At 41.0% G+C, this 130,193-nt stretch overlaps 2 protein-coding genes across 3 annotated transcripts in view; one reads left to right on the forward strand and one right to left on the reverse strand.

The window, feature by feature from the left end:
- LOC129701667 (EF-hand calcium-binding domain-containing protein 9-like) overlaps window positions 1–3,370 on the reverse strand; it is an 18,522-nt gene extending 15,152 nt beyond the window's left edge. Inside the window, exon 1 of the mRNA XM_055643005.1 lies at window positions 2,704–3,370. Within this exon, the coding sequence (XP_055498980.1) occupies window positions 2,704–2,839 (136 nt within the window). The 5' untranslated portion in view covers window positions 2,840–3,370. The remainder of the gene's footprint in view (window positions 1–2,703) is intronic.
- Window positions 3,371–23,481: 20,111 nt separating this feature from the next.
- Window positions 23,482–121,614, forward strand: stk10 (serine/threonine kinase 10). 2 transcript variants are annotated; one of them, XM_055643006.1, is made up of 19 exons: window positions 23,482–24,000; window positions 49,426–49,590; window positions 64,017–64,065; window positions 65,193–65,342; window positions 73,641–73,713; window positions 75,122–75,316; window positions 79,819–79,900; window positions 82,438–82,572; window positions 86,788–87,438; window positions 89,277–89,407; window positions 91,750–91,873; window positions 92,650–92,829; window positions 96,656–96,748; window positions 104,023–104,152; window positions 104,435–104,559; window positions 107,312–107,500; window positions 108,820–108,945; window positions 115,397–115,510; window positions 121,011–121,614. In XM_055643006.1, the coding sequence occupies exons 1-19, from the start codon at window positions 23,845–23,847 to the stop codon at window positions 121,146–121,148; spliced, it is 3,006 nt and encodes a 1,001-aa protein (XP_055498981.1). In that variant the 5' UTR covers window positions 23,482–23,844; the 3' UTR covers window positions 121,149–121,614. The 2 variants fall into 2 exon arrangements, with proteins under 2 accessions (XP_055498981.1, XP_055498982.1); XM_055643007.1 differs by lacking the exon at window positions 96,656–96,748.
- The last annotated feature ends 8,579 nt before the right edge of the window (window positions 121,615–130,193 follow it).

A 130,193-nucleotide genomic window follows, 5' to 3' on the forward strand; every position in this document is an offset into this window, starting at 1 on the left:
CTACACTCTTCTCCGCCAAGTGGCGCTGGCTCTCATTCTTAACAATGCCTCCTTCAACTCATCCCACTTCCTCTAAATCAAAGGCATAGCTATGAGCATTCGCATGGGTCCCAGCTATGCCTGCCTCTTTGTAGGGTACTTTGAACAATCCCTGTTTCAAGCATACACTGGCACTATCCCCAAACTATATCTCCGTTACATTGACGACTGCATCAGTGCTACATCCTGCACCCATGCAGAAATCATATCTCTCGTTTTCCTTTCCCCTGACTCTCAGTCTGAAGAAGAGTCTTGACCCGAAATGTCAATTATTCCTTTTCTCCAGAGGTGCTGTCTGACCTGCTGAGTTGCTCCAGCTTTTTGTGTCTGTCTTATATGAGATCATTCCTCATTCTCCTGCGCTCCAAAAAGTAAAGTCCCAGCCTGCTCAACTGCCCCCTATAGCTCAGGCCCTTGAGTCATGGCAACATCCTTGTAAATCGTTTCTGCATCCGTTCCAGCTTGACATCATCTTTCCAATAACATGGTGATGAAAACTGAACCCAATACTCCAAATGTGACCTCGCCAATGTCTTATATATCTGTAATATGACCCAACTTCTATACCCCTGACTGATGAAGGCCTATGTGCCTAAAGGCTTTTTGCTCACCCCATATATCTGTGATGCCATGTTCAAGGAACTATGTACCTGCACTCCTAGATCCCTCTGCTCTACAACACTCCCCAGAGCCCTACCTTTCCTGTGCAGGTTCTGCCTATGCTAGACTTCTTAAAATGCAACTCCTTACATTTCTTCCATCAACCATTCCTCAGCCCACCTGCCCAGGATCAAGATCCTTCTGCAATTTTTGACAACCATCTTCACCTTCTTCAATATCACCCATTTTAGTGTCATCAGCAAACTTGCTAATCATGCCTTTTTCGTTCTCATCCAAATCATTGATATAAATGACAAACAGCAAGAACCCAGCACTGAACCCTGAGGCACACCACTGGTCATAGGTTCTTCTCAAGGATCAACTCTGTTTCCATCTCCATGCTACTCCTTGGTGGGATGACTGGGAGTCACAACACCAGATCAATTTGCGCTAATGGCACTCAGCACACTCTCTGAACCATCACAGAGTCAGATAATAAAGCACTGTTTATCTGACATCAACTACTGGATGTGCAAAAACTTTCCTACTACCGAATACAGAACATCAAACTGTATAGCCAGGACAAAGCCTTTTGGACCACTATGTCAGTGCCGAACATGAAGCCAGATTAAATGAACCTCCTCTGCCTACACATGATCGATATCCCTCCATTCCCTGCATATCCATGTGTCTATCTAAAATTCTCTTACATGCCTCTATTGTATCTGGTTCAACCAAATGGTACTTTCAATAGTAATTTATTGTCACATGTACCGACGTACAGTGAAGTTCTTTTTTTTTGCATACAGTTCAGTACAAGTATTACTATGCATAAGCACATCTTAGATGAAGTTTCTAGAAATAATAGACTAAAACAGTATACAAGAGTCACCAGTTTTGGCACCATTTTCATGTCCCAGTTGTTGCAAGTGCTGAGGTCTTAACCTGGCCATGAAGACCCAATGTCCTGGCTGTGTTGTTGGGTCAGCCTGGCCAAGTGCAGCTGTTGGTGTCCTGCACTGTTGTTCCACAGCTCCGTGTAGCTGAAGGTCACATCTACACCACCCCATTACAGGGATCGAGGCACCCAACATGTACATTTTGCATTCCAAGCACCCATCACTCTCGGTGCAACAAACTTTTTTCAACTTTGCCCCTCTCATCTTAAAGCTACGAGCTCTAGTCCTGGACATTTTCACCCTAGGAAAAAGGTTCTGACTGTCTACAGAACATAGAACTTAGAACATAGAACGCAAACACGGGGAATAATGAAACCATTCTGAAGTCATAGATTACTGAAGCACATCCCTTTACCATCATGTACCCAGTTAAACACATTTCATTCCCCAGAACTTGGCCTGAAACCATCTAACCTACAGCATTAAGAGCTCGGCAAAATACTTCTTAAATATTGTGAGTATATCTGCCCCGATCACACTCTCAGGCAGTGCATTCCAGATTCCAGCCGCCCTCTAGGTGAAAATAATTCTTCCTCAAAAGGCCTCAAAATCTCCTACCTCTCACTTTAAACCTTATGTGCTCTGGTTATAAGCAACTCTGATCAAGGGTAAACGTTTTTCCAATGTCCACCATATGTATCCTGCTCATAATTTTGAGTATCTCATTTTCTCAATCTCAATTCTACTCAGCCTCCTTCACTCCAAAGTTTGCAAAACCAATCTATCTGGGCTCCTGCCTTGACTGAAATACTGCAACCCAGATAATATTCAGCTGAATTTCCCCTGCTGTTCTTCATGTATCTGGATGACTCAATTGTAATCATGGATTGTCTTTCTGTTGACTAGTTAACACAAAACCAAAGCTTTTCACTGTATCTCGGTACACATGACAATAAACTCAACTTAACTTTACATTTATCCGAACTTTATGGCTTCAATCCACAGTGGAACTTAAACGCACACATTCCTAACACAAACCTAGGTGTGTTGACAACTAAGCCATGATGACAGCTAAAGAAAACAATCAGAAAAGCTCTGATTTTTTTTTAAACTACTGAAAATATTCAATGTTAGCGTTAATATTCTTCCACAACTTAAATCTTACCATTTAAAGTCCTGTTGTCATGAACATCCAAAAGTTTAAAATATTCTAAAAGGAGCACAGTATTTCTAACTGACATCAAAACATGAATTTTGTCAAGGTACAAAAAATTAAAAATAAATCCAAGCTTTAGTTGCATTTTGAAAGTAGCACTACCAGGTTCAGTAACAAAGATACTACCTCTACGTTCACTGTTGTGAAAGTGAACAGTCTCGACAAGTCAGCCAAACGGAAATTAATTCTATTGTTAAATAACAAAGATGTACATCTATGTTTTGTGATGCAATAAAGATTACTTTCAAAGGTGCATTCTATTTTGTCATAAACTGACCTCATAGTGAGACTGTTCAGTATATTCATATTGACATCATTCAAAATTGTTCAATATTTATTGAAAATAGAGCTGCATTTATTATTACGGATTTTGTTTTGTTGCGAAGAAAAATGAATATTCTGCCAACTAATTAAAACCAAAGGATAACTTTGTGGCTACCCGAGTCTCCAGTAACAACAGTACACAGTGAGGATCAAGCTGGGAAAGGGTACGGACACCCAGTTATCTTCCTGGTCTGTGATGACATGGAGGAAGTCAAACAAAAGGATTGTCGCCCTGAATGTGCCACCTATTCCTTAACAGTAGCAATGTTACAACATTTTGAGATTTTAAAAATCAAGTCTGTAATTTATCCCATCAGATAAAGCACAAAAAGAAGTTTAATTTTTCACCTCATTCACTTTCATATCTTCAGTATTAAAAAAGTTATGGCCATTTTCATACTCGGAAATTAGCATCTTGTTCCCTATTGCTTTTCCATTGACAACACAAAAGCTGTGATCGAGGACAGTCAAATGGCCATAACTTTCTTAAAAATTAAGAGAACTAAAATAAACTTTCAGTTATTATAGATTGAAGCATTCTGAAACAAATATGAAACAATCTTACTAAGATGACGAAATTAAAGCATATAATTAGTTAGTTACCTAATTGTAGCTAATTACAAAATTCAATTACTAGATCTAAACATCTATCAATTTCTTAAGAATAGATTAACATTTTTTAAATAGCCTAAGTGGCCAAATAACATTCACACAGTAATTCACAATATAACAATTTTAAAATCTCATTGTCATGGATTTATAGGCCAAATGGAAGGAATTTAATGTTTAATACCTGTAAATTAATGGCCATTTAAATCAACTTGCCTGTGGGTTTTTCTGGAATGCAACCCTTTGGGACGTTGCGGTTTGTAGTGATTTGGATCCCCATATCTGCATGGAAAACACTGCCGGTTGGTATGGGGACCAAATCACCGTTTCGCAACATAAAATGTGAACTAAAGGTATCTTAAGGACCACTTTTATACATAAAAATAAACTGCTTTCTTTTACTTGTCACCTACATGAAATCCGTTGACGGCTTTAGAAACTGATTTTAAAATTAATCCAGCGCTGAACGAGTTGGACGATTAAAAAAAAAAAATAGACAGAACGCCGTCAGAACGATTCAACAAAAGCTTGCACTCCAACCAAATATATTCCAGGACAAGGTAAGAAAAAAAACGTGTTTTAACCCCTCCCCCCCCCTCAAACGCACCAAAATTGCGCACACGGCCAGCGGCAGAATTGCAGCGCTGCTGAGGGTAAGTATTGTAACAGTGATCACATCAGCCCATCTCAACACAAATAAGGGGAATATAGTTGATTAGACGCAGCCATCTCTCAATGAACTTCAACAGCACAACTGTCACAAATCCATCGTCATCAATAGCCTCCATTTTACTCCTAGCCAGGGCTTAAGTGGAGCAGCCATATTACAGTATATTGTGGCTACAATTAAACTGCAACATGACCCTGCACAAATAAAGCACCTCAGCTCCTCAAACAATCTGCCATGTCTACAAAGAATCAGATAAAAACTGTTTAATACGAGAAGATGGATACTTCCACACATGAGCTTCAACAAAAATGCCGACCACATAACAAGTTCAATTTGCACAGGTTAGCTAGTTTGATTACTGGGGTAGTTGTTGAGAGCAGTGTAACTGAGCATGGTGATGATACAGCTTTCTATAATTGGATAAACATTTGTTGTGTGGAACATACTTACAATGTAAAACATACATTACCAAGTTGACATAATTTTCTTGAGCAAAAATAAAACAAATTGCTGGTATTACTCAACAGGTCAGGCAGCATCTGTGGGTCAACACCCTGCATCAGGACTGAGTGTAAAGGGAAGATAGCTTGTAAAAAGGGTTGATGGGGAGGGAAACTAAGTAGGGGAGGAAGGATTGGAGGGATCCACAGAGTCTGGGAGGTGATTCGTGGAGACAACAAAGAGCGGCAGATTATTGCTCCAGGTTTTTTCTCCAGATTCTAACACCTGCAGTTTCTTACCCTTCGTTGTCCCTGCTAGTCACCCCCTAGCCTTTGCTGTCTCATTCTCTTCCTACCCCACCTGGCTCCATCTGTTCATTAACACACCACACGTGGATCCACCTTTCGCTTATAGACACAAACTGCTGGAGTGGGTCAGGCAGCATCTATGGAGAAAATGGATGGGCGACTTTTTGGGTCAGAACCCTATGCAACTTCAGTCTCACCTCTCCCACTCACCTCATTACATTGGCTATCTCCCCTTTGCCCACACAGTGCGCATGTCGGTCTCAATCAAAACATCAGCTATTTCTCTCCATCCACAGATACTGCCTGAGTTTGTCCAGCAGCTTATTTTCTGCACCAGATTCTATCATCTGAAGTCTCTTGTGTCAGACATAATTTTCTTCTGTGATTTTGAAGGTTTATATATACAGCATTCCAGAACACAAAACAAATCATTCCTGTATTTGGAACAGGACAACTTATGCTGATTGGTTTGTGAGTGTGACTACAACAATTTGACCTCAAAGTTGGGCGAGGTCAAACTGTTATAGTCACACTCAAAAACAAATGAACAAATAACAATAGTTTTCCTGCATGCCATTAGTTGTAACAACTTCAAGTGGTTGGACTTGGAGCTTAAATGGCATTTGTATCACAGCAATGTATTCATTGGGCTAAGAGTTATTTGATTAGTGCATCACAAGAAGCAGACACCATACAGTTCAACCTCAGGGAACAAATGACGAGGGCTTCAAGAGTCTTCTGAATGCAGTGCCTTCTCTAAAACGTTCTGAACTATGAGTACTTGAAAAGATGATGGTTCTGGGTGGTGCAATTGGAGCCAGGAGCACAGACAGCATCACGCGTGAACCCAGTGGGAATAGGAGAGCATTGGTGATAAACAATAAATAGGGGTGAGAGTCAGGGACAGAGGTACTTATGTAGTCACAGACATAATTCCAGTATGGCAAGTTGCATCTTGACCCTTAGATCAATGTCACTAAGCAACTACACAACATTTCGGCAGAAGAAAGACAATTGCCAAAACTCATGATCAGTACCAACCATTGAGGTCCTGCAGATTATCGGAGCGAGGAAAAGTACTTCAAATGCAAAAATCTCCAGATTACTAATGGCTTCACAACTCCGCTGACTATAAAAGTAGATAAGTATAATGGGGGGGGGGGGGGGGGAAGGCGGTAAAAGAAAGAAAGGAAGAGGAGGAGCCAGAGGGCTGAGGGAGAGCTGGGAAGGGGAGGAGACAGCAAGGCCTACTGGAAATTGGAGGAGTCAATGTTCAAGTCGCTGGGGTGCAGTCTGCCCAAGCGGAATATGAGGTGCTGCTCCTCCAATTTCCAATGGTGCTCACTCTGACCATGGAGGAGGCCCAGCACAGAAAGGTTGGTTTCGGAATGGGAGGGGGAGTTGAAGTGCTGAGCCACAGGGAGGTCAGGTTGGTTAATGCGGACCGAGCGGAGGTGTTCAGTGAAACAATCGCCAAGCCTACGCTTGGTCTCACCGATGTAGATCAGCTGACATCTAGAGCAGTGGATGCAATAGATGAGGTTGGAGGAGGTGCAGGTGAACCTCTGTCGCACCTGGAACAACTGCTTATGTCCTTGAATGGAGTCGAGGGGGGAGGTAACATCTCCTGCGGTTGCAAGGGAAAGTGCCCGGCGAGGGGGTGGTGTGGGTGGGAAGGGAAGAATTGACCAGGGAGTTACGGAGGGAGCGGTCTCTGCGGAAGGCAGACGGGGGGGAGATGGGAAGATGTGGCGAGTGGTGAGGTCACGTTGGAGGTGGCGAAAATGATGGAGGACTATTTGTTGTATGTGACGGCTAGTGGGGTGGAAGGTGAGGACTAGGGGGACTCTGCCCTTGTTCCGAGTGGGGGGGATGGGGAGAGAGAGCAGTGTTGCAATCTACCTATGTATCTTCCTCTGGCCTTATAATTCATTCCTCTCCTCTCCTTATCTGACACCTCTGTCTCCTTTTCACCTCTAGCCCTTGTCACTTCACCCATCTGCCAATGGAGCCCCCTTCATCTGTATCCATCACTGCTTGCCTGGCTTTGGCCTGCTAGCACCTCTCTTTTCCCACGTTCTCCTCCACACTACAATCAGTCTAGAGAAAGGTCCTGACCTGAAACATCATCTGTCCATCCCTTCCACAGATGTTGCCTGACATACTGAGCACTTGCAGAACTTTGTGTTTTGCTCTCGAGTTGTTCCAGCTTGTTTGCTTAAGACTTGTGTAAATGTGTTCCCCTGTTCATAGTGCTGTGCCCTTTGGTTTTGACAGCAATTTTGCTCTCTTCCCATCTTTTATCATGCCACGTTCCATACAGAAGGGACATTAAATGACCATTTCTGTGATCAATAATTAATTCAGAAATCTTGAAGTGAAGCCAATCTCTATTGCCTTCTGTTACATCACTCTCTGGAGACTACAGCAACTCTGAAAAAGCACTAAATGCAGGTTGGCTCTCTAAGAACTAAGAACTATAAAAGAGGTACATTCCTTTAACATCTCTCCCTTCACACTCTAGGTACTGACATCACAAATCTCACTCCCTGATTCTGGCCTTGGGTCCCCACCTCCTTGATCATCCTCCGAAGCCCTGATTCTCGTGTGACCCTACATTCGGGGATCACTGACCTGAATATTTCCTGACTCTCACTCTAACTTCAATATCCTCCCAAATTCCCAAGTTATGCCCCAAATCTTTGATCTGAATCTCATACCTCATACGACTGGCCCCATGAAACCTAGTGCCATCCTCACTCCCCACTAATTCCCACCTCAACTGAAGACTATTTCCTAACTATAAAAGTCCTCCCCAGTAAATGCACCATTCACCACTGGCCATTCAGTAGTATTTAATGCCATGGACATACCGTATATCCACCACATTTTGCTGCTACAGGCCTGACACTAAAGCAGTTGTCGGGATGGCTCAGAACTCCAAAGACATACAGGTATGTAGGTTAATTGGCATATATATTAAAACATTTCCTAGTGTGTGTAGGGTAGTGGTAATGTGCGGGGCTCACTGGTCTGTGCGGACGCGGTGGGCCAAAGGGCCTGATTCCACGTCATATCTCTAAACTAAACTAAACTGAAGAAGGGTTTTGGCCCGAAACGTCACCTATTTCCTTCGCTCCATAGATACTGCTGCACCGCTGAGTTTCTCCAGCATTTTTGTGTACCTTTAAACTAAACACCTTATCTCTTCTTGCACCAAACAATTTTTGGATTATTTTATCACATTGAGAAATCTTCTGTCTGATTGTTTGAAGGGCCACCGAATTATTTCCCTGCTGATGGATGATGTCGATTTGTTAAGGAGGGCAATGTTTCGGAAAGGAACTTGAGGAACCTTGTATTTCTGCCCAAGTTGTAAACAATCTCTCTGGGCATTTGTGATGTGGGATTTCTGTTTCACCACTAACCATAACATCCAGAACATTGTTTAATTCCACACTAATTTCCACGTGAAGAGAGATAGAAGACTGTTTTATAAAAGAGACACATTTCTCTAATTTCAAGTAACCCTCTCTCTCCATCCCTCCCCCACCCTAGTCATCCTGCTAGTTTCACTGTTTGGATCGCTTCGTTATTACCTCTTCCATAGTCGATAATGTAAAATGCGGGATCCACCTTTACTGGGTCATCGGTGCTACCCTGATTTGTTCTGTCCTTTTCATGCCTCTAGTTTACATCTCCCCTGACTCTCAGTCTGAAGAAAGGTCCCGAACCGAAATGCCATTTATTCCTTTTCTCCAGAGGTGCTGCCTGACCCGTTGAGTTACTCATTTTGTGTCTATATTTGGTGTAAATAAAGAAACTTTGGTCTTGAGCAAAAATCAAATGATTTACTTGTCGCTTTACCTCCCCCCTCGACTCCATTCAAGGACCCAAGCAGTCGTTCCAGGTGTGACAGAGGTTCACCTGCACCAACCTCATCTATTGCATCCGTCCGTTGCTCTAGATGTCAGCTGATCTAGATCGGTGAGACCAAGCGTGGGCTTGGCGATTGTTTCGCTGAACACCTCCGCTCAGTCCGCAACAACCAACCTGATCTCCCTGTGGCTCAACAATTCAACTCCCCATCCCATTCCAAATCCGACCTTTCTGACCTGGGCCTCATCCAAGGCCAAAGTGAGCACCACCAGAAATTGGAGGAGCAGCACCTCATATTTCGCTTGGGAGCTTATACCCCAGCGGCATGAACATTGACCTCCAATTTCCAGTAGCTCTTATTGTCTCCTCCCCTTCTCAGCTCTCCCTCAGCCCTCTGGCTCCTCCTCTTCCTTTCTTCTTCCCCCCCTTGGTACTCCATCCACAAGCCTTGGTGCTCCACCCACAAGTAACAACATGACACAGTGACAGTTACGAATGACTCAGAAAACACTAAACATTAATAATAATAAAACATTAAAGATAAAACACCATTGATCAAGCATGTGAACCAACAAAATACCTGATCAAAGGGAGGCTACAGATTTTTGGCTGTTGAGTAGAGAAACTACTCGTGGATAAAAAAATGTTTTTATGTCTGGCTGTGGTAGCTTTGACAGTCCGGAGTCGCCTTCCAGAGGGAAGTGATTCAAAGAGTTTGTGGCCAGGGTGAGAGGAGTCAGAGATGATCTTGCCCGCTCGCTTCCTGGCCCTTGCAGTGTACAGTTCATCAATGGAGGGAAGGTTGCAGCCAATAATCTTCTCTGCTGATCGAACGATTCGCTGCAGCCTCCAGGTGTCGTGCTTGGTGGCTAAGCCAAACCAGACCATGATGGAGAAGGTGAGAACAGACTCTACGATGGCTGTGTAGAATTGGACCATTGTTGCCTGTGGCAGATTGTGCTTCCTCAGCTGCCACAGGAAGTACATCCTCTGTTGTGCCTTTTTGACTGTGGAGTCGATGGTAGCCCCCCACTTAAGGTCCTTGGAGATGATGGTTCCCAGGAACTTAAAAGACTCCACAGAAGTTAAAAGTGGGACCCAGAAATTAGACGTTACTAAGGTGGTGAAAAGCATGTGAGATGCCTGATGCAGGTGGAATAGGACTGGACAAAGGGGGAAGAATATAGAATAGAGGTATCGGATGAATTTGATGGTGCACAGCAGACATAAATAATGAGTCTGCAAAGGGTATCCTGGCACACCCATTGTTTATATCTGCTCAACCCCTCCAAATTGCTTGTGGATTTGGGGAAGGAGATAGAAATGGCAATGCAGGGTTGGGGAACTATAAGTTTGCAGGCCTTTGTCCAAATGACAATGGGAAGCCATTGCCCAATGGCACAATGGGGAGAACAATTCTTCTTTCTCTTTGTTGTTTTAATTCACTAAGCTGTAAGTTTTGAAAGCTGTTGATGTTAACCATGTTTTGTTTCTTATCGGTGAAATATGCTAGGTAAAATTGTGTAGTGTAACATGAGAATATGCATCATGTTGTCTTTCAGTTGAAACCAACCAGTCGATCAGCTGCTATAGTCATAAATATTATATTGAATAGTTCCTCATACCATGATCTAAATTATTGAAGTACAAATAGTTACAGCTTATTGTAAATTGAAACTTCAATGCTGAATATGTTCTCTATGATTTATTATTCAATCAGATTTGGCCTTACTTTGATTTTTTGGTTGTAGCCATCAATATATTTTTTCGGAAACAGTAGGATTTCCCTGTTTGTCAAAGAACGTTTGTCTAATGTAGACACAAGGAACAGCAGATGCTGGAATCTTAAGTAAAATGGATCAGACCGTACCTGTGGAAGGAATGGATCAGTGATATTTTGGGTCAGTGTCCTTTTTCTAGGAGAAAGCTGGAAAAGAGAGATCTGGGTTGTCCAATGCCAGACAATTGACAGGTGAGGAGAGGCTTGTTTGGCTAGTGGACAAAAGCCAGAGATAAAAAGGATACAAAAGGATGTCAAATAAGGATAGAAGAGGAGTGAAATGTAAAGCCAGAGGGAGGGATATAGGTGGAAGAGGACAGAGGGTGAAGGGACGAAAGTGGAGCTGTGTAGTGCGAGAAATGGGTAGGATAGTGGGATAAAAGTGTTCAATGCAGCCAATAAAAGGAAGGGAAGGTATAGTGTAGTGTCCTGTTGGGAACGGCCATGTTTGGAGAAATGCTGTGTTGACGTGAAGTGCTGTCTTCGAGAGTAAGTGCAGTACTGATACTTCAGCGAGAGGTCTGTGCAAAAGGAGACAGCAAATTAAGGTTCAGTCCGTTGAATGGATAATTCTTCCTTGGCGTAGTAGAAATGGCAGGGGGGATAGTGAAACATAGGGAATCAAGTGATTTCAAATGCCCCTGAGGACTACGTAAGTGCAGTAAGTGCATTCAACTGCAGTTCCTTATGGACCACGTTGAGGACCTGGAGCACCAGCTGGTCTACCTCACGATTATCCAGGGATGTGAGTGTGTTATAGATAGGAGTTACAGTGAGATGGTACAGGTAAAATGTAGATGGGTGACCACCAGGAACGGGTGTAGGCAGCGAGTGCAGAAATCCCCTAGAGTTGTTCCCCTCGACAACAGGTATGCTCCTTTGGATACTGTTGTGCTGGAGGACTGGTCAGGGGAGAGCAACTGTGGTGGTCCGGTCTGCGGTTTCAGGTCTGGCTTTGAGGCACAGTCAGACAGAGTTATAGTGGATAAGTCAGACAGAGCCATAGTGATTGGAGACTCATTATTTAGGGGCACAGACAGGAAATACTGAGGCATCAAATGAGACTCCAGGATTGTGTGCTGCCTCCCTGGTGCCAGAGTCTAAGATGTCTCTAAACTACTGCAAGGCATTCTCAAGGGAGTGGGCAAGCAGCTGGAAGTCGTTGTGCATGTTGCTCTCCCCTGACCCGAGACGATGTAGTCAGCCAGATTTATAAAGTTAGTGCTGCCAGTCACAGAATAGGCATTGTCCTGCATTCACAAGCATACATTATTCTATTCCTGGTTACTTAAATCAATGATAGACACAAAATTCAATGGGACAGGCAACATCTCTGGAGAGAAATGAATGGGTGATGTTTTGGGTCGACACCCATCTATCTCCTCCTGTAACATTAACTATCAGCTGGTAAAGAATAACTTTCTTGCTGAGGTCATGTGATTATTCTGGCAGTGGGACGGTGTCAAATTCCTGCCCCAGTCTATACAGCCATGCATAACACAGTGTATTGACAAAATGTGCTCTCACGCAAATATTCAATTAAGACCAAGTTTTTCATGGGTACATCTGCTCTGGGATTAGTTTGACTAGTGTATATTGGATCAGAGTTTTGCGAAGATACATTTGAAATGGAAAACCACATCAGTCTAAGGAAGGGTTTTGGCCCGAAATGTTGCCTATTTCCTTCGCTCCATAGATGCTGCTGCACCCGCTGAGTTTCTCCAGCATTTTTGTCTACCCATAATAAGGAGCCCAGATTACCTTGTTTAAAAATGACAGGAAAGTATTTGGTAAATCGCCCATGATAGTCAATCAAACCGTTCTTTACAAATATTCTGAAATAAAGTATATATTTCACAGTTTTTAATGGCTATCTCTCATTTGGGTGTGGTCTCCCCCCACCACTTACACTCCTTCCTCTGCTTCACAATTTGCAACTCTTCAATCCTTTTGTCTCGCAGCAAAAGATGCATTTGGCATCTGAGGGGTAGCTTTTTCACACAAAGGCGGTGGGTGTATGGAATGAGGAGATAGTTGAGGCAGGGACTATCACAACATTTAAGAAACAGTTTGGCAGGTACATGGATAGGACAGGTTTGGAGGGATATGGGCCAAACGCAGGCAGGTGGGACTTGTATAGCTGGGACATGTTGGTTGGTGTGGGGCAAGTTGGGCCAAAGGACATGTTTCCTCGCTGTTTGACTCTCTGACTCTATGACACATAATTTCTGATTAATTTGCCTCCTCCAAATGTTATGAATGAAGTAATTGTAATTTGTTAACATTAAATGACAGTAAATCACTTTACATACATACTCATTAACCAATACATTTACTTTCATTCTTATTGAGTCATGGAGTTACACAGCACTGAAAGTTTGACACAAAACACAAAGTGCTGGTGTGAATCAGCGGGTCAGGCAGCATCTGGAGAGGGAATGGATAAGCCATGGTTTGGTTTGGGATGTTTCTTCAGACTCTTATTCTTCAGTTTGCAACAACAGGAATGCCCCAGCTGTCAAGACAAGACAATATAACAATAGTAAATAATAATGCACCTTTATCTCCATCCTCAACAGCATCTTGGACATACTTTAAGACTGGTTCTATCTTGTCAGTTGTTTATAGTTATTAAATTGTGTCTGGAATTGATTCATTGGGTTAATATTCCAGAAACAATCAACACAGCTGGGATCAGTCAACCCATAAAATATTAATAAAAGATTAACTTACATCCACAGAAATAGCTAGAGGCAGAATAAAACTTATTGAACATATACAAATGTTTCAACAGTATTCAGTAAAGTAATAAATCTTTTCACTTCAATCCACAACCTAAAATATATTATAATAACGGGAACAGGAATATATTTGTCTGACAAACACTGAATTAGAAGTGCCTTTGATTGCCTCTGGCCATTTTAATGCATTCTTTCAAAGATTACAGAAACCACAGAGAGAGAGACGGGAGGTGCATCTTATCAAATTCCTTAATAAGTCACAAAACGAGGAACATGATGTAAGCTTGACTCATGTCCTTTCAAGACAACAAAGGCGTAGTGTTTAAATATGCAGATATTTCATCACAACAGCCTGTTAAAACCTGCTGCACAGGTTGTGGCTATAAAACCTCAATCTGGAATGATGCGCATCCAGCACCTCGTTATTATTTTGCAAACTTGATCTTCTTAAATTCTTGTTCTAGTGTTCCTTCTAACCATTTCTCTCATGATCTGCTAACATGATGGCACCCATCTTAAATTACGCATTCCAACCATTCACTTAGTTTCCTCAGGATTTCTCTAAACCGCAGCACTTTGTTCTTTAGGTGTCGCAATTCTCAAAATCCTTGCAATTTTTATTTTACTTTTTATTTCACCATCTTATAGGAATTACGGAAAGAGGTTTAAGCATGCAGAGGAGGTGTGTCGCAGCTGTTAAAGACAAGACCAAATAACAATGGCCAACAACAATGCACCCTTATCTCCATCCTCAATAGCACCTTGGACATACTTGAAGGACAAGATATGTTAACTTACAGTATACATGAGTTGCATTGCAAGTGAGTTACTTTAGCTCAAATGAGTTAAGTGTGGAATACTAATGAAATGTGTCCTGAGTGTATTCATTTAGGTACCTTTTATAAAAGGGTTAATTAACTGGGAAATGGGACACAGAGACTACAGACACTAGAATCTTGAATAATAACAGACTGTGTTGGCTTTAGAGATACAGCGCGGAAACAGGCCCTTCGGCCCACCGAGTCCACACCGACCAGCGACCAACACTATTCTACACTTACAAGGGACAATTTACTCTTATACCAAGCCAATTGTAAGTCTTTGGAATGTGGGAGGAAACTGAAGATCTCTGAGAATGCCCACACGGCCACTGGAAAAACATACAAACCTTACAGACAGCGGTCGTAGTTGGGATCGAACCCGGGTCCTCAGCATTGCAAGTGCTGTAAGGCAGCAAATCTACCGCTGCGCCACAGTGCTGCCCACTGCTGGAGAAGCTTAATGGGTCAGGTAGCATCTGTGAAAGGAAATGGACAAACGACATTTCGATTGGGTCTGAAGAGACCCAAAACATTGTCTTTCCATTCCTACCACAGATGCTGCCTGATCTGCTGAGCTCCTCCAGACATTTGATTCTTAAAAATTAACTGTAAAATTGTACCTAACCTTAGAATTGCAATCAATTTACAATTTACAATCAATTGTGACTTGTCTATAATTAGATCGTTTGTAATAGATGCAAAATGAATTTGATATTTTTGCATGAGCCTTCCTTTCACTGATTCTAATGTGCACATCTAGGGCTGGTGTAGTCCACTCCACCATTCAATAATACCAAAGCTGACCTAATTGCAATCCCAATTTTGCATTGCTGATTATTTAATAATAATAATAATAAATTTTATTTTCGGGTGCCTTTCAAATCTCAAGGACACCTTACAAAGATTAACAGAAGAGAAAAAAACATATAGTCGGAGAAAAATAAATAATAAGGACATCATCAATATACAAATTAAAGATAGAAATCGCTCCAAAGACACAAAATCAAAAACACAATGTAAAGAGAGAGTAGCGGCAGCTAAAGCGCGCCAGCGTCCACTCCCCCTTCCGACAGCCATCTTGGACACAGACTAACATAGTAACTACATACAAAAAAATCATCCCCCCCACAGTGGTTACCACTGTGGGGGAAGGCACAGGCTCCAGTCCCCAAACCCTGTTCTCCCAAAAGTCAGGCCTATTGAGGCCACCACTATTGCCTCTACGGAGTCCCGATGTTCCTGGCCGTTCTGGCTGCGTGTTGTTGCCCCGGCATCGGGAGAGTCCTCAAAGTGGTTGGACCACCTGGAACGGCCGCTTCCTAGCAGGGGATTGTCGGCTTCCGAAGCCGACAGGGACGCACCAGGTTGGAGCTCCCAGGCTCCCGATGTTAGGAGTTGGCTCAGCACTTCAACTCCCCCTCCCATTCCCAAACCGACCTCTCTGTCCTGGGTCTCCTCCATTGCCAGAGTGAGCAACACCGGAAATTGGAGGAACAGCACCTCATATTCCGCTTGGGGAGCCTGCATCCGGTCGGCATGAACATTGAATTCTCCCAATTTTGTTAGCCCTTGCTGTCTCCTCCCCTTCCTTAGCCCTCGAGCTGTCTCCTCCCATCCCCCAGCCCTCGGGCCCCTCCTCCTCTTTTTTTCCTTCCTTCTCCCTGCCACCCCCTATCAGCCTGAAGAAGGGTTCTGGCCCGAAACGTTACACATTTCCTTCGCTCCATAGATGCTGCTGCACCTGCTGAGTTTCTCCAGCATTTTTGTGTACAAACAATAATATTTGTAGGTTTTCTTAATTATTGCCCATTCCCCAACCTCTCTTTACCCCTTATAATGTGTAGGAAGGATCTGCAGATGCTGGTTTAAATCGAAGATAGACACAAAATGCTGGAGTAACTCAGCGAGACAGGCAGCACCTCTGGAGAGAAGTAATGGGTGATGTTTCGGGTCGAGACCCTTCTTCAGACGCCTTTTCAGACCTTTTTTTACCCATTCAGGCCTCTTAATATACTCTTCCCTTTCTTTATTTCAAGAAATTTAGTAACCATATCTTCATCCAAGTCATCTTGTAACTGGCAATCCATTGTTGCTAAATTACATGTTTTTCCTTTAAATTCAGAATTGGCAGTGAAAATATTTGAAGAACTGAAAGTAAAATCTAAATTTCAGTCTGCCTATCATCGTTTCTAATTACAATGGCATTTTATTTTTCTATTTCTGTTGGCTATTGATTGCCTAGATGCTAAATCTGCCACTATTTGCAATTGCTATAATTGCAAATTAAGGAAATAATAGAATGTTCATAACATCAAGATAAGACCTGTGTTAATGATATTTACACTGCTGTTCATTCCATCAGGAAATTCGGAGCTTGATGTTTATTGCAATAAATATGTTTGTTGAAATCCCGAGACCCAGCTACTTGATTCCAGCTGCAGAAAGTTAAAAGGCAGCATTGGCTTTTATGCTACAAAAATCAAACCACACACACCCAGTCTAAAGTCAGCATGGTGCTCCTGCCTAATCTCTTCCATATCTTTGCTTCTCATTTCAATCAGTTTTCTTTGAAGTTTAAAACAGTACATAACTTAAACAGCTAGCCTCAGATAAAATTGGATACAGATGAATTGTAGGTCGTGACAGTGAAAAATATTAGTCACAAACTAAGATGGGGAATGGGGCTGGAGAACAGTCTGATTTCTCTATTTGGACAGTCTTCCTGCATGTGAAAACATTTCTGTATTCAATGAAAGGAAAACTGATTTGGGAAGGAAGTCCTGCAAGCCTCCATTCCCATGGGTGTTGCTGGACATCTTAAACAGTCTCTTAAGGCAGTTAGAAAAGAATTGGTGATTTCATCATTCCATGCAGAGTGTCAGTGGTCATTCATCACCGTTACCATAAATTTCAAGAAGACAAAAAACTGAGTGAGTGTGAAAAATAAAACAAGGGAAGGAAAAATAAAAAGGGAAGCATTAGACCCGTTCATGTCCACAACATGCTTTAAAACCAACAAAATGGGTTAGAGGGGCCGTCACTGTAGGAGAAGTACAGCAGGCAATGTGCTGACAGGAAAATATGAATCCTGAAATAAACAAAACCTACGCACAAAAAGAAACAAGGTTATGATGAAATGCAGGGAAGCAAAGCAAAAGAAGGTTTACTCTGGACTTCTTTAGGAAGTAGGACATTTATTGAAAAAGCATGAATCATAAATTAGGGGATTAATCATTTTACAGATTAACTTAATAGTGTAATATTAAAGAATTTCATTTTTTTTACCTTTGTCACAATGGAAAATTCCATCTAATTGATTTCCACTATTCTTCCTCCAAGGTTTGCCGAGGTTCTTCAACTCACAATGGACTTGTGAATGCCTGCACTTTTGATGGGAAATGGCCGGTTGTAAGGCAGCTGTGCAGTTAATCTGAATTTCTGCTTTTAACCAATGCCTACACTGAACAACAGTAACTGAGTATCCAGCTGCTATAAAAACCCAACTGCTTTAATTTCCTTTCTTGGGACGACTTGGTATAGCATTTTCAAGAGATTGATGAAATCTGCAATTTATTATACACAGGAGAGGTGCGGTAACAAGTGTGGAGATATCAAAGTAAATGAGGAGGTTTTAGCATAATTTAATTATTTCTTAGAATAATACTGGGGGCTGTTATGTGGTATGCAGTTTGATGGTTCCTTACAGGAGCAGTGCAATTAATCCCTTGTCTGATCTATTTACCCAATGAAGGTCATGGGAGGTCATGTTGCAATTGTATAAGACATTGGTGAGGCCACATTTAGAGAATTGTGCTCAGTTCTGGACACCGTGTTATAGGAAAGATGTTGTCAAGCTCGAAAGGGTACAGAGAAGATTAATGAGGATGTAGCTAGGACTAGAGGGTCTAAGCTATAGGCAGTGGTTGGGTAGGCTGGGACTTGAAGCACATGAGGATGAGAGGTGATCTTATAGAGGTGTTAAAGATCATGGGAGGAATAGATTGGGTAGACACAAAATGCTGAAGTAACTCAGCGGGTGAGGCTGTGTCTATGGAGAGAAGGAATGGGCGACGTTTCGGGTCGAGACCCTTCTTCAGACTGATGTCAGGGTTGGGGGCGGGACAAATATAGAAAGTAGGTTGGTTAGATGCACAGAGTCTCTTGCCAAGAATCAAGGACCAGAGGACATAGGTTTAAGGTGAAGGAGTAAAGATTTAATAGAAATATGAGGGGTAACCTTTTCACACAAAGGGTGGTGGATGTATGGAAGAGGAGGTAGTTGAGGCAGGGACTATCCCAACATTTCAGAAGCAGTTAGACAGGTACATGGATAGGACAGATTTGGACCAAATACTGGCAGGTGGGACCAGTGTAGTTGATGTGTGCAATTCCATAATATTTGTAAAAGCCTTGTAAAAGAAAATGTTGGCTGGTGTGGGCAAGTTGGTGTGGGCAAGTTGAAACAGCCTATTTCCACACTGTATCACTCTTTCACTCTATGATTATGAATGTTGCTGTTGAAACTGTGTTCAACATCTAAACTATTCGCTAAAGCATTAAATAACAACAATACAGAAGTTGCAAGTTTTGATATTGTGTAATGATGTTCCGAAAGACATGAGGGCTATGTGGCCTTACTGTGAGATAAAAAATTAGAGCCACTTTGACATATGATTCAATGTTGCTTGAAAAGCACTTTGATATTCAAGGTAGGAGAGACAAAGGTGAAATCATGGTTATTGTGTTACCTTCCCAGCACACATCATGTCTTATGCCACAACTCTGTAGCCATAAGGATATGGGAGCTGTAATCCCTTCAGTCAGCGCTTGTGACAAGCAATGCAGCTTGGATTAGAACCAAATTCTGCTGAAGTAGTCATTATTAAAGTTCAGATTTCAATATCTGGATATTATTCTCTCTCCTGGATAAAAAGAACGTTAAGCAGTCATAATTCTGTCCAAGTACAAACATAATCTTGTAAAGAAGTGCCATGAAATATTTTGGGAAAGAAATGAAGGATTGAAACACCGTTACTGACTTAATTACTGAGTGCAATTGAATAATAGTTGTAAAAGTCTAAATAAAATGTTCCCTTATGGTTTGTGTTTATCCATATTTTACTGTACATGTAAGCTTGAACCAGTGAGCTTGTTCCAATAACTCTGTTGGTGTCGGTGGGTTCAATAACTAGATTGACCAATAACACCATCAATGATATTCAATAACCTATCAGTTATTACACAGGAAATGACTAGTTAGTTCACTTAGTGTTTACTATGTTTACCCTTGAAATGTGCAAAGTCTAGTTATTATACCTAGTTCTTCAAGTGCATAACTAATAAACCGGGATACTGGAGGCAGCTCACAAATACTGAAAATGTATAACCTGGCTTCGGATCTCAAAATTATTTGCATGAACAGTTAGGCATTGAAAATTTTCATTCAAACACCACCAATCTTGAGGCGTGCCAGAGCTTTGCATTTAAAAAAAATCCCTTCTCACTTCCTACTTCTTAATTTTCTTTTTTCTTCCGGTCATCTAGCACCCCACCCAGTGAAACGGCATGTTATAAATACATAAACATAAGTGCCTTAAAAATGGAAGGAAATCGTGCAGGATGTCCAAACATTTCATTTTGTTACTGACGTCTCAGGAGAATCCTGACTATAAGTAAAAACAACAGGGTTCCATTTGTGCAGCACCTTTAATCCAGCTAAACTATGTGAGGTAATTCACCCAAGCATCATTAAACGTGGTTACATGTATCACTGGTTAGACCAGCATTTATTGCCCCTCCCTAAATGCCTGTGATAAAGGATTGATAAACCACCTTCTTGAACTTCTGCCATCCTCCTGGTCTTGGTATTCATACAATGCTGATAGAACGCCCACATTACAATGGGGTAGGGAAGTTCTGTACTCAGTCCCCACAACAATACAACAATAGCAATACATTTTAAATCAGGGCATATGCAGATTTACATTTGCCATGTCTGAATTTGGTGCCATGCTCAATGCCAGATGGTTTGAATGTGGTTTTATTGTTTGTTTTTTTGTTTTACCAAAGTGGTTGTGATACAGCCGAATGCCTTGCGTGACCATTTCAGATCATTATAGGAGTCATGCAGACCAGACTTGAATGATGACAGGGGGTTTTCCTCCCATTCTGGGGATTTCTTTCCATTAAGTGAACGGGTGGTGACAACAATCAGATAATTTTGTGGTTACTGTTACAAGGACTGGAGGTCAGATTATTTAACGGTTTCAGTTCAGCAGGTGTTGTGATTGACTGTACTTGCATCTCAGGATTGTTCGAAAAGGACTTTTCCTCTCCTGCATTACTACTAGTTTTGTTTTACATTTTAGTTTTGTTATTGTTTTACATAGTGTTCCAATGACAGTGATTTAACCCTGTACTGCGGCTGCATTGAATCATATTAAAAAGTTATTATGGTGAGTGGAGAACTTGTACCAAGATAGCAGTCTGAAGTTCTTAATTGCTTACGTTCTTGGAGCAGAATTAGGCCATTTGGCCCATCAACTCTATTAAGCCATTCAAACTTGGCTGATCCGAACCCCATTCTCCTGCCTTCTCCCCATAACCCCTGATATCCTTACTCAACAAGAATGTGTCAATCTCCACCTTATAAATATCCATTGACTTGGCCTCCACAGCTGTCTGTGGCAATTAATTCAACATTCACCACACTGACTAAAGAAATTCCTTTTATTCTGAGGCTAGGGCCTCTGATCCTAGACTCACCCAATAGTGGAAACATCCTCTGCCCATTTACTCCATCCAGGTTATCCTTCCTATGAAGAAGTGTCCCGACCCTAAATATCACCTATCAATGTTGTCCAGAGATACTGCCTGACCTGCAGTTACTCCACCACTTTGTGTCTTTTTGTGTAAACCAGCAACTGCAGTTGCTTGTTTGTATTCTATATGAAGATGCCCCCCTAGGTTCAAATCCAGAGTGCTGCAAAGAACTGGGGAAAAGCAATGGAAGGTCAAAGGAATGACTTTTAAGGAGAATCTTACAGTTGGAAAGATACAGAGATGGATGTTGTTTAGGCAGGGATTTCCAAAGGTTAGAGACAGAAATGGCAGGGCAAATAAAGTCAAAGATATTAAGTTGTCTAAAATGGGAAAAATACAGATATCAGAAGTTTTAGGATTGTGACAGATTACAGATTAAGTGGGAAAGGCTTTAGAAGCAAAATGAAAATGTAAGATTTTACACAATTAGGCATCAATAAATATCTGTGAAACAAGGGTGGTGGGTGAAGGTGGCATGGTGCATATCAGAACATAAACATCCCAGGTTTGGATAAACACAACTTTGTGAACTGTAGTTTGAAGGAGGCTTGTAAGGAGTTTTGTTGTCAGATTATTTAGTAATTAAGGCTTGGGCAACATAAGCAGACCCAGCCTCAGGAGAAGATTTACACGGATGGTGCCAGGACTTGAGAGGCTGAACTGTAGGGAGAGGTTGGGCAGGCTAGGACTTTATTCCTTAGAGCCCAGGAGGCTAAGGGGTGATCTTAGAGAGGTGCATAAAATCATGAGGGGAATAGATAGGGCGAATGCACAGTCTTTTACCAAAGGTAGGAAAATCAAAAATAAGGGGACATAAGTTTAAGATAGAGACAAGATTTAATACAAACCGAAGGAACAACTTTCTCACAGAGGGTGGGAGGTACATGGAATGAGCTGCTATAAAGAAGTAGTTAAGGCAGGTACAATAGCAGCATTTAAAATACGTTTGGACAGGTACATGGATAGGAAATGTTTAGACAAATATGGGCTAAATGCAGGCAAATGGGACTAGCATAGGTGAAGCATCCTGGTCAGCATGGAAGAGTTGGGCCCAGGGTTCTGTTTCTGTGCTGAATGAATCGTTGACTCCATAATGCACAGATAGTTCATATGTGCACTCAATCTGGGGTCAGATATAACAGGATGTGAACAGTATGGTTCCATTTCAGGGAGGATTGAGTTAGAAACTCGGAACAGTAGATAATGGGGGCAAAGATGACAATTTTCTAGATCGTTTAGAGTCATACAGTGTGGAAACAGGCCCTTGGGCCCAACTTGCCCACACGGGCCAACATGTCCCAGCCACACTTTGTCCCATCTACCTGCGTTTGGCCCATATTCCTCCAAACCTGTCCTATCCATGTACCTTGAAACATACATCTGCTCAGCCATTGCTGCCATTGGAGAACTTCGAGAGTGCAACTGGGATCAAGGAAGACGGTGGTGAAGTTGTGGAAATTACTTTTAGATGATTTGTCTTCTTCTTCTTGCGTATGGCGTGCACAGCCTAAAGTTGTAGGACAACTTGTTCTATTTGATCTTATTTGATTGTGCACACCGGGTTGATTGCATTCGGCGAAACAGGTGAAGGTTGAAGTCTCCCACTCCGTTTTAGATGATGTTATCAAGGGATGCGAGTAAATAAGAAACATCTAAAGATAGATCCTTGGAGAACACCTGATAAGAGAAGGTTTGTGCGTGATTTTCAGGCTACAATGGGATAGATAGCAGTGGAGTTTCATCAAAACCCCCGGGGCGACAGGGAAAAGTTGGACCAGGAACAGTGGGCGAAGGTTGCAACCTGGACTGAGAATGGGCAGGGGGTCATTGGTCAAGTTGTCATTTGCAGATTTTACGAGAGCTGTTTCCGGACGATGATAGGAACAAAAAAAATCAAAATCAAGCATGCATTCATGACAAACGCGGACCCAGTTTTGAACGATACGTTCAAGTGCTTTGTAAAGAAAGAGATGGAATGGGTGTTAAATCGAAGATAGGCACAAAATGCCGCAGTAACATAGCACTGAAGCAATCCAGCTGCCACTGCCCTCCCTCCCTCCCTCCCTCCCTCACCCCACACCTCCAGCCCAATGGTCTGTTCAGACGGGATTGCAGAGCATTGGAAAGCATCGTTTAAAACTTTCCCCTCCCCAAGGGTGCAGTTTATCAGCTAACACTGGCCCCACCCACCTGTGGGAGGAGGAGAGAGGCTATGACTGATGCCTGGATTGTTCAATTAGCAGCCAGAATGACCTTTTATTATTTTAATTGATGGGTTAAGAGACGTACGACAACCAATTGAAATAGGAGCAAGGCTGGTGGAGATTATATCAAGGGTCGCAGTGCCGCAGAAACGGACAGGTGGATGGAGTCCGGGGTGGGTGTAGGAAGTGGATATGGAGTTGGTGGTTTAGTGCCCAGTAGATGATTTGTTTGGATGAAGTTGGCGATCCTTGTTTCAAGTGGAGCTGCGAAGGGAGTTGTCTTCCGTCGACCGAGGAGGGCATGAAAGTTGCAACGTGAGCGGGACAGCGGGCGGCGTGGAGAGGCTTGGCCCCGCTGGGAGCGCTCCGAGCACAGAGCCGCGGCCACCCCGCACGGATTGCCGGCCGGCTTCCCCGTCCCCTCCACAACCTGCTTTACCGCTTCCCTTCCCCCTTCTACGCCGCTCCGCTCCTCTCTTTCCCGACCGGGCATGGCTTTCGCCAACTTCAAGAGGATTTTGAGACTCTCTACTTTCGAGAAGAAGAAATGCAAGCAGTACGAGCACGTCAGGAGGGACTTCAACCCCGAGGAGATTTGGGAGGTGATCGGGGAGCTGGGCGACGGCGCCTTCGGCAAAGTCTACAAGGTAATGGTGCAGGGAACTTCTGTGCTTTGTTTGGGACGAATTGGGAGAGGGTGGTTTCCATTATTGAGTTTCGAACCTCCCTACCCGCCGCCCCAACACACACACATACACTCTCTGGACGCCCCGCCTGCCCCTAGTGTTTCTTTAAAGTTGTTCACTGCACAAACTTTGAGAGACATTCTTAGCGGAACAGACATTGTTGCAGGCTGTCTGATTAGCTGCTCCGTTGCTCTGCTTCCTTCCTCTTCCTGAAAGACAAACCCACACCCACCCCTGAGTGTACTTTGGGGAGGGGTGTGGGATTATGTTTTGCGCGTTAGATTTTTTTAATGTTTAAACAATGGCCTTTATTGTCTTAAAAGTTAACGTTGTGTTTCTTACACATGAGAGTACAGGACGGTCTTCTCGTTCTGCGTTCCAGCGGAAGAACCCGTTCTGTGTTAAGCGGGCTTTCGGAATGAGAACTGGATTTTTTTGTTGGGAGGGCGATGCTTCATTGTTTTCCTCGGCATTGCAGGTCAAGTTTTACAAACAGTGTTTGGAGGGTTTCCGGATGACGCACCTACGAAAAGGAGACGCGAAGTGATTTCCTCTTCAAAACACGAGTGTAGGAGTAGCTCAGTGTGTCAGGCAGTTTTCTGGAGACGCTAAGTGACTTATTGTTCGTGCCGGCCCTGTATATTTTAGGGAAGGCAATCCGGCCAATGTTCACACATCTTGCAATATGACCGTGTGAAATTTCAATAGTCCCAGATAAGTAAACAGCAGAGTAGAAGTTCGTTACAGTAAATTCCATTCTGCGACCCTGTAATGGGCACGCATAGTATTGGTGTCCTGCTAGTTTCACTGTTCGTATCAATTGGCTATCACCTCTTCCACAGCCATCCATGGATTATTACAGGCTCCACCTTTCCTGGGTCATCGGTGCCGGCTCTGATTTGCTCTGTGCCTTTTCATAATTCTAGTTTCCCTCCCATCTGACTGTCAGCCTGAAGAAGGGTCTCAACCCGAAACGTCATCTATTCCTTTTCTCCAGAGATGCTGCTTGACTCGCTGAGTTTCTCCAACATCTTGTCTATCTTCCGGAGAAACTCAGTTCGCAAGGCAACACCTGTGGAGGGAAGTGGACAGAAGACATCTCGGGTCAGCATCTGCTGTCTCTTGTTTCTCTGGTGTTACTGGGGGTAAGACAGATTTACCAAATGGAGCGGCTTACCACTACACAATGTCAGTTCTATTTTTTTGCCTTCTCGGTTAGGTCAGCAAATGTTGAAGGTTTTCATGTTGGTATTGGCCTTCTTCAGTCCACCACACAACAACCAAGGACCAGTCGGGTTCCATCACTTACACCTATGTTCATCTAATTCCACAAATAGTGCATGATATCAGATGTCTGCTGTGTTATAACCGTCGAGACTTCACTTCTGGCTTGACATAATCTAGGTTGAAAATTTAATGCAGAATTGTCTTCACTGATATGTTGACAAATTCCTTGCTTTCTGTCATAATTAGAGTAGATGTAAAGGATGTTAACATTTTTATAAGCGCTCCTATCCTGTGGTCTGTATCCATGTAACCTGCTCAACGGAGCCCATAAATAAAAACAAAAACAAAATGATGGATATCTTCAGCAGGTCAGGCCACATCTGTGGGAAGATAAAGTTAGCATTTTGGGTCAAGGATCCTTTGTCAGGACTGGAAAGAAGAAAAGAAGCTTGTTAATCTGCAGAGATAGTGAATGTCTCAGTTAAAGTAACACGGGGTGTCCATGGGGATAAGCTGTAAACAAACTGAACCAATTTCACAAATGAACAACTGATAGAGATATAACAAAACAAATTACTGGTACCTGATTTTGTAGAATTCATTCTAGAGCCCAGAAGGCTGCAATGTGTCCAAATAGAAGATTGCTGTTTATCGAGCTGGTGTTGAGGCACAAATCTAAAAGTCAAAGTGATAGTGGAATGGAGAATTGAAGTGACAGGCAACAGGAAGCTCGGTGTCACACTGTGGACAGAAGACTGGTGCTCTGCAAAGCTGTTGCCCAACCAAAGCAGCATTTGGTTTTTCCATCATAGTGCAGTCCACATTATGAGCACTGACTGCTATGCACCAGATTGGAAGTGCACATCACTTGCTTCTTCTGGAAAGACTGGTTGAATCTCTGGGGGGTTGGAAGGGAAAGAGTGAAAATACATGATTTGCATTGCCTGTAGTTGGAAGGGCAGGTGATTCATGAGAATGGAAAAATGTACCAGGGTTACAGAAGGAACAGGCCTGCAAAATGGGGAGGGGAGGGCAACATGTGTCTGGTGGCAGTGGAATCTCTTTAGAAGGCAACAGAAATTGCAGAGATTAGCCATTGAGTTTGGAGACTGGTGGGGTAGACAAGGGACACATTCCCAAGGATAAGTTTTGTATTCTGGGAGAGGGGTCAGAGCAGCAGACTGGGATATACAGCAAGATGTCGTCAAGTGTTTTGTTAACAATGATAGAGGGGAACAAAAGTTCAGCAAGAAGATATTTCAGAGAGTTGTTGTGAGAATGCAATGGAGGTGGAGAAATAGAAAATAGTAGTGCTTGCTAGGAGGCAGCATCGGATGAAGAATAGTTGAGATAACTGCAGGAATTGCTATGCTTGGTTAAAATTAGCAGATTAGAATTGGTAGGATGTTAAAAGCTCGCCTATCTCCTGAGATGGAGAGGTCCAGGGAGGGAAGGGGAAAGTGAGAGATTGACCATGTGAAGACGAGAGCAATAAATTGGCAGCAAAAGTAATGCACTTGCCAAGTTTTACATGTACAGGAAACGGCATTGGTTTCACTTTAAACAGCTGCTGCTGCTGCTGATGACTCCTGTAATACTGCTTGTTAAGATTTGATCGAAGAACTAAAAAAAATTGAGGGTATGATCCTGGGTAGGACTGAAACAAAAGGTGTTCCACATATCCCATGCAAAGGCACACATATCTTCGGCCCATGTGAGTGCCCAGTGTTATACCTTAGATCTGGAGAATGAGGGTAGAGATGAAATAAATGTTTTTCAATGCTAGAGCAAGTTCAGCTGGGATAATAAATATGTTGGTGCGGGAGAACTGGTCGGGCCTCTGCTCAAGGAGGAAGCAGAGGGGTTGGCGGACCAACCTGATGGAGGTGTAAAGGGAAGACTAATCCATGGTAAAGGTGAATCTGAGGGAACAAGTGAATTGGAAATGGTCAGTGGCAGAAGGCATCAGAGGTGAAACCGATATAAGTGGGGAAACTAAGGTCTGTTAGTTTACAAAATTTGATGTCTGAAAGGAAGGAGCAAAGTCATCAATTGCAGTCGTCAATGGAGTGAAAAATATAGTGGAATAAAGTGGAAACTTGTTTCTTGTTACTTTGATTCCATCCTTTCTCCTTGGTCCAGTACCTTCCCACATGTATAAGCTCATTAGTTGATGCCCCATCCAATCTAAACTTTAATTCCCAGCTCGCCTAGGCTACACGAACAACACCTCCCAAGCCTGTGACTTTTAGGAATTGCAAAACATAAGAGACACAGGCACATGGGATCATCATTGCTTGCTGGTTTATCGCTAGTTTGTACACTATCCTGACTTGGATGTACCCAAATTCTTTTTTTAAAGTTTTTGAATCTTCCTTCATCACCATAGCAACAGTGTGGGGGTGTATTTCCATCAACAGGACTGCAGCAACACAAGATGGTGGCCACCCGCCATCACTATCACCAAGAGGAGATGAAAATGGGCAATAAATACCTGAAAAACAAATTGATAAAACATACTCTCAGCAGTGTTTATCTTTCAAACCCACAAGTATATACTTGTTTTGCTGTGTTTAGCTTTGTAGCTCAGTCTAACTGCACTTAAGATAGTTAATTATTTCTAAAATGGTTTACGTCTTACTGAAAACCTCAATGATATTTAAAGCCTACAGCTGACATTGGGTAATGGTGGGCCTGTTGTCAACTGCATTCTTCTCGTGTAAAATTTCTTCTACTGGGATTTGGTCATCTAACATTAAAGATTATGAATAACATTGAGGCAATTCCAGGTTGCACATGCAACATCTGTTGGTGTTGACCTGTGTATTATTACTTGTCAGAATTTGTTCTTTAAGAGTGAAATCATTATGAATCTTGGATTGTTTGTCCTTCTCTGGGAGGGGCAACTCGGTGGTAGGATGTGGCTTTGTTTTACTCATTTCTCTGTACTGCAAATTCATGATCCGTTATGTCTCGTGTAGAAGGGCTGAGTTCATGTGGTAATGAAGTGCAAAAGAAAAGTGACGTTGGTTATGAAATTGTGTTGTGGAATGCAAGTGTATGAGCACACTCATTTTATCATCTGTTTGCTATTTTTGGATTTATTTTAAATTAAGCTCCACTAAAAAGGCAGTGAAAAAATTCACATTGATTAAAGCAGTCCCAATGATGTGGCCATGTCCTCTTCATGTGAGCTTCATGTCTGCAAACATTCACCAAACCATCTATATCTATGTTCAGGTGTACGGCAATCTATTTGACTGTAGACACTTTCATTTTTTTTTCAGTTTCAAAATACTTTATTCAAGAAATAAAAATATATACAATACGTGATCCTTACAAAACTCCATCCGACATTCTCGGAGGCTATACATACATTCATACATACAATAGTTTCCCCAAATCACAATTTTACCCCACACCCTTGTCAGTCGTGTGACCCACTGGCGTGGAATCCCTTCCCTTATTTTGAGGGATGTCTCCACCACATCCTGCCCCCCCCATGTCCAGCAGCGGAAGGTCCCTAGACTGTCACCCTCCCCCACAGAGCCTTGGCTTTGTCTGCACTAAGTTTCAGTGCGTCCCTCAGCACATACTCCTGCTGTCTGCAGCGGGCCTGTCAGCAACATGATGTTCCTGTCTAGTTTCCGGCAAGGTATTTGGTTGTCTAAAGAAGAAAAGTGGTTTCTTTTAATCCCCTCACTCAGTATAGAATAATACATCCAGCAGTATCTCTGGGCTGCATTGCGAGAGATCTGTCAACATGGCATAATAAACCTTCAATGTGTGGCAGAACTGGGCTGACTGGGTTAAGTCGGGATGTGGTGTGTGTAATTAAGAAATATAGATAGTGATCCAAAGAGTGGAGGCAGAATTTGACTTGTTTACATTTTTTTCGGTGGGGGCAGGGAACTCGATGGAAAAGATAAATAAGTTTAGGTAACTTGGTAAAGTTGATAACCGTATCCAAAAATACAGAGTATCAATCAACAAAGATAATTGTATTTTTGTCAAATTTGCAATCAGTCAAGTAGTAAATGTGCAAATTCTGTAACCATCTAATCAGACTGAATATAAACCATAATGTAAATCTGGCTGGTAAGACGGTGATGCCAGTGTTACAGGGCAGAGAGAAACAAACCAGAAGGTTAATTCCCATTGTTAGGCCTTGATCGACAAGAGAACACACAATTACCTGGAATTTTCACCTTGGAAACGAGCAACTGAAATGGTTATACACAGGATTATTTTGTATATTTTCATGTTTTTATAAAGGAACCCAAGATATCATTTGAAACTGTAGCACTAGAATGTATAGTGTTAAATTTGGCCCAAAAAGTGTACAGTGGAGGCAGAAAGAGGGAAATGCTGGAAGAAATGAAAATAAATATTTCCCTGCTATACAAGGGGATGCTTCAGGACCAGCTGAAAATCTTTCATCTTCTGTACTTACCTGTTGCTCATAAGGGACGGTTACAAAGTAGTGATTCTCCTTCCACTCTAGTTTAAATTTGTGATTTTTATAACACGACATTGATATTTACCCAAAATTACTCTCATGAAGATCACAGTTGTAGCAGTATATTCACTTTTGGAGTCCAAAGCTTAACAAAAGGATACGTAGCAGCAAGGATACAGCGTACATTTAAGTTCTGCCTGCTCCAAGGGAATGCAATTAAGGTAAAAGTTTGAAAATTGGATGTGTTTTTAGTGTAACAAGATATTGAAGTATTTGATCTTGTAACTAAAAATAATGTCATATTGAGGCTAACGATATAGGAGCAAATTGTTTCCAATGATTAAGGGTTTAGAGACCCAAGGTGGATAATTTGATAGTGCGCAGGTTTAAGGTTGCAGCTGCCGATTTAAGCACTATATTTGATGAAGTGATTATGTCAACGTCAGAAATGGTTAGTTATGTAGATGAAGAAATGGGGAATATTGCTATTAAAATGGATATAAAAATTTTTTTTACTCCTCGTCACTTTTCCTTCTGGGAGGCCCAAGTGGTCTGCTTTGCCTGGTTATACCTGTTTCATATTGAACTATTACTCTTTCACTTCCCCCCCCCCCCCCCCCCCCCCCCCCCCCTATAGAAATGAATTAGCAACGGGAACTCATCTAAACTATACTGGGTTTTTGAGGTCTATATGAAACTTTCCTTATTTCTAAGTTAATGAGGTCGCTTCCTGCATCTTTTCCCCAGTATATCAATGGCTGAATTGGCAATGCTTCCTGTCCTTAACTTGAACTTGAATGTTTCTTTGCCATTATTGCCAATTATTACTTTTATCTTCAGATAGCCAGTCTTTTCCCTCCCTTAGATTCTCTCTCTGTTTTGGTGGTTAGGTTAGCAATCAGACTTTAAAATAAGTCCACAGACTATAACAGTTTCTCACATATATTTTGTTTAATCCACTGTCTCTACAATGGATAACAGGATCCTGATCACCCCACTCGCTTACCTGAATAAAGATAGGACTTCTGGGTTGTCTTGTGTACCAGCCTACAAGCCTTCACATTCAATTATATGCGATCATCAGATACATCACCCAATCCCATTTCAGCATTCAAAAGGTTTTGTTCATAATCTCATCTTTGTCAACACATGTCTCTTATGATAGTCAAGAATCTTTTATTGTCATATGTCCCAGGTAGAACAATGAAATTCTTACTTGCAGCAGCACAACATAATATATAAACATAGTACACTGTGAACGATATAATAAATGAGAGAGAAAAAAGTCTAGTGTGTGTATACAAATACATGCACGCACACAGCTTATTTGAGGTTGTAGTGTTTAATAGACAAATGGCTGTAGGGAAGAAGCTGTACCTGATCATGGACGTTAGTTTTCATGCTGCTTATTCCTTCGTGTTGGACCACTGGAGACGCTACATCTTCCCCTTTGCCCCCATTTTCCCCAGTCTCCAGAGCCCAGACGTTCCAAATTAAATAGCAATTCATACAGCTTACTATTCAGTGTAATGTACTCACTGCTCACTGTAGTCGTCTTATCACGGGGGAAGCTACAGTCAGATTGCTTGATGGCTTTGCAGAACACCTTAGTTCCAGTTATGTGCCACTTTAATTCTTCAACTCTTTCCCACTCTGGATTTGGTTTTCAGCTTTCTATGTGGTTTGAATGAAGCTCAACACAAGCACTACTGTCTAGGAACATTATAGCCCTCTGATGACATCCTGAGTTTAACAAATACAGATATTCAGCTGTTCCAAACCTCGTAGCTCAGATTTTCAGCATTCAGTTATTTTTAACTTTTGCATCTCTTTGTTGGTAACTTCAGATATGTTTGTCTTCTATTTACTCCACTGCTAGACTTGACCGTTATTAGTCATGTGGTTTTATCACCCTCTTTCACTGGACTCTCATTCTTTTGTCTAAATCTCTCCTGCCCTCACTTGGACCTTTCTCTGTGCTCTCTGCCCTCCCCCAGTTCCCCCATATCTTTGACTTAAAATGAGTTTAATCTCTTAACTTTTCCCCAGTTCTGATGAAAGGTGAAACCTAAAATGTTAACTCTTACTTCATCTCCATCGATGCTGCCTATTTTGCTCAGTATTGCCTGGATCTTGGTTCTTTTTCAGAAACATTTCAATTCCTTTTTATGGATTCAGTAATAACCAAATGCTTTTAAATGAGGCAAGTTGGCCAGTCATTCAATGAAACAGATTGTAAAGGCGTTCACTTATCTGTCTCAAACTGTTTAGTTTGAATATTTGGAATGCTGTTGTCTGTAACTTTTTTCATGCCATTGACTCGTCCACCTAAAAATACAAATTGAGATGACTTGAAGGTGCGGCACAGTGGTGCAGAGGTAGAGTTGCTGCCTTGCTGGCAGAGCTACTACACTCCAAAATTTCCGAGCTGACTGTGCCTGAACCCCTCTGTCAATGGATCGCCATCTTCCTGACAGACAGGAAGCAGCATGTGAGGCTGGTAAAGCACATCTCGGACCAGCAAACGCTCAGCATAGGAGCACTGCAAGGCTGTGTACTCTCTCCTCTCCTCTACTCTCTCTACACCAATGGCTGCACCTTCACAGACATCTCTGTCAAGCTTCTCAAGTTTGCAGACGATACAACCCTGATTGGACTGATCCAGGATGGGGAGGAATCTGCCTACAGGCAGGAAGTGTCACAGCTGGCGTCCTGGTGCCGGCACAACAACCTAGAGTTCTTAAGATGGTGGAATTGATTGTAGACTTTAGGAAAGCTCCCCCTCGCCCCACTCACCATCAACAACACCACAGTCACATCTGTGGAGTCTTTTAAGTTCCTGGGGACCATCATCTCTAAGGACCTTAAGTGGGGGGGGCTACTCCACAGTCAAAAGGGCACGACAGAGGATGTATTTCATGCGACAGCTGAGGAAGCAGCTGAGGAAACCCTTCCCATCTCCCTTCTGTTTTTTGTTTTTTTTCTGTTTCTTGTTTTTTTGTGCTAAATTGTATGTATGCACTGAGTACGAGCAGCTTTCAGTTTCACTGTACATGTATAGTGACAATAAATGGCATATCTCATATCTAAGCACAAACTGCCACAGGCAATGATGGTCCAATTCTACATGGCCATCGTAGAGTCTGTTCTCACCTTCTCCATCATGATCTGATTTGGCTCGGCCACCAAGCACGACACCTGGAGGCTGCAGCGAATCGTCCGATCAGCAGAGAAGATTATTGGCTGCAACCTACCCTCCATTGATGAACTGTACACTGCAAGGGCCAGGAAGCGAGCGGTAAGATCATCTCTGACCCCTCTCATCCTGGCCACAAACTCTTTGAATCACTTCCCTTTGGAAGATGACTCCGGACTGTCAAAGCTGCCACAGCCAGACATAAAAACAGTTTTTATTCACAAGTAGTTAGTTGCTCTACTCAACAGCCAAAAATCTGTGGCCTCCCTTTGATCTGGTAATTTGTAACATGCTTGATCAATGGTGTTTTATCATTAATGTTTTATTATTATTAATGTTTAGTGTTTTCTGAGTCAGTCGTAACTGTCACTGTGTCATGTTGTTACTTGTGCGCGGAGCACCAAGGCAAATTCCTTGTATGTGAATACTTGGCCAATAAACTTACTCACTTAGTGTCATAGACCCGTGTCAATCTTGACTACGAGTGCTGTCTGTACGGAGTTTGTACATCCTCCCTGTGACTGCTTGAATTTGTTCCGGTTTCTTCCCACACTCCAAAGATGTACATATTTGTGGGTTAATTGGCTTCAGTAAAATTATAAATTCTCCCTAGTGTGTGAGATAGTGCTAGTGTACGGGATGATTGTTGGTCGGCCGGGACTCGATGGGCCGAAAGGCCTGTTTGCACGATGTATCTTTAAAGTCTAAAGTAAATTATGCACCCAACAAAATTGATATCTTAATAACTTTCAATGCTTGCTATTGATTCTTTGACTATTTTATATAATTTATCATTGTTGATAGTACCTTAACATAATGTAGCAAGATGTTAATTCACTAAAAAAATTACACCCCAAAAGGCAATTGGCTGAAATACAGAAGATTTCATAAAGTGTGCCTTTGCTTTAATCTAACAACTGCTACTGGGCAATTAAGAAATATTCTGTCTGCAATATACGTAATCCAGGTGTATAAACTATGTTGCAGACGCTATGTGCATTGAAACGTATCCTTTGACCCACTGAATTCACACTGACCATTGTGTACCCATTTGCACTCGTCCCACGTTAATCACACAATTAACTCTTCCAGCATTTCTATCGGCTCTCTCCAATATTCTACCACTTGTCTAGATACTAGGTAGGGATTTGCAATGACTGCTTAACCTATCAATGTGTATGTCTTTTGAATGTGGGAGGAAACTAGCATCTGGAAGAAACTTGTACACATTACCTGAGGTCAAGATTTAAGGGCCTGTCCCACTTGCGTGTCCTTGGCACCCAAATTACGTGACCTCATCGTCTCGTCGAGCCGCGAAGGTCGGGCGCGATTACATGCATATGCACAGCCGTCTGGAGTGTGTGATGTCATTTGAAGATAGACATAAAGCTGGAGTAACTCAGCAGGATCTCTGGAGAGAAGGAATGGGTGACGTTTCGTGTCGAGACTCTTCTGTCTGAAAAGAAGGGTCTTGACCTGAAACGTCACCCATTGCTTCTCTCCAGAGGTGCTGCCGGTCCCGCTGAGTTACTCCTGCATTTTGTGTCTATCTTCAATTTTCTTGGCCCCACTCTGGGAATAGAAGTGGGGGCGGATCCGGACCGCAACGGGCGTGAGCCCCAGGCTGAGTTTGGCGATCGTTTGCCTGCTTCTGCGTCGCGCCAGGTTCTTGGGCCTGTCCCACTTTGGCCGTCAGTTCCGCGACAGGCCGTTGGCGAGCTAAGATGTCGTTCACTACCAAAATTTCGGAGCCCCGGGCGATGTCGCGCACAACTCCATACCCCTCTGCGTTTCTCAGTGGGACCGGCCCCGCGCGGCCACACTATGCCCGTACGCCTCAACGCGACCACGAGGTCATGTAATTTGCGTGCCAAGGACACGTAAGTGGGACAGGCCCTTAAAGCTGACTCACTGGAATTGTGAGGCAGCAACTCTAGTAGTGTGACAATTTTGGGTCGCTGCATCGCAGATGCATGGACATTACCCTGTTCACATCTGTAATATCAATAGTTATGGGACAAATACTTTTTACTTCAATCAAAATAGATATCAATAAAGTTGCTCCTTGCCAAATGTTTGATTTGGAATATGCATAATCTAAGCAAATTGTTATTTAACTCTGAATAATTTAGAAGTTGTGGTAAGGTCTATTAAGATAACACAATTCAATCATGGCTGATCTAGCTTTCCCACAGTCTATACTAATCAAGAATCTGTCAATCTCTACCTTAAAGACCCAATGACTAGGCCTCCACAGACATGTGGCAATGAATTCCACAGATTCACCATTCTCAGACTAAAGAAATTTCTCCTTGTCTCCTTTCTAAAATATGCCCTTTTATTCTGAGGCTATGCCCACTAGTTTGAGACCCTCCCACTGGTGGAAACATCTTCTCTACATCCCCTCTGTCGTCTGTCGCTATTCGGTAAGTTCCTTTGATGTCCCCCTTATAAACTCCAGCGTGTACAGGCCCAGTGCTGTCAGACATTCAAAAACATATTTGAATATCACACGTGCTTTGAATTATCGGTAGGTCTGTGTAAGAGGATCAATCCCTCCAATTGCATTTGCTAATTTACTTTGTGTTGGGATGGGCATTAAAATGTATTCTTTGAAGGCAATGTGATTTAACATTTCAAACTAACTTCAACCACAGTTTAGTCTTGTACTGAGTGCCTAGCTGCCCTGAAATTAATTTAAGCTCTATATTCAGTCTCAATTCTTATTCTTCTTCTTCAGAGAAGTATTGTCCATGTTTATTTTTGCAATAGCCGGCTTGGAACCACCATTTGTGTGGGCCTGAAGCTTGAACTCAGAAAATGATAGTCCATTGATCTTTGGTCTGGGGGTGTATCATCCTTGGTCTTAGATTCCCCAGGTCCATACCCATTTGGCTCCCCTTGCATTAGGTGGTCTCTCAGGACCTGCAGCAGCAGGTTATCCAGTTCTATATTGGGTCATCGGCGATTACCTTCACTGTGCTGCACCATTTTCCCATGTGCTACTTGGACACAGCAAGCCCTTTTGAGGAGGCTGCACTATCTTGGAAGCCGCACCCTCCATGGAAGAACAGCCCATCACCTGCATAAGTGGGGGATGACAGACAGCCCTGCTTGCGACTGCGGACATCCAAACCAGACTGTGCTGCACTTCGTGAATGACTGCTCACTGAGGCTTTTCCCTGGTGGCATCACAGCCATCTACCCAACACTGATGCTGGCCTGGCCTGGATGTCTACTCTTGACCTACAACTTTAGGCTGTGCATGCCATACGCAAGAAGAAGACTAGCTTTGCAATCTTGTGGACTATTGGTACCCTGTGTACCGGAGCAGCCAGTGTGGCATGCTGGGCAGGACAGACCCATCCATAGTGTAAGGTCTCATTTCCCAGTGCAGGTTGGGGCAAAAGTTAACACAAGTTGTTTCACAAAATTACAGTTTTCTGCATTTTTATTCCAGATCCATAAAATGTGTTGGGTCTTCTAGTTATGAGTCACTAATTGGGGTTTCTGTGCTTATAAGGTCATTTGAAGTGATTTTTAAACAGTGCAATGTTCCTTGGGGAATGTAATGTTTGTACTGAGATATTCTTGGAAAATGGTGCAGCAGTGAGGATGGTGTTGGTCACATGCCTTTTAGGTGGATTTTGGGAAAGTAGTTTGCATATAAATCTTGCAAGATTGTTTTTTGAGTGAGACTCTAATCCTTTATAAGCTTTGAGCTCATACCACTTGTCACCCAAGCATCATCTTAGTCCCAACATCAGCTGATGTAGTTTGTTCGCTCTGGCCTTTCAAACTATCCTTTGTTACTTTCCACCTCTTCAAAGTAGAGCACAACACATTCTAAACCTCCTGCATTTGCAAAATGTCTACCTCTTCTATGTACTTTGTTTGCACTATTATTGTCTAGTTATCTTATGTAACAGTTTATAGACACAAAGCTGGTGTGACTCAGCGGGACAGACAGCATCTCTGGAGAGTAGGAATAGGTGACATTTTGGGTTGAAACCTTCATCAGAGTAAATGTCATGGGAAAGGGAAGCGGGATTCGACTGTTCCAATTGGTGGAAAAGGGTCGGCCTCGATAACAATCTGCACGGGAGCACCTCAAGGCAGCGTGCTCAGCCCCCTACTGTACTCACTCTATACTCATGACTGCGTAGCCGGTCATAGTGCGAACTCCATCATCAAGTTCGCTGATGACACCACTGTTGTGGGACGTATCACTGATGGGGATGAGTCGGAGAATAGAAGTGAGATCGACCGACTGACCAAATGGTGCCAGCACAATAACCTGGCCACGGTTAACACCAACACCAGCAAAACCAAGGAACTGATTGTGCACTTTGGAAGGGGTAGGATGAGGACCCACAGTCCCGTTTATATCAATGGTGGAAAGGGTCAAGAGCTTCAAATTCCTCGTCATGCACATCTCTGGAGATCTCCCCTGGTCCGAGAACACTGATGCTATTGTTAAGAAAGCACATCAGCGCCTCTGCTTCCTGAGAAGATTACGGAGAGTCGGTATGTCAAGGAGGACTCTCTCTAACATCTACAGGTGCACAGTAGAGAGCATGCTGAGAGGTTGCATCGTGGCTTGGTTTGGCAACTTGAGCGCCCAGGAGCGAAAAAGAATACAAAAAGCAATAAACACTGCCCAATCCATCATCAGCTCTGACCGCCCTACCATCGAGGGGATCTATCGCAGTCGCTGCCTAAAAAAGGCTGGCAGCATCATCAAGGACCCACATCATCCTGGCCAGACACTCATCTCCACGCTGCCATAAGGTGGAGATATCAAAATTAATACCACTGGGCTGAAAGCTGCCCAAGCGAAATATGAGATGCTGTTCCTCCAATTTGTGTTTAACCTCCTCAATGGAGGAGACCTAGGGCAGGAAGGTCAGTCTGAGAATGGGCAGGAGAATTAAAGTGGAAGATCAGGTAGGTCCAGGCGGACTGAGCGAAGGTGTTGCATCAATGTGCTGTAAAGCTACAGCAAGTAAGAATTAAATATTGTTGGACATGAACAATAGGATTGTTTCATGATTCAGTGGTCACTGTCCATCAGGGAAGGAAGTTTGCTGCCCTTGGCCTAGCATGTAGTATCTGTTCCTAACTCCCAACCCATAGCAGTGTTGTATGCAGGAGGCACCCCCGGGACACAGAGGGGCCGGCAGAGGAGAAGGACGTTGGGTTGCCGGCCTGCAGCAGCCTGGGGCTTACCTGGATCAGCAACACTCCAGTACTTCCAACATGTGTAATGCACTTTGGACTGTTTTCTTTTCTTTGTAAACGGCTCCAAATATGGCACCTGTGCATTTGTGGTTGTGCAAAAGAATTTCACTGTGCTGTGCATGCGTGACAATAAAGAAACATTGAGCCATTGAAATATGAACTGATTTCTGAAATTAATATGCTGTTCAATTTACCAGACTTGTATTCCAAAACATAACAAAAGTGCATACAAGAGGTCATTGAGTTCAATGATGAGAAATCCAAATCCTTCAGCCTTCAGCATTTCCCAAAATGCTTCAGGCAGGGAATATGACTAACTTAGGAGCGATCTCACATATACCAGTCAGGTACTAGCATGGCCCACCATTCCCACATAAATATACCTTTTGGTCCAAATCCCAGACTTTCTGTTATGATATCAAAAGTTCATCCAGTTAGAACAACTCCATGATTGCACTATTGCATATTGGAGGAAGGGAGTGGCCCTGCAAGTCCTCCTTGGTGGTTCTAGATCGCATGGTATTTTGTGGCATCAGATCAAATGTAAGCCAGGAAATCAGATGCATTTTCCATTGAATTGCTCAAAACATTAATATTCAATTATTCTTTAAAGGGTGCAAAGAAAACCACAACAAACAAATTGTTTATTTTTCAGCTGCCTAGGAACCAATTGATTCATTAAAATCTTTCAGAAAACTATTTGTGGCTTGAGTAGCCTGGCTTGTATGGGCCTGCAGATCTGTGGCAATGAGATTGGTTTTTAACCTCCCTCTGAAATGAATGGGCACATCTCTGATGGTTAATGCTTTCATTGTGGAAGTTTAGTTATTGCTTGATGTGCTGAATGTACATTTTGTGGAAGGTTACCAAATTTTATGAAACTGAGACATAGAAAATAGGTGCAGGAGGAAGCCATTCGGCCCTTCAAGCCAGCACCGCTATTCATTGTGATCATGGCTGATCGCCCCCAATCAATAACCTGTGCCTGCCTTCTCCCCATAACCCTCGATGGAAGTGGCATTTTGGGTGGTTTAGAGTGTGAAGAAGCTTACTATATGAAAGAAGATGAGCCAACTAGTAGGTCCTCCAATCTTTTCGCCCATTATTGTCTTGTGGTGGGGTGGTGGTAAGAGAGGCCTGTACATTGTATGTTATACATTGGTGAGCTAGTGGAATACAGTAAGTTAGCATGCAAGTAAACTAATGGGGTTTTTTTGCTCGAAATAGTGTGATTTTAAATATTAGGAACTGGCTCAGCACAATTGTAATGAGTTGCTCTTGAGCATTGGTTGTTAGATATGTGGCAATTGAGAAAAGGAAATTCCTATTTCGTAATGCACGCATTGTGAAAGACATTTAACTTGCATTTATGTCTAGCATATGCTTTCCTGTATTGTTTGAGCCTAATGTTGGTATATTAATATAGTTCTAGTTCAAAAATATTCAATTGAAGCCAGATATTTTCAATAAATGTCTTCAAAGTAGTTGCACGATTGAATCATTGGGAGCAAGTCGTATGCCCTGGCTCAACATGTCTTAATTCTGTTGGTCCCGAGTTCCTCATTTTAGTCTGATTATCTGCCTTGAGATCTCTGTGCTGTTGTGCAATTACGTTTTGGATGGGTATACTTGGAAGTAGTTTGCAATGGGTTTCATTGAGACCTAGGATGAAGGGGTATTCTTAGGAAAGGTTGAACAGGTTGTTTGTATATTTACTAAAATTAAAAGAATGAGATCTTATTGAAATGCAAACTTGATGGGGGGTTTTATTACTATTGGTTATTATCATCACTTGTAATGAGAAACAGCTAAATATTTTATTTAGCATGGAACCCAGGCAAATCGTCCCATACACAAGTGCAACAGGCAATGCACCAAATTGCAGAATAGTGTTGTACGTATGCAAGAGACGTAAATAGATGGATTGGGCAATCAGGAATTCATAATTTTGAGAAGTTGATTCAAAAGTCTGATAATAGCAAGGAAGTTCTTGAGTTTGCTAGTGCTGGCTTTCAAGCTTTTGTACCTTCTCCTGATGGAAAAGGGGAGAAGAAGAAATAATTGAGGTGTGAATGATCTTTGATTATGTTTACTTTTTTTCAAAGAAGCCTGGCATGAGAAGGTTGTTTTGTTCGATGGACAAAGCTGTCTATACAATCGCGGCAATTTCTTGAGCGAAAATCAGTGTTGGAGGAACCTGGGGAATGGACAGATGGTATTTTGGGTTGGTATCCTCCTTCAGACTGATGTAATTTCTTGCCAAGCTGTGATGCATCCCAACAGGATGTTTTCCATGATGCAACTGCAAAGTGATCGGAGTAACTGGAGACATGCCCAGTTTCCTTTGATTTCTGAAGAAATAGTAGTGTCGGTATTTTTTTTGGCTGTATCATTGACGTGGTTGGATCAGGACAAATTGGTGGTGATATTTATGTCTAGGACCCTGAAGCTTTTGACCATTTCCACTATAGCACCATTGATATAGACTGGGGTGTGTATTTCACCCCACTCCCAAAGTCAATGACTTGCTTCTACATTTTTATGACATTGAGGAGCAAAGTTGTTGTCTTGACGCTATGCTACATAGCTCTCTTCTTCTCTGCCTTGTCTTTATTTTAGTCCCAGTTGCCTATTGTGGTATCTTCTTACAAAATTTATAAATGGGGTTAGAGCAAAATTTAGATGCACAGTCGTGAGGGTGCAGTCATATCTGAGCACACATCCTTGTAGGGCATCAGTGTTGGGAAACATAGAGGGTGTGTGATCATCTATCTTTGACTGATTGTGGTCTGTGGGTTGGGAAGTCGAGGATTCGGTTGCAGTGTGGAGTGCTGAGCCCACATCCACAAATAGTGTCGCGTGTACTGGGGTGCCAGTCAGCAAAAAAGACTACACATGACTATAATCAAGCCAACCCAGTGTTTAGATACAAGATAAAAATAAATCATTGTCTCTTAGTGTCCCCGATGGCTTTGTGAAGGTCGCAACTAGATGTCCTGTCCCGGTTAGGATCACTTGACCTGAATGCCTCTCACACTTGGTGTTCACCAGTGATCCATGTTCGTGAAACTCGGATTATTGACTTTGGCACATTTACCTTTGTATATGGACCTATGACCTAAGCAGTCACTTAGGAGTTCATCTATCTCCTTGTGCTAGGTGATGAAAGGGTTTTTTTTTTTCCCTGCTAGGGTACTTGGGACAAGATGGTGTAGTTTAAGAATAAGACATTACCTACATAATCCAAATACCAGGAGGCATTTTTTTCAGCCAGGTGGGAGAATTGAAGTGGCAGTTTCACCAGTCTGCATTTTGACCTTGCAGCAGTGCTTCAACATTAAAGTTGCCTTTCCCAAAATGGCTGCTCCCATTAGTTTGCCTCCCTTTAAACTCGAGGCCTGCAGGCAGGAGCAGAACGTCATACTGGAAATCTGGTACAAATTGTCTTTGTATTCCCAGGCTAAGCAGATGGATGATCTGGTACATGCCTAATTCCAAAGACTTTAGTTCTTGTTTCATAACAAATGTTTATGTAAAAAATGAGCAAATAATTTGAATTTTTATCTGTGAAAGTTACTCATTTGGAAAAGACACTTAGTTCACTACTGAACTAGAATTGATTTTGGCCAAATGTGTTCAATGTTCTTCAGTGTCAGTGAAACACTAACAGAATCGAAAGGATAACCAGATCTAAAGAATCCAATGAGCACAGAATTCAGCCATCTCATGAGTCTGTCCAAGACATTTTTGGTAGATGCAATAACCAATATAATTCTATTGTGCCATGTGTACAACTGAGTTTGTGGTAACAATTTACCTAATAGGCACCTAATTACTTGATGTCAAGTAAAAGTTGCACAACCATAGAATTGTTTAAGAAGGAACTGCGGATGCTGGACAAAATCGAAAGTATACAAAATGCTGGAGAAACTCAGTGAGTGAGGCAGCATCTATAAAGAAAAGGGATAGGCGACGTTTCGGGTCGAGACGAAGAAGTCTCTCAACCCGAAACGTTGCCTACTCCTTTTCTCCATTGATGCTGCCTCACCAGCTGAGTCTCTCCAGCATTTTTTGTCTTCAACCATAGAATTAGTTTTTCTGCTATAAATTGTACTTAAGTAGAAAACCTCCCCCTTTCACTCAATTTGGTGGCCAATGATGTCTGGAAAAGCCAGTAACTGAATTGCCACAAGAGTTTTTGATATATGGTAAATTGAAAGAAACTTTTTAGATACAGGATAAGTGGTAGGCTGTTTCCTTGTTTTGATGTTCTGGAGCGTTGTTTAAGCTGCTTTAGTGAATCGATGACCTCCACATACGAGTGCATTTGATTTGTAACTACGCATTTAGTGGGTGGTTTTGTGGCTTCACTGCAAAAACTGGTTGTGAAGCTTCAGAAACAGCAATTTATAACATTTTATCTTGAAATTGCATCATGACATGGGACAGGAAATGGGTGGACCGGATAATTCTGTGCAGAATGAGCATGAAGGAACTATTTTAGCATTTAAGGAACTGGAATTTTGGGTGGTGTACAACATAGCAAGTAAAATGTTGCAGAATTCAATTGAACGGCCAATGGTTTCTAATTTAAATGAACGAACAATTTTGATATTTTAGTTTAGAGATACAGCGTAAAACAGGCCTTTGGCCCACTGAGTCCGGGTCGACCAGCGATCCCCACACATTACACTATCTTACACATTAGGGTCAATTTACAATTTTACCAAGCCAATCAATCTACAAACCTGTATGCCTTTGGAGTGTGGGAGGAAACTGGAGATTCCAGAGAAAACCTACGCATGTCACAGGGAGAACATGCAAACTCTGTACAGACAAGCACCCATAGTCGGGATCAAACCTGGGTCTCTGGAGCTGTAAGGCGGCAACTCTACTGCAGTTCTCATTCTTCAAAACTTCAAGAATAGAAAAAAATTATCTAAGTGCAGTTATCACTATTAAAATTCTGATTGTGTGTGCGTGTGATCACATTTTCGCGAAAAAAACGACGTGGTAACAATAAAAATGTTGCATATTCCGGTAGACATTTTCCCTGTGGAGTCCAAATCCACTTATCTGAAAATGTCATGATTTATTTTTCGACTTACTACTGAAAATGCTTAAAAATATGACACAACTTGGAATTTAAAAACGACTGACGTTTGCTGATGACGTCACAATGGGTCTGCTCCAGGTGCTCCGAGTGATATCAAGTCCCGCTTCCCCCCCCCCCCCCCCCCCCCCCCCGTTATTCAAAAGACGCAGATAGTACGTGTAAGTCAGGCCCTGTACTGGAGCGGTCCCTCTCTCGGGTCGTTGTCCGCCTCTGCTGCCCTCTCTGCGCCTCTGCGGCCCTCTCTCTCTACCAGCTGCTTCTGCGAGTTGGGGGCTATGTGCGAGTGAACAGGGCGGGGGATGGGGTAAAAGGAGCAAATTAATAATAATAATATATTATCAAGGGGGGGTGGTTAGTGTGTGTGTGATTGGGGGGGGGGGGGGGGGTTAATGTGTATGTGATGTAGCAGGCCGTAACTCTGCGTTGAGGGACGGGACCCAACGGGTTCCACTTGGTCTAGTAACTATAAAACTGATCTTGGATGTGTGTTTATTTGTTTGTGCATATCACATCTTCTCGAAAAAATAACACGCTAACACTAACATTTTTGCATATTCCGCAAGAGATTTTTTTCATGGAGTCCAAAATCACCTTGTCTGAAAAATTCATGCTTTATTTCTCGATTTATTAATGGAAATGTTAAAAAAATCTGAAAAGACTGGGGGGAAAAAAAAACCCCGCTGTCTTCTTGCTCAAGCTGCGAATGATGTCAACCCCACCGCCCCCCCCCCCCCCCCCCCCACCGTACTCGGGCCCTGCAGCCGGGAGAGAGGGAGTATTGCGTTCGAGAACCAGCCCACCCCTGTGACGACACGCCCCCACCACCTCTCAAACTCAACCCCGCCCCCCTCCCTCTCTGCCCCACTCCTCTCTGCCCCCTATGGGTAGGGGGATGGGTGCTTTGAGGGAAAGGGGGCTTGAGCTATAAGGAGAGGTTGGGTAGGCTGTGACTTTTATATTTAACTGGACCAAAGAATAAATGAGTTAAATAAAAGTAATCTCAGTTCATTGCTAAATTTAAAGAATGTATAGAACTTTGGTTAGGATGCATTTGGAGTTTTGTATGCAGTATTTATTGCCCCTTTAAGAGAAGTTGAGGATTTGAAAGTTTACCAGGAAGCTTCCACGATTAAAAGGTGTCAGATATAAAGAGGTTCAACAACTTGGATTGTTTTATCAAAGACATCGGAAGCTGAGGGGAGACGTGATAACAGTGTATAAAGTTGCGGGAGGAATAGATGGGTAGATGGTCAGAACACTTTTCCCCAGAGTGGATATGTCAAAGACTAGAGAGCACAGCTGTAAAGTCGGAGGCTGAAAGGTAAACGGAGATCTGTGGTGCAAGTTTTTTTTTCTAGAGTGGTAGTGCCTGGAATGCACTGCCAATGTGGTGGAGAAAGCAGATATGGGTATCAGTTCTGGGCACCATGTTATAGGAAAGATGTGGTCAAGCTGGAAAGGGTATAGAGAAGAATTATGGGTATGTTGCCAGGAATAGAGGGCCTGAGCTATAAGGAGAGGTTGGGTAGGCTGGGACCCTATTCCTTGGAGCGCAGGAGGATGAGGGGTGATTTTATTGAAATGTATAAAATCCTGAGAGAAATAGATTTGTTAGATGTACAGTCTAATCCAGAGTAGGTGAATCAAGGACTAGAGAGAACATATCTTTAAGGTGAAGGGGAAAAGATTTAATAGAAATCTGAGGGGTGTATGGAATGAACTGCCAGAGGAGATCGTTGAACCGGGGACAATCCCAACGTTTAAGAAAGTTAGGCAGGTACATGGATAGGACGGGTTTGGAGAGATATGGGCCAAACACGGTCAGATTTATTAAAAGCAATTATGGAATGACATTCGATTAGAAAAAGGTTTAGCAGTGAAACTTCTGTATTGGAATTGAGCAGATAGTTTCTACATACTGCCAATTGTATTTGCAGCATCTCTATTTCTATCTGACAATGCAGTAATCAATAGCCTTTATGTTAGGTGGTAGACGTTGACTTATTCACCTGAAATCAGGCATGGTGCTTTTACGAGTGTGCACTAAAGAAAATTTGTGTCTGACTTAACTCTATTTTTAAAAACTGGATGAGAGCCATTAGATCAATTTAGCTAATGGTACTGTTTGGAAAAATCTTAGTGTTCTTGCAAAAGATAAAGAATGAACCAAGACTGGTGGACCAGGGGGATTGCAGAATCGGCCAATCTGTTGTAGCTAACCTCATTGGATGCGAGCCAAAGGGTATAAATAAGCAGTTTGATGCATGTCTTCTTGACCCCAATAGCAGTAGACATCTGTACAGTTATCCCAAGAAAGAATTAGCATGAAGCCCTCTTTCGGCATTTAGCGGAAAGCCTTCATCACATTTGCTATCAGTATCATCCCTTCCGTCTGTCTCTACCCTCTTATTTGGAATCTGCCTTTATTAACTGTTTTGAGAGTCAGTGGGTCAGTCAAACATTAGCTTTGTTTATATTACTTGGTTCCTTTCCAAGTGAAAAGAGTTGAGTACATGAGATTGACTTTTGTGGGACACTTCTCATCTAGATGTTGGCCCTGGTTTGTCATCATTTTGTTCATTTTGTGCAAAAATGTTTTGTGACATTCCTCGGACACTATCACATTGACCAAAGGCTTTAGTGGGTTGTTATCTAGTTATAATGCCAACGTTTCTGAATGGAGTCAATATAGCTAATGGACCATGCTTTTGCTGGCAGTTGCTGTCTTAACTCAGTCCATGGACTTTCCTCATTGGAAGTTTTCTGTGGTGTTCTGCTGTCCTCCCATCTCACCCCTCAATTGTTGACCCCCACTAAGCTACCTATAGAGCTTAGCCAGCCAATCCCAAGGTACGCGGTCCACCTCATTGGGCACCAGAATACTTTACAGCATTGATCTCACCAACTGTGTCCTTGGTTGCACTACAGTTCTTGCACTATCACTGTTACCTACTATTGTGTTTCTATGTTCTAAAAATAGCAGAGTCGGGGGATATGAGGAGAAGGCAGGAACGGGGTACTGATTTGGGGATGATCAGCCATGAAGGGCCAAATGGCCTACTCCTGCACCTATTGTTATCAACTAATTGAATATTTTAAATATTTTGTATATTGCATTTATGAACCTGCTAAGCAGCTGTAAGTAAGAAATGCTTGTACCATTGTTGCTGCATTAGACATTTAAACCCACATGACTCTCTTGACTCTTATCCATAATCTAGTCACACCAATGTCAGCATATCTGGAATGCTGTCTGGCAGGAGGTACATGTGTGTCTTGAGAGTAGTGTAAGTACAGGTGCTGAGAGTTAACCGTTTAGAAGTATGTGCATTGTCTAAATGCTCTGGGTTGTTAATGTGTTATTTTGTTAACTTCTGTATCGTCATTGAAAGATTAACAGCAGAAATCTTTCAAATTTTACACTGACTTTTCATTAAAGCCCTCCAAAGAATATCACTATCAGTATAGGATCATTCATCCTATACTGATCCCCCATTCATCCTACACAGACCCTCCGATCCACACTATACTGACCCCCCCCCCCCCCCCATCATCCTGTGCTGATCAACCCCCCCCTCCCCACTCACGAAGAATGGGGAGAACAGTCTGAAGAAGGGTCTCGACTCAAAATGTTGCCATTTCCTTCGCTCCTTAGATGCTGCCTCACCTGCTGAATTTCTCCAACATTTTTGTCTACACCCATTCATCCTGTATCTGCCCCATCCATCCTGTAATGATCCCCCCATCCATCCTGTAATGATCCCCCCATCCATCCTGTAATGATCCCCCTCCCCCCCATTCAACACCACTGACATACCCCGTGCCCTCCCCTTACAGTTTTACATACTCCAACCAACACGTACTAATTCACCTGCATCAATCCATCCATTCCGCACTGATTGCCTTCTCAAACCCCCCCCCCCCCGCAATCTATCCACCCCACACTGATTCACACATCCCCTGACCCTATTGTGCCGTAAATGTCTTCAGAGCGAACATTGACTGATGACAAAATGCAATTAAATGTGTGTTAAATTAAAACTGGTGTTCGATTGTCACTGCTACAGTTGACACGTTATTACAGAATTCATTTTAACGGCACATTAATGCTCTTAATATGGAGTATCAGTACTGTAGTTATTTAATGAGCAACATTCACATTATACGTTGGATTTATTCAGGTTTTACTTATACAGTCAGTCATATACATCACAAATTTGGTCAGGAGATATTTCAGTTGAAACTTTAACGTTAATTCTTAAGTGGGAATGATGGAAACAGCGTTTATCAATTTTTTTTTTTAATCTGATGCGTACAAACTGGGTACCGTCATTGCTGTTCACAACCCGTATATCTAATCTGAATGTCCGGTAATGTGCGTTTTGACACCTTTAAACATATTACCAAAAGAACATTTGCTGCAGTTATGTCCTTTGGCCATCTCTTGTCAGTTAGTGTAATGTTTAACCTGTCAGATGGGTATAGTCGGTTTTAACAGCCTTTTAAATGCCTTTAGAAATTTCCTTGCAACCTGTATATTTTGTTATGGATAAATTATGTGTGAAGCCAGAGTTTTTCTGTGCCATAGCCAAAGCAATAACGACCCATGCTATGGCCATGTCATGGTAATTTTCGGTCCTACACAGAAAACATGCTTGCATCAATCTGTAGTGTGCATGGTTAAGTATGGTCCAGGATTTATTGACACAGGTTGATCATACGCTGAATAATCCAATTACATTTTTGTTTGGAAGTGGAAAGAACTAATAGAAATTGCATTTATTGCAACGTGTAAAAAGAGTTGAGATATTGTATTGTAATTTTGCTTCATGTCATTGTGGTATATCTTGTCTTGATTGGTGAATATGGTTAGTTTGAGTTATTTGAAGCAGAAATAATATGTGAATGTAGGCAAAAGTGCTGGAGAAACTCAGTGGATGCGGCAGCATCTATGGAGCGAAGGAAATAGGCAAGGTTTCTGGCCGAAACCCTTCTTCAGACTGATGGGTTTCGGCCTGAAACATTGCATATTTCTTTCGCTCCATAGATGCTGCCGCACCCGCTGAGTTTTTCCAGCATTTTTGTCTACCTTCGATTCTCCAGCATCTGGAGTTCCTTCTTGAACATAATATGTGAATGCTTCATTGAGCATAATTCCGACTGGTAACTACGCACTTCGTCCGAGCACATTATCGCATGCATCATGCAAACCATCTTAAATGACCACCTAAGCTCTCATTTGGCAACCTAAAAAGCTGTCATGGTTGCCCGACTGGCAACAGGGAAAAGAAGTTAAGTGAGAGCCCTGTTTATTCCTTTATAGTGAGCTCCACCTCTCCAGGCTATCATGCTGCTTGCGTCACCCTGGAATCCACGGTTAATTTACAATCTATTGTGTACAAATCAATTTATTGATATACGGCCTTCCCTACATTCATGGCAACAAAAGTAGGTTAAATAGATTCTTGAGGTTCTTAAAACGTCTGCACACTGGGTCCTGAGCCAAAATGTCACAAATCCATTTTCTCCAGAGAGGTTGAGTTACTCCGCTTGACCCATTGAGTTACTCCAGCACTGTCATTTAAAATAAATCGTATGCTGGGCCAGCCATCTAGTACACTAGTAGCAAGAGCTGTTTAAGGCTAGGTGCCCTGTCACAAGTGACTCTTCCTGACTAATGCCTTTCAGATGGTAAAAATTAAGTGACATGTGTGATGCTTTCTGTCCACTTGCCTGGATAAGTGCAGCTGCAATGCTTAGTGCCACCCAGGCAAAGGATCATTTCTAGTACACATGTCTGTGCTGTGTAACACCTGTGCAACAATTTACCTAGGCTCCTTAGGCCGTTATCCCAACCAGTGATCTCCCCCCACCTAGAAATACAATGACAACGTACATATGAATATTCAACTGCCTTCAGATTCCCTTCAAAATTCCCCACCTCTTTCATTGCCGGAGCTCCCTGCCTATGAATGTTGTGGGGACACCATCAAGCATCCCACGAATTAATGACATTCTCGCATTAATTCTCTGGCTAGGAGAAGTGAACCAAAGTGGAGATGTTAAACAGGATTGCCTTTGCATATGAGAAATTTTAACATGATGAATTATGCCACGTATGAACATATTTTTACTTCTCCATTGCAGGTCATAAACAGAGAAACTGGAGTTCTAGCTGCTGCGAAAGTTATTGAGGTCAAGAATGAAGAAGAACTTGAAGACTTCATGGTGGAAATTGAGATTCTGGCCTCATGCGATCATATTAACATTATTAAACAGCTGGATGCATTGTTTTATGAGAATAGGTTATGGGTAAGGATGACAATTTTTTATTCTACAATGTTAGCTCCATTTAATTGTGGTTATGGTTGAGAATGTAAGGAACCCGCTGCGACCTTGATCTTTTTCGTCTGAAGCCTTTGGGGATTTGTATTGGAATTGCTTTGAAATAATTCCCTTCCATTGCATTTCATTACAATTTGATCGCATTTTGAGATTGTAACAATGGGCATCTCATCATATTCTGTGTCCCAACTTGTTGATTTGTACAATTGTACATTAGTGAAACAAACTACCAAATCTCTTGGACATGCAAGGGGAATTACACAGTTTTTGTGGAGGCTCCAACTTAACAATACTTTTTAAAACCTTATTCAATGTTGAAAATATCGCTACCGTTACTTGATTCATATATGATAAAGAGCTGTATGAAATTGTGTGCAGTTTTCATTTAATATTTCCCCATCCCTGTTCAAATCTGGATATCACTGTTTAAATTGTTAACTTCACATGCCAAAGATAAATTTTTATCTTGAGGTGTTTTTTGTGAACACTGGCAGGCTTCTGTTTCCAACTCCTTAACGTGTACTGGTCCTCGCTCCTTTCAAATCTTTGTTCTCTGACTTCTCACTTTCGCATGTTTATTCATCCACCTATTCTCTCACTGCAATTTGAGAACCTTTGTTCTTGATGTTTCCATTCAATGCTGTTGTCTGACTTGTTTGCTTTGTTGTATCCCTCAGCCATGTAAACCTTTCTCGTTGTAATTATTCCCCGTCAATGAAATCTGCCATCTCTGGATTCCCATGAACTGCAAGAGTATTTTGTTCTCCATTCTGACAATATCACCTCTCTCAGCCGCTAGCCATGGTTTTCAATGCTAGAGATCTTTTAAATCTCATCTGTGCTATTAAGGAAGGATAAATCTTATTACACGGTGCACATCAGAGCTACCCAGCTCTTATCAGGCAACTGAACCATCCTATCACCAACTAGATAGCTGTCCTGACCTACAGGCTACTTCATTTGGAGACCCTCGTGCTGTTTTTAATCAGAATTTACTGGACTTTATCTTGCACTAAATATGATTCCCTTTATCCTGTATCTCTGCACTGTGGCTTGTTTGCACTCGTGTATAGTCTTCCTGCTGACTCAATAGCACGCAGCAAAAAGCTTTTCACTGTACCCCGGTACATGTGATAATTAACTAACTAACTAACTAAGCTAAACCAAACCTCTGCATAAAGCCACTTGTATGATAGAATTTAATCAGGGAGACCAGTTTTGTTTTTTTCACAAACACCAGACATCACTGTCCTGTTCAGGTGCAATTACCCCACGTCCATGACCACTTACACTGTAGATGTTGTTCCTTCGCAGTCCAGGTGGTAAATATCTGCCTGTATATTATCCATGTGTCTCCCCCCCCCCCCCCCCCTCCAATTCCCTGCATAGCCATGTGTCTAACTTTAAAAATAAAAAAATAAACTCTTAAATGCCACTATCATATCTGCTTGCACCTGTCAGCATGTTCCAAGCATTCACCACTCTGTAAAAATAAAACTTGCCCCACACATCTTCTTGAAACATTCCCCCTCTGACCTGAAAGCTGTACCTACCTCTAATAGAAACATAGAAATTAGGTGCAGGAGTAGGCCATTCGGCCCTTCGAGCCTGCACCGCCATTCAATATGATCATGGCTGATCATCCAACTCAGTATCCCGTACCTGCCTTCTCTCCATACCCTCTGATCCCCTTAGCCACAAGGGCCACATCTAACTCCCTCTTAAATATAGCCGATGAACTGGCCTCGACTACCCTCTGTGGCAGAGAGTTCCAGAGATTCACCACTCTCTGTGTGAAAAAAGTTCTTCTCATCTTGGTAATCTTTGACATCTTCATCCTAGGGATAAAGGTTTTATTTATTTATTTATTTATTTTGAGCCGAATAAAAAGCAAATGTGAAACTGCATACAAACAACAAAACAAAAATATTTATAAAGTGTCATAAACAATATCTAAATAAATGAAATCATATGTGTCTGAAAAGGAGCAGGAATAAGCCAAAGCTTATTAATTCCCACCCCTTATTCAACTGCTTGTAATTATCTTATATAAATTTAGCAGCTATATGTACACCAGCCACTATGTACACCAAATTATTTATATTTGTACACTAATCAAATATTGACAAAGCCATACAAAAAAGAAAAAAAGAAAAAGAAAAGAAAAAACCCTCATATTCTATACAGTATCTTAGTCATATATACAACCCATCACTCTATAACCACCCTTCCCAATACAATCAGTATAACAAATATCCCACTCACAATCACCTATCCTCATCCCAATATCCTTTTAAACAAGTGTTTTTGTACATATTTTTAAACTGAATTATGCTTGTACTAAGTTTTATCTCTTTTTCCAGACCATTCCACAAATTCACACCACAGATTGCTATGCACATACTTTTAAGAGTTGTTCTGACATTGAGTTTTTTTTAATTATGTTCCCCTCTCAAATTATACCCACCCTGTCTTTCCATAAACAGTTTTTGTATATTCTTTGGAAGTAAATTATTTAATGCTTTGTACATGATTTGCGCAGTTTTAAATTTAACCATATCGGTGAACTTCAGTGTATGTGACTTTAAGAATAATAAATTGGTATGTTCAAGATATCCAACGTTATTGATAATTCTTATTGCTATTTTTTGTAATGTGCATAACGGCTGTAGGTTAGTTTTGTAGGCGTTACCCCATATCTCCACACAGTAACTCAGATATGGCAATATGAGTGTATTATATAGAGTATGTAATGATTTGTGGTCCAGAATGTCTTGATTTTCCCAATATTGCTATAGACTTTGCCAGTTTTGCTTTGACGTGGTTTATATGTGGTTTCCAGCAGATTTTGTGGTCTTAAGATCACACCAAGAAATTTATTTTCATATACTCTTTCTATACTTATGTTATTATTGTACTTGAGGGTTTATTTTATGTTTTCCGAATAGCATAATCTTTGTTTTGATTAAATTTAGAGACAATTTGTTGACATCAAACCACTGTTTTAATTTATACATTTCTGATGTGATGACCTCAAAGCTGCTTCAAATTGTCACTGGTTCTTAACTCATTACCTTATCTATTGCCTCTCATAAATGTTATATATTTCTATTAACCTGTGATGCTCCAGAGAAAATTATTTAAGTTTGTCCAACCTTCCTTCTACCTAATACTCTAATCCAGGCTGTATTCTAGTAAACCACATGCACAGTTTCCAAAGCCTCTATGTCATCCTGTAAGGGGGATAAGAACTAGGAACAATACTCAAAATATGGTCTAAGCAAAGGCCTATAAAGCAGCGCACCATGACGTTCTGACTTGGATTCAATGCTTTAACCATTAAAGGCAAACATACCATATGTGACATTTTGGTTTGTAGTTCAGGCTCCAGTCTGAAGAAGGGTTCTGACCCGAAATGTCAACTATTCCTTTTCTCCAGAGGCTGCTTGACCCACTCAGTTACTCCAGCATTCTGTGTCTATTTTTGGTATAAACTAGCATCTGCAGTTCCTTCCTACTCAGTTGGACATCCGCTCCATACACAACATGCATATCACACAACCAAAAGGGAAATCCAATTTCTAGGCATTTATCTGGTGATTGTCACTTTTGTGCTTGCTGAGCCAAAATTGTTTGATGCAATTCCTAAAGCACTCTTTACATTTTAGAAATTATTTAATTGTGAAACAAATTGGAACATATGGAGGGGAAACTTTGGTACTATATAAGTTCTTTATTTCAGACAGTCATACAGCGTGGAAACAGGCCCTTCCGCCCGAATTGCCCCTGCCGTTTCAACTGACTGATGAATTATCCCCCTTTTCTTCACCTGTCAAACAAAATAATGTCTTGGTCCTGGTACCGTAGCCCTGAGCCAGCACTCTTACCTAGTTTCACTCCTATTCTGTTTCCTTGCATCCCCTAAGTTCACTGAGTTTGTGATCCAGCCTCTGTGGTCCATTGCCATTCCTGTTACAGTAAACTTGCATGCTAGCTGAAGTAGTTAATTTCATTTCCCCTCTGAATTTTCCCACCCAAGCTTATGTTCCTCAAACCAATGTAAAATATTGCCCCTCTTTAATGTGAATTTGTGGTCAGCAGCTGACAGGAGTCATTGACTCTACCTTCCAAACATTGCAATTCTTCCATTGTGTATCTCTATAGGACTGCTATCAGTTGCCTTCATGGTCATCCCCCTCGTTATATTCAGAATTTCACCAGCACTCATTTATTTTTCTGCCTCCAATTTCTACTGATGGCTTCGGAAATGACTGGGTCATGATCCATGTTGTCAGATGAGAGTTATAGACAGATATGGCAGGGGGACGGGGTCTTGGACCAATTGAGTTTGTGCTGACCATCAATCACAAATCCTACATTAATCTCATTTTTTTTAGTTTTCCCTGTATCCTCATCAACTGCTGGTGCAATTGGACCAATTTACAAAGGCCAGTTATTATAACAATTTGCATATCATTAGGATGTGGAAGGAAATCGGAGCAGCCAAAGGAAACTCGTGAAGTAGCAGTATGCAAACTGCACACATGCCGTACCCAAGATCTACAATGATCCTGCATCTCTGGCATAGAGAGACAATGGGTATACCAGCAGCACACTGTAAAACACCTTAATTGCTCAATATGCAGTTTTAAATGTGCCTGTTAAATGAAGATTAAAGCCATTACCTTTCCCCCTTCGCCATAAACTCTTTATTCTTGCTCTGAATGTCTTCTTGTTGACTCATTTTGGATGAACTTCAACTGGCACATGGTCCAAAGCTGTTATAAATTGTGCATTTGCCAACAGGGACTGATTCACTATTTGACTCCAGTTTAAAAAGAAATGGCCTGCAAAGTAAATTAGCAAGCATGACTCGGCCAAGAAGTGCCCAAATGTTGTGTAGCTCCATATTTCTTGTGATCTTATTTGAAAATAAATGGACGAAGCTCATTGACTTATTTAAATCAGATCTGATAATTATGATAGGAACAATAAATTGAAATTGAAATACCTTTCCCTGGTATTTTCTATCAAGATGTTTAACCAACTGAGCACCATTCACATGATCATATTCACAGTGCTGCTTCAGGTTACATGTTTTTCCTGTTTAAAGCTGACAATAAGGTACTTGACCACTATGACGTATCGTTGTATTTGATTTTTTTTTAAAGAAAGAGCGAGCGTACAGTGACTTAAATTGTGTGATTTCTTTATCCAACCAAGATTTAAAAGAATGCTGACCACACAGGAGACTGCAGATGCAGAATCCTTGAGCAAAAGACATTGCTGGAGGATCTCAATGGTCCAAGCATCATCTTGTGAGGGCAAAGGCAGAGTTGACATTTTGTGCTGAGACCCTGTATTGTGATAAATATAGAGTGGAGATGGCTAGAATTAAACGGTGCGATGAAGGGTCATGACATGGGCTTGCAGGCTTAAGGCAAAACCAGGTGGCGCAGGAGCTAATAGGCCAATGGATCCTGGTGGGGGAGATGGGTTGGAGTTGGGAGGCGATGGATGAATGGTAGAGACAGATAAATGGATACCTTCAGCATTTATTTTTAAAAACCTTCAGTCGATCACCGTCAGACCCAAATGCTGTGATCCACCTGTACGAACAATACTTGCCAAGTTTTCCTTTGGCCATAGGATAGAAACAATGTAGCTGGAAATTCAATGTTTGTTTTACACAGCTGTCCGTTGATTGGGACTCCCCTGCAGCCAAACACAAGCCCATAAATTCAGAACTACCTGGAAGATCCCTGCCATTAGTCATACCAAAGGTATTCTGATATTAGATTTCCCATGGTGAACATTGAAACTCTGAATTTTTGCTTCCTTTATGGTGGGCAATCTACTTGCTGAACCGTTGCTCTATCAGACTGCCTCTACTTCAGCGACTCTATCTCAATGAAAAGGAATAGCTGTGAGGGAAATGCTCAAAATCCCGGTATTGGAAATATCAGAGAAGTTTGCGGTCATTCTCATGTTTTTGACAATTGATACAGCTTGAATTCACCATGTGTGTAGATTTCATAAATGTGCTATTGGATCAGAGCCAGATTAATTGGGTTGAAACTTCAGAAATCTCTTTACAGTGGGCTCTTTCAAGAATAGGAGCTGGGTGAGTGTGGACGACTCGGATAGACACAAAATGCTGGAGTAAATCAGCCAGTCAGGAAGTATCTCAGGAGAAAAACCATAGGTGACGTTTCAGGTCGGGACCCTTCATCAGACTGCATCTGCAAACGAGCATTTGCAATTGCTTCCTATCACTTTGTGGATGGCCTGTTGCTCTCAGGAAAGTCGTTTGGGCGTCTGTTTGTGATTACGCACTTTTAATCTCGGGTGTCACGGGTTATTGGGAGAAGGCAGAAAAATGGGGTTGATAGGGAAAGATAGATCAGCTGTGATTGAATGGCAGAGCCCTTGATGGGCTGAAAGGCCTAATTTTGCTCCATGGACATGAATCTAAAGTATTTGAATGCCATGAATACTAATTTGTGACCTTAATATACTACAAGAAGTACAGGATTTACTAACAATTAGATAAAATAGTGCGGTAGATGAGCTGTGAACTTTGTCCAGTAAAAGTTAATTCCTGCTCTGAGGCATGAAGCTGATGTGTATGGATGCTTTGCAGTGGTGCTGTTGATTAGGTTAAAGGCTTATTATACACATTTGAAGGCTGTTCCTCGGTGAACACTAGCAATTGGTGTAAACCAATTTGTGACAGACAAGTAAACCCATTATACAGTAGTATAGTGCAGTTTTCATTTTAACTATTTTTGGATATTTCAAAGACTGGAACGACATGAAAAAATGCTGAAGCAGCTGTTCGCTCTCTGCTAACGCAATCCAAATGGAATTTTACAGTCATCTGTGGTCTAACTTTCAATTCTATCTTAATTTTCAAAGCATATGGAATCAGAGTTAAGACGCAAATCGGTTCACGACAAATAGGATTTGAATTATTACGTTTTTAGCAATAAAAAATGGCCAAATTGGAAAAAAAAAATGTTCTTGTTTCCGTTTCAAAAATTGCCAAGCATAAATAGAAGACATGGTGCATTTAAACTTGCATTTCTTTATTAATGTGTGTGGCTATCAAAATGTACCCCCATATTATTGAATAGTCCCAATTGTTGCATAACCTAATGTTATAGTATTGCTGTAAATCTATCGACAAGATAACCTGATTTTTATAATCAAAAAGTACACAACTTTACTAAATACTTAAAATAAAAAACAGAATCAAAAGTAAAAGCATTTCAAGATCTGGCACATTACATGATCTGGGCTTGAGGTGATGTGGAAGAGTTTAAATTATTCAGCTTTCCATGAATGGTCTTTGTAATAACCATGCTTTTAACAAGTCCTCTGGTGTAATTGGAAGTTGCACTAATGTGGCCACCAGAATTGTACATTGTTCTCTGTTTGTAGCCCCAGATAGGTGTCAAGATATTTTATTCTCCAGTTATAGTCAAGGATTGAGAATGCAAAAGATTCCACACCCTCCAAGTAGAGATGTCCCTCCTCATTTCAGTCTTTATGACCAACCCCTTATTTTGAAACTGATCCCCCTGGTTCTTAGCCAAGGCAGATATCTGTAACTGCCAGGATCGAGGCGCAAACTCGCGACCTAGCTCGGGGATTCAAGAATCTCTGAGCTAGGCCGCCTAAGGGCATGTAGCCCCGCTAGGGTGACATGAGTGCGAGAGGTGATTCAATGCTGCAGGCACATTTACAAATTCAGGAATTCATTCAACACACTGCATTTCATACAGACATTTATTCTGCAAGAGAAAACGACATTGAAGACTCAAACCCGCGACCGAGTAACTGCCGGGATCGAGGCGCAAACTCGCGGCCTTGCGGATACGAGCCGAGCACTCTACCACTGAGCCAGCCATTAAAATCTACGCTAAAAAATTTCCATTCCGAAGGCCGACAAATTCTGAATTACGAAAAGTATCTGGTCCCAAGGCTTTCGGATAAAAGGTTGTGCACCTGTACTTATGTTGCTTATCTTTTGCAATTTTTAACACAACAATTTCAACTGTGAACATTAAGTGAGAGTTTAAGCCAGCAAATTAATTCTTAAACATGGAAGATTAGTTGAGCTATGCAGTTTATAAAAAGCAATTTTTAGAGCATGGCATCCTCTTAATTTCCAAAGTAATAAAATAAGTTTGGTTCAGTGGTGATGAAGTGTATTACTCCTGAAATATTAAATTAGTTTCACTTTCCACAGATAAATGTCTGAGCTGCTGAGCAATTCCAGCATTTCCTGTTTTAACTTCAGTTTTTAAATTAAAAAAAATTATCAATCCTTGCTTGACCATCAATAGCTAGAATGATTCTAATTTATCGATATTAGAATTAATAACAAAACCTTGTAGTCATACTTGCATTGTATAAAGACATAATCCCCAAGAATCTAATCTATTGGCAATAAAATTAGTTGCTGGGTTAGTTGTGGACCAATCCATTTTCATATTAAAAGTACATGCACATGTACAAAAAAGTACATGTGACTGGTTCATAGTTCACCTTGATCTCCATTAAACATCTTGTACAGTGAAATTGTCTTTTTGACACATTAGGTTTGTTATTTTGAGAACAAAATCCGACCACTGTCATTTATTTTAATTTTTGGATAGAAAATGAGACCCGAGTATATTTTTCACCCTTCTCCCCCCTCACCACCCCTACACAGTTTTAGGCCAGGAACAAATATTTATGATTTTCCTCAACCCTGATTGTATGGCGGCATCCCTAAATATGGGATGTTGCATGTACTGCTCTGGAAAGACAAGAGATATAAACAAGAAAATGAGTGTGATTAATGAATATAAAATCATTATTGTAAGCCTCCCTTTCTGATGTTGGCTGAGGTATATAATTTACTAATTGTGCAGATTATCTGAAGAAACTGCAGTTAATTTCTGGATATTCGCAAGACAAGACAAGCTTTATACTTTTTTTTTTCCAGTATTCTTGTAAAAAAAATAATACCATATAGAGCTTTGGCATCTAATTTTCCAAAGTCTAGCTGCTCAATAATCTTGTACTGCTTTTGGCAATACTTCAATGTGCTTTCTATTTTAGAACATTTAATCCTTCTATTAAAGTAAAACTATGCAATGCCATGAGGTAGCAAAAAATGTCTTGTACTTGCACAAGGCCTCTGATTTACAGGGCAACAAAACTTAAAGACTGTATCTATATGATTCCAGTACATATCTTCAAGTAATTAAATGCACTTGACTGATGCCTTTGTGACGTGTTATCATGGTTCCTTTCCAGCATCCAGAGGTTGGGTGAATTTAGTTGCATTGGAATGCTGGTAAAAAAGCACAAGCTAGCTAGTAGAAGTGTCCCGACCTGAAAAGTCAACTGTCCATGTTCTCCAGAGAAGCTGCCTGATCCGCTGAGTTAATCCATCATTTTGCCTTTCTTTCCTAGCTAGTACCAGCTGGCTTACATTTATAGTTTATTAGGACATATGTGCTATTGACCCTGCAGGAGATTACAATGCTCTTTTTGATACTGTCCATGTCAAGGAATTCAACAGTTTTTGCTATTTGTGGCTTTTCTGGAAGCTTAATTAATGCCTGTGGGTATGAAACGGAGCCCTTTCTGTGTCTGCTCTAATTTCACTTAGTGCCCAAATAGACGATTGAAGCTCCCGTTGTTTGGTATGAAATTTTGCAACATGAATAATGTAGCATTTTTGAGTTGCATGCTGATAAATCCACAAAAATAAATCTGTAGGAGATTTCTCTTATATTTGGTTTCTCCAGACAAGGATTAGTCGACAATATGAATATGAAACAACACACATGAACTACACTCAAAATGCTTACGTTTATAAAATTATTGCACATCTCAATGTCACACTTGTTGTTGAATATTGATCCAAATATTGATCCAAAAAAAGTTATGCCTTAAATGAAAATAGTGTTATTTTTTTCATTGGTATGGTTTGGGCTTTGTCTGAACAACCCAAAATTAAGCAAACCGATGTTGTGACGATCTATGCTCTAGATTTGGCTGGAGTGTAGGAGGCTGAGGTGTGACCTTATTGAGATGTGCAAGGTCTGAAAGGGGCCTGGATAAAGTGAATGCAGAGCCTTTTCCCAGGTTAGAAGATTCCAAAACTAGATGGCGTAGGCTAACGGTGAGTGGGTGGAGATTTAAGAGGGATGTTGGGGAGCTTTTTCACTCGTTGGGTAGTTCTTATCTGGAATGAGCTGACAAGTGAATCTACAGAAGAGGATATATTTGACTTCTAAAACACATGCGTACAGATATTTGTATAGGAAGGGTTTAGAGGCCAACAAGCCAAATGCCAGCAAATGGGATCAGTTCAGTATGCCAAATTGGTTGGAATGAAAAAGGCAAGTCGAAGGACCTGTTTCTGTTCTGTACAACTGACTATTTCTCGGAAACGTTCACAGCAGCTGGGGAACTATACACTTCAGTGTCTTTAAAAAAAAAAATTCCAAAGGGGTTGTACATGTTACTTGTTTTAATGAATCAGTGAAGGCAGTGAATGCAGGATGGCTCACCACATTTATATTATTACTGTTCATTCCATGATCTCTGTTTTAACTGTAGGTACAGACCTGGTAATTTGATCTTCTCCTGAAGAAGTTTGCAGCTAAAATGTGCATTTGGTCTCTTTACTCTTTTTTAAGTTGTAGGCCTTCAATCAAAATCGATCTATTGCTAGCGTACCTTGAAATTGTCTAGTAACCAACGATTATAAGAGTAAAGACAGAAAATGTTGAAATACTCAGCCTGACAGACAGCATTCTTGCAAAGAGCACCAGTTTGAAAGTTCCAGGCCAAATAATGTCCAACTTTAGCGTGAAACATGAATTTTGTTTTTATTTCCACAAATGCTACTGGTTAAGCTGAATATTCCAGCATTTTAGACTTGCAGTGTGGAAACAGGCCCTTCGGCCCATCAAGTTCACACTGACCAGCGAGTTCACACCCCAGATACTAACACTATCCTACTCACTAGGGACAATTTTTACAATTTTAGCAAAGCCAATTAACCTACAAACCTGTATGTCTTTGGACTGTGGGAGTAAACTGGGTCACCTGGAGAAAATCTGCACTGTCACAGGGAGAACGTACAAACTCGGTACTGACAGCATCAGTATTGAACCTGGATCTCGGGCATTGCAAGGCAGCAACTCTACCGCTGCGCCGCAATGCCGCCCAGTTTTCTGATTTTTATAATGGTTGGTTGTCAGCCAATTTTAAGAGAGCTATAGCAATAGATGGAGTTTGATTCAGAGGCGGCTGAATAGCTCGAACACTTTGATTTTATTTCAGATTTGCTACATCTGCAGCCTTTCTCATTATAAGCAGAAATGCTTGTTTCTTGCTTAGGGACACTTGGCAGCGTTGTCAACATCCTTGATTCAATCTAACCAAGGCTGTTAAAAATACAAAGGTTACCATGTTCATTGGAGTTTTTCCAGTGAAACACAGCTGGGATTGTACTTGAGTTTGCCCTGCACCTTATTCCCATGTTTGTCCGGCTCCAATCAATCACAAAGCCTTGCTGCCATGTTTGTCTCAAAGTGAATAATAACCATGCTTCTGGTGGCAGGCAGTGAGATGCTGTCTTTGATTTCCTTAAGAGTTTGTGTTTTAAAAATAATAATAATAATAAAAAATAATGAGAACACATTTATCTGTGGCACATGAATTGAAAATATTATTTAAAATAAAGGACAAGCAGATAAACTGCTTGCCTTTTTCATTGGATATGTATAGGTGTCCTAAACATGGCAGCAATATAAAAAGCAAAGATAGAAAATACTGAAATGCTCAGCTTGACGGGCAGCATTTTTTGTGGTAAGAGAAACGGAGTTAATGTTCCAGGTCAAAGAACGTCATCTTCAACCTGAAATGTTAATGTTGTTCCTCTTTCCACAAAGTTGCTTGTCAGGTTGTGTATTCTAGCATTTTCTGGTTTTCTTTTTGATAATAGTTGGCTATTTGCATAATAGTTATCTTAAAATTGGGGGGCTCGATACGAAGTGCATCCGGCCTTCAGCTGAGGACGATCCCAAGCTGTCTCTAGATTCTGTGGAGAATTTAAGAACAGGCAAAAAATTAGTGTTTTTTGGACATTGCGATAGGCACTTTTTAAACTATGACTTTTCATAGTGTAAGATACCAGATGGTGATGTATGCCGCCCTGTTTCCTCGAACTTACTGACAAATCCTTAACATAATTAATAAATACGCTTGAGTTATACACTTAAAGTCCTGTCCCACGGTACGAGTTCATTCCAAGAGCTCTCCCGAGTTTAAAAAAATCAAACTCTTCGTAAGCACGGAGAATGAACTTAGCGGGTACGTCGGAGCTCGGATACGTCTCTTAGCGGTTCGTAACGTTAACGGCAGGTGCTCGGGAAGACTCGCTAAAGGCAGGTAAGCACGGGAAGACTTGTGAAGATTTTTCAACATGTTGAAAAATGCCCACGAGAGCCCCGAGTACCGACGAGTGGCCATTACCGTAAATCTCCGAGTTCGAATAAGGGCAAACTCGGGAGAGCTCCTGGAATGAACTCGTACCGTGGGACGGGGGTTTAACCGGACAAAGAAATTCTAGCTTAATTTCAACAAAGTTAAGCTTGTAGGCTAAGAGATGTAAAGACCAGAATTGTGTGAGGACAGAGATTTGTTAGTTATTGCTTGGCCAGTATAGAATAGTTGCTTTAGCTGAACTGCATAGGTTTTAAATTGTAGCCACCAGCTGCAAAATAGTCGTTATTGTCTGTTCCATTAAATGGTGCCTGTCTAATTATAGTTTGTACTTTAATGAGGAATGTTTGATGCGCTAGGACTTGCCTACTGTCATCTGAGACACGAGCCAGGTAAGAACTTGCTTGCTGGAGCCTTTAATCACCCTATTGGTTGGATGCTCAGCAAACTGGGTTGGTGGCTTGACAAGATACTTGCCGTTTAAAGTTCAGTCGCAGTGAACTGAACAGTCGTGCTGTATTTAAAAATTGATTTTCATTAAATGGATCATGATAAATGCGACTGAGTGTTACCATGTGGTGTTTGTGTATTTTGTTTTAATAATGATTCAGACCCGCAGTATGTTCCTTTCACTAGCAGTTCTGATGGCTATAGTGCATTGTCAAAACAGGATATTTGGCGTGCCCTTTTAATATTAGCTGGAAAAATGTTTTTTCAATCAGCCTACAAGTGTGTTCCTGCCCTTTGCCGGTGAGCTGTAAGGCACATCCTCTGAAACCAGGAAGCTTCCTTGGTATGGGAAATGCTTGGTTCTGAACAAAGTTTTTTGTTTTATAGTCTAGTCACTCACTGATTTTTACAGAGCCTGTTGTGCGATTATTGTCATTTCAACAATAAAAAGGAAACATAAACAAAAAAGTAAACTGGAGAAAGAACAAATGTATAATATGTGGCGATTATAACGTAGGATAAATGTGTTGGAAAAGCAACACTTTGTGTTCCCCAAATGTTGTTTAACCTGTGCATTTCTGGTTTTCCTTGGCTTGTTTTTGCTTGCAACCTGTAATGTGGACTTGCTAAAGTTGTTGTTCAGAGAGACTTGTTGGATTAAGATCAACTTTTTTTTTCTGGTATTAAAGATTAAACATACGTACTAGCTTCAGTTTATTGGAAGCCCAATATCTGACATCAAACCATGTATAATGTTGCATGCTTGCATTGCATTCTCTCCTTCAAAGTGATGAGGCTCTGGGCAATTCTTCAGTCCAAGTTCTCAACCAACACTACTTTCTGTATTACTTGTGTTTGTCCTCTAAACTCCAGTGGCATGCCTTGCCGCAATCTGTCACATTAATAAATCCACTTGTTATTTTTCCCTGCACAAATCTGTTTCTTTTAATCGAGGTTCTCTGTCTCTCAAAATTGATGATTGCTCATTCATCATTTATGATTCTGTCTCCTTTTGCTTGTTCACTCGAGTAAAACTTTTCCAAATGTTTGAGGTTTGCATTAATTAAACATTAATATTATCCCATTATCATTGACACCCATTGTTCTTGTTGAAAAGACTGTTTCCAAGTTGTAGAATGCACAGCTGAACATTTCTTAATGTGAAAGTATTTTCTGAATGCATAATAAGTGTGTATCTCCTTCATGGCAAAATGGTCCTGCTTATTGCAAAGGAATGAGTTTTCAACACTGGGCTGATCTTGCACATGGTGATCAATTGGCAAAGCATTAACAGGAGACTAATGCTTTTACAGTGCATGTGCCCTCAATAATTGGGAGTTTGTATTAATTAAAAGACACTGGACAATACAAATATTAAAGTTTGGTCTTGCCAAAATTTTTAATTTGCCATTTTTATCTTTGTATAGATCATGATTGAATTCTGCGCAGGAGGTGCAGTAGACGCAACAATGTTGGGTAGGCTTCCAATTATTTAAATTTGGTGCATATATTTGAAATGTACATTATTTGTAAAATGTGGTATTTCAGTCATTCTAAATTGTGACATCTTCCTAGTCTTCCTTTCTCACCCAATGTCTATTATGGCTGTCTAGATTTTCGGTACAGAATAATTTTATGCAATTTGTTATTTCCACATATCTTTTAGTTTAAAATGAATACCTGTATTTATATTTAATTCTGTCATCTTCAACTATGATTCAACTTTGGCTTTCTTCATAACCAGCCATTGATCGGGAATTTGCATGCGTTCTATTATCAAGTCAGCCGCCCTATTGTAGCTTCTGGGGCACGTGCTTGCAGATAAATCAGGAAAGAGGGTCAATGGTATCCAGGTCCTCCACATGGTGTGCTGATGTGACCTTTGGGTTAATCGGAAACAAATGAATTGATGAGACAAGCTCTTCTGGCTCCAAGTAAAAACCCTGAAAATGTTACAACTTGGTGTGCGAGCTGAAACCAAGTATTTAATTATGTTCTAGGACAAAAGTACTGCTCATTGAGCTGTCCAACCCGAAGTTATTTCAAAAACAATCCCTGCAGTTCAGAATACTATAAAAAAATTATATTCTGTAACTGCCTTTTTTAGTTTTATCTTTGTTTTGTACACGTCTCAATCTCGATTACATTTTGAAAAATGTTTGATATCTTGTCTGAATTCTTCATAATTTATTAATTGAAAGTACAATAAAATACCTAACAATACCACTTTTGACAAGTGCTAATAATGCCCATGTGGTTGATGACTGATAGCAATTGGTGTTGGGAAGGGGTGGAATCCATGGTTGCTGTGTTTTAATAGGCAGTTTTCTTTAGGCAACAGGCAATTAGCAGTACTTTACTGTGGATCAATGTGATGAATTCCTGGCATTGGTATCGTAAGAGCAGATTTTTGAATGGTCTTGTTATAGAGCTGCAGCACAGCTACCCCTCTGCTCTTACTAATCTGGATTTAATTTAGGTTCTGATTGCAGTAGGCCACTACTTGTTGTCATCCCTTTCCCTTCCCACTCGCCCCACAACTTCTATCCTCCTTGTTTGAGGGTGTGATATTCTTGTATGTTGATTGCCATTTTCTTCATCAGAATTGGATCGTGGGTTGACCGAACCACAGATCCGTGTTGTAGCTCGGCAGATGTTGGAAGCTGTAAACTACCTTCACAGCCAGAAAATCATTCATCGGGACTTAAAGGCAGGGAATGTTCTGCTCACTCAAGATGGCAACGTTAAACTAGGTAAGCATTTGCTAATTTAAAATAATAATTAATTGAAAGGACTATGTGCTAATTTGTACGGTCTGAAGGAAAAAAAATAAGTTTGACTAGAAAATGAAGTAAAACATTTTAACTTTCAATAAGGTGCAAATCAAGCAATATTAATTCTGAATAGTTTATAATTCTTTAAGCAGAACTTCCTGTATGTACAATTTGTTGCTAATTTTGGTGACATTTGAAAAAGGAACTACTTATTTGTTGAAAAGAGGGTCTCCATAGAAGTTGCTGCTGTCTATAGGAGTCACTTTCACGTATGCTCCTTCATACAAGTTGTTTTGGAAGTCCGTATGATTACAACATAACTTGGTACCATTGTAGAACTATTTCTAACAAATTCTGAAGTAGTCTTACTCTCTGAGTCTCAGGCAAAATATAATCCAGTAAAACACAAAATTAGATGTTTCTTCCTTCACAAAAGCACAGTAAATGATGACATTTTCAGGATCCCAGAATTATATATTTGAGAAGATATAATTTGTCCCATTGTAACACTTTTTAATAAGTACTGCTTCAAAAATGTTGAGTTTGCTTAGAGGGCACTTTGAACAATACGTTCTATGTCCAATTGGAAGAACAGGGAACATATTAATTTACAAACTGTCCCAACACTTTTGCAGTCACCTCACATAGATCTGTTAAAGGCCTGTCCCATTTGCGCGTCATTTACGCGAAATCATTTGCACGACACGTGCATTACACGCGCATGGCGAGGCATGGTGGCGTAGGCAGTGACGCACGGTAGTGCGTGGCGCCCCAGGATTTTGGGATTCTTAAAATTCTCGCGCGCAACCTACGTGACGTGCAAATGACGCCCAAGTGGGATAGGCCCTTTATTTATAGATTGGCAGTCATACCCAGAGATTAACATACAAATCGAGTACTGAGCAAATTGTACACTTAAGTGTTACCTTTCTATTCACAATTTTAAACAGAGGCCCCCGACTCTGACCTCTTGCATTGACTTAAAAAATCCCATGGCACAATTCTGTCGAGAAACAGGAAAGCTCAGTTGCGAGTCAAAATTTATCCTTCAGCTCGTATTAATAAAACTGGTCATGCTGCTATTTCGAGGAACTCGTTGTGTATAAATTAGATGTCATCGTTCCATTATTAAAACAGTGACAGCAGTTCACAATTACTTCATCAGCTGACCACCATGAGATTATGAATGATTCTACATAAACTCATGTTGTTTTATTGATATTTTATACCCTTGAGTTATTATGCTTTTGAGAATCACTACAAATTTTACATAGAAATTTGTAAATTAACAACACAATCTTGTTGCATGCTTGTCTTCAATTAAACATCTGACAAAATTAGTTCTAATGACCCAAACACTCATGACATTCTAATTTGGGACTTGAAAGCAATGGCAAGAGCTCACTAACATTTTAGCATTCTGTTTTTGCATGAGATGCTTAATTTGTTCAGACATATCATGTGGAAACAGGCTATTTGGCCCACCAAGTCCACACCGACCATGTTCACCATACACTAGTTCTATATTATCCTACACACTAGGGGGAATTCGCAGAAGGCAGTTAACGTATATACCTGCACGCCATTGGAATGTGGGACAAAACTGGGATTCCCAGTCCAAATCTGCACCGACAGCACCCATAGTCAGGATCAAACCCAGGTTTCTGGCACTGAGGCAGCAACTCTACCTACCACTGTACAGAACAAATTTCTAGATCTAGAACAAATTTCCAGTTTAAGTTCAGGCATGTTCTTAGCTGTAACAGCCGCGATTGACTACATGTTGACAAATGTAGCTTTCTGTATTGTGTATTGCTGGAGGTGCAAAGAATGCTGGCGTCGTAGTTGAAATGCAAGTACTAACCAAAATCTTTAAACTGCTGTTACTTAATTGCTGTTATTTACACTAATCGTTGTAGTTTGTACTCCAAGGTTAGTTTCAACATCTTTTCGCTACCACCTTGCCCTGCTTGCCTGTTCCTCTCTAGAAAGCCTGACAAAAAATGTTGTATCTCTCGACTCCTTCTCCCCTGCAGTCTGAAGAAGGGGACCTAAAACATCATCCATTCCTTTTCGCCTGAATTCCTGTGCTGCTGAGTTACTCCAGTATTTTGTATCTATCTTTGGTGTAAACCAACATCTGCAGTTTCTTCCTACACAAAAAATGCTTCACCTTTAACTATTTAGAGTACAAGGCTGACAGTGGAGCCTTTATCAACAAACATTTTATCAGACATCTGAGAATGGCAAACTGGAGCCCTTTTTCTGAAAATGGTCATAAAGGCTGGATAAGTTGCAACTCCCAATTGAGATACAGAGGAAAAAACAAACTGCGGGAGGAACTTAGCAGGTCAGGGCTGTGTCTGTGGAGGAAATGGGTTAATGATGTTTCAGGTCGGGCCCTATCACAGAAAAAAAATTGCCTTTGTTGAAATGGATAAGTTTTTTTGTACAATGAGTGTGATGACCTAGCAAAGTGTGTAAATTGTGTCACGTTGTTAATCAGCTGTTTTTAACTGGACTGTGATTCAGGCCCTTGATGGGCTGCTCCCGTTTCTACATTCCTGAACCAATAAATGTTTACAGGACAACATTGTTGAGAATGAAGAAATATTCCACCAAGCTACCCTGCATTGGCTGAGCCACTGATTACGTTCATTGACTACTTTAAAAGGGAGTTCATCGAACTAGAAGGAAACGATTAAAAAATACCAGTTGCACAAGAAAATGGAGATGTTTTAGTCAGAACGAAAAATGATGGATTCTCAATTCCTATTCAGCAGCATGTGCAGGAAGTACATACGATGGGCATGGACATAATTGAGTTTTTGGATGTTGCAGTTTGTCAGCAGTCGCAATTTAATCGTGTTTGAAGTTAACTTGCCAACTGAAATGAATGCATTAGATAAATATTTCTACCTTTTAACATACTTTGAGAAAGTTTTTTTTAATTATAAATCAATGCTTTATTGGTGAGTTTTTTTTTTAAAAGGTTAATGTAAACTGTTTCACTTTTGGTTGCATTTTTGCCAGCTTTACGCTCTCAAAGTTGAATTGATAACATGAGACTTTTGCAGTTACCAAAAGTGTAAAAACAGCACCACCCAACTTCCCTCTGTCCCTGCCGTGAACTCGGCAACTGAGCCTCAAGTGCACATGACCAGCTCTATTTTTATATTACAAGTCATCTGCTGGGGTTCAAATCTCCAAATTAATTGGCAAGACGTTTTATTTTAAAACACTAATTGTAAATGAAAGGGAATTTAAACCTCGTGGTAATGATAATTAATTTGCACACGAGCTAAATATTATTTGAATCGAAATGCATCCAGGTATAATTTAGGAGAAATCTGTATCCCCCACTTATGTTACTGATCGAGATCGGAACTTAAAGCAAGTAAAGAGGAAGGATCTTGCTACACTGATTTTCTATTCAAGGTGGGAACGCCAATGCCAAGTGTTCAAAATGATAATTTTGTTTCTTTAGGAAGCAACCTTTAAGACATGATTTTACCTTTTTCAAGTTTTACATTTAATGTTAAATGGGTATATGTGACAGCCAGTTGCAAAAATCCTCCAGAGATACGACAAAGAAAAATTGGCCAAGATCATCAAGTGAAATACGAAGATGTTCTTGAAGCTGAGAAGTTAGAAGCAGATTGTGGAGAGGTTTAGAGGATGGTTGTGGCAGTCGGGAGATGCAGGAACGAGATGTGGATCAGTCTGAGTGGATGGTGTGAAATTAAAAGGAGGCCATGTAAGAGAAGATGGTTTCAGGGCGAAAGTACAGAACTCCGGTGGGAGATGAATGTGCAGCCTTGCAACACGCGCAGCATGAGAGACCAAAGTCAAGTCAGCACACATACAGAAGCACTGCATGCTATTTTGTTCTATGATTTTGACATTTTTAGTTTGGCGATACAGCATGGAAACGGGCCCTTTGGCCCACCGAGTCTGTGCCGGCCAGCGATCCCCATACATTAACACTATCTTACACACACTGGTGACAATTTACATTTGTAGAAAGCCAATTAACCTACAAACCTGTACGTCTTTGGATACATTTCTTGCAATTTATCAGCACCTTTTTAACCGTTTTTCCTGCTGTATTCATTATGTTTTGGAAAAAATATATAAATCTTATTTGTGCTCACTGGTAAAGAAATATGCAAATCATTGCCAAACACTTGGCTCGTCATAGGTACACAAAAAAAGCTGGAGAAACTCAGCGGGTGCAGCAGCATCTATGGAACGAAGGAAATAGGCAACGTTTCAGGCCAAAACCCTTCTTCAGACTGATGGGGGGGGGGGAGAGGAAAGGAAAAAGGAGGAGGAGCCCAAAGGCTGGGGGGGTGGGAGGAGACGGCAGGAGGGCTGAGGAAGTGGAGGAGACAGCAAGGACTAACAAAATTGGGAGAATTCAATGTTCATGCCCCCAGGATGCAGACTCCCCAAGTGGAATATGAGGTGCTGTTCCTCCAATTTCCAGTGTTACTCGCTCTGGTCATGGACCCAGGACAAAGAGGTCGGATACGGAGTGGGAGGGGGAGTTGAAATGCTGAGCCACCGGGAGGCCAGGTTGGTTATTGCGGACCGAGCGAAGGTGTTCGGCGTAACGATCGCTCAACCTCCGCTTGGTCTCACCGATATAGATCTGCTGACATCTAGAGCAGCGGATGCAATAGATAAGGTTGGAGGAGGTGCAGGTAAACCTCTGTCGCACCTGGGTCCTTGAATGGAGTCGAGGGGGGAGGTAAAGGGACAAGTGTTGCATCTCTTGCAGTTGCAAGGGAAAGTGTCCGGGAAGGGAAGAATTGACAAGGGAGTTATGGAGGGAGCGCTCTTTGCAGAAGGCAGACATGGGGGGAAGATGGGAAGATGTGGCGAGTGGTGGGGTCACGTTGGAGGTGGCAAAACTGACGGAGGGTTACTTGTTGTATGTGACGGCTGGTGGGGTGAAAGGTGAGGACTAGGGCGACTCTGCCCTTGTTGCGAGTGGGGGGGATGGGGAGAGAGAGCAGTGTTGCGGGGTATGGAAGAGACCCTGGTGAGAGCCTCATCTATGGTGGAGGAGGGGAACCCCCGTTCCCTGAAGAATGAGGACATTTCAGATGCCCTGGTGCGGAACGCCTCATCCTGGGTGCAGATGCGGCGTAGACGGAGGAATTGGTAGTGGGGGATGGAGTCCTTACAGGAAGCAGGGTGGGAAGAAGTGTAGTCCAGATAGCCATGGGAGTCAGTGGGTTTATAGTGGATGTCGGTCAGAAGTCTATCACCTGCAATGGAGATAGTGAGGTCAAGGAATGATAGGGAAGTGTTGGAAATGGTCCAGGTGTATTTGAGTGCCGGATGGAAGTTAGTGGTGAAGTGGATGAAGTCAGTCAGTTGTATGTGGGTGCAGGAGGTGGCACCAAAGCAGTCGTCGATGTAGCAGAGGTAGAGGTCGGGGTGGGGCCCTGGTACATATTAAACAAGGATTGCTCGACGTAACCGACAAAGAGGCAGGCATAGCTGGGGCCCATGTGTGTGCCCATAGCTATGCCTCGTATTTGGAGGAAATGGGAGGAGTTGTATAACTTCACTTAATAACTTCACGTTTGACTCCTAAGTCACAATTGCTGACCTGGTGACTTTGGCATCATGGGGTTGTGGTCTGCGGAGCTTCTAGTTGTGGGCGTGGCGTGAACTCGCTTTCGGAGCCTGGGATTCCTCGCCGGGGATCGCCGGAGAAGAGCTCCGACCTCCGGTCTGTGGCCTATAACATCCTGAATCCACGGTCACCAGTAGGAAAGTGCCGATTCGGGTACTCCAAGCCGTGAAGTGTGTTCGACTGTCCCAACGTCGGAGTTTTGATCATCCCGATGAGAGGGCCTGTACATCGGAACGTCCGTAGCGGTGACTACAGAGGGTTTATGGTCCCAACCATGGGTGAACAAAGGAGGAGGACTGGCCAAACTTTGTTGCCTTCAACCACAGTGAAGAATGCTGTGGTGGATGATTGTGTTAAATTATATTGTGTATTATGTGTTCTTTTTAAGTGTATCGCTGCTGGCAAATTTATTTCACTGCACCTTTGGTGCACCAACACATCCCATTTCCCCCAAAGCAATATTCCATCACTCACCCATGGCTCCCAACTGCGCCGGCGTGGCTCACTTTCTCCTCATCCCCAGCACACTCTACCCTTCCTCTTCACCCTCCCTCTTCTTCTCCTCACCTCCTCCCCTCCTCAATCCCTCCCTTATCTCTCCTTTCCCCTACCCTCAGTCACTCCCTCCCTCCATAACTCCTCATCTCCCCCCCCCACGCCACTATTTCACTCCCCGCCTCCCCTATCCCCAACACTATCCTCACCTCCCCTACTGCCCTCCTCTCCCTCTATCCCCACTCCCCTCCTCTCCCTCCATTCCCCCCTCCCCACTATCCCTCCTCACCTCCCCCACTTTCCCCTCCCTCAATCCCCCCCCCCCCCCACCTCCGCTCCCTCAATTCCCCCACCCCCACTCTCCCTCCTCACCTCCCCAGGATCTCGAGGTTGCTGCTCGTCTCCCTTATTGCGTGGCCCAGAGGAGCAACGGCCATTAACAGGATTTAATCTATTGTAAAATTCAACTATATTGCTGCTTAGCATTTGTGCAATTTTATTATAGTCATTATGTTCTGCATAACACTTCATTACAATTTATTTTTAATTTGTTTTAAAATTGTGGATAATTAACAGAAAAGAATACAATCTTTTTGATGCTTCACGGAGCCTTCTGTTTTGAAATTGTTTAAACATTGTGGGAAGAAACCATGAACAACTGAATCTTGTGTCAGTAAAACTGGATAGATATTCAAAGCTGTAAAAGGACCCAGATATTTTGCATGCATTTTTATAAATAGAATCTTTTGTATTTTTCATATCTTTAACACAACAGGACCTCAAAGCATCAAGTAACATAATTTGACCAAACTACATAAGAAATTGTTGCAAATGACCAAATTCTCAGTCTGAAAAGTAGGTTTAATCAAAGAGGTAAGATTGAACCAGAACTAGGGATGAATTTCCTGGGCTTGGCATGTTCGGCAGCTGATCTATGGCTGCAATGGAGAGCGGGTTTGAAGAAGATCATTAAGCCAGGACTGAGACCTTACTGTGACTGATGGAGTTTTATGTGAGAGATAGGGAGATGCAAGATCATGAAAAGATTTGAAAATACATAATTATTTTGAGAATGTGCCCCTGTTTATCTGGGAGCTTATCTTGGTCAACAGGCACAAGGGCGATGGTCTGGTGCAATGCAAGACATTGGCAGCAGAGGTTTACATCTCAGATTTGCAAAACACATATAGAAGGAGGCCGATTCAAATGATCCAGTTTGATTGAGAAGAAACAGACTTGATTGAGTTGTCAGCTGAGGTAGAGGATGTTGATATCGAGATGGAAATGGAAGGCTTGGTGTTGCCATGGATATGTCATGAAGCTTATGCCAGAGTTAAGCATCTTATCATGGTTGTGAGCAATCGGATACAGCTTTAGACAGTTTCCAAGGAGTTGAATGGAGTTGGTGATTGTGGGTGAAACATTAAGGTGAGGGATCAAAGATGGAATTTTGACCAGACCATATAATTTAGAGGCATGGGAGGGTTAGAGAGACATTGTGATTAAGCACTGGATATCATTAGTAAACATGGGGAAAATACTATTAGATCGAGTCATGCCATGTGATCTTGTTTCTATGAACATTTGGGATTTAAATTGTGGATGTAACATTTGGTTCCTGGTCCTCTGTTTATCTAATGTATTTATCTAATGTATTAATATAGAGTATCTTGGTCATAGTTGTGAAATATAATAGTGTGCATCATGTACCTGTATGCTATTTTAATAGTTCATCATAAATGTAGCCTGTGATATCCACTGGCCATAGAATGTTGTAATTCTTGCAGCACCTCTGGAGACCTGCTTCAGCGTGGCTTGACCAGAATGGACAATGGTTTGGCATCTGACTTCGCCATCTTATTATCCAATATTATGTTAAAAGCTTACTACTGGAAATGTGAACCTTTGAAATTTAGCACTGGTACTCCTGTGGTGCATAGCTTTGTGTCCAAAGACAAATGAACAAATTGACAGTTGTCTGAGCACAAGGGTAATTTTACAAGTTTGATTAAGTCTTCTGCTATTTGGATATTATATTAGTTTAGTTTAAACCCTCATGGAATTGAATGTGGATTTTTGGTCAAATCTCTTAAAATATAGTTGTTATAACTTCAATTCTGCTCTTTTCACAGCGGATTTTGGTGTTTCAGCGAAAAATACAAGAACTTTGCAAAAGAGAGAAACGTTCATTGGAACACCCTATTGGTAAGCAAACAACTTCCTTGGTTATAAACATTGTTCCCACGTTATGGTCAGTTTATTATGATTTGGTAACTTCATATGGAATTTCATTTTCTTTTGATTATTATTTTCTTGCGCTCTGTAAATACTCGCATACAATGGAAGGCTTTTTTTATAACAAATTGAAATCTGTTTCTACTTTGGAAAAAGTTTTGTTTTTGGTTCGGTGCACTATGATAAAATGGGGGGGAAAGTCATTTTGTTCTCCATTTTCCTGGTTGATTTTCCAGAGCATAGCACATTTTTAGTTATTGTTTAGGAGTTCTTCATGAAACTTTTTGACTTGGTTTTCACCACTTTTTTTTAGATATCTAACATCTAATTTCTGGTCTCCCTGTGCCCAACTATGTTAAAGCCTGAAGATAGACACAAAATGCTGGAGTAATTTAGCGGGTCAGGCAGCATCTCTGGAGAAAACAAATTGGTGATGTTTTGGGTCGGAACCTTCTGAAGAAGGGTTCCAACCCTTAATGCCACCTATTCCTTTTCTCCAGAGATGTAGCCAGACCCACTGAGTTATTCCAGTATTTTGTGTCTTTCATCGGTAAAACTCAGCATCTTTCCTTCCTTCCTACACATTTTAAAGGCTGCAATGATTGACAGATAAAATGCCCGAGGCTATTTTATCACATTGATGAAAAACAATCAGTGAATCCATCAAAACCTACATATGAACTGTCTGAACAAATGTCATTCTATTCTACTTTCATCCATTGTTATGTAATATATCCTAGGAGAGGCTAGAACATGTTCAAGTTTCCAAGGACAGGAGTTCAGATTTCAAATTAGTCATTAGCAACATGAAAATAAACTCAAATTATACATTTATTATTTTGTTTATTGACCGCGATACCAGACCCCAGAGTCAGCTGTGAAAATATCCTATGGGAACTGATCTGCCGGGCCGTGGGCCCAGAGCCCTGGCCATAGGCGGCAAATTCAACCTGCCAATTGGCTATGGGAATGGGTCAGCCAGCACCAGCTGGGCAGGAGAGACAAATTCGACCCGCTGAACAGCGCGGAAGTCCTGATGAGGTCGAGAACTGTTCCCTCACCCGGCCTAGGCGCTGCATTTTTTGGGGGGATTTCAAATGCCCTCTTGTAATTTGGAGCAGATTAAGGAAAACTTTCTGGAAAATCGGTGGTGGATGTGTACTTGTATTTAATTTGAATCGAGCTTTATTCTCCTTGTTTGATTCTGCTTGTATTTTTTTTAATGACTTTATTCATCAATAAAGATTACGACAAATTCTCTAAATGATCAATTATATTTAACTATATAGTGCCAATAATATGTATTTATCATCTGCACTGGAACAATGAAATACTAATGTTAAATTTTCTTTGTTTTTTTATTTCATGGTTTTTTTAGGATGGCTCCGGAAGTGGTGATGTGTGAGACTATGAAGGATACTCCATATGATTATAAATCTGACATCTGGTCCTTGGGTATAACCTTGATTGAAATGGCTCAGATCGAGCCACCACATCATGAGTTAAATCCAATGAGGGTTTTGTTAAAAATCGCAAAGGGAGACCCCCCAACACTGGAAAGTCCATCCAAATGGTAATGACTTAATTATTGCAGAGTTCTGTAACTTGTTTTGGCAAATGAAAATTTGCATTTCTTTTCTGCCATTCACGTGTACATTGGAATTGTTGATTGAATTTTAATGCTAAGCTGAGGTAAACCCTGAAAAACTTTTTTTTTAAATTATTATGACTTGTTGACGTTCTCTTACCAAGTAATAGTTTTCTGGTAGGAATTTCAACCTCTTTTCACTTTATAGCTGCACATACCTTCAGGTTCTCATTCTGTAGAAGTATAAGAATCTCTATCACCAGTGTGCTGCCCAATATTAAGACATTATTAAGACAAGGGTCAAACCAGAGCAGGTTGGGCATTTTGCTTGGCATGGGCAAATTGGGCTGAAGGGCCTGTTTCCACGCTGTATCAACAAACAGCCTAATGCCTCTTGAAATATTTGTTACTGAAAAGTGCTGCTGATTTTTCAAACTTCTCAACGATTTTTGCAGCACTGTCTGTGGCAGATTTTCTGGTCCAGTTTAGTCCTTTAAGAATCGCACAAAGCTCAAACTAAAAGATGTTTAAGAGGAAAGACACATTAATCACATGTATGTTCAATGTTACTGTGCTTGCCAAGTTGAATGACAAACCTAATGAATGGTTAGCATCATACTAATGGTTCTTGTTCTACTTTGGGATTTTCCAGACAAACCTAACCCGTGCAGCAGTGTAGTTTACATGTCATCAGAAATCTTGATCTTAAATTCTTAAAACTCATTTGACTTGGCTCTTGATTAATACAATTATAATCCGGATGTTGAAAACATTAACATTTAAGCTCTGAATAAAAAATGCATCTAATGAGTCTCTCAGAAAATGAAACTGGTATGTCTTCTAAGCAACTGTTGGCTGAGGTCCTCTATGTAACCCAGCTGTCGTGTACAATTTTAATCCAGTTTAAATTTAATCAAGTGTGAAAGACGATATCACTGCTTTGTGAAGGGACATTTTTGAAATGGTGTCAAAGGCTCAGTTTACTCAAGTAATTTGTGAAAGTAGTGTTATTGGACTTCCAATGTGTACTGAAGGACACAAATCTACTTTTTTAGGCGAGGGAATGAGCTGTATTTTATTTTCTATGAACCCAAGATTCATAATTATATATTTGTGTGGCTCTCATCACCTTGATTTAATATGATACTGTTATGAGTTCAACCTCTATTGGGCAAATCTTCTCCCCTCCCAGTTTCTGCAATCTCTGTGCAGTCATCCCCAGGGAAGTGAAGAAATAATTTTAACATGTTACATAAAATCTTTATCCACTTCACACTCGGGAAGGGGCAGTGGGTTAGTGGGAAGAGGTTGAAAACGCAGGCAAGCTCTCTGACTCATCACCGAGTAGCAGGTGGTCTTGAATAGATTTTTTATTTGCCAAAAACTATTTTGATAAGTATCTCATTCATGATGAGTAAATGGTGAATATTACTGAATTTTTTCAAAAATGACATTAGCTCGTCTGCAGATTCCTCTCCAAATTGCACATCGTGCTCTGGAAATATTTTGCCAGTCCTCCATCACTGAGACTAAGTCCAACGTTATGCACGTACCTTCACCAGATGGACTGACAGTTCATGAAAGCGCTCATTAGTACTTTCACAAGGTCAATTGGGGATGGGCGTTGAATATTGGATGCCCAGGTGTTGAAAATGAACATGGGGGAAAAAGAAAATAAATAAAAGTGAACAGGAGGATGTCTTTACTTGCTACTTGATTATCCAGAAAGTTTCTAAACTGTTGACCAGGTTGAAGCTTCTGAAATTGAAGGCAGATTACAGACCAGGTTAATCACTGGTCGAGCAAAGGTTGCAGAAAGGTGTGAACGGTTAGGTACCAACGGTTAGGCAAGATGCAAATGCAGATAACCTGCAATGGTTTGGGTTGTGATGGCAGCTGTTTGGTCTATTTATAAATGACTTGAATCATAGAAAAGCAAGTTGAGAAAATAATCAAAACAGTAACAGAATGCTGGTGTATATTCCAAGGGGGCAAGCATTTAGGGTAAAGGATATGCTATGGCTATTAAAAATTCTTGCCAACACGTCCAAGTTTAAGTGCGTTTCTGTGCACCACACCAGACCCTTTGAGTGAGTGCAGCAAAGATTTGTGTAAGAGAAATCTGGAACTATGCAGATAAATAATGAGAAATAACAAAACTTGGATTATTATCAATGGTACTATATGGGTTATTGGGTAATTTGGTCTAAATTTTCCAGTTATTAACTGATGGTGTAACATAGAGAACAATTGTTGCTGTTTATTAACCAGACTAAGAATAGGATATGTTTTTTTCAAAATTGAGAAATTAGGAGGTCTTTCTGCATTGAAAGACTGCCAAAAGTTCAGAAACTGTTTAATCAAATGGCAGTGAATCTTGGATCAGTTAATTCTAAATCAGACACCCAGCTTCTTGGTCACTGAAAGCTAAAGGCTAGCGGCAAGAGTTGAATTATGCTTCATCGAAGGGCGGAACATGATTTTAGGAGCTGAATAGCTGACTCCTGTTACTAGGGAACCAGGCATAAAGCTGGTGATGGGTTTTTGTGCAGCCAAAATAGAAATGGAAATGGGGATGGCAGCTGTTCAAAGGCAGCATTGTGTGTGTGAGCGAGAGATTTAGGAGGGAAAACGTGCACAAGCTTGTAGCATTCTGCACGTTATATCAAATAATAGAGCAGGCTGGTTCACTGCAGGTGTCTGGAAAGATGATGAAATTCCCATAGCAAGCTGATTTGCATAATTCAGCAAGTAAATGCTTTTCCACGTAGTCATTTTTACTAAAAAAGAATTGTACGATTTATGTGATCCAGCATTTTAAACTAATCACCAGCTGTGGCCCTGTTTGTGATCAGAATCTCAGGATGTGGTGGTATCTTAACTAACCAGTATCTAAGTTGAACTTGGTTAGCTGGTTATGTTCCCAAATTAATCACACACTAGCTCTGCCTTTTTATTTCCTAGTAAGTAGGTTTGGAGGCTCTGTCTGTATGTGCCCTGCTGACCAAAGCAATGGTGGAGATCAGTCGCAAGCACATGTTCAGCAATCATTTAAATTGCAATGTTATGCTTCATAAATGGCTTGCCAGAGTTGCTTTGAGTTGCACTTGGAATGTGGATGATGCTAGCAGAATGAAGAGTTTTTGTTTGCTCATGAGACATTGCTTTGGGGCTTTTGAACATCTGCAGGTTTGCTAGTTATGAATGTAATTATTTTGAGCAGTGATGAATGTATCAAGGCCAGAAAGATCTGTGATTTTTGAATGGAACTAGATCCAGCCATGTCATTAAGTCATAGAAGCAGAATTAGGCCATTCGGCCCATCGAGTCTACTCTGCCATTTAATCATGGCTGATCTATCTTTCCATCTCAACCCCATTTTCCTGCCTTTTCCAAATAATCCCTGACATTTACCTATCAAGAATTTGTCAATCTCATTAAAAATACCCAAATGACGACCTCCACCCTGTGTCTAAATAAGTTCTTTAAGATCTTTCTAAATGTATGTACTTTTATTTAGAGACTGTGCCCTCTTGTCCTAGAGACTCTCCCACCAATGGAAATATCTTCTTCACATCTACTCTATCCAGGTCTTTTGCTGTTTGGTATTTTTCAGTGATGTGTCCCCTGCTCCTTCTAAATTGCAGTGAGTACACCATTCCCAAGTCTCTTTGCACCTCCGACTTCTGAATCCTCTCCCTAGAAGGCATGCCTAGAAACTAGTCTACGCCTTTATTCCTACTACCAAAATGCATGACCCCACACTTTGCGACACTGTATTCCATCCGCACTTCTTTGCCCCCTCCCCCAACCTATCCTTTCTTCTGCAGTCCCTGATTTCTCTACACTACCTGTCCCTCCACCTATCTTCGTGTCATCTGCAAACTTGGCCACAAAGCCTTCAATTCCCTCATCTAAATCATTGATATTCGACGTGAAGAGCAGCGGCCCCAGCACAGACCCTTGCGGAACACTGCTAGTCATTGGCAACTAATTTTTAAAAAGCCCCTTTATTCCAACTCTTCTGCCATTTAGCCAACCTTCTATCCATGCTAGTATCCACTAATATCATTGATGCTGACATTTTTTGATTGTACATTTTGTAATGGGGAGATACCGTTAAAGTAATTAAAAAGCAACATGGGTGAATTGTGAACAAAATTTGATGATATACTGCAGGGATCCTGTAAGTAAAATACATTGGTGATAATGAAGGTGGTGATTGAGTCCAGGTCCAGGATTTGATGTAAAATTCACAGCCCTGGATAGTGTTCAGCTGTACCCAGTGTTTTATGCTCCTAATTTTGATTTATGAAGGTGGAAAAGGATGTTGGGTGACAACTTGTTGCCTTTTTGATGTAAGCTCAGTTGTAAATTGGCTGTTGAATACCATTTTCAGCACTTCATTTAGTTCCAGACAGATGCAAGCCATGCATTTTATCGCAAAATTGTAACTTTTAAGCATCTGGGCGTTCTAATCTCTGCAGGTCTACAGATTTTAAAGATTTTCTCAAGAAAGCATTGGATAAGAATCCAGATACCCGTCTAAGTGCCGCACTGTTATTACAGGTGAGAATTTGACATTTGGATGATTGATTTACCAAATAAATTGTTTTTAGCGCCATTTTCTATTTGATTTGTTGAATATGTGTAACTGTAGTTCCTCCGTACTTGCTATATATGAATGAATGAGGTTACCATGCTGACTTTAAAGGAAGAATGTTGAGATTGGATTAAAACTTTAGGTACCCCTCTCGCTATTCGATCTAATGGATATTGATCCTGTCTTTTGCTGTCCTGGGGTATGTCAATGGATTTGGGAAAGATAATCAGTAACAGAAAGAGACACCCTTAAAGGAAAAATGTGTCCAAATCCAAGAAAAATTTGATGTAAGAATAAAGATTGTGTCTGAGATTTCAAGCTCCTGTCACACTGCATATAATCAAGTAATGCAGAAGCAATCTTTAATTTAGTATTGCCTTATTTTTATTATTATTTTTGTTTCATATTAAATTTGTTGATTTCTAGTTTTTTTTAATTCTGCGTGTTAATTTTTATTACTTTAATTGCCTTTGAGTGTTGATGAAGCGATACAGGTTCTAATTGACGCTGAGGACAAACTGCATTTAGTCAATAATCACTTAATTGCTGATGTTAAATCTGGAGTTTGCAGAACCATTTAGCTCCAGGTCATGCCAGAAACTCGATTCAAACATGGTCTAAATAACTGAATTTAATAGGCAAGGTAGCAGTGAAAGCCCTTGACATAGGGTGCCATGGTGGCGCAGCAGTAGTGTTGCTGCCTTAGTGTTTTCAGTTCCAGAGACCCAGGTTCGATCCCGATTAGGGGGCTGTCTTTACGGAGTTTGTACGTTCAACCCCATGACCACGTGGGTTTTCGGTTTCCTCCCACACTCCAAGACGTACAGGTACACAATTGTGTGTAGGGTAGTGTTAATGAGCTGGGATCAGTGTGGACTCGGTGGGCCGAAGGGCCTATTTCTGCACTGTATCTCTAAACTAAACTAAAAAATCTAATCAAGGCACAATTTTAGTGAGTGTAAGAGCTTTGCTAAAACTGTACTTGCTCAGGATTAATGGGATAACGCTGCACTGGCTGGGTTTGGACCTTGCTCTAAAGGTTAATCACCAGGTCAAAAGTAAGAATATTTGCTAATGGAAATATCACTGTCCATCTTTACTGGGCATAAATCTTTGAACTTCCTACCCAACAGTAGTGGTAATATGATCTATAGAAATACTGCATCAAGAAATCATCACCACCACAGTGAGAACAGTTAAGAAGAATAATAAATGTTGGCCTTGCTATTGGTACTCTGATAAATGAAAGCAGGTGTTGAATTTGTACTTTGCCATTAAATAAATTAATTAAACACAAAATTAACATGCTACATATTGTTTCAAATATGTGCTAGCAAAAACCGGCCGTTTTTATATCGTTGTGACATTTTACAATAACAATATGGCAAAATGTGTTATACTAATAATACAATAGGGCAAAATGTCTTCACACTGAAAACCCAAGAAGCTTTTTTTTTTTAAATGAGCTTTTGAGCTATATAGAAGGCAAAGTAAAATACAAGCTTAGAAAGGTTCAGTTTTAATTGTAACCTATCAACATGGAAGTGGCTGTATTTTTCTGGGGAAATTACGCTGCTGAGGTTTTTATTTTGAAGTGTCGAAAAATATTTAGTGCTGTTGCTTTATAGGTATGTTCAAATTATGTATGTTCAGGGGAGAGTAGGATGAAATTGTAGAAATATTTGTTTGTTCACCGATTCTAATTAAGTCCATCCACGGCCTACTTTATACCGTACAATAAATTCACAGCATTAGTGCTATGGGAGGACTTCATGGGCTCCTAGTTGTCCATTCTGCACCAACCTAGAACACTGAACCTGCTGTTTTAGCTCGGGGGAAGCAATTTTCTGAAACTTATGGATTTCGAACCAACTAAAATCCACCAGGAATCAATATGAATAAGAATGCAAGGGAAAAAAAAGGCATGAAACTTGTCCTACTTTTGATTCTGTGTTCTCATATTTTCTAGTTCCCTTGGTGTATGGGGGAGTATTGATCTCAGCTTGAGCATACTCTAATCATTCACAAGCCTTAAAATGGAGAACTGCAAAAATGTTACATTCTCTATATAATGAAGATTCTCATTCTACCGCAAGAATAAAATGTACATTGTAGTTATAGACAAGCCCCAAACTTTCTGTAACAATAACTGCCTGCATAATTTTGTCTGTCTCCTAAAATCCAGTGAGTAGTGCCATTCCTAATCCTTCTCCATAGGTTATTTTTATGAGATTGAATGGTGTTGATAGTAAACACCTGCCTCATTTATTCTGAATGTGTGAATGGATTATTTTCCCTGCTGTGATCTTGCTGACACTAATTACCTGTAATGTTCTTTTGGGGCTCTTTAAGCCATCTTTCTCAGCAGGAAAAAAAATCTGAATTTATTTAATGTTTTTTCACAAAGTGAAAAATGCAATCCAGATTGGGTACTAGTTTATTGCAGTTTTTTTACATCTCTGTTTATGTTGGTAACTATCAATTCAACCTGTTGTTTTAACAGCACCCTTTTGTGAGTGGTGTCAATAGTAATAAGCCACTCAGGGAATTAGTGGCAGAAGCAAAGGCTGAAGTGATGGAGGAAATAGAAGACAATAGAGAGGAAGCAGAAGATGACGACTCATCAGAACTTTTATCGGTAAGTACAAAACTGTAACAAAGTTTACTTTTTAAATGTGTTTTTCAAGACTGGGCCAGGACTAAGTTATAGTACTTTGGTCTGAAGCCCTTTATTGGAATGTAATGATGTGAATAAAACCGTACCTTGACTATAGTTGAAAATCACAGCCTTTACCTGAAAACAAAATATCCGTATACTTTCGTAACTTTATTTTAACCTCGTGTTTAAAAACGACTGACAAAAGTAGATAGATTCTGTAAATCATGGAAGAGTGTTAATCCTGTCTGAAACCGACCAGCTATAGTACCCAAACTTTAAGGACTTGTGTATAGGGAGGTTTCACGGCAGTCGGGTCACAATATATGAAAGACTCCAAATGGATTACACGCTATGAACTGCAGGTAGGCACTTACCATTGTTTCCAGCGTAGCGGGCCCGTTAAAACCCGCTGAAATTGTCAATTTTTGCGCTGTAAATAATTATGGAAATCGGGATAAGCGTGTGAGACATTTAGCCTACTTCAGAATTCCAAAAGTGAGGAGAAATGACGGCAGATAGAAGCGAGAGCTGAAGGGACAACAACAGCCAGAGTGCTTGGCGAACATTGGCCGTTTGCTCACTGCATTTCATCAAGTAAGGCATTATTTGTATTTTTTCTTGATTCCTTTGGCATCTAAAAAGTTTCAGAAGTGATAAATCTGGCTGTAATTTTTTTAAATCGCCCATGGTTCTCGTGGATTTTTATATACAAAATGAAAACGCATCTGAAGAAAAATTTACAGCCAGATTTATCACTTCTGAGAATTTTTAGATGCCAAAGGAATCAAGAAAAAACACAAATAATGCTTTACTTGATGAAATGCAGTGAGCAAACATGATAATTCCCAATATTTTCAATGTTTAGCTGCTGTAGTCCCTTCAGTTCTCGCTTCTCTATACCTTCATTTCGCTTCACGTTTGGAATTCTAAAGTTGGGTACATGTCTCTCACACTTACCCCGACTCCCACAATTTTTTTCAGCGCAAAGATTCAACATTTTGTCGGTTTTTAACAGGTAGGAAAGTACGCGTTTCTAGCATTAATAACATATACCAGAAGTGACAGATGTCTTCCAGTTGGATTTAGCGGCTCCGTGCGTCGAGCCCTATGACCCAGTGACCTTTCGTGCAACCACCCTATTGCTAGGCCATTTTGGTCAAGTCTGGTGTGCTCTGTAGAAATGGGACAAGCTTCTGAATGGTGCCAGCAAGTCTGTGGCCCAGATCAGTGTTGCATTGTCAGTTGACAGATGGATCAGATTTCTACATTCAGGGAAATGTAAAAAGCATAAGGTTAATTGGATCTCTGCAAGAGTCTTGCAAATATTGTAAATAATGTTGCGAGACAGTTACCCTGTTAAGTGTTGATTGGTTTAAATGTTCAGCACTGTCTGGTTTGTTTGAATCCCAGGGTAAATGTTGCATTTCTCAAGATTCTGTTAGCCTCTTCTGGAAGCTTCACCTGCAACAATATAAGAATATTCTGTAATTGGCCTGTGTACCTGTCAGTAATGTATTATTGTAATTTGTTATACTTGATTGGATTGTAAATATACCACCCCACTGTAGTTCAGCCCCTCAAGGTTCAGGGACCTATAAAAGTCAGCCCCCACGAGGTCCGTTGTCGATCTTCTGGAAGAGCCCTTGGGACTGCGAGTCCTTTTGCAGTGTTTCTGCTTGCACGTGGCTAAAGGGCTTGGCCAGGCAGATACAAGGATCGAACCTGCAGTGGTTTAGGTATCGTATAGGGGGATTTGTTGTGCTTTCTAAAAATAAAGTTTAGTTGTTCCAGTGCTTGAATGAGTGGTTTATTGACTGAACTAGATTGGGGGAAGCTTAGAAAGAGCTTATTTACAAGAGGATTGTTATTCAGATTCAAAACCTATGATGTGGTGTGCCACCAGGAACGTATGTCGGTCCACTATATTAGTGTTTATTACTCGTTTGTCAGCTATATTAATAAATTAGATCATTGTTGGTAACATAGTTACATGATGTGGCGTAGACGGAGGAATTGGGAGTAGGGATGGAGTCCTTTTAGGAAGCAGGGTGGGAAGAAGTGTAGTCCAGATTGCCATGGGAGTCAGTGGGTTTATAGTGGATGTCGGTCAGTAGTCTATCACCCTGCGATGGAGAAAGTGAGTTCAAGAAATGCTAGGGAAATGTAGGAAATGGTCCAGGTGTATTTGAGTGCCGGATGAAAGTTAGTGGTGAAATGGATGAAGTCAGTGAGTTGTGTGTGGGTGCAGGAGGTAGCACCAATGCAGTCGTCGATGTAGCAGAGGTAGAGTTTGGGGATGGGGCCCTGGTACGCCTCGAATAAAGATTATCCAGCGTACCCTACAAAGAGGCAGGCATAGCTAGGACCCATGCGCATGCCCATTGCTGCGCTTTGTATTTGGAGGAAATGGGAGGAGTCAAACGAAACGTTGTTATGCGTAAGTACCAGCTCCGCTATGCGGAGGAGAGTATTAGAAGACAGGGATTGGTTGGTTCTGCGTTCGGGGAAGAAACGGATGGTTTAAGACCCCCCTGGTGGGGGATGGAAGTGTAGAGTGACTGGACATCCATGGTGAAGATGAGGGAACGGCGGGCCTTGAAAACGGAAGTCCAGGAGTAGACGGAGACCGTGTGAGGTGTGTTGAACATAGGTAGGGAGGGATTTAGCCAGGGGGGACTGGATGGTCGAGGTATGTGGAAATAAGTTTGGTAGGACACGAACAAGCAGAAACGATGGGTCTGCCAGAACAGTCAGTTTTGTGGATTTTGGGGAGAAGGCCGTGCTTTAAAAAAAATATTAGCCAAAGAACAAATAGAACAGTGCAGCACAAGACAGGTCCTTCAGCCCACAATTTATGCTAAACATGATACCAAAACCAACTCTTATCTGCCTCTCTCTCCATATCCATATGCCTATCCAAAGGTCCCTTAAGTGGCACAATTGTATCTACCTCAACTACTACCCCTGGCAGCACATTCCAAGCACTTGCCACTCTCTGTATCAAAAATAAAACCTGTCTTGCACATCTCCTTTAAAATTTCCCCTCTCACCTTAAAGCTATGCCCACTGATATGTTTTATTTCCCATCCTGGGTAAAAAGGTTTGGTCTACCCTATCTATGCCTCATAATTTCATATACTTCTTCCAAGTCTCCCCGCAACCTCCAGTATTCCAGAGTGAAGCAATCCCAGTCTGTCCAACTTTGCTCTGTTGCTAATACTCCCCAATCCAGGCATTATTCTGGTAAAAGGTAATGAAAGGAAATAGATGCAAATTTATACCATTCTGGTAAACTTTAGGGCATGTCCCACTTTGATTTTTATGGGTGACGACGGGCGTCAGTGACTGACGCCCGATGTCGCCTAAAAACCGTCAATTAGTATGACACAGCCACGTCAAGGTACGACACTCTGCGTCACCATAGGAGAGGCATGCGTCTCCATAGGACAGCATAGAACAGCACCTGTGACGTCACAGCCGTCAAGCGCCGTCAATGTATGTCCACCCGCGACACGATACGGCAAGACACGACGGGTTGTGTCATCTGGGGCAACATCGCGACACATCGTTGTCGCATAGTGATGCATGTTGACGCACAATAAATTAGCATAGGCAATGACCATGCATCACCCGTAGGTCAACATGCGAAAGGGCGCATGACAAAAGACACGCAGATGTCGCGTGAGGATTTCGAACATTCCAAAATCCTGGGGCAGCAGGGAGACACCGTGCGTCACTACATGTGCCACGACGCGACACCCTCTTTTCAGGCTGTCGCCCAAGTGGGACAGGCCCCTGACTCTGCACCCCCTCAAGCTGTTACATCCTTCCTCTAATGGGCAACCAGAGCTACATGCAATACTCCAAATCGGACCTTTGTCAAAGCTTTTTATGATTTTTATCCTGTTTGTGAGATATTTTAGTTGCCTGCATGTTAAGTTCTCTTATTGTATTGTGATGTGAATGTGACTTAAACTGCTGAACGTTCATCAGGAAATATAGGAATGCTTTGTTTTAATGTATACATTCATAGAGGAATAACTGTTTTTTACAGACCATCTATTGCCAATAAATCATGAGATTTTATAGAAATTACGTTGTTATTATAACCAAATACAGTGAAGTTAATTTCATAATCTAGCAATAAATAGCTAAAGCTTTAATGCATAACTGAATTAAGATGTTGTTCTTCAGCCCCTTCCAGGTCATGCACGTGGTCCTTCTGAATCAAGCCAAATTAGTCTGGAACCTGAAAACCTTGCCAAGAACTCGGTGTCTTCAGACGCTAATGGTGCTGATTCTCAGAAAGTTGGAAAACCTGATAAATCCAATGAAGGACAATTGGACGAGGGCATATGCAGCGGTGATAGTGACAAAGCAGAAAGTGAGAACTCGGTGAAGACCATCAGCTCTGACTCTGGTACAGATGATGGAAAGAATGGTTCATCTACCAAAGATGCATCTAAAATGGACCAGCAAATTAATGAGGGGAAAATGGGAAGTATAAATACTGCTGAACAGGTTTCAGAAACAAAGGTATTAGGAAAGGAATCCACTGAACACAAGCAACTGAGTTTGGCAGTCAATTCTGAGCATGTCAAACCTACAGATAAGATGATCCCCGAGGATACCACTGTTTCAAAGAATGAACAGAATGAATCTGATAATCAAGCGACTCTGCCTCCAGATTCATCAACTCCCAATGGGGTGGGAGACACTCCTGATGGAAATTCAACGAGAGATTCGTATTCTGGTAGTATGTCTGCTTCTGACAGCATAGACTTGAATATTTCTCTTTCAGGTGAACTGTCTTTAAACCAGGAGACTGGTTCCATATCCATACGGGTAAGACATTTTGATATTTGTAATTTCTTGGGAATTAAGTTTTATTAACATGAAGTGTTGACATGAAGTTAGGTACTTTAAAAATAAAACCCTTACACTTACTGCTTGTTGGAAATAAGTTCTTACTTGGTCAAAGAGCACACAGGATACTGGAAAAAACCCACATCTACATTGATGTCAAACTGCTGACTCTTTGGATGCTAATTGACCAGCTCAGTTTCTTGCAATTTCTGATTTTATTCCTGAATTAATAGAACATAATTTAAAATTCCATGGCTATCTTCCAGTTCCACCTTCATCAGGAGTATTCAGTTACTGGTTTGCATTTCTACTTTCGGCATTTACATTGGCCAGATGTTTCAGTGCCCAGTGCCAAATGTGTCCTGCAAATGCAATTTTTTTTTTTTTTTTTTCGAAAAAGTTCCTGGGTGTGATTTTCTGTTGTGAAGCTGGCTTCTAGTTCATTTGCATGCTCCTGGGCAATCATGGCCTGTTTGTGTGCAAGTGGCCAGTTATGCTATCCTTTGTTAAACCCAATCTCCAAATTTGCCAAGCCACAGTTGTCATTCTGATTGAACATTTGTGCCCAATGGAACATGTTTCTAAATACACGCAGAAACAATTTAAAGCATTTTGACTACTTTAAATGAAATGAAAATTGGTATTTGCCTTTGTCTTGGCAGACATTTTATTTATTTTTTGTTGGATTGCAAAGTTCCAGTCCAATTCAATTTTGAATAACTTTTTTCAGAAAACCTGTTATTGTAATGTCACACAGCCTGAACAGATCAATGCCAGAATCTTGTTCAACTCTCTCTATTGCTTTGAAATTCAGGAATTGGTTTATTATCATTATTTATTCTGTAGTTGCAAATTATTTTTCTCCCATGTGAAATGCAATTATTGCCATTTGTGGGTAACTTAGATGCATGGAAAAATGTCAACCCCACTTCTATTCAGTATTCCAAGGAACACATTGCAACTATTGTACTCTGCTTTTTCTCTGTAACTAATATAATGCTGAAACACTGACATATTCTGCGCTCTGATATTTTTCTTTTTGCACTACCTGTTGTACTTGCTTGATGGCTTAATTGTATTGTATGACTTGATTGGCAAGCATGCACGCACATTTTATCACTGGATCTCAGCACATGTGACAATAATAAATCAATACCAACTATACTGGGAACAGTCAGTTTGATAGCTATGGGAAAATATTGAACCACCAGCACAGGGGTGGCTGGGATTATGGGGATAAGGCAGGAGAATGGGGTTAGGAGTGAGAGATAGATCAGCCATGATTGAATGGTGAAGTAGACTTGATAGACCGAATGGCCCAATTCTGCTACTATCACTTATGACCTTGTGACATTACTAGACTAAATCCTATTAGCTAAGTCAATTACTTGTTTTATGCCCTTTGGTTAAAGTAATAAGATCACTACTCATTTGATTTAAAAAAAATTAGGTTTTTGGATTAAATAAGCAATGCATGATTACTGTTTCCATTGACATCCAGCAATATAAATAACATTTTTTTTTATATGCATTATTAGCATGACAGCACTTTTATGATTCGTGACATTAAAATATGTAACTCTAACAGTGCAAAAGGTATTAACCCATGGCTAAATGTACCTTCTGGCATTTGAACAGGATAGAAGACTCCATTAAGAAGAATCTTTGTGGTGCAAAATGAGCTTTAAATCCTGTTTGGCACTAGGCAAAAAAAAAATAGATCATATACCAAGTATAGAATGCAATAGAATAATTAGGTATGAATCACTTAGTGCACTTTCAAAGTAATCATTGTGATTGTATACTTGTTTGTATAGGGTAATAAAGCAAACAACAAAACTCTGAAGCGAACTAGAAGGTTTGTTGTAGATGGAGTGGAAGTAAGTGTTACGACATCAAAGATAATTGGTGAAGATGAGAAGAAAACAGAAGAAATGCGATTCCTAAGGCACGTGGACATTTTATTTAAACCTAAAATCATTGAATCTATTGACTTTAGGGATGCAGCGTGTATCTGTACCCGCTGTATCTCTAAAGTACTTCGGCCCATCGAGTCTGCGCCGAACAGCAATCACTAGGATATGCTAGCGCTATCCTACACACCACGGACAATCTACAGAAGCCAATTAACCTACAAACCTGTACGCCTTTGGAGTGTGGGATGAAACTGGAGCACCCTGAGAAAACAAGTGGAACATGCAAATTCTGTACAGACGTAGCACCTGCAGCAGTATCAAACCTAGGTCTCTGGTGCTGTAAGGCAGCAACTCTACCACTGAGCCACTGTGCTGCCCTCTATTAACCATATAACCATATAACCATATAACAATTACAGCACGGAAACAGGCCATCTCGGCCCTACAAGTCCATGCCGAACAAATTTTTTCCCCTTAGTCCCGCCTGCCTGCATTCGTACCATAACCCTCCATTCCCTTCTCATCCATATGCCTATCCAATTTATTTTTAAATGATACTAATGAACCTGCCTCCACCACTTCCACTGGGAGCTCATTCCACACCGCCACCACTCTCTGCGTAAAGAAGTTCCCCCTCATATTACCCCTAAACTTCTGTCCCTTAATTCTGAAGTCATGTCCTCTTGTATGAATCTTCCCTATTCTCAAAGGGAAAAGCTTGTCCACATCAACTCTGTCTATCCCTCTCATCATTTTAAAGACCTCTATCAGGTCCCCCCTTAACCTTCTGCGCTCCTGAGAATAAAGACCTAACTTATTCAACCTATCTCTGTAACTTAGTTGTTGAAACCCAGGCAACATTCTAGTAAATCTCCTCTGTACTCTCTCTATTTTGTTGACATCCTTCCTATAATTGGGCGACCAAAATTGTACACCATACTCCAGATTTGGTCTCACCAATGCCTTGTACAATTTTAACATTACATCCCAGCTTCTATACTCAATGCTCTGATTTATAAAGGCTAGCATACCAAAAGCTTTCTTTACCACCCTATCTATATGAGATTCCACCTTCAAGGAACTATGCACGGTTATACCCAGATCCCTCTGTTCAACTGTATTCTTCAATTCCCTACCATTTACCATGTACGTCCTATTTTGATTTGTCCTGCCAAGGTGTAGCACCTCACATTTATCAGCATTAAACTCCATCTGCCATCTTTCAGCCCATTTTTCCAAATGGCCTAAATCACTCTGTAGACTTTGGAAATCCTCTTCATTATCCACAACACCCCCTATCTTGGTATCATCTGCATACTTACTAATCCAATTTACCACACCTTCATCCAGATCATTGATGTACATGACAAACAACAAAGGACCCAACGCAGATCCCCGAGGCACTCCACTAGTCACCTGCCTCCAACCCGATAAACAGCCATCCACCATTACCCTCTGGCTTCTCCCATTCAGCCACTGTTGAATCCATCTTGCTATTCCTGCATTTATACCCAACAGTTGAACCTTCTTAACCAACCTTCCATGAGGAACCTTGTCAAAGGCCTTACTAAAGTCCATATAGACAACATCCACTGCTTTACCCTCGTCAATTTCCCTAGTAACCTCTTCAAAAAAATTCAAGAAGATTAGTCAAACATGACCTTCCAGGCACAAATCCATGTTGACTGTTCCTAATCAGACCCTGTTTATCTAGATGCTTATATATATATATTGTCTCTAAGTATCTTTTCCATTAATTTGCCCACCACTGAAGTCAAACTAACAGGTCTATAATTGCTAGGTTTACTCTTAGAACCCTTTTTAAACAATGGAACAACATGCGCAGTACGCCAATCCTCGGGGACTATTCCCGTTTCTAATGACATTTGAAATATTTCTGTCATAGCCCCGGCTATTTCTACACTAACTTCCCTCAATGTCCTAGGGAATATCCTTTCAGGACCTGGAGACTTATCCACTTTTATATTTTTCAAAAGTGTCAGTACTTCTTTAATTTAATTTAATTTAAGTATTATTTAAATGAATAGATTTTGATAGCTTCATAATCAACTTGGAACATTTAATTACTTTTTACTGGCTTTACAATGGAAGCTGCAGAAATGACTATGGGTCATTAACGTCGTTTGGCCAAGTTTAAGTCAGCTATTTATACATGTTATGTGTTAAAAATGGTGTGATTGATTTTGTGGTGAAGAATATTTGTTACATTTGGTATATTCAAAGGTTTCAAAGGTATTTTATTGTCCTGTGTACCATTTAAGATACAGTGATATGCAAATTACCATAAGTTTATGCTTGAGGTTGATAATCTGCAGTACATCATGAGCTTTGAATTCTTGTTTTAAATCCATAGGAGACAGGAACTGCGAGAGTTGCGCTTACTGCAGAAGGAGGAACATCGAGCTCAAACGCAACTTAATTTGAAACTGCAGCAGCAGCTGGAACAAATGATTCGTCGATTTGACCAAGAGATGAATGTATGATTTGCCTTTTTCTCTTTAATCAATTTGTGATATGTGATGAAGCTCAAATTACATTGGTCTATTGATAAAAATGCCCCTCTCGCTGTGTGACTTATAGCAGTCATTTTCATGAGCGGTCTAAAGAGTTGGGTGCGAAAGTGTGGGTTTCAGTTTGCACCTCATCAGTAAATGCTTTTTGGTGCAAAGTGAATTTGGTTTTGGTTACAGATACAGCACAGTACAGGCCTTTCAGCCACTTAGTCAGTGCAGACTGGTGATCTCCTTACATCCTATCCTACAAACTGGGGAGAATGTACAGTTTACACCGAGGCTAATTATCCTACAAACCTGAACGTCTTTGAAGTGTGGGAGGAAACCGGAGCACCCGGGGAAGGCCCACGTGATCACGGGGAGAACATACAAACTCCGTACAGACAGCACCGGTAGTCAGGATCAACCCGGGTCTCTGGCACTGTAAGGCCGCAACTCTACCGCTATACCACTGAGGATAAGTGAAGAGAAGGTAGCAGAAATTTGCTGTTGTGACATTTAAGCAAGTGTTTACAAAATTACCAAGAAAATTAGGGTACCATGTTTTATCACAGCTTGATATTTTTAGAAATCACTTTCTAACCAGTGTATTTTTAGAACAATGTTAAAGTCCACTGTACATCTTTGTTCTTGTTTCCTCAGAAATAATTTGGAGATGTATTAAGGTTATTAGCTCTTTAATAGTGTTGGCTGGGATAAATAACTTTTAATAATGAATACATTCAAACAATTTTCTCTAGGCAAAGAAAAAGTTCTATGACACAGAGTTGGAGAATCTTGAAAGGCAACAGAAACAACAAATTGAGAAAATGGAACAAGAGCACACAAACAGACTGCGTGATGAGGCCAAACGAATTAAAGCTGAGCAGGAGGTGGAATATGCCAAATTCGTAGAACAAATGAAAGCCAAGAAGAAAGAGGTAAAAAGTAAATAAAATACAATTGAGTATGTTATCAAGTGAAAATCTTCTCAGTAAGTTTGCATACAAATGTTCTTGAATCATGATCATAATGAGCCTAGTTTTCAGAGTGTCTGAATGATTACGTGCCGATTATTCAGAACCTTTTGCTATGTTTGGCATTTCAAATCACTTTTTGGTTTCTTGATCTCGCGTGTTATTTCTGACTGGCTAAGGTCAAAACGTAGATAGCATGCATAACCCTTGAGTAACGTTGGTTTGGATTTCCTGTTGCAATTTTTACATTTGAAGAACCATGCACTGAAACTAGATAATTTAGCTACTGATTTTTACTTTGTTTCCGAAGCTGTGGTGCTTTCATTTTCCTTCAATTTTCTTCTAGCTAAAACAAACAATCTTAATCGTGTGTGAAATGTGATATTTCCTGTTGAATGTCTGTAAAATCTACATGGTTGTTCGCTTTTGATCTTTGTACCCGACGATCATTACCACTATTTCACTATCAAAATGTATAGTTTGTTAGCAGTGTTACTGCAGAAGTCGTTTTTTTAAATGTTTTTAATTTCAACCACTTCAAATTGTGGTTAAAACAGCAGTTGGTATTTTGTAATGTCTGCATATTTTGTATGTCTTTCTCTGCTAGGTGCACGCTATTAATCATTTTCAAGTACCTTTGATATTAGCTCATCACAAGGGACTGTTTTAATGTGCAACAGCATAATGAAGGATGTGTAGGAAGAAATTGCAGATGGTAGTTTAAACCGAAGATAGGCACAAAAAGCTGAAGTATCTCAATGGGTCAGACAGCATCTCTGGAGATAAGAAATAGGTGATGTTTTGGATAGAGACCCTTTTTGCATATTTTTTGCATAACTTTCATTTGTTCTATATCTCTCTACATCACTGTCTATATCCCTTGTTTCCCTTTCCCCAGACTCAGTCTGAAGATGGGTCTAAATCTGAAACATTACATACTCCTTTTCTCCAGAGATGCTGTCTGATCTGCTGAGTTACACCAGCTCTTTGCTTCTATTTAATGAGGGATGAGATACTCTTTGACTCTCTGTCCTGTACAGAGTATTTGCCATCTCTGGTGTGATTGGTACGATGGGAGGCAGCTATTGTTTGGCTAGGTAGTAAATGCCACACTTTCACGTGTGATCATTGTTTTGTTTTTGTGTAATTCTAAATTATTCAGGAGATAAGAAAACAAATTTTACTGTTTAATAATTGAATGCTATTATTTTGAGCACAGATTCAAGTGTATAGCTCCTTGTTCCTTTGATAGAAAAGACATCTCAGGATCTAAGATTTTTTGAGATTATTGCAAAGAATTCAACAGGTAATATGTTGTAGAACAATTCATTGGGATGAACAAAAAAACACCAATTTTCCATTTGCCAGTTTTTCTGGTCCCTCTGTTATCTGGTATAGAAGTTAAATTCTAGAGACGTCAACCCAAGAAATGTAGTTGGATGCAAATGTGCAAATTTCTTTGTTCAGATTACAGCTGCCTTTCTATTCACAAATCTCTAGCAATATCCACCTCGGAAGAAGTGGCTGTTTAAAACGACATAGAATAGGAATAAGCCTCTTGACCCAGTTGGTGTTTGCAGCTGCTCCCATCATACTTGCCCCTTGCTGTCTTGCCAGTATGACTCTACTTGCATTTTTCTTGTATGCATCAGGACAATCCTTAAATATGACGTTGCTCTCTGTTTCAGCCTTTTCATCTTGCAGTATTCCATATTCTCATTGCTCTTGAATAAAGAAATTCTTGTGGAAAAGGAGGATGGTGTGGCTCCTCTACTCTTTTGTACTTCTGTGTGCGGCAGTGGTAAAGATGTTTGTTATGTGATTCATTGCTGACTCTTTGCCTCTTGTCTGTTACTTAACACTAATACCTCTACTACTGTCTGCAACTTTTCCAGTAACTCCTTTCAAGCTACAAATAAACTGCTCTGAACATTTTCCTCCCCATTAATGTTACCATGTTAAACTGAAGACTCAATCTATAATTTCCTGTTTCATTCTCTAATGACTTCAAAGTATCCTTTGGGCTGGTCTTCTAATCCATAACACTCTCATTGCCATATATAATGCACATACATATTCGTCTTGACTCCGGTTCTGAAATGTTTGTATTAGTATCCGGACAATTACTGTTCAATGAAATTCCCCTTTCTGCCTTTTCACTGATAGAGTGACTTCTTATTAATTTTCTTTAAATGTAATTAACTTCTTTTGGGAGATATTTATCTGAACACACATCGAAGAAAACAATTAAATATGAAGTTTGTTTTGTAAGATGGAGAAGGGTGGTTAAAAATTTCCAAAGGAAGAGAAAAGCTTCTTCTCAGAACAAACTCACTACTTATCATGGCTCTTGTTTTACATCAAGTAAATTCAGATTTGATCTGGCTGTAGAGTACAGACCTGTGATTGCTCCTCCGGATGGGCGAGTTGCACTGTTCTAACATGCCACTGCATGGATTGTAGTTCCACTGAGCTCAGACCTGCCCTGTGATGCTTGGGACCCTTATTGAACTTAAATTGCGTTCTTGCATCCAGAGTTGTGTAATTCGGATATAGAAGCTGAAAATGCTAAGCAGGTCAGGCAGCATATGTGATGTGGGCCATAGCTGATATTTCAAATTGGTGACTGAGAAAATTTTCAGGTGTACAAGTAGTAGAGCCAAGGAACTGCAGGTGCTGGCTTACACAAACGAATACAAAGTGCTGGAGTAACTCAGTGGGACCGGCAGCATCTCTGGAGAAAAAAAGGTTAGGTGACTTTTTGGGTTGGGGCCAGAGTCCTGCCCCAAAACATCACCCATCGGTCTTCTCCAGAGATGATGCCTGACCCACTTGAGTTTCTCCAGCACCTGTGTCCTGAGATTTGACAAGGTTTGAAGAGAGAAAGATAAGGTTTGTGATGGGATGGAAGGTTGGAGAGGTTAACAGAAAGCGCAGTGATGCGTGATAAGGGATGGACAAAGAAAAAAGTAGGTTGAAAGATGTAACTAGGATAGAGTTGCCAGCACCAGCTGCTGTGTGAAGGAAAGCAAGGGGTCATTGGTTATAATTTGAATCTGTTCTTATGCTGGGTCCAGGAGATTGTAATCTGCTTCATTCAAAGATGTGCTGATCCTTAAACTTCTGTTGCACAGGAGGCAGTTCAGAGGTAACAAAGTTAGCTGGAAGTTTGGGCTCGCACGTATACTGAAAGGATGTCTCCTGCAAAGCCTAAACACAACTTTGCTTGTTTGTGATCTGAATTTGGTGGAGACTGTTGCAAAGTAAATAGAAATCAAATAGCAATGTCACTTAGAATTTGGAAACTGGAATGGTAGAAGATGGCAGAGAGGGTGATTGGGGGTCATGTGCAGTTGGTGGTGATATTGGAGTCAAAACAAATGTTAAAGCAGTTCCTATACCCAAATGGAAAGAGGTGTGAGTGTTAGTCACTGTTAATCAAGGTGTCTCGGAGAGAGAGTGGTTCTCTTGGAGATTAGATGTTACCTGACTTGCTGAGCATTTTCTATATGTTCTATTATTTTAGATATCTAACTTCTGGATTATTTATGTATCAATGTAAAGTAGACATGGCTGAGATTTAAATCTGCAGTATAACGGAACATAATTTATAAAGCAATTAAAAATCTAAATACTTTTACAATTTATTTCACTTAATCAGAGTGGACCAAGTTAAGTGGACTTCTACATACATAGTTTGACCACTCTCATTCTTAATCCTGAAATCTCTGCATTTGATGCAGATTATTAAATTAACTGTTAAAACGTGTACTTTTTTGTTGTACATTAGGTAAAGAGTGAGGTTGAAAACCTTCCCAGAAACCAACGCAGAGACAGCATGAAACAAAAAATGGGAGAATTTGCACAGAAGAAAAAAACACAGGTAGCAGCAGTGAATAGCAATAATGAATTAAAATGGGTCTAAAATTGAATAAGTAAGCTGCTTCCACACGTTCTTGATTTGAATTGGCCTAAACTTGTTGAGATCCTTTTATCTCTCCACTCCTACACAGCTTAAAACTCTTCATTTGCTTTCCTCTATTATTTATGTATTATAAACAAAAAAAAAGGAGGAATTCAGTGGGTCAGGCAGTATCTGTGGAGACAAAGGGAAGGCTGATGTTTCTGCTCAAGACCCTCAGCAGAACTGAGAGTGAGGGGTTGATAGCCAGTACAAAAGTGAAGGGGCGGGACAGGGATGTATGTGATGAGTGAAACCAGGTGAGGTTGGAGACGGATGGAGCCATGTGGGGAGGAGTGAGTATAGAGATGAGGATGGGTGGATGATGGGTGGAGACAGATAAAGAAAAAAGACAGATGAAGTTGGGGGGAAGAGAGACGGAGGCATGAAGGTGATAATTGGAACCAGGTAAGGGAAGGTTAATTAGATGACGAGACAAGGGGGGGGACTGGGTAGGAAAGGTAGGCAAATGGAGAATAAAAGGGTGGATGATTGGCAAACGGAACGAAGTAGATGATGAATTTAGGTTATGAAGAGATTGGGAATGAATGGGAAAAGATGAACCTTGATGTACTGGTTGGTGTAGGTAAAACACAAGGATGGGTTTTACCTGAAAATGGGGAAAATTCAATGTTCATACCATTGGGTTGTAGACTACCCAAGTGGAATGAGATTTTCCTCACTACGCTACTGATGACTACTCTATCAATTAATTTAGCAATTAACCCTCTCATAGATCTAACCCCACATAGCATATGTGGATATCCTTTCCTAACTTGATTTGTTCTCTCTTCACTCCCTCATTTTTTTCCCTTTGCAAACCTACGAAAACTTATTCCATTAAAGCACCTGAGGTGATCTACTGGGAATTTGGTTCTTATTTCCACAAAGTCATGTATATTGAAGGAATTTTCTCATATTTCATCTTTTAAAAAAAAGACCGCTCTTAATATTGGATACTTGATTTAGATAATCTCTATTCATTCTTTTCCTATAGTTTACATGTATGTGTTAACAGCATTGGGTGTGGATTAATTCTTAGTGTGTCGTTAACATTGTGAATGGTAACTCAATTGGTTTAAAATACCAAAGTGCAAGAAATAACAGCAGGTCTGTCCCATAAAAGTCACTAAATATTGTGTTTCTACTATCCTTGAATATTTGCTCTGTAAGTACTGATGTGTTGAAGTTGTATTTCTACGAGAACCTGTCTTGTGTTTAGAAGAATGTTTAAAATTTGCAATATCTTGGTGTAATCTAACACGTTTTCACATATCTTATAATTTCACAAATAACTATGCTTAACTAGTTTTTTTAAAGTGCAGAAGGATTTTAAACATTTGAGAATATTTCCCAATAAGGGCATGTACGTGGTCAAATGACTTTAGTCACTCCCTTTGAATGGCAAAAATTGCATTTTGTAAGGCTGAGGGGTCAAGGTGTGGCTGTACAGCAGAGCTGTGAGACAAGTCCTCTTTCACTACTAGACCATGAAGGTATGCAAAACGTTCTGTATCCATTGTATGCAATAATTGTGGTTGGCTGGCAAGTTGATTAAGGACCCAAAAAGCTATCCCTTAAATTTTAAAATTGATTCTATTCAGAAAATAGCATTAAATATTTATTTAGCCCCTGCCCTATCTATTGCTGAAACATTTTATTTAACAAGTTCTTATTTAAGGAGCATTGTATTTGATTGTAATATGGTTTTAATAGTGAACGAGCCAAGGGTGTTTTATTGTCACTCCAACTCCACCAAGTAGCAACTCCAAAACCTGAATTGAGATCTCATTGTCATAAGTTATGAAAGTAAATACAACAAAACTGATATGCCATGCTTTAAAATAAAATGACTTATGGCCCAAATACTAAAATCTCAAGTGATATAGTAATGCCATTGAAAGAAGCTGAGCAATAGACACGATTCAATTCAATGACCCATTCAATTGCACAAAATGATTTCTCAAGGAATTGTCATATTTCAGCCTGTAGCACTAAACTACCCGTGTGATCTCATAGTCTGCACTCTACTTCCAAAATCTATTTTATGGCCTTAAGCGGAACCAGATTTCCAAGGCAGACTAACTCACTCATGCTACTGTACAGCATGTTTGGCTCGGTCTAGGGAAATTCAAAGAAGTACACCGAGTTGCCAAAACTACAGGCTAGATGCCTATGGCATTAAAGCGACTTTATGGAAGAGCCTCATGTTTGTGAACTAGCAACAGGAAATTCCAAAACTAGCTTCACAGATCATCACTCTTTTTCTGTCCGAGACTGCACTAAAACCGATGTTGGTTTCAGCATGAGATATTATCTGTGTAGCACGTTCTTAGTTATTACAGTATTAACATGGTAGCTGTGTTCTCTGTAGGTAATTCTTAAAGGGTTACAAACTACAGGAGACTGTTACTGATAAATGAATGAATGGCTATTCCGCTGATGGGAGGGATGTGGCAAGTGTGCCCCCTAGAGGTTAAAGGTCTCTGAGCAGGCTGGTGGATTTCTGCATGACCCTTGTTATAAGGTCATAAGTGACACGAGTAGAATTTGAACATTCGGCCCATCAAGTGTACTCCGCTATTCAATCATAGCTGATCTAACTCTCCCTCCTTACCCCATTATTCTGCCTTCTCCCCATAACCTCTGACACATGTACTAATCAAGAATCTATCTCTCCCTTTAAAATATCCACTGACTTGGCCTCCACAGCCTTCTGTGGTAAAGAATTCCACAGATTCACCACCCTCTGACCAAATACATTTCTCCTCATCTCCTTCCTAAATGAATGTCCTTTAATTCTAAGGCTGTGACCTCTAGTCCTAGACTCTCCCGCTAGCAGAAACATCCACTTTATCCAAGTTCTGTAAGCATAAGAGCCACAGAGAACACTTGGGTCCACAGCCAGGCACTTCTGGCAGGATATTGCCAGGGATGTCTTAGTAAACACACAGTGCTATTTATGAATGTCTTCGCTTTAGGAAAGTCTGCAATGCGGACAAATGCATGTTCACTCTGTCTCTTATCTTCGGTTGTGAGTGACCAAGGGGACTAATTCCCTTTATGTGGCAAAGTGGAAGATGTGGCAGAGATCAACAACCTGGAACAAACTCTCGGCTGGGAAGCTGAAATGAAATGTGACCCTGACTCCTCACAAGAGAGTTGAAGTGCCCAGGAAGTCTCAGATTTTGGTAAAAACAAATAAATCAACATTCAAGCAGTCCCTGTTTTCTTTTTTTTTTTTACAGCATTGTTTTAGTGAAATGGGATCAGTAAAACTTGAACCAATAACAATCCCATTTTTTTTAATATATACCATCGAGAGTGAAAAAAGAATTTGCTTCAGACAAATTATGCAAATCTCAATACAGTTGTCATTTGAAAATGGGTGAATGAAAATCCTGCTGAAAAATGAGGTGTTGAAATTCCAGATGAGGGCAAGGGCATTCTAAATTGTGCAAAATTGCCTAGTTTTTGATCATTCTGGGTTTTTTTTTTCCATTAATAGCACTGCATCATTTCTTTTTCCTGGAATTGTGTGAATTAATTTCACAGGTTGCAATGTGCTAATCCCAAGTGCAGGCAAAGTAACATTTTTTCAATACTAATAAAATATTCAAAATCTTGTATTATTAATTTGCCTTCCATCCATTAACATTTGAAAGCAACCCAGGAACATGGAAAAATAAAGGTTTGTTATTGTCTTAACATTGTTGTTCAACAAAATATTGCTCCCTAGAGGTTCTGAAGCACTTATGAATTGGCATTTTACACTCTCTTTCCGATGTGTTGCATGCACAAAACGCAATATCACGTTAAGAAGGGTCTCGACCAGAAACGTCTTTCCTTCTCCCCAGAGATGCTGCCTGACCTGCTGAGTTACTCCAGCAGTTTGTGTTAGCCTTCCCATATCTCTGTAACTACATACCTGAACCTCTGATGGCTACAGCCCATTAAATCTTGTGTGTTCATTAAGACTCCATCGCAAGGATCACACCTGACACATTGCCTCGTGAATGAAGTTTCTCACAAAACTTCTGTTGAGCCTTTAATCAGTTTTTTTTTCAGAATTTATGTTGAGCCACCAAAGTTGTTTTTGTCATTTAATTCTTAAGCGATTCAATCAAGCTGGTCTCCTTTTTTGTGCAGTGTTCTTCACATTTAGATTCTGGAAAATGCACTTTAAATAAATGTCTCAGATAATGAGCGTTTGATTTGAAGTGATAATTGTTGGTCTTCATAATACGAACAGATTTGTTTATAAGAATCAACCAACATTCAACACTGGAGAATTACGGTTGGTATTTAAAAAAAAAAAAAGCACATTTTCTTTAAAGACTAGGTATTAGTTGAACAATTATCAATGTACAAGTGAAGACATTTTGATATTCTTCTTATTCGAGGAAATCTCCATGGCTGATTTATGATTAACATCACAATTTTCCTAATCATGATTTTTCTTCAGAAGAATTAATCTTGGTTTACAGTTGCATCTGGTAACTCTCTTGTCCACTCAATTATATGGTCCAGCCGCATGAAAAGGCAAACCTCGCCTGAAATTTCTGCATTTACATCAGAGGTGCACTGTTGCAGATCAGTCCTGAGAATTTTGGTGCATCAGAGTGCACCGTTTTTATTGGCATTATGAAGAATAAAGACCTGTCGTTGTCTGTGCTTTGTATTTTCTAAATAAAATACTACTTTTAATCATTGATATTTTCTTATTGGGGGAAAAAACAGTTCCTAAATAAATTAGAGAAATTACAGTGCATTTCCTCATGCTAAAAGGATAATTCCATTCAGCAATTAAATTGCTAATTGGTTATTAGACACCATATAATCCATTTTAAAGATTTGGTTTCTAAAAAATCATAATTGGGTTTGCAATTAGTTTAAAAAAATTTATTGGAGTGACTGAGAATTTGTATAATGAGGAAGAAAGCTCATTTTATTGTTACCACAATATCAAATTGTTGCTTGTAGCTATTTATAGCTTTGATCAATTGTTTAAAGAAATGACTGAACTAGCTTCAAAGTTAAAAGTTCCTCTTCAGCCATGTAGATAACAAAATTTAAGTAGTCAGTGTTTATTAATGCTAAATTCTGTTTTTTAACGTTAGTTTTTAATATTCTGGCATTAGTAAATATGCTGCACAGGATGCTTAGCTGTAAAACTGCTTTAATCTCTTAAGCAGAATTAAGCCGTTATCATTGATTATGTCATTGTGTTTTAGTATAACTATGATTATGATCTACATGAACCTGTTTTTGCACACGTATATAAACATTTTATTTGCTATTGTAGTACCTTTAAGTAATGTGCAGAACAAAATAAGGTATGAATGAACCAATCTTTTCTCCAATCACTGGCATACTGTAAGAGGTGTTACCACAGTAAAAATAAGATTTGGATGAAGATTGTATCCTTTTCTGAAATCCTAAATCTCAAAAGAATTTCTTCCATCATGTGTCCATCATCCACATCTGGAAACGGTAGAATAAGCCAAGACACCCAAGAGATACCATGAGCATCTTTGAGATGGGAGACAAGTCTGACTACAAAAATGCCTCTGCTGTTTGTCTGGTAAAAGTCATTGCCAGGGTCCTACTTCTAGTGGCTATGGAAGCTAATTCACAGTGTACATTCTAGCCATCAGTAGACAGTGGATGTGATCGTCACTCAACAAGCTCAGACATGCTTCTGAGACGGGAGTACCTACAGCAGGCATCTCAAAGCACTAGAAAAGCCACCATATGCTGTCTTTACACCATTTCAATTTGTTGGTAATGTGCATGGATAAAGTGGTGGCCTTTCCCACCCCAATGTTCCTGACACTGAGACTTTAGTTATTCAAGGGAGACAAAAATGCTGGAGAAACTCAGCGGGTGAGGCCCAGGAGAGAAAGGTCCGATTCGGAATGGGAGGGGGAGTTGAAATGCTGGGCCACCGGAAGATCAGGTTGGTTAATGAGAACCGAGTGGAGGTGTTCGGCGAAGCGATTGCCAAGCCTGCGCTTGGTCTCACCAATGTAGAGCAGTTGCCACCTAGAGGAGCGGATGCAAGAGATGAGGGTGGAGGAGGTAAAGGGGAACCTCGACCTCACCTGGAAAAATTGTTTGGATCCTTGGATGGAGTCGAGGGGAAAGTAAAGTGACAAGTGTAGCATTTCCTGCGATTGCAAGGGAAAGTACTAGGGGAGGGGGTGGTTTGGGTGGGAAGGAACGAATTGACCAGGGAGTTATGAAGGGAGCGGTCTCTGGAAAGCTGAAAGGGGAGGAGATGCAAAGTTGTGGGCAGTGGTGGGATCTCGTTGGAGGTGGAAAAAATGTCGGAGGATTATCTGTTAGTTAGTCGAGGTGCATTAGGCAGGCCACATTGCTTGCAAACCCAACAGCAGTTCACCAAGATAAGACTTCTATAGGTGACAACTACTACACAGTCAGTGGAAACGATTTAATAATATGCTCATAGCCTACTCAAACAAATATCAAAATCCCTGGAGGCCTTTGAGCTACTAACCCATCAAGTACCAACTTGTACTCATCCTGCACCAATTCCATTGTATAGTCACCATATTCCCATTAACTCACCTGAGGTTCTACCAATCAAGCACATGCCAGGGACAATTTGCAGTGGCCAATCATTCTACCAAGCCACACATCTTTCCAATTCAGGGAAACCACTTGGAATGACTGGAATTGTCTTGTGTTCTTTAATGTTGTACTCTTAAGGCTGTTAGTCAAAGTGATACAGTGTGGAAACAGGCCCTACACTCCAACTTGTTGACATATCCCAACTACACTAGTCACACCTGCCAGCATTTGGTCCATATCCCTCCAAACCTGTCCTGTCTATGAACCTGTCTAACTGCTTCTTAAATGTTGGGATAGTCCCTACCTCAACTACTTCCTCTGGCAGCTTGTTCCATACATCCACCACCTTTTGTGTGAAAAAAAAAAAATACTTTCATTGTGTTATCACTGTAATAGTCTATCATTGTAAAGAGATTGCATTGACGGGATTCAAATAATATCAGATTCCTTTCTTAAAAAAGGACTTAAAAATACTTGGGGTGTTTCAAATGGTGTAAGGACCGATGGTGAGAGTAAGGCATCCCAATGAAGTTGTTGGTGGCGCATTAATGTAATGACCTGAAAATTATTTCAATTCAAAAATCATTTGTGTAACCACTTAGGAACAGAATTTTCAATCAAAACAGCACCAAGAGCTGGATATGGCACTGAAAAAAATAATTGCACAGAATAAGAAGGAAATTTCTGACCAAGAAAGGGACTGTCTTGCAAAGAAACAGCAGCTTGTGAGAGGTAAGAATCTCCTTTGCAGTCATATTTTGTGTATATAGTATCACAGTAGTAAAAATGGAATGCATTTTCCAACTTTGCAACAGATGAAAGTGTTTAATGTCATTGGGAATGAATGATATCTGATTTGTAAAATGTGGACACCAAGAAATAATTTGAATTATTGCCAAGAAGGACAATGTGTTTTGCACTACTTTCGTTATTTTTGATCTAATGTACAATGGGCACCAATGCCATAGAATTTTGGATGATGCTGTTGTAATGCTTCAATCAATCTCCATTCAGACAGGGAAGCTGCCATCTGGGAGCTTGAAGAGCACCATCTGCAGGAGAAACATCAGTCTCTCAAACAGCAGTTAAAGGACCAATACACCCTGCAAAGGCATCAATTACTCAAGAAACACGAGAAGGTAAAATAAAGTCCATATTGAAAAATAATGTCAAACGTGTTCGTCCACAAGATTGAAACAGTATTCATTTCAATGATTTAACTATGGTGAAGACAATTTGGGTAAAAATATTTATTTCTTCTAATGTCAATTTTAATTTTGGACTTTAAGTAAAGTTTCATAAGAATGGATGTTAAAGGAACTCTCCAATTAGTATTTCAAAGTTACAGCTTTTTCCATCAAACAAAGGAAACATAGCAATGCAACAGGTCCCAAACAAGCACCCTGAAGTCAATCAGGGAAAGTCCCAGGAGTGAAAAGAGAACGCCAGTTTATCCGCAAAGCTTCCAGGAAAAAAATGGTATAATATGTCCATTTGAACTGGTGGAAAAGCACAGGGATGCATTAGGACTCTCTGGTAAGAACAGGTGGAGGCCAAGAGAATGGAGTCATCTCCAAAATAATCCATCAAGCACCTCTTCCAGTGTGCCAGTATGTTGTTTTCACCTCGGATGTTTTGGTCACAGAATTGTATTGAAAGTGGGTCCTCTTCCATGCTAAAAGAACATTTAGGAATAGGATGGCACAGTGCTGTGGCTTTTTTTTGGGGGGGGGAGGAATTTTCCTTTAGAGAATAAAGGAAAATCATACTATGATTTAATGCTGGGCTGCAAACAGCTCTGATCCCCTGGCTGTTTTGGGGGCCCAATGATACTGGGGTTTTTTTAAACAGCATGGCACTGATACTTGAGTGGTATCAGAGCAGTCTTGCCTGTTGAATGATTCGCCCATTTCACACAGAGAGTGGTAAATCTCTGGAACTCTCTGCCACAGAAGGCAGTTGAGGCCAGTTCATTGGCTATATTTAAGAGGGAGTTGGATGTGGCCCTTGTGGCTAAAGGGATCAGGGTGTATGGAGAGATGGCAGGGATGGGATACTGAGTTGGATGATCAGCCATGATCATATTGAATGGCGGTGCAGGCTCGAAGGGCTGAATGGCCTACTCCTGCACCTATTTTCTATGTTTCTATGGCACTTAGGCCTGCAAAAGTGATTACAGCTGGTGAGGCTAAGTTGCCAGAATGGTCTGCTGTGACCTTGAAATGGTATCAACTTTGTTCCACTTCATCAATGTGATTTTCTTTTCTGAGACAGCGCTAAAGAATATCATGCAATGTATCTGAAATGTTATGCTAATAGCTTTTAATCTTCTTAACATTGCCATAGACAATTATTGTGATCTCCAGAGGGATATTTATAGCATAAGTTCTGTAAGAAACTTTGCACAAGGACAGGAATTTTGAGTGTATAATTTTATTTGTAGATCTATAATCGTAAAATAGCAATTTTCTATATATCTCTATCTTTTTTTCCATGATGTCAATATCAGTAAATGTTAAGTCTTTGGGCAGGTGGAAGAAGCTTTAAGGGACTATCCCACTTGGGCGACCTAATTGACGAGTTTAGAAGAGTTTGCAAAAGTTACATGTTGAAGACCTCCTTCGACTATGTAGAAGACCTCCTTTGACCAGGAAAATTGGACACCAGAGAGTGAAGACTACCTCCTTCGACTATGATGAAGAATGTCTACGACTTCCTTCGACTACCCTCGATTACCTATGACTAACATGCCGACCTACTACGACTAAACCAACGAGTAAAAAAAGTATTGGTTTTTTTTCATGGCGACATTTTTTTAACTTATTTTTAAAAAACGGCGCAACCTAGTTGAGGCCTCGAGTATGCGGAGACCACTCAAGCATGAAGGAGAGTTACAAAGACCTCCTACAACCTTGTGTCGACCATGCTGCGAGTATGAGTCGAGGGCAAACTCACCAAAACTCGTGGATTTGGTCGCCTAAGTGGGACAGGCCCTTTATGCTGAATTTGACGGGTAAAAGCCAATTAAAGTGCCTTTTACATGTTACTTGATCTAATTAGGTGAATAGCTATTGGCATTATCGATACATTTTTGAATAGTTTTACTTTATTTTAGCAAATGAGCCTGTTATATTGGATTATTTTGTCAAGATTATACATATGTGGTGCTCTGACCTTCGGTCCATAAACATCTTTTAAAACATTTTTTTAGATCTGTGCCACTGGTTAAAAACAATGTTTATTACCCTTATGAACATTCCTTGGACTACGGTGGTCCATCTAGTGAATATACTCCGACAGGGTTGGGTAGGAGATTTCAGGATTTAGACACAGCGAAAAAGGAGATACTTTTCCAAGTCAAGAATGTGTGAAGCTTGCAGGTTTTCTTATTCCATATGTCTGAAGCCTATATTCTTGGTGGTAGAGATTGTGGGTGTGGGAAGTGCTGTTGGAGTAATCAAAGGGTGCAAGGTACCAGGTTGTATGGGTAAATGCATTGCTGGTATTCTGCTACATTAATCTAGTTGTTGATCTCCAAATGGCTTTACTATCCTGAAATCTGGAAGATATATCATTGCACACCTTGATCTGTAACATTTGCCATGATGAATCTTGGCTGCGATATCTTTTCTCAGTCAAGGACTTAGCAGGCCCTTTGTATTCTAACTCACTAGTGAAGAAGGGCTTCTAGGATTAGTTTCATGAAAATTATTGAAACTGAGTAGTGCCATTGGGAGGCTGGAGCTTCCAAAGGGGAATATATAATAAAGAATGTCACAATGAAAAATGATTTCAAACAGTATATTCAACTTGGATAGTGGATTTTAACTGTATAAACATTGTTTGCACGTGTTATCTCATCTTGTTCGTTTGCTTGGTTAAATCCCAAAGGAGTTGGAACAGATGCAGCGTTATAATCAACGAATGATTGAGCAGCTAAAGACCAGGCAGCAACAGGAGAAGAACAGACTTCCTAAAATACAAAGAAGTGAGGGGAAGACCAGAATGGTGATGTACAAGAAGAGTTTGCGCATTAACTCTGCAGGGAGCCACACAGAACACAGAGATAAGATCAAGCAGGTAACTGCGTGGCCCATGCTCCATATGCTTGCCATTTGCTTGGTGGATTCAGCGGGTGATTTTTCTAAAGATGCAAAAATTGCATTAAATTTCTACGTAAACAATTTATTACATGTAATTACATTTATTCTAGTATTTTGATTATACTGAACACTCTTCATTGGAGAAAATATTTAATTGTATATTCTCATTCTTCAGTCATTAAATCGTGCCAATCTGAACTGCAGGGATTCAGCAAAGTGGCTGTTTCACATTGCCAGTGAAACCAATGGGTTCCTTTCAATGATTTAAAAATCTGCTGGTTCCATCTGCTGATTTGGCAATGTTGAAATTCGGAACATGTTGAATTGACACACGTGCCCATTTAGAGGGATCCGAGGCAAATGTATAAAATGAATAGTATGTTGGCAATAACAATTTGTGGCATAGTTGCATCCATTCATTGTTTTAATAACAAATAAATACTGCTTTCAATATCTCCCGATGGAGAATGGTTGATTTTTTATTTTTTTAAATTGCTGTCTAAACTGTAGTAGATAATTAATATGGATCAGTTTTGAAATAATTTGCCAGTTTCTCTCAGCGATTAAGGTTATAAGATCAATATTGACCATCACTTCAACCATCCTTCCCTTTTCATCTACAAATGCTTGCCATGGGGTCCCTTGTAGCCTTCTAAATGATCAGGTAATTCCTCAATTTAACAGCTACGGAAAGGACGACATTAGTATCGTGTCAGTGATCTATTTTCAAAGAATGAGTCCACTCTGTGGTCGTCTTGGTAGTGAGTCAAGAGCCCATAAACATCTGATTCTGATGATCTAGACGTGACACCAAGCAATGTACTTTCATGAATATGCAATCTTTAAAAGGAATAATTTAATCTAAATTATTACTTAAAGCCACCAGTTCTTTCTCCCTGAGATCATGGCCAGGGTGATGTGGGTCCTTGATGCTGGCTGCCTGTCTGAGGCAGGACCTCCTGTAGATCCCTTTTGATGGTGAGTAGGTCAGTATCGCCGATGGACCTGGTAGTGTTCACCACTTTTTGTAATCTTTGTTCCTGGACTGAACCAGGTTGAGTTACCGAACCAGGCTGTGATGGAATTTGTAAATATGCTCTCTTTCAAACATCTGTGGAGGTTCAGGAAGGTGTTTGTTGATGTACCGAATCTCCTCAATCTTCTAATAAAGTAAAGGCATAGATGGGCATAATTGTGCTGGGTGGATAATGGTTAGGATAACTTTGGATAACCTAACCACTATTGGTAAATCCTTCTTATTCCTTAACTCGCGGTATGATTTTTGCTTTCAAATAGTTTGGACAACAGGAAGATAAGAGGCAAAAGATGGAAAAGCAAAATCAGCAAATAAAACACGAAAGCCAGATGAGAGACATGCAGCTGACTTGTGAGAATAACATCCATGAGCTCCAGCAACTGCAGGTAATGAATTTGAAATTTATAATTTGTTTGAGACTTGCTAGACTAAATATGGACCCTTCACATGATAGACATAAGACATGGGGTGATGGAGGTGGGGCCAATTTGGAGATTTGGCTGGAGTAGGTGAATGAGAGGGTGTGAGATGAAGGAAGAAGGATAGGGTCTCAATCCAGTGCTGCACAGCAAAGTGCACTGGGATAACATGGACTTTTTCAGGACGAGTTTGTCTGAAGCAACATTTTTTTGTGGTTGTATTTATGGAAGAAGTACAAATCTGGAGTGTGGGGAATAGGCCCAGAATGAATGAGCAACTGAACAAATTAGCACTTAGTTTAAAAAGGTGCTGTTAAATGAATGGATCCAAAGGTTGATAATGGTGAGGACCAGTGTAAAGACTACGTCAATTATGTAGGTGAGATTAGTAAGATATTATCTGGAATAAATGAGAAGGTTGGCGTCACTCGGCCCTTAAACCTTGCCCTATGATTCAATCTAATCATGATCCATCTGTGCTGGCTATAACTTCTATGTCATTTCCCCATAACCCTCAATCCATTGATCTTTCAAATACTTTTCTCTCACCACCTTAAATATAGCAAATTATTTGGCCTCCATGATGCCTTTGCACTAAGGATTAAAAATTGGGTGACAGATGCAATAAAAATAAATCTTCCATTCAGGACAGAGGGTGATGAATTTTCTGAATTATTTACCCGAGAAGGGGATGGGGAGGTTTGTGAAATTAAGCAAATCAGTAGATTTATGGATTTGAGGGATAACTGGGAAGAACAGGGAAATGGTGCTGAGGCAAAAGATCAACGATGAACCTGTTGAATGGAGAGATGGCACAAGATGCTGAATAGTCAGCCCCTGGTTCTGTCCTTGTACATGTTTGATACTAGGAGGTGCCATTTTAAATGCTGGAGTGGTACCCAGCCATGTGGAAATGATTGTTATTGAACTTCACCCTGCGGGAAATATATCTTCACTCGTACTGCGCTAAAATAGACTGCACTACATGATATAATTTCTCAGCCAATATGCTTTTTGTAGCAGAAACAATTTGATGCTTATCTTGCACATTTTAAAGCTGCCTGTGCATCCTTACCAGAAACTCAGTAGATCATTTTTGTCTGATTCCTAATAGTGTTGATGGGTATCATTACATGCAGCCAGCTTTGTCTGGATTGCTGTCATACTTTATTATCATTGCTCCCTCTGTGTGAAATTTGCACGATTCTTTTCCCATCTGTTCTTGTTTTATATGGCAAAATGCAACATTGTCCTATTTGCTGGAAAAACACCATAGCTATCTGAGCTATTCAAAAATATGAACATAATGTTTGATAAGGACTTGCAACAGACAAGAAATATGCACAGCTATAGAGGTTATAATGTATCATACAATAGAATGATTCAGTCATTTCAGTTTATTATCGTCTGCACAATAACAGTGAGGTACAAGTACAATGACAATCTGGCCTGCAGCAGCATCACCGACACATAGACTCAGTCAGCACCTAAAAAATATAAATTATACAAGACAGATAAAAGAAAAAAAATAGATACAAAAATAAGACATTGGTGCAAAAGAATTAGAAAAAACAATTCCACTTTAGTGCAAGAATTGATCCATGGTGCTCCATTGTTGAGGTAGGATTAGGGTGTGCAAGTCAGTTTAAGAACCTGATGGTTGTAGGAAAGTATCTGTTCCTGAACCTGGTGGTGTGGGACCTTGGGTTACTGTACCTCCTACTCGATGGTAAGAATGAGAATTGCCATGGCCTGGATGGTGCAGATCCTTGATGACAGATGCCACCTTCTGGATGCTGCATCTCATAGATGCTTTTGGTAGTGGGAAAAGCTGTGCCAAAGATAGTCATAAGGTTGGACAACACAGAAACGAGTCCAACTTGTCACTGCTAACTAGGATGTTTATTTGAACTTGGCCCATATCCTTCTAAAACTTTTTCTGTTTATGATCCTATCCTAATATCCTTTAAACATTGTACTCTCACAGGTTCATCTGGCAGCTTGTTCCACATACTCACCGCACTCTATATGGGAAAAAATTGCACCTTGGGTCCTTTCAAATCTTTCACCTCTCACCTTAAATCTGCACCCTCTTGATTTGGACTTCCCAAACCTGGGGAAAGCACGGACCATCCACCTTTTCTATGCCCTTTAAGATTTGATATACCTTCACACGATCACCCCTCAGCCTCCTATGCTCCATGGAGAAAAAAAAGACACCTTATAATTGAACCCTTCCAGTCCCTCTAGCATCTTTTAAATCGTTTCTGCAGCCTTTCCAGTTTAATAACATCCGATAAATGAGCGACAAGAACTAACAAGTCTGGTCTTATGTTATATGCACAGCTGCTACATAACATCCTAACTCCTGAATGCAATGCCTTGACCATTGAAGACTTGTGTGCCGAATGCCTTTAACACCACCATTTCTACCAGAGTTGCCATTTTTTTAGTTTAGTTTATTGCCAGGTACAGTGAAAACTTTTTGTGTGCTATCCTGTCAAAGGAAAGATTATGCACAATTATAATCTGTGCCCCTGGGGGTCACTGTTTTAAAACATTATTCATGGTCTTGCCATTTACAGGGCAAATCCTGCTTGTTTAACTTGCCAAAGTGCAATAATTAGCATTTGTTTGAGCTAAATGTCATCTGCTATTCCTTGCCCCACTTCCTCAGTTCATCTAGATCCTGTTCTAATCTTATTCAACCTTCTTCATTGGCCGCTACACTCATTTTGGTGTCATCTGCAAACTTATCCATGTTAACAACATTGCCATCCACATTTTTAATATAGATGACAAACAGCAGTGGACTGTGCGCTGTTCCCTGTGGAGTACCGCTGATCACGCCTCCAATCACAATCGCACCCTCCACTACCATCCTCTGACTCCTTCCACCAACCTAATTTTATATCCAGTTGGCTGGCTCAACTTGGATCCTATGTGATTTAACCTTCCATTAACCTACCGTGGAGGACCTTGCGGCCTTGCTAAAGTCCTGCCCTCATCAACCTCTTCCTCATTTCTTCAAATAGAAATTCAATGGAATTAGTGATACCTAATTTTGCCCACACAAAGCCGTGCTGAGTATCTCTTACCAGTCCTTGCCTTGCCATATGCTGCCAGTTCCTATCCCTCCGAATCCTCTCCAGTAACCTTCCCACCACTGATCTCGGGCACTGGCCTGGCTTGTTGCTGTAGCCATTCTCAAATAAAGGCCCAACAATAGCTATGTTCCAATTTTCTGTTACCTCCCCTGTGGCTAAAGATGCTACAAATATCTCTGTCAGGGCCCAGATAATTCCTTCCCTAACTCCCCTCAATGCCATTGGTTACAATGGAGTGGCTTCGAGGGATTATCCACCCTTATTGCCTTAAGACCGCCATCACTCCCTCTCTTGTAATGCCAATGTGTTCCAATGCACCAATCATGATTGCTCTTCATTCCTTGGCTTCCACAATTTTCTCCATGATAAAAGGCATGAAATATTAATTTAATACCTTGCCCATCTCCTGTGGTTCCCACATACAGTGCCCTCCATAATTTTTAGGACAAAGACCCATCAGTTATTTATTTGCCTCTGTACTCCACAATTTTAGATTGTCAGATTTTAATAATAGCTATTTTTATACATTTTGGTTTAATCATGTAGAATAAACAGCAGTGTTTATACATAGTCCCCCCCCTCCCCCAACTCAGGGCATTATAATGTTTGGGACACAGCAATGTCATGTAAATGAAAGTCGTGTTTAGTATTTTGTTGCATATCCTTTGCATGCAATGACTGCTTGAAGTCTGCGATTCATGGACATCACCCAGTTGCTGAGCAGATAGGATGTGTATATACACATCAGAATTCATTATTCCACTACCATCAGCAGTTGTATCATCAATGAAGATAAGTGAGCCAGTACCTTCAGCAGCCATACATGCCCAGGCTATAACACCCCCACCACCGTGTTTCACAGATGAGGTGGCATGGTTTGGATCGTGGGCAGTTCCTTCTCTCTTCCATACTTTGCTCTCGCCAGCACTTTGATATCAGTTAATCTTCATCTCATCTGTCCACAAGACCATTTTCCAGAACTGTGGTTGCACTTTTAAGTACTTCTTGGCAAACTGTAACCCCGCCATTCTATTTTTGCAGCTAACCAGTTGTTTGCATCTTGCAATGCAGCCTCTCTATTTCTGTTCATTAAGTCTTCTGCGGATAGTGGTCATTGACAAATCCACACCTGACTCCTGAAGAGTGTTTCTGATCTGTCAGACAGGTGTTTGTTGTTTTTAATTTATTATAGAACAAATTCTTCTGTCATCAGCTGTGGAGCTGTTCCTTGGCCTGCCAGTCCCTTTGCGATCAGTAAGCTCACCAGAGCTCTCTTCTTTCTTAATGATGTTCCAAACAGTTATATTCTTGTTTCTCAGTCTCACAATGGTTTCTTTGACTTTCATTGGCACAACTTTGGTCCTCATGTTGATAAACAGCAATAAAAGTTTAAAAGGTGATGGAAAGTTTGCAGGAAAGACTAGGTGCTGAGAGCTCTCTTATGCCTGCATTAAGGGGGCAATTAAAACACCTGTGAAGCCATGTGTCCCAAACATTAAAGTGCTCTGAAATGGGGGGGACTATGTAAAAACACAGCTGTAATTTCTACATGGTGAAACCAAAATCTATAAAAACACCCTTTTATCAAATCTGACAATGTGCACTTTAACAACGTGTGATTTTTTTTTTTTTTTAAAAAAAAATTCTATCACAAATCTCTAATTGTGGAGCACACGCAAATAAATAAATGATGGGTCTTTGTCCCAAACATTATGGAGGGCACTGTAGATGACTATGTTGATCCTTAAGATAGCCTATTCTGTCCCTAGTTACTTTTTTGCTTTTAATATACTGGTAGAACCTGTTAATATTCTCCTTTTAACCAGAAACCAAAGCTGACTCTTCTTTTTTGCTCTCCCTCTAAAAGGGCAGCACAGTCGGTAGTGCTCCTGCCTAACAACATGCAAAACCAACATTCAATCCTGTTGTTGCAGTCTGTGTAGAGTTTGCATGGTTTTTTTTTTTTAAATGACTGATTTCCTCTGAGCACTGCAATTTCTTCCCACATCCCAAATTTATGCAAGTTGTTGGGTTAATTAGCCACTTTAAATTACCCCTAGTTGTAAATGAGTGGGAGGAGTCTATTAGAATGTAGGGAGAATATATTTAATTGTAATTAACGTAAATGGTGGGCTGATAATTGGCGTCGACTTGGTGTACTGAAAGGGCCTGCTTCTGTGCCAGTAGTATCTCCATGACTCGAGTACTTCTACATATCTTGTACTCGAGGGATTAGTTTGATCCCAGCATATACCTCTTACCTATCATGTGCCTCGATGTCCCTCGTTATTCAGGGTTCCCTGATCCTGCCAGCCTTGCCCTTCACTCCAACAGGAACATGCTGGCCCTGCACACTTCCTATCTCGGTATTTAAAGCTTCCAGTTGTCCCTTTACTTGCAAATTGCCTCTCCCAACCAACCTTTGCAAGTTCCTGTCTAATGCCTTCAAAACGTGCCTTGCCTCACCTTATGACCCTCTATTTGTTCCTCTAATTCCCACTGTCTATTGGGAGGCCAAAAATACAATCCCATCAAAGTGAACATCCTCTTATTTCTTAAGTTTCATCCATATAGCCTTTCTGGATGATCTGTCAGAAAAAATCCCCCAAAATACTTCTCCCCTCCTCTCTTACCTCAGTTTCTATCATGGGTGCAGCATCTGTACCTTGGATCATTAAGCTGTCAGTCCTGCCCTTCTCTCAAACATGTTTCTATTGTGGGTATAATATCGCAGTCCCATGATTCTATCCATACCCCAAGTTCATCTGCCTTGCCTGTCAAGCTTCTTGTATTAAAATAAATACATTTAAATAAATATATTTGAATTCCTCTTAAATTATCCTGCATAAAACATCTAAGCTTGATTCTAAGTAACTACTGCATAAGGCACATTTGAAAAGAAATTAAATCGGTAGAATTGCTATCTACAATAATCTCTTTGAATAATGATTAATAGATTTTGCCAGCAAATCGCCAATCATTGTAACTGTACTAATATTACAAACAAATGTAGCCAATGTTTGCATTGAATAGAATTTGTTGCATCTTTGTACCTTTAGCTTTTTGAATACATGGATGAAAAAATATTTATTTTGGAACAATTTGCTTCCGTTTGCTTTTGGTTTGGTAAATTGCTTTTGCTCTGTAACTGCCAATGATTTGCTTTAATGACTAATTGTAGATTGACAGTAACTACAGGTTAAATCACTTGTAAAATACCTTTCGAATACTCGATAGAGCTTAATTAGCAAGTTGTGTGGAAATAAATAATTGGATGCGCAACTTTAATTATCCCTCATTTATTCATTTAGAACGAAAAGTGCCATCTTTTGATTGAACATGAAAACCAGAAGTTAAAAGCACTTGATGAAAATCACAACCGACAACACAAGGATTGGCAAGAGAAGCTGAGGCCAAGAAAAGTAGTAAGTAGTAAAGAATATTAATATTTCCTTGTTGAACATCAGATTTTCTTTCAAAGGTACAAGTTCCTAAGAAGGTCTGATGAATTGGTTAGTCTTTGGTGCTACATACCTGGTTAATTTCCCAATTCATTGTGTTCAATATTTATCCTTCAGTTAACACCAAATGAATGCATTTAACTAGCAAGTAAAGGAAGTCCATTTAGATATTCTGGACAGTCCATCTGCAATGGGTTATGTGTTTAATTTGAAAGCCTGCTGCAGAAAATTCCTTTAGGGTACAAGCAAGGCAAACGGTACATGATAGCACTGCAATTTTTGGCCCACCTTACTCACCATTGTCCTAGGATGTAAAATAAACCGATTTTGTTTGGATTGATGTTATGCAAGTTATTGACATTTTAAACTTTACAAAAATCACTTTTCAAACCACTGTTCCACTTGCCCATTTTTTTTTTTTTTTTTAAACATTTAATTTCATTTTGTGTGGGGGAGAGTGGGGGAGCAGGGGGATAGAGGGAGAGGAGGGGGCATGGAGGGGAGAGGGTTTATGGAGGGAGGGAGTGACTGAGGGAGTGCTGGGGGATGAGGGGAATGGAGGAGGATAGGGGTAGGAAGAGGGAGGTTTCTCGGCGTCCATATCGCGGCTGACATCTCCTGGACGGACAACACGACAGCAGTCATCAAGAAGGCTCAGCAGCGGCTGCACTTCCTGAGGGTCCTCAGGAAGCACAACCTGGACTCTAACCTGCTGCTGACCTTCTACCGCTCGTCCATCGAGAGCCTGCTGACATACTGCATTACAGCATGGTATGGCAGCTGCACCATGGCAGACAGGGAGAGGCTTCAGAGGGTAACCAGGACAGCGCAGAGGATCATTGGTTGCCCTCTCCCCTCCCTGATGGACATCTACACCTCCCGCTGCCTTAGCAGGGCAAAGAAGATCACCAAAGACAGCTCCCATCCTGCGTTTGGACTGTTCGACCTGCTGCCCTCTGGAAGGCGCTATAGGTGCATCAAATCCAGGACAAACAGACTCGGGAATAGCTGCTTCCCGAGAATTATATCTACCATAAATTCAAATCCACACATGCACTGACTACACCGCCCAACACGGACTTCCATCTGTATATATGTATATATGTATGTAGCGCCGTAGAATTTGTGCACCTATTTCCCCCCCCCCCCCCCCCCCCATCTCCCTTCTGTTTTGTTTTTCTGTTTCTTGTTTTTTGTGTAAAATTGTATGTATGCACTGAGTACGAGCAGCTTTCAGTTTCACTGTACATGTATAGTGACAATAAATGGCATATCAGGGATGGCGATGCGCAGTTGGGGGAGAGTTGCCGTGACTCGCGTAACAACGGGAACCCCTCAGCCTGGAATATTTTGTTGGGGGACAGGGCCCACACTTGGTCTAGTTACAGTTAATTTTCCTGGTAAAATCCCTTCTCTAATGCTTTGCTGCAGTTTTTAGAATTAAGTGGTGTACGAGCAGGATTCCTAGTGCCAGAATTAAAGGACTGGAAGCTATTCAGACAAGATCCCTTATGCCAAATTGGGTTTCATAAGTATCATGAAGCCTTTTCCTGTACAGATGAAAAGCAGTATAATTTGCTGTCTGGACATTAGTGCTAATGTGAACGTCAGGGCATCTCTGTCTAGGACTGTCTAAAGAAACATTCACAGATTACTACACCACAGTGAATCCTGATCTTTCTATTACATTCTATCTATACATAACTAAAACTGACCTTGTTATCTTCTGGTGTGTTGGTCATTCTATTTGTGCAAAAGTGGTTCGCGATAGCGCTATGATTTTTTTGCCAGTTCACTCTTCATTCTCCTATGCTGCACCGTTTCATTCCGATCAGTTGAATGTCGCAAAAGTTAGCGAGGTTCAAAAATCTTTTTTAAAAATGAGCGTGCGCAGATCCTGCCTTCCAGCACCGCGTGGATTAGTCTCTTCTCCTGTCACTCCCCGGGACGGTCCGCCCCTTTCTGCTCCATCACTTCTTTAGTGGAGCTGAGGATGGCCGGCACAGGTTTCCAACCAGACTTTCAGAGGGACACGCAGTAGCCCCACCCCGAGCAGTAGCCCAGTGTCGGAGACCCAGCCCAGAGTCGGAGATTTCGCCAAAAGGAATCCCGGCGGAGGAGAATGACCAGCGACTGCTGTGAGTCCCCATCACACCGCCATTCCAGTCACTACCCCTCTGGTCCCCCTTGCTGGCTCCTCCCGCCCCCCCGGTGATGCCCCCCCCCCCTCTCTTCCCCGTCTTTTCTCAGAGCTAACTCGCCCTCACCCCACACACACACACACACACACACACACACACACACACACACACACACACACACACACACACACACACACACACACACACACACACACACACACACACACACACACACACCCCACCCACCCACAACCCCTCCACCCGCACACCCCCCTCCCCACACAACCCCCCACACACCACTCCGGCGCGCACACACACACCCTCCCACACACACACCCCTCCCACAAATCTCCCACACTCCTCCTGCCTACATACACACACTGAACTTCCCAACCCCCAATCCCCCCCCCCCCCCCCCCCCCCCCCCTCCCCTCCCATATGAAGAGAAGGGGGAGGGAGCGCTCGGGGATGAGGGGAAATGAGCCCCACTTGCGCAGTTAGGGGCTATGGGTGAGTGGTGGAATATTGCGTTGGGGGAACGGGTGAGTGGTGGAATAGGTTGCATTGGGGGACTAGGCCTCCCGTGTGACTGGGACCCAACGGGACCCACTTAGACTAGTTTTTCACTAAAATTGGACTGCAACACTATTTCTCTCACAAAATAGCTGCTGCATATGTATTGCAATAGTGACTGTAATTCACATCTTGAAGGGGATGCACGAGTTACCACCAACACCATGCCTATCAATGCCCAGATAACATTCCCTCAAATACCATCCTTCATCTGGGAAGGAGAGAAACAGGGACTAACCCCTCGCCTCTCAACTCATGCCTACTGAACGCAGCCAGGGACTGGGAAATGCGTGCTGACCTAGGCCAGAGGTTTTCGTTCCCAGTTGAAATCGCAGTTACCAACCTGCGACCAGACCTCGTTCTCTGGTCCAACTCCTGTCGGCGTGTTTTCATCATTGAGCTGACGGTCAGGAGGCTGTGGACGATGCTTATGAAAGGAAAAAGCTTTGATATTCAAACCTTGCAGCAGAGGAGAGAGGTTGTAGTGTAAGGGTGTGTCCAGTGGAGGTGGGGTGCAGGGGCTTTGTAGCCAGATCTGGCGCAAGGCTCCTGAGGGAAGTAGTAGTCAAAGGGCAGGTACAAAGGAGGGCAATAAAAGAACTGCCAATCCCGCCGAACGGAGCAATCACTGGCTGTGGCTGAAGAGGAAAGATGCTGTCTGGGCTGCCACTTGACCATCTAGAGGCTAAAATAAGACACAACCAGGGCTGATCACCCTGGGGTGGGCCTGCCTCGACTGAGGGTGTCTTGTGATGAAAGGCCGAAACACCCAGTGACGTTGAGCACAACTGAAGACGTGTCTGATTGGTAGCAAATTTGCCAAGTGGTCATACCCAAGAATGTCAATTGTAGTGAAATCTTAGGGATTGTAACATCCAGTCTTACTAATCAATCTGTGTATATATAAAGTTAGACTGCTTCTCGATTGAAGCCAAAAGTCATTCAAATTTTAGGGGAGCCTTTTCATGTCTCGGTTAAATGTATCAAATGTGGAGAATTCCAATAAAGACTTTTTATCTGTCCCCCTGATTTTCTAGTCACAGTATCTTTGTCGGCAACTTAATATTGGCATTGGGAAGGGTTTGTGGGATTGATCTGTTTTCCACTTTGGCAAGGAGACACTATCTTGAAACCAGAGACTAGCCTTGTTTTGAGATGCAGCTGAGAAAAATTGCTGAACTGCAGAGTCCTCTATCTGATTAGTGTTTTATACCCTTAAATCACGATCTTCCTCCTTTGGTCAATAAAGGCCTGATCCCATATGCTGCCTTAACTACCTAACGCCTACACATTTCGTAACACTGTAAGCCACGCTACTAGTTATAGTGTCATCAGCAAAGTTCTTAACTGTGTCCAGCACAGTCCAGTCCAATCAAGAAGGGGAATAATTGTAACTCCTGCAGGATCCCCTGCACACAGCTGCCCAGTCACTAAAGCTCCTCTCAATCATTACTCCTTTGCTTTCTGCTGCTTAGTCAAATTTTACGCTAGCTTATCACTGTTCCTTGGACCCCATATGCTTTTACTTTCTTGATTTGTCAAGCGCCTTGCTGAATTGTACGTAGGCCCAATCAGATGCTCTTTTCTAGTCGCAATTTTCATTTAGAGCATCTAAGTTGAACACAATCTGAAGAACTCAACGCTTTCAGAACTTGATTAACCTGTGCCTCTTTAGATGCTGGTCTATGCTATTCTACCAGATTTTTTTCAAACTATTTGCCCATTAATAATGTTATATTTGTCTGTTTTGTTCTTTGTTTTTAAATAATATTACAACAAACTTCCTGTTCTCTCGCCCTCTATCAGTAGCTAAAGAACATTAGAAAGCTATGGTTGGGGCCAATGGTAGTTAGGCCTTTGCTGCTTTTAAGACCCCGAGATGCATTTAATCTGGCCCTGGCATCATACCCACTTTTAAATATGCTGAACTTTATATTGAATGCAATGATCTTGCAAATTCACTATCTTGTCAGCACTCTAGAAATGAACTGAGCAAATACTTGGGTTAAGTTTTAAAGGAATACAAATATCACAGAATGTTAATGATTCACATTGAAGGGAAGGGGAATTATATTCTTGAACTGGAGTTTGAAATGTTCCTGGAATAGAAATGTTCCAAAATGCATTTTGTCCCAATATGTTTCTTCAGACTGTCTGCTCTGCTGTGATTACAGCTTGTATATTTATATCATAAGCATGTTAAATTCCCACTAAAGTGGGGACAGCAGAATAGATGAATCTCAAGGCTGAATCTCAATAGATGAATTCCAAGTGCATCAGAACATACTCTAAGATAACCAATTTGGAATTAAGAATTTGCATGATGTGTAAACATAGATGTGTTGACTGGTCAAAATAAATCGTCTCTAATCTCCAATTATAGTCATAATATTTATGGCTGATCCAGTTGTGCCCCTGGTCAATGGTAACCACGATACAGGTAGTGGGAGGATCTGATAGCAATGCAATTACATTACAAGATTGATGATTAGTTTATCAATTGACAGTTGCCTGACATTTATGGCATGAATATTACTTGCCACATAATTACCCATACCTGAATGTTGTCTGAAATTAAATGTTGCAGAGTCATCAGTGAATATCAGTGCCTGTGTTCATTGAAATGAGGTGCTTTGTAAAACATTAACTCTAAAAAGATGAATGGTTTTGATGAATTTAGCATTATTGTTAGTCTTTGGGGGGCTTTTGAATGTTTTGTCAGATATTTAATAGTGATCTTTTTCATGCAGGCTTTGGAGGAAGAATTGACCCAGAAGAAAAGAGATCAAGAGAACTTCTTTAAAATTGGTGAAGAAGCAGATTGTCAGAGTCCAAGTTCTCCAAACAAGGTTGCCAAATTTTTCCCTTTTTCTTCGGAGCCATCCTGAGGGAGATTGGAACCCATTATTTCTTCATGAACTCAGGAGTACAAATATATGAACAAGTCTTTAATTTATATTTTCTAAACTTGTATTGATGTTTTCTGACTTGGAGGGGGAAGTGCTATATTTACTACTGATATCTTAAAGAATATGAACTGCTGAATGTTACAGTATTTGTTTTCAAATATTGCTATGAATAAATATCTATTCTTTAGATGTATAGAAGTGTTCTTTAGTTGAGGGACGATATTTTTGTGCCTATATTCTTTGCTTTCAGGACTTTATTTTCCCGATATGACGTCATGCAAGATTAGAGAGAAAAAAAAAATCAAGGTATTTAGTTTATATACCAAAATACAAATTTTACTAAATGATGCCTATGTAGCTCATGAAAATCTGTGTTCAGACAAAAAATGTCTTATTTTAAGTGAACCAGAAGTGTAAAAGAACTGCCAATAAATGTTTAACTGCTTCATTGATTGCTGCTTGATTTATTCTTTGGTCAAAAACACTTCCTATTCACCGTATTCAAGGGCCTGTCCCACTTGGGCGATCTAAGCTGCGAGTTTGTCTTGGACTCAAACTCGCAGCATGGTCGACACGAGGTCCTAGGAGGTCGTATGAGGTGGCTGGAACACACCTTCATGCTCGAGGGAGGTTCCCGCCTACTCGCGGCGTCAGCTAGGTCGCGGAAAAACTTTCAGGATATTGAAAATTTTTCCGCAAGTAAACTTTGGTCGTCATGGGTCTTTTTCACTTAGTGCAGTGGAGTGGGGTTGCTATTTACTTCCAGGAACTTGAGGGCAACCGTAGGCAATCTCCTTCGCTGACCAGCCATTTTGATTGGCTCATTGGAGTTTCACGACCAAGGAAAAAGCCCGCTAACTTTATTAAACTTTTTAAAAGTGTCTCCCTCCCCCCCCCTCTCCCCTCTCTCTCCTCTCCCTTCTCTCTCTCCCTCCCCCTCTCCCCCCCCCCCCCCCCCCCTTCCTCTCTCCTCTCCCCCCTACCCCCCCCCTTCTAGGCCATTCTATGTGGAAAAATGAAAGATGACGGGCCCTGCTCTCATTTGCCAAAGGTGTGCTCTGCAATAACAGTTGGTGATCAGTGATCAGACTGGCATCTCACTAATTTACAGATTAATGAAATCCATGGCCTAACTGGCCGAACCATAACTGGGGTGTACAAAACACCCAGTTAGTATCAGTGTAGGAAGAGATGGAGATGCCTCCGACGACTGTGCATGATTTTAAAAGTCGCGTTTCTTACTCTTAAGAACAGCTGGATGAAATTTCTGTCTACATTAGAACAATCTTATAGATGCCTAAAATTCTGCACAACTCTAACAGTGTACCTATTGTTTTATAGTGTTGCAGCCCAACATCTTGTTATGGTCAGTACTCCTGAAATCTTCAGTCGGTTGGCCAGACTTGTTCATTCCACCCTCAATGAATCAACTTGCACATATCTGCACTGGATTTCATCAGCCAAATTACTGATCACCAATATATTTAATTATTTCTCATGTGCGCCACAGGGAAGGGCAGCATTTAATGCCCACCCTAAATTGCCTTCCTACAGTAGGTATAATGAATGCACCAGTTTGCACCATCTCTGCCGTGAATATGGTAAATGACTCTACCTACGTGTCCCTTTGTGTAAAAGTATGCTAAAGACTTACGACCCTCTGAGAGAAGGAATTCTTCCTCATCACTACCTTATTCTGAAACCAAGGCCTCTCGGTCAAATGTAGGAGCAAGGGAACTGCAGATGCTGATTTACAAAGGAAGAGAAAGTGCTGGAGTAACTCAGCAGAACATGCAGTCTAATTTCCTGGAAAACATGGAAAGGTGACGTTTTGAGTCGGGACCCTTCTTCAGTCTGATATGGAGACCCAAATGGAGCTAGCGAGACCTAAAAGCGTGCACAGTATGCTATGTGCTCTCTGACCAGCATCCTGAGGTTCCATAAAAAAAAAAACTCCTTTGTTCCACATCCAACATTCAATTAAATTTCCTAATTACCTGCATGGTAATTTTTTGGGAGAGGTCCAGTACTTGGGCACCCAGATCCCTTGTACTGCAATACCTTGGCGTCTCACTCTGATTAAAATAATTGGTTTCTTGTCTTTGCTTTCAGTGGATTTCCTGACATTGTACTTGATCTCTCGGCTCCTTGACCACCCACTCAACCTATTCATATCTTGTGTCCTACTCTCTGCATGCTAACTCACTTACCTTGTAACATAAGCAAATCTGATGACAATTCGCATGGTCCCTTCATCCAAATAATCAAAATAGATTATACACAGTTGAGACCTCAAAACTCATGCTTGCGTCACTCATTAGTTAGATTGCCAATTGGAGAATGATCCATTTATGCTGATTGTTTTCAGTCGGCTCCAACCATGTGCTCACTTCTTTTGCAGCACTTTTTTTACCTTCTCCATAAAGTACTTGGAAATCCAAGTACATTATGTCTCCCCATTCCCTTTACCCACCCATCCTCAAATTGGCTATTCAAACAATGAGCTTCCTTGACTGTAATTACTTTGAATTTGAGATTACAACTATTTTAGCTATGACTTAAATACAAATAAAGACATACCATGTTCAAATATTTTGACTTGTGTGTAAAAAAAAAAATTACCAGCCTTTCATTGTTATAAGTATATTTGAAAATGCTTCTAAGAAGGATTCATCCTGAAACCTAGACAGTCTTTAGGTTGCATAGGTTTATCAATGGGTAAATATACATCTGACCACTAGATGGTAGTCTTAGTATTCATTTATTTTTACTTACCTCAATAATAAATAACGGCAGCTATTTTGCAGAGCACATGTGGTAGGTAACATGGTCACCTACAGAAGGTCTAGTGTGGTCAAATTATCAGTGGCGGACTGGGTCTAAAAATATTGGTTGCAAGGAGACAAAGGGGGCCCACTTCATCAGGGGCCCGCTTGCCATCGGGCAAGCTGACACCCTGGCCAGTCCGCCACTGCAAATTATTCTTGCAGTAGTCTCAATCACTACACAATTACAAAAAAAAGAAGCAAATTAAGAAATACCCATGATCAAATTTGTTGTATAAAAGTAGCTTTTAGGTGTAAGTTCTGATATTTTCACGGGAAAACCCCCCATATTTTGCATATTGCAACAAAAGAAAAATTGTCATGAATTTGAAGGAAACCTATTAATGATAATGGTGGAATCCATGTCTCTCTCCTGACAGTAGGTCTAGAACTCATGCCTGTATGTACAGGCATACACTATTCATGCCTGTAGCTGATGAACCCATCTGGAAAGAAGCTTAATGTGATGAGCGTGCACATTGCACATTGAGCATGCACAATGGATACAGGTATCTCCATCCATGGGAGCAGGTCTGATGTTGCGTCAGCACCAATACACATCAGACCTGATGAAAGCCCATCTTTGCAGGTTGTGATGCCTGGCTGAGATGAAAACCTGGCAGGCGAATGTGAGGGAGCGGTGGGACATCCAGTTGGTAGAGATGAGCTGCATTATACTTCCACAAAACTGAGGAAGTGTCTTGTGGCTTATGAGAATATTGTGTCAGCAGTGTTGAAGAAAGGTATCACCAGATGAGGATTCGTTTTAAGAAATGAATAAAATTATCAAAGCATATACCTTCAGAGACATGAAGAACTCTCTCTTTGAGAGTTATTGATATACAGTGCTTCCTGTTGGAAAATTTGGATGCATGTATATTTTGCAGCTGGTCAGCAGATATTACACCAAGTAAAAAAACAAGAGCAAAAGTTACAGACCTCTGTAGAGGTAACCATGAGATCACCGGAGAGATTTGTGCTGGGTTGGGGAAAATCTCAGTGTCCACAAAGCTCTTGCATTTGTGGAAATGCTGAATGGGACGATTCAAATGCAAGTAGAGTAGGAAGCTTTATGACAGGACAGCGAAGCAAAATGGGGGGCAAGTCTTCGACCTTCTAATGTTGTTACATGGACTTACAAATGTCTGCAATACAATGGAGCCAGTGAAAAAGGATAATGAGTGAGTGCTAGACAGTATGAAAATGGAGGGGCAAAGAATTAGGGTTTCAAGATGCAACCTAAGGGGATATTATTACAATTAAGTTAATGGTATCCAAAATAAAACATACCATTGTAATTTTTGCACTTATTTGATAAGAGATAAGAACCTTTCAATTCTTTCTGTGCTTAGTTACTCCAGCTATTTGTGTATATCGAGGTTTGATTAGAGATAGTCTGAGGGTCTCCAATGAGGTAGATAGTCTCTCGGGACCCTGCTCGAGTTGTTGATCGAATGATTCAGTTGCCTGATAGCTGGGAAGAAACTGTCCCTGAATCTGGAGGTGTGTGTTTTCACACTTCTGTATCCCTTGCCTGATGGGAGAGAGGAGAAGAGGGAATAATTCGCTGCAATTTCTTTTGAATTGAATATAGTCTTATATTTAAGTAGTTTAATTGATTACACAAATGTATTTCCTTTTAAAAGAGAGGACAGTGTAATTTAGAATGTTTTATAATGAAGATAGACGCAAAATGCTGAAGTAACTCAGCGGGACATGCAGCATCTCTGGAGAGAAGGAATGGGTGACGTTTCGAGTCGAGACCTTTCTTCAGACTCTTCTGAAGAAGGGTCTCGACCAGAAACGTCACCCATTCCTTCTCTCCAGAGATGCTGCGTGTCCCGCTGAGTTACTCCAGTTTTTTGTGTCTATCTTCGGTTTAAACCAGCATCCTTCCTTCCTACACTTATAATTTCTTTTAGGATTTTTTCAAGGACTTGTTAGTTTCATGTGAAATGACTCTGATACATTGTTGTAAAAGCAGTCGCAAGTTATTGCCTTCAGTGAACGATGTTCCGCTGAGACCCGAGGAACTGCAGAAACTGGGATCTTAAGCAAAACGCGAAGTGCTGGAGGAACTCGGCGGGCCAGGCAGCGCCAGTGGAAGGAATGGGCAGCGATGTTTCGGATTGGGACACTTCTTCAGACTGATGTATTGATATTCTGTGTACAGTCCTGCTTTTATCTGTCAGCTAATGCTTGCAACACAAGAGCCACAGACTCCATTGTTATCAGTAGATTTCCTTCGAGTTCATGACGAACTTTCATTTGTTGCAATGTGCAAACTGGGGGTATTTTATTGCATAGAACTATCAGAACTTGATTGTACAAGGGACTTGTTTTTGCCTTTGCACCATACCGTTTGTTTATGTGATTAACTTTTTGTTGTTTACCATGGTGTCCAAAGATCATAGTGTCCACTGAGTAAAATGATTGCTGATCTGATGTGCCGCTGCAAGTACGAATTTCATTTTTACCGGACATATGACAATAAAACACTCTTGGTGTTGATACAGCTGCTTTTACACAACGAATTTGATCATGGATATTGCTTAATTTGCTCTTTTTTTTGGTGGTGATTCAGATTGCTGAAAGAATCATTCGACCACCGACGTTGTACATTTCCTCAATGACACCGTGTGGCTTGGGACAAGGCTGATCACTCGACATCCTGTACGTAAAGATAATTGTTTTCACGTGATATCAACCTCCGATTCAATTGACGTGCGACCAGATGGAACGGAATCATTTATCAGTCTCCAACACACCACTTCTCCAGGGAAAGAACGCCGAGTCTTAAGCGCCCACAGGAATGTTTTAGTAAGCATTGCAAGCAACGTGAAACTGACGTTGTTGATCTACAAGCCTTGTTCCTGACTGGATTCTTGGGTGGACTACAAGGGCACAACTTCAGATTGCTGACTAAGCCTTGGAGAAATACTGCAAGGCATTACTCTGGGATCTGACCCAGCTTTTAAACCTCACTGTACACCCAACTCCTCCCTTTGCGGCGGCGTGCAGAAGGCCAACTGGCGTTTTTCTCAGGGTGTCTCCTAAATGCACTCACATAGCTTATTATTAAAGTTAATCTGAAGAAGGGTCTCGATCCGAAACATCTCCAATCCATGTTCTCCAGAGATGCTGCCTGGCCCGCTGAGTTACTCCAGTACTTTGTGTCATTTTAGTTTATTGTTTAAATCCCTTCACCGTTCGTCCATATTGTAATGTACGGTGTCTTTGGTGTTGAATGTAGCTGGCTGACAAAAGTGCTTCATATTTCCTTTCTATTGTTTGTTTTATCCCCTGAGTTTCGAGTCGTAACCATATCCAGGTTTGCAGTTTAATTGAATTCAGCCATTTATTTGATTTAGACATGACAATACAATCCCGTTAATTGAAGTAATTAATAGCATTTGAGATTTGCTCATGTATCTAATTATCCAGCATCCTTTCTCATGTGTGACCCCCGGGCGTCTTAGAACTCCAAGCCGTTATCGATCATTAAAAAAGTCTCATTTCGTGTGAGTCACAGTTTAATGTAGGCGTTGACCCTTCTTACAACAAACTAAGGACACGTTGCTAATATCACTGCCTAAAATGATACCTCACAATATGCAGCAATACATAATTGAGTTTGTTTAAACACATGATATCAAGCCTGTAGATGGCGATCACTGATGCTTTGTTTACCTCTTCAACAAAGAACGGCTTGAATTTGATGACTGCATAGGTAGTACAGTATCCCTAAGAAACCACGGGCCGCAGAAAATCAGGTTATAAAAACAATTGGAGAAAAAGGGACGGGGGACGTTTTGTCTCGCAAAACACAATCCCGCAGGATTTTCAAAAATAAAGTTTGTTTTGAACAGCCATGTTTATTTTGGTTTCTGCAAGCTGAAAATACCAAAGGGTATATGTTTCATTATTTAATAATCATTGCACAAGTGTCATTAGAAGCGTGCCAATTTTAATGACCACCTACAATTAAACTGATACATTGTGTTCTTGAGAGGGATTACTGCCGGGAAGCTACATGGAGACATTTTCCTCCCTGGACTTTTTCTCAAAGCAGCTTTTTTCTCTGCTTGTCAATTTCCAAAATAACTTTTAAGTGCTTCTCTAGTTCAGGAATTTGTGTTGTATACCAAGTTGACCTAGGTAATGCAAAAGGGATTGAATCAGGGCAGTACAGTGGCGAGGCAGTAGAATTGTTGCCTCACAGCGCCAGAGACCAGGGTTTAATCCTGAAGATGGGTGCAGTCTGTAAGGAGTTTGTATGTTCTCCCCATGACCTGCGTGTGTTTTCTCCTAGCGCTCCAGTTTCTTCCCACATTCCAAAGATGTACAGGTTTGTAGGCTCATTGGCTTGGTAAAAATTGTAAATTGTTCCGAATGTTAGTGTTTGGGGATCATTGGTCGCCATGGGCCGAAGGGGCTTTTTTCTGCTCTATATCTTTAAACTAAACAAAACTAAACTATGTGTTCCCTAATTCATCAATTGCGATGTGTGAAAAAGATACATCTTCTAGATGTGCTGTGACGCATCCTCAGTGATGTGACCTGGAGTCATTGGGTGTTTCGGGTCTCACAATATCAGACACCCTCGCCCAGGTGATCAAGCCAGGGTTGATCAGGCCCCGACTTGCGTCCCAGCAGCAACCGCCCACAGATCAGCCATCTTAATAACTACTCTGCAGTGGTTGGGAGATTCTTGTGAGTGGAGGGACTGTGCTCTGTGGGGTGAGTCCTGGCTGGGCTCCTCCTGCGTCTCACAGGTTCAAGGCCTGTGTGCTGCACCTCTTTCCCCTTCTCCGAGCATTTCATTCTTGCCTGATGGACTTTTAGGCCATGGTGGTTCATTAGGCCTTTCTGTAGCTTTATTGGGTGTCTTTCTCGCGAAAGACACAGACTAGGGTTACTGTATATTGAGTGTTTAAGACGGTGTTTAAGAAATGGGTGTTTAAGAAAAACTACTCATATTAACAGGTGTGCATAGTAGGATAATTTGCAACGTTTCATCTGAACCAGTGAATATGTTTTTGTTGCTTGCACCTTACCCTGAGAAACTAGGATGAGGATATTGCTATTTGGCCTTTTGCCTGCTTCAACAGTCAATAAAACCATGGCTGATCATTTATCACAGTACTACTTTCTTACACTAATCCTTAATTCCTTAATATTTAAAAGCCTGTTGAGTTATGTCTTGAATGCACTGGGTGGCCCTGTCATCACAGTCCCCTTGCTGAGAAAATTCCAAAGATTCTCTCCCCTTTGGTAAATAAATTCTTCTTATCTCTGTGAACGACTAATCTCTTATTTTAAACTATGAACATCTGGTTCTAAATTCCATTCAGATAAAGGGTCTCTATCCAAAATGTTGACTGTCCATTTCCGTGCATAGATTCTGCCTGTCCAGTGTGGTTTTTTTTAGTTCTAAAGATTTCAGCCAGAGGAAATACCAACTCTGTATCTATCCCATACAAGCCTGAAACTATTATGTATTTCAATTAATACCATCTTTTTATCCTTTTAAATACTAGAGAGTATCAATTCATCATATCTAATCTGTAGGGTGGGGTTGGTGGAGAAGTGGGTGGGGGGCGTGGAGGGGAGTGAAACCCACCATTCCAGGATTAAATCTGGTAATAGACACAAAAGGCTGAAGTAACTCAACGGGATAGGCAGCATCTTTGGAGAGAAGTGATGGGTGACTTTTCGGGTCGAGACCCTTCTTCAGAATGAAATCTGGTGAACATTCCCTGCATTCCCTCCATTGCAAAGATATCTTTCATTCTCATTGAAATGCACCGAATAGGGAAAGGCTTGGATAGAGTGGATGTGGAGAGGATGTTTCCAATAGTGGGAGAGTCGAGGTCATAGCCTCAGAATTAAAGGATGTTTCTTTAGGAAGGAGATAAGGACAAATTTATTTTGTCAGAGGGTGGTGAATCAAAAGGCTGTGGAGACCAAGTCAATGGATATTTTTAAGGCAAAGATAGATAGATTCTTGATTAGTATTGGTGTCAGGGGTTATGGAGAGAAGGCAGGGGAATGGGGTAAGGAGAGAGAGATAGATCAGCCATGATTAAATAGCAGAGTAGACGATGGGCCAAATGGCCTAATTCTGCTCCTATCACTTGTGATCACTTATGATCATATTTAACTGTGGAGACACAACTTACACATGGTATTCCAGATG

Source organism: Leucoraja erinacea, chromosome 11 (assembly GCF_028641065.1).
Source record: "Leucoraja erinacea ecotype New England chromosome 11, Leri_hhj_1, whole genome shotgun sequence".
NCBI lineage: Eukaryota > Metazoa > Chordata > Chondrichthyes > Rajiformes > Rajidae > Leucoraja > Leucoraja erinaceus.

Coding starts and splice junctions, on each gene's coding strand:
- stk10 (XM_055643006.1), top strand. CDS start 23,845: ATGGCTTTCGCCAACTTCAAGAGGATTTTGAGACTCTCTACTTTCGAG. Junction 104,560..107,311: donor TACTCAAGAAACACGAGAAG/GTAAAATAAAGT, acceptor TAAATCCCAAAG/GAGTTGGAACAGATGCAGCG. Junction 107,501..108,819: donor ACAGAGATAAGATCAAGCAG/GTAACTGCGTGG, acceptor GCTTTCAAATAG/TTTGGACAACAGGAAGATAA.